The sequence below is a fragment of the Hyalella azteca genome, unplaced genomic scaffold (genome assembly GCF_000764305.2).
Source record: "Hyalella azteca isolate HAZT.00-mixed unplaced genomic scaffold, Hazt_2.0.2 contig13027, whole genome shotgun sequence".
NCBI lineage: Eukaryota > Metazoa > Arthropoda > Malacostraca > Amphipoda > Hyalellidae > Hyalella > Hyalella azteca.
In genome coordinates this window covers 38631-182809 of record NW_025942964.1, presented here as the reverse complement: position 1 = coordinate 182809, position 144179 = coordinate 38631, and the positions used below count along the sequence as shown (strand labels likewise).

The 144179-nt window shown below is 39.2% G+C and overlaps 2 protein-coding genes across 3 annotated transcripts; both read left to right on the top strand.

Annotated features, from left to right (window-relative positions):
* The first annotated feature begins 48045 nt into the window (after positions 1 to 48045).
* Positions 48046 to 50219, top strand: LOC108676922 (somatostatin receptor type 2-like). The gene has a single exon (XM_018165080.2). It carries the CDS (start codon positions 48121 to 48123, stop codon positions 49282 to 49284), a length of 1164 nt encoding a protein of 387 aa, XP_018020569.1. The 5' UTR covers positions 48046 to 48120; the 3' UTR covers positions 49285 to 50219.
* Positions 50220 to 61466: 11247 nt separating this feature from the next.
* On the top strand, positions 61467 to 130407 carry LOC108676926 (somatostatin receptor type 2). 2 transcript variants are annotated; one of them, XM_047883487.1, is made up of 3 exons: positions 61467 to 61786; positions 126069 to 127525; positions 129456 to 130407. In XM_047883487.1, the coding sequence occupies exon 2, from the start codon at positions 126165 to 126167 to the stop codon at positions 127497 to 127499; it is 1335 nt and encodes a 444-aa protein (XP_047739443.1). In that variant the 5' UTR covers positions 61467 to 61786; positions 126069 to 126164; the 3' UTR covers positions 127500 to 127525; positions 129456 to 130407. The 2 variants fall into 2 exon arrangements, with proteins under 2 accessions (XP_047739443.1, XP_018020574.1); XM_018165085.2 differs by having other exon boundaries at positions 126069 to 127530.
* The last annotated feature ends 13772 nt before the right edge of the window (positions 130408 to 144179 follow it).

Below are 144179 nucleotides of genomic sequence, written 5' to 3'. Positions count from 1 at the left end.
CGTCTTTGATTTAAGATCAAAAACAAGCGAATCGTTTTTGATTCAGGATAAGATAACAAACGCTTCGACTTACGAACATTTCAAAGCCCTTTCGGAGCACCGGCAATGGACTCCAAGGTAGTCGTGATTGTGACGTTAGAATGTACGTACCCAAGAAATAAATAACTAATACATTTCAAAAATTTAACGTATAAAAGAGATGCCTGAGAAAACCAACAAGAGGTGATATAAAGTATGGGACGTTGAACATTATGAAGATACAAAGAAATGTTCGCTAATGAAAGAACATGAATGATGCGAATAAAAATGAATAAATCTGAAAAGAAAATATTATAATGTTTGATCGTTTATTTTTCAATCTTGAACGCTCAGAATGTTGCAAGCATTTGTCAACAATCGCCATCATGTCTTCTGCGTCATACCAAATTCGCCGCCGATACTGTGATACTGCATAATACTCGTGTTACAATACTGAATGTGTGTCATAAATACTGCATTTTTGTTTGCATTTTATTTTGTTACCAGCTAAATTTAAAACGAGTTTTGAACGACTCACACTTGCGCTTTTCTGGGCCAAGCGATCGATTGTGGACCGAAGTTCCGGCCCACAGTTGCTTGGGGATGAGGGGAGGCGAGGGGGGGGGTTAGCATGTGTGGGGAACGGGTATCATTGGGGAATCGTGTTGGTATGGGGAGGAAAGAAGCTTATATAGGACGTGGGTATTGCGGATATGAGAGCATGAATAAATAAAGGAAGAATATGGCTTGGTGGGGGAATAAAACGGCCACAATATACGAAAACTATTCTCTCTATCATCGGTCTTCGATGATACAAAATTCCGGTCACTTGTTGATGAAAGTTTAGAGCATCGTATCGAATTGAGCGAAAAATTCTGGCCAATTGATCATGTTTACTAACTTTGCCCTCACCCTCTCAGGTCCTCTAACCTTGGAGCTGTAATAGAGTGGCTGTAGGCCCAGCAGCTTAGAGGCGGTCGAGGCAGATAGAGGCACAAGGCACCTCAAGTTCTAGTTGCAGCAATGGTAGCTGAAGGCTCAAGGCACTGCAAATTCTTGATGTATACAGGGGGGGCAGACGCAGCCCAAAGGGACCTCAAAGCTCAAGATGAAGCTTAAATGGGCAGTAGACGTAAAAATAGAACGCATTAGCCCCGTCACATTATCAAACATTATGAGTAACAGAAGTCTCTATCTAATTAAAAAAACTTTGTTTTTTTTAACAAGATGCTGAAATTCTCCGACTCAAATTTCAGTTACGCCTGGGGCAGATTAAGGGTCAAGGCATCAAGACTCCTTAAATTCTACAGGCTTTGTGGCAAATGGAGTCCCGAGGCACCTCGAGTTCTAGCGGCTTAAGGACCTAAAAAAGGTCATGGCATCTCCAGTTCTAGAGGCTTACGAGGCAGATAGAGATACGAGGCACCTCAAGTTCCAATTGCCCGGGGCAGATGAAAGCTTCATGTTTCTCAAGTTCCAGATGCGTTTTGAGTATATGGAGGCCCAGTCTCGGTGCCTCAAGTTCTAGATGCGGCTGAGGGAGATAGAGGCCCAGGGTTCTTCAAGTTCTAGATGCGGCTGAAGGAGATGGAGTCCCAGGCGCTGTGCCTCAAGTTCTAGATGCTGCTGAGGGAGATAGAGGTTCAGGATGTCTCAAGTTCTAGATGCTGCTGAGGGAGATAGAGGCCCAGGATGCCTCAAGTTCTAGATGCTGCTGAGGGAGATAGAGGCCCAGGGTTCCTCAAGTTCTAGATGCTGCTGAGGGAGATAGAGGCCCAGGGTTCCTCAAGTTCTAGATGCTGCTGAGAGAGATAGAGGCCCAGGGTTCCTCAAGTTCTAGATGCTGCTGAGGGAGATAGAGGCCCAGGGTGCTTCAAATTTCAGGTCTAAGGATTTAGGTTGCGGGGTGGACGGTTTATCAGGGTCCTGAAATATTACTTATAGCAAAGGAACGGTGTGCCGGCCGCTTGTGTTAGGACTACACTGTTCCACGGACCTGTCAGGAATACGCGGAAAAAAATATCAACTGAGAGGCTGATAAGTACAGGAATGGTTTATTACTGATCATGGATTATTTATTCAGTACTATTCATCTTTCGCACATTGCAGTTCTACAACGAACGATCATCTCGTAATCACCAATTGTAAGCCACCTTTTGCAAGTGAATTGCCTTTCAAGTTTATTCTTCATTTGTTTATGGCGTGGTTTTCCATTAAAGGAGTTGTAAATAATGCGCACTAAGTGCTTATCAATTCTCCATTGCACAAGACAATGATAATAGTTGAAAAAAGAAATGCGTAGAATTAAGAATAGGAAATTCGACGAATTCAACAGTATATATAATTATGGCCACATTTTATCTCTTCAAATTAATGACATGATGATTTATTAAAGAAACAAAATGTCTCATTGATACGTTGCGCTTACGTTCCACTAGCTGCATGCCATGGAATCGAGATGCCAACGTTCCAGTGCCAACGTGTTGAAAACTTGCAGTCTCCTCGGCTTGGGCCGAGCGCCAGTAACGTCTTCTTGACGTTCACTTGCAGTTGTCACAAGTCGTCACCAACATCCCGCCGGTGCAAAGTGGTGACGTGTTTTGCAAGTTGGTGAATAAAAAACTCAGAGAGTCAAAGGTTATATAGTGGCGGTTGAGGCTGATAAAGATATTGTTTTCTTGAATTATATAGGTGTCCGAGGGTGCAAAGACGCTGCAGGTACCCTGGATTATAGAGGCGGTCAAGAAAAATGATTAAAGACCGAGGGTGCATTGAGTTATAGAGGCAGTCGAGGATGATAAAAGTTTAGGTGCCTCATGTTTACGTTGAAGCAAATGCATGAGTATTTAGACTCCTTCAGGCTGCAAATGTGGTTGAAAAGTTCCGTACGCAGTGGAGGCAAATAATAAATCAGAACACCTAAGTTCTAGAGGCAGTCGAGGCTGATATAAGCTCTAGACGCCTCAAGCTAAGAGATTAAATTGGGCTTACGCGAAAGAGATTGTAACTTTGTTAATTCTCAGTAGCCTTCAAAGTTCCAGCAGTGATATAAAATGCAATAGGATTTGAAATCAGCTTTTGACCGTGTGGATATTGACATGAGTAAAAGTCCATTTTGAATGCAAAAATCCTGTAAGGAAATTGGGAATTTTTGAGGAGGAACTACAGTAAATGGTCATAAGTGAATTCTTTGATAAATAAGTTGATTGATCATTAATTCCTATTTACTCATTATAGTTACAGGATAAACTTTACCCATTAGGGATTGTTCAAATGGGTCATGCCTAACTCTCTTAGGGAATATTGTCGCGGAAAATGAAATAGAATGAAAGTAAGCCATAAAATCCAAGTGAACACTGACTCACTAACTTCAACACTTGCGCTAAAACAGGACATTTGATGAGAACAAATATACAGAGAAACCGGTGCCGCCTCCATTGCACTTTTAAGAATTAATTTGACCGTAGGAATAACATACAGACTAATGAAGCATCATTTCATCGGTAGGAATGGCATATTAAATCAAGGATTTGACGACAGTGCAGTTATGGGATGGAGATGCAGCATACCAATGCCGATTAATTACATAATTGGCATAAAGTTTATGACTGTGTGTATGGGCGTACATTTTGTGAGAGAATTGTTTGTCAGTAAATAATTGTGTCAATGCTATATTTTGTGTGTGAATAAGCATTTTTCTGAACTCCATGAACATGCAGCAATTCGTTCGTGACCTCGGCCTGGAGTGTCAATGAGTACAGAGGTCACGTTTGTTGACCAAATAGTGGCAATAGCGTCAGTGAACTCTGGCGTCGGATGGAGTGGATCTTGCGGACGTTTCAAACAAGATTAGCGGAACCAATGACCACATTCTGCAAAGCCCAATTCTTACCTCTACTAGAGTACTGCTGCCAGCTTTGGACTCCGTTCACGGTTTATATATATATATAGCGGTGAGGCAATTGGAAGCGGTTCAAAGTGTGGAATCATACTGCCGAGGGACTTAAACAACTGGTTGAGGCTTAATTAACTGGTTCTCTACTTATTGCAAAAAATTCAGTAGAGTTATGGCATTCTGCAACCTAAATATAATAATACCCAAACTGGCCCCCAACTATTTTAATGAATCTTTCAGGATTTTGGCTTGTCACAACAAAGGATGGGAATGGGAAGCAGAATATTCCCATTACTGGGTGTCAGTGATCAGAAATCAATCTTTGCTGGGCAAATTACTTTCAATTGTGGGACCAAAAATGTTCAACGCTTTACTGATAAAGCTGAAGCGGGCAAATTTCATCCTTTAGACCTTCAAGAGACAACAGGACGTGTGTTCGAGTGCCGCTTGTGCCCCCTTTGCAGTCAACAATTAAGGCGTAAACCCATCACCTGCATCAATTTGCCCATGATGGAAAGGACAGACATGGCATCTCAACAGCTTGGCCTTGGACTGCAACGTTCAGAATATAAAAAAAAATATAACTCAGTACTCACTGCAGTGAGTGACAGAGAGCGCATTTTCCTCGTCGACGAGAACGTGAAGTCACGGACGGACAGACAGACAGACGGACGGACGGACGGACGGACGGGCACACGGACATGGCGAGCACAATAGTGCATTTGTTCCATGAATGAGAATATGAGCTAAAAAAAGACAATGGGACAAAAGATTTGTTAGTGTCAGTGCATTTGAGCGTCAGTACATTGGTTAGCGTCAGTGTATGATTTTTTAATGCATATCCATTTGAGTCCCGAAGTGCTTGATTTTGTGTGTAATGATCCATTTGCATGCCAGTTGATTTGATATCACCGTTCTATGCAAACTTGCACGTGTGATTATGTGTGAACGCTATTTTGTGTGTGCATATGCCCTTGTGTGTGTGATTCTGTGTTTATTTGTGCAGGATTGCGGGAATAAATAGAGACAATGGACAAAGTTTGGGGCACAGTAGGATCAAGGACTCAGCTCCATTTCTCCCGCCGTCGCCCAGGATTCCTTCTTAATTGAAGTTATCTGTGCAGGCCGAGCAATTATCGAGCGTCGCGCTTGCTGGTCAAGGACTTGCTGGGAATGAAACTTGAATGCGATACGAAACTGAAGTAGCTTCTAAATTGATCATACCAAACTTCGTCTCTTTGATCATACCTAACTCAGTTGTCTTCGCTGTGTGATGTTGAGAGCTTATTGAGGAGGGACATCGCATGCTATGCAGATCTAATTGCTGTGATATTAGATTTATTCAAGCCCCATGATCTATTTCAGCACAACGAGATATGGCAGCATAATGATCTATTTCAGCCCAAAGATATGCTTCAGCATAATGACCTATTTTAGCAGGACAATATTCCGGGCTCGCGATGAGATCCGGTGCATGAGAGATTACATTGTCACGGCTGAGATATCATCACGCATCTGGTCGATGATGGCATGTCGTGTTGTAGAGCCTGAACTATCATCTGGTCGATGATGGCATGTCGTGTTGGAGAGCCTGAACTATCATCTGGTTGATGATGGCTTGCTTATAGTCGTGTTGGAGAGCCTGAACTATCATCTGGTCGATGATGACATGTCGTGTTGGAGAGCCTGAACTATCATCTGGTCGATGATGGCATAGTCTTGTTGTAGAGCCTGAACTATCATCTGGTCGATGATGGCTTGCTTATAGTCGTGTTGGAGAGCCTGAACTATCATCTGGTTAAATTATGACATGTCTTATGGGAGAGCCAATACTATCATTTGGTAAATGATGGCCGACTCAGTCATGTTGGAGAACACATTCTATCATCTGGTCGATGATGTATTACATGGCGGAGCAACGCGAGCACTTATGACGCTTCCTAAATGCGTCGAACACACGACGTAATTGTGCTCATAACGTAATTACAGAGCCCAGGCCTGCGACCGTGCTATCAAATCTAGAACAAGAAAACGTAGCCGCTTAGGTACATATAGCGGCCTAAGTACACATAACGGTTTAGGTAAGTGTAGCCGACCAAGTACATAGTAGCGGCCTAGGTACACGTAGCGGCCTAAGTATACACAGTGGCCTAAGTATACACAGTGGCCTATGTAAATACATGCAGCGGCGAAAGTACACGCAGTTCCCTAAGTACACGTAACGGCCGATTTCTCGTCTGTGATTGGTGGGTCTGGCTTGATAAGCCTTTTTTTGCAGTACGAGCCGTACAAAGATTATTTATATTACGGCCCCTAGCAGGCCTTTGGTTGTGCAAGGAATTGTGTTCTCTCGTCTTGCCTTTCTTAGAACGTTCAGTACTCGTCGGTAGTGTTTTAAAACTATTCTATTGTTTAATAATACTCATCTACGATCACCTCAGAAAATAAATTTTGAGACATCAATAACTCCGATATGTTATGGCGAAATAAAACTACTTTATATTCACGCCCTGGGCAGCGTTTGTGTGGGAGACCTTAAAGTTGGCTGTCGACCCACTCATTTCCCGCGGTATAATGTCGCGTCAGGGTCAAACCAGATCATCATAGACAAAGTTGAGCATATTTTTGCTGGTCTGTGAGCGGCATTTGCCATTGTGGATTCCTTATCGCAGGGGCGAGATTCCCCGACGCAAGTTATTGGGGGAGTGAGTGATGTTGTCGGCGCGTTCACGTCACCGCTACATCTTCGCTACAGAAAATGCGACAGCCTAAATGTTGACATGGGGAACAAATTAATACTCAGTATAATGCCTCTAAAATACTAAAGTGATTCCAAGTATTAAACTTGAACATACAAATTTACTAATATTCATGAAATAACATACAAATTTATTAATTGAAGAAACTGGACCTTGCGTGGTAGCGTCGTTTTCAGTCATTCTTATCTCGTAGTATCCACGCAATATTGCGGCGACATTGTTGTGTGTTGTGCATGTGAACGCCTCAGTGACGGCACAAGATTGTTGTGTGTTGTGCATGTGAACGCCTCAGTGACGGCACAAGATTGTTGTGTGTTGTGCATGTGAACGCCCCAGTAACGGCACAAGATTGTTGTGTGTTGTGCATGTGAACGCCCCATGAACGGCACAAGATTTACGTCCTAAGAATAAGGCGGTCCCCGGGCAGGGGGCTCGTGCATCCATCATGTGGCCGGACTCGGTCGTGCCTGGGCCGAACATTGATAAAACAGAGACGTAGATTCCAACACGTGCGGCTTACGCTCATAAATAACGCTTTTCTGCCAACTTCTCCAATAGGCTGCAGAAAAAAAGTAAAATTTCCTAGGTTTTGGAACTTTTATTTCAAATGGAACGGGTTTTGTTAACGGAAGTGGAAAATTTACACTGGAATTTCTCCGACTTGAAACTTAATTATAGGTCTTAATTTAAAGCTTGCTCAGGCTGTGAAGAATTATTTTGCGGACGCTAAGCATGTCAGGTGCAAAATGATGTGGTGCGTTAGGTACGAGGTGACGTGGTGCGTTAGGTGCTCGAGGTGACGTGGTGCGTTAGGTACGAGGTGACGTGGTGCGTTGGTAACCCCACCGTCTGCTCACGGTGGGGGTTACCACTACCGGGGTGTGGTAACCCCCACCTAATGGGTGGGGGTTAAACATTTTACATGTCTAACAACAATTTTTGCATAGCAAACAGAATACAGAACAGAAGTAAATAAATACCGTAATAATACGTAGTAAATTAATAATGAAATAAAAACCGTAGAGCTTGGAATGTGTTTTGTCATCGATGTCATTTGAAACACCGAGTTAAGTTAGTATTAAATAGTTCAAAAAGTAGCGAGGTGCCATGAGACACGTAGCCATGAGTCACGTCCAGCACCCACAACCGCCATTGAATAAAATGATCTTAATTCACTGACAAAGGAAAGAATAATGTGAACCGCACTACAGTACCACGTTGACATAGAATATCTAAATTTTGAAGACCTGGTATGTATAACCAACGGTACATTAAATAATTACTGTCAACTGGAAAGGCACTGCCATTACTGTATCAAGCAGTGCCATCCCAACATCACATACATGAATATTTAATAATAACTTGAATATTATAATAATAATATTGGCTCTGCCAATTAACAGCTCGAATATCAATTATTTATGTTATGATAAAGATTTATAGTATCTAATAGAGCTACAGGCATTGATATTTTTGCGGTCCTTCAAGCAGCATCTGGTTTTTAAATATGATAAAGTAAAAATAAAGGCATCTTTTTGTCGCAAGGTCATTCGTGTCATTTACACAATAAAATTATCTCCAGTAACTACCCTCGTAGCCCATAAGCTCAAAATTTTGTAAAGTATTACTTGAGAAGCGTGCGCGTGCACTTCATCGACTTCATTCTATGGGCGGGAGACGGTCATGGTTCGCTCAAATTCCACCGGCTGACGAGAGTCATCGTGCGAAAGCCTGACCAGCTGCTCTTGTCGGTTATAGTAAGCGGATTCATTCCATCTGGAAAATGACTTAAAAAAAAAACTTCTAAATAGCAGCGGAACACAGCAGATGGCCGATTAACGCCTAATTCTCCTCAAAGGCGACTCGATAGGGGCGACCCAAAATGGAACTTGAATTACGACTGGGTAGAATTTGTCGAGCTGCTGTTCTTCCTAGAGAATTAGTGTGCGTAGAACTGCTGTTCCTCCTAGAGAACTAGTGTGTGTCGAGCTGCTGTTCCTCCTAGAGAACTAGTGTGCGTAGAGCTGCTGTTCCTCCTAGAGAACTAGTGTGTGTCGAGCTGCTGTTCCTACTAGAGAACTAGTGTGTATTGAGCTGCTGTTCCTCTTGGAAAACTATAGTGTGTGTCAAGCTCCTGTTTGTCCCTAGAGCTACGGTGCCTGCTGACAGCATTTAATCCTATAGTCACCGTAACGACGCATTTAACAATTCCAGGAAATGCCGGAGTTTCGGTCAATAGTTCCTAGAATTGCAGTGACTCAGGGAAGTAATTTTTCCAGGAGGTGCATGCCGAGCTACGGTACATCCATAGGCTCACAATGCCGATCATGCCAAAGTTCTTCTCAGAGTTGCCTAGTTTATTCATCAACATTTTAACAAATTCCTAATTTGCAGCAGGCTTTTCTTATCACTACTAATTTTCTGCCAATTTGTCCTTTGCCGATTTACCCATGATAATTTATTATTTCCGTTTCAATAAATTATTCTCACAGATATGGTATCCGTATTCATGGCAGTTTCACAAAAAATTAGCGCGGAGATCTCCCTGAGAAGGCTAATCTTCATTGGGGAACAAGAGGTTCCCAAATTTCGATACACGTTTCGGACGTCCTTCATAATAGGGGGAAATCCACAATTTCCTCCATTTGATATAAATTACTTACACTCATTCAGAAAACTATCCTTCATAGAGTTGCAGTGCTTTCCAAGCAGCAGTGTTGCTGTGCCTGCCTAACAAGTTACCCTAGAAAAGCAGTGCCTATCAGTGCATGTTACTCATGAGAGTCAGCGGCTACTAAGCTAATTTCTCTAAACTTGCTGTGCCTACTGAGCAAATTACCCTAGAATTGCAGAGCCTTCCTAGCTTATTACACTAGACTTGCAGTACCTGCCGAGAGAATTACCCGGAAGTGGCAAGGCCTGCCCTGCTAATTACCCTAAACTTGCAGTACCTGACGAGCAAGTTACCCTAGAGTTAACTGCTGAGCGTGTCGCGCTTCGTTACAGCAAATGACCAGCGGCGACACACCATGACTCATCATTCCGCTGCTGCTGCCCTCGCGTGTACTGAGGACGTTAGACTCGCTTACTGAATTACCTGCGCAGTCATGACCACATTTGTCTTCATTTGCGAGACTGCACTCAGAAAGATTGAGACTTTGTCCAAATAGCGATACACTTCTTGCCGTTGTGTGGGCCATCCTGGCCCAGTTTTGCCAGGCAAAAGGATGTATGTGCTACCTGCAAAAAATGTATCATTATTTGGACAATTTGACCTGTACAATTTTCTCAAAGTGCACTTTAATCAAGGGTAGGCTCAGGAAAAAATGAGTGGGTCAGATCGTCTAAAAGTGACCTATTTTTTTTGCCCACAGCACAAGAGAGCGGACCTAGCACTAACACGACCACAAGCAGGGCCAAACTAAATCAGGATGACTCACCCATGGGTAAGAAGGGCATTGATATTCGGACAATGTCTCAATTATTTCTTTGAGCGCTTAAAGAATTTCAAGACCTAAATAATACATGCGTGAGAGATCTTCTTTGAAGCCCAAAACTGTAAGTTATTCTGATGGCTGACTTCTTTGAAGATTCCTTCAGCTTCTGTCTTTCTGTCGTCATTTCTGTTAGTCGTTTATCATGGCTGCAGAGAATTTGGTTTCAAATGCGTAGTAATGTCATGGGTGCTTGTACCCATCACAGTCATAAGCGTTTATACCCATCACAGTCATGAGCGTTTGTACCTATCTCAGCGTTTGTACCCATCAAAGTCATGAGCGTTTGTACCCATGAGGGTCATGAGCGTTTGTACCCATGAGGGTCATAAGCGTTTGTACCCATCACAGTCATAAGCGTTTGTACCCATCACATACAGTCATAAGCGTTTGTACCATCACAGTAATAAGCGTTTGTACCCATCACAGTCATAAGCGTTTGTACCATCACAGTAATAAGCGTTTGTACCCATCACAGTCATAAGCGTTTGTATACCCATCAAAGTCAAAGTGATTGAATTTGTGAATTTATTATCAACAAAAGACTTTGAATATTCATATCATAATATGAGACTTTACTGTCATCAATGATAAACTTGCTACCCTCTCACCTCTAATCTTAATCATCTAATATAATACTTGCCTTCAGATGAGATGACATCGCATTTATAACTTAGCTCACTTAATAGGCCTCGTAAATGACAAATTCTATTCATGCTAGTATCTATAAACAAAATTTTTCTTTCTTCCCATGCGATGAAGAATTGCAACGTTATTCATGCTTGCGCTACATTCCCATTCCAAGGCTCGGTGCTTCAATTCCAAGTTACAGACAAATTCCTGCTGCCGTTGAAATTCGTGTGGCGTCGGAAGCAATTTCCGGGAAGTGCGGAAAATATTTTCATTAGAGCGCCTGCTTCTTCGTCAGCAAAACAAACGGAAGATAAAACGCTAACTGCAGCAGCTGCCCCGGCAAAGTTAGTGGCTGGGACACGGCAAGGGTAACTTAAAGAAATTAAAGTAGAAAAACCAGCAGGTTTTGTCTAAATCTGAAGAATAGTAATATCAAATAAACGAGTAAACTGTACAACTCTACACTCAGACAAAAAAAGTGAATATTTATCCTAATTGTGGTGCACTTTTTGCCTTTATGTGGGTTATTCTGACTCGATTAAGCCCGGCAAAAGGACGTATCAGTGCAACGTGTGCGCTGGGTGAAAAAGTGTGCAACTATTTGATCAAAATGCCCCATTAATTTTTTCACGTAGTGTTTCCCTTCGTGTATTTTGAGAAAATATATCCTGCTTTCCATCAACCCTCAAGCCACTAATGCCACATTACATGCCACAATGAACATTTAACTTTGTAATGTTGATATACGAGTATATAAGGTGATTAGATGCTGCGGAAACTCTTTAGCGCTCAATTACTACCAAACATTGATGAATAATTATTAAACTTAGAGATTAATTACTCTCACATCCGGGAAACTTTCCTAAGCCCAAGGGACCGGTGAGGTCATGGGACCGGTGAGGTCATGGGGCCAGTGAGGTCATGGGGCCGGTGAGGTCGTGGGGCCAGTGAGGTCATGGGGCCGGTGAGGTCATGGGACAGGTGAGGTCATGGGGCCAGTGAGGTCATGGGGCCAGTGAGGTCATGGGGCCAGTGAGGTCATGGGGCCAGTGAGGTCATGGGGCCGGTGAGGTCATGGGGCCAGTGAGGTCATGGGGCCGGTGAGGTCATGGGACAGGTGAGGTCATGGGGCCGGTGAGGTCATGGGACCGGTAAGGTCATGGGGCCGGTGAGATCATGGGACCGATGAGGTCATGGGACCGGTGAGTGTGAGGTCATGGGTCCCGTGAGGTCATGGGACCGGTGAGGTCATGGGGTCGGTGAGGTCATGGGTCCCGTGAGGTCATGGGACCGGTGAGGTCATGGGGCCGGTGAGGTCATGGGTCCCGTAAGGTCATGGGACCGGTGAGGTCATGTGGCCGGTGAGGTCATGGGTCCCGTGAGGTCATGGGGCCGGTGAGGTCATGGACCGGTGAGGTCATGGGACCGGTGAGGTCATGGGACCGGTGGGGTCACGAGGAATTTTTTCTCGTATTAATATAGGTAATAAATTCTAAGTATTGATAGCAAGAGCAATGGTCTTGAAGCGGTAATAGCTATCGCTATTACAAGAACTTATACAGCTCCATGCAGCTGTTGCGAAACCGATGCTATTACGTATACATCTGCAGCTCAAGTAAACATTGAGAAACTGAAGTAATTACGTTAACATGTGCAGCTCCGTTAATAATGCGAAACTGTCATTACGTATACAGCTGTAGCCTGTGTTGGCCAAAGCTTGGCATTGCCTATTCATGCAGCAGCCGTGTCTTTTAACTCACGTTCTCGTTCTAATAACAACAGAGAATTGATTTGCATCACCCACAGCCGCGTTGGACAGACTAATCTTCAGACGTCACTCACAGTCACTCCCCTCAAATGCAGCATGTTTGTTAGCCGGCCACGTTTGAAGAGGATGAGTGCTTAAAATCTAAATTTGCCCCCTCTCAACTTTCTTTGCCAGTTCTCATCATCTACATAATTCAAACTAGCTCATGTTTTAACTCCATCAACATATCCCTAAACTTTTTCAATTTCTAACTCTAACTGAGCAGCAGTAAATTTTTACATGTTCTAAATCTAGTTACACAACTGTAACGTTTCTCAAACTAGAACTCTAACTGAACAAATATAAACAACACACAACTGTAAGTCTCTTAAATTCTAACTACATTAAAAAAACTCTAAACATCTTGATGTACTAACTCTCTCCACACAACTCCAAACTTTCCCTAGTTTCCGAGATTTGAAGTAACATCAAGTTTGGTGAAAGTTTGAAATTATTTCTGAAGATATAATAACTGTAACCAAAGCAATTTTAGGCGTTTGTCAACAACGAAGACAAAAAGTTGGCAAAAATTTTGTTACTAATACAAATCCAATAGCCAATACCCCCATCACGCGTCAAACTCGACCGGACAAGCAGTGAAATGAAGCACGTGGAGACGATCGCCGTACAAGTCACGTGGTCGACGTGATATTAAATAATGTCAAAAGTGGTCGAATTTGATTAAGTAAATCAATAATTATAGTAATGTGTTTACTTAGAGTATAGGATGTCACCCAAGTTTGCTACCGTCAAAAGACTCACAAAATCCAATCCTTGGGGACGCCATTGAAGGTGCGTGCGTGAAGCGAAGCAAGAGCCATCGCTCGCCGAAGTTGGATTCGGTCCAAAAGTTAGCAGCGAATCGGCAGATGATTCGATAAACAGACTCTTCTGAAGCCTTGCTATCTTTCCGAACCATTGATTAGAGTCAGAACAACGATCCCAGGAGACATCATAATATTTTTTCGGGGACTCTAATTCAGAATCGCGCCCTGCACTGATTGAACTAATCAACGAAAAAAGCTACGAACTTGGTTCGCTGCCGTCGCCGGTCACAGGCTTTGTCTCGTGAAGTTGATTTGCTCGGAACGGTCGACTGTCGCTGGCTAGACAGCCGCGAGAACCTCACATTCTGGGACTAACGGCGTCGACGGGGCGAGTGAAGAACCCGTACCTCAGATACATGATATCTTATCTCCAATTCTTTACTTACACATTACTTGACCTCTTATTTCTGATTCCTTACACATTACTTGACCTCATATCTCTTATTCATCGCTGGGATTTCTTAGTTCTTATTCCCTACACATTACCTGAATTCTTATCTCTTATTCCTTACAAATTACTTGACCTCTAATCTCTTATTCCATGTTTATTACTTGACCTCTTATCTCTTATTCCTTACACATTACTTGACCTCTCATCTCTTATTTCTTACATATGACATGCAACACAGCATTTTTTACATATTCAATTTGATAAACTTTCACCCAAATTTTGAATTTTTTTACGGCCATACTTAATTTTTTACAATCATCTTGAATATTCTAAGCACATACGTAGGTATTGATTTCATGGATGTCCCATAAGGGTAGAGAATCGTTTATTATTGAATCCTTAAGGCCTGTTACGTCACTACGTATTTAACTTTACATTGAAAATTGTGCATGGCACAGTGTCTATTAACCCTGTCTTGGAAAAAATGGACGTCAAATAAGAAGTTGTTAATGGAAATAAGATAACAACTTTCCCGGTAAAGAAAATCTCCAAAAAAATTCGAGGACTCGTAGCTGAAACGAAACTTCCGACGGCTGAGCTAAAAGTTTCATTGAAAAAGTGAAGTCAAGCACCAGAAGACTTCATTGATTTGCCGTCACAGAAGTTGGAACAAAAAACTTTGAACTCGAGTGTTTGGTGTCAATTGATCAAAAGAAAATTAATAAAGCATACGGGGACTCCTTTGTGACCTTGATTGTAACCTAATCGCTGTCGACAACAACAGGAGCGGTTATTTTGGAGCTAATTAAGTGCAAATCAAACGAAATAACCAGTCGTCATGACGCCACTTAAACTTCTGAATCAGCAGCCGAGAGGCTCTATTCCGTAGCCTATTATCCACAAATAAAACAGAATCATCCTACAAAAGCCGCCTACGCGCCCATCGAACCAGGGCGAAGTCCTAGACGTCTGCCGGCGACGAGGAAGGGGAAGGTATTGGGTCTTTTATGAGGAGCTTATGAGGTCAAAGAACCTGCCAAATAAATTATTGGAAACGCTTAAGGCAGAACTTAATTTATTGCCAGCACAAAGAGCTCCACAAGCTCGTGACCAACCGCTTCGCTGCCCCGATAAATGCCTTAGCTTTTGGTCGCGAGAGGAGAACGGAACTCAAGAAATGAACGCAAAGACGAACCTATTGATTTTGCTTCGAAAAAAAAACACGCCAAGAGCTGCCAAGCAGGAACAAAAAAATTCTGGCCAGGAGTTCATTGTTGAGTTCAAAGCCACCTACTCACTCTGTCTTATTTGTTAGATTGTCAGAGTTTTGTGTCAGAAATTCGAAGGAGAAATGTTGGCTTTAGTTAATTTTCTTGTCATCGGCTCAAAGGTGGAGGAAATATGCCCTCGAATATTATTAATATATATTGTACTATTTTTCGACCATTTTTCAACAGTTAATCAATCGTTTAAGTAACTTTTTAATCTATATAAAATAACAAAATAATGAAGGTGCTGCGTAGAATCTTCCTCAATAGTCTAATGATAACTCATTTTTCAAATGCCACACTGTGTAGCTAAGTCTGAATTTGGGAACGCGAAAATAATGAAGGAAGAAACATGGAAAAAAATAAATAAATTGAAGTGCAGAGTGATAGAATGAAGAAATGAGGGACGAGGAAAAAAGAAATGAAAGATGACGAAATGAAAAAATTCGGCCACGATGGACGTCAAAATATTGGGACGATGTTTCAGGAAGTGAAGCAATGATGGATGAAGGAATACGGCAATCGGAAGCAAATGTGTTTAAGGAATAAATAAAATCTTCCCCATCCCAGAGCCCTACATTCCAGCAGTTTGCCCGCTGCACGCGCCGCGATTTCGTCGCATGTTTTTGCCCCAGTTTGGGGAAGTAAGAAAACTTCACCCATAAAAGCTGCCGAAGTTCAGAATATTCATCAAGAGCGAAAAACGGGCACAGCCTCGGCAACTTCTCATCTAATTCATCTGCGCAGAGCACGGCTCTGAATTTTCCTTAGTCTGCCAGACGTCTTTCGATCTGTTCGTTGGATGTTGTGTATTAAAGATTTTTGGGAGTCTGTCACCATATCACCATCTGAGGGTCTTCAACTTGTTGGACTTTTGAGAGCATTAATAAGTCTGCTAGCTCACCATAAAGACAATCTACCTCACACGTCGTACGACTGTTAGCACACCGGCTCACCATACCAGCCCAGTAATTCACCACACATCTACCGATATATAATCCACCCTACCTACCACCTAGTCTACCCATCTACCAGCAAGCTCCTCCGTGCAACAGCGGACATGTCTTGTTTGTTAATGGAACTGTCAGAGCGTAGCCCGATATCGTGAGTATTTACTGCAGCTTGATCAGAGATTGCGAATTGAGACTTCAAATTAAACTATTGCAGAGAAAATGCATGATCCCCGAAATCTATTTTAACCACAGAATTCCACAATAACTGTCACAATTCTGGCTCATGATGCCTGTCTAAGATTAGCATGAGTAAAGCGATGCCCGAGACAAGTTCTTGCCTTAACGACGGTTTGAGAACTGCTCACCAAGGCAATATTTGGTCGTTAAGCACCACTGCCAGCGGGATTTTGGACCAATTTTCATGGATTTTGGACCAATTTTCATGGCGATGCACAAGGCACAAGTCACAACTTAAGCGCTGGCTTGGGCCGACGTGATGCCATTAAGCTGTCGTTAAATCTTTTCCTCCATTCCAGGCACGCTTTAGCGTTTCCTCTTCATTGTGTAAACTTCGTAACGAGAATCTTGAATCGCATTTGTGCTGCGTTTCAATATTTTTTCGAAACTGTTCTTTTGACTATTTTCAGAAATAAACGTGGCTCTTTTCTCTCGTCGGATCTCCAGAGAATATTTTTAAGATACAAAAGAATCCATGCTCTAGTATCCTTGCAATATATATTAATATATAAATTCATATATATTACGTAATAATATTATTCTCGTAATGTTCATCTTAAACAATTCCCGACAGATATTGACGAAGCGTGAGGATAAAATCAAGTTTGTTCTACTGCGGCTAATCCTTTAAAAGGTTAAGCATTATCCGACCTCTGCATCGAATGCATCAGCAACGTCGGCTGAATAATTCATCTTGCACGAGGATGCGGGAGGTGATGCCGGTGGGTATATGCGGGGTGATGCAAGTGGAGATGTGGGATGTGATGTGGGGATGTAGGAGGTGATGTGGAGATGTGGGAGGTAATGTGGGGATGTAGGAGGTGATGTGGAGATGATATGTGGTGGGAGTATGTGCAAGTTGATTCATACCAAACTGAATATTTAATGATATCAAAAAAATTACACACTTTCGTACCCACACCATGAGCAGAATCCGGACGTTGCGCTGATCCGCACTTTCGTTAGGCCAAACTAGGTCAGGATGACTCACTCGAAGGGTAAAAGTGTATCTCTATTTGGTCAAAGCCTCTCTCGTTTGTCTGAGTGTAAAGGATGTAACAGACAAACATCTGCCACGCTAATCGAATCCCCTGCATCTGTTTGTCTTGCGACCTGCCAATAAGATATTAAAATATTCATGAAGAACATCACATGAATAACAGATCGTTGTTATTCATGGTAAAATGTTCACCACGAAATCGCGAATTATGTTCTTGGATACTACACTGAGGGAAATTATTGAGAGAAATGATAGATTTGTCTAAATAACGATGCTTTTTTTCTCCTTGTGTAAGACATGCTGCCCAAGTTCGACTCGGCAAAAAAAAGTATCATAGGCACGTGTCAAGTGGGTCTCTCTTAGGACACATTGACCCGTTAGTTTTGTGAGTGTAAGAACAGCGCGTCTCTGTTCGGCCGTAGGCTGGAATAAACATACCAGGAGTCGAGGCCTTCGAATTCAAAAGCTATGATAATTCATAGCTTTTGAGCATAGCTCAAAATTTCATACATTTTCTTTCAGTTGAAATTATTTCTTGATATTCGATTTAGGGAATTAATTAATTTCAAAATCTGCATTCGCTGAACTCTCAGTACAATTTATCATGTCGGTGCGTATATAAAGAATAATTAGACGGTTCATTATAATTTATAGTTATTATGTATGACAATTCATAGTTATTACGTATAAAAACTTATAGTTATTATGCATAATGATTAAAGGTCATTATGCATTATAATTTATAGTCATTATGCATGATAATTTATAGTTATTATGTACAATAACTTATAGTTATTATGCATTATATTTATGGTTATTATGCACATTCTAATATTTTTGTGCAAATATCCTTGATTCAGAAGCAAGCAAGCATGTTTCCTGCAGGAACCGATTAGGATCCATGCTCATCACTTCACTTTTTTGCATCGTCTTGGCAAGATTACATGGATATCATAACTTACGTCCATACGCGCACCTGTTGACGTAATGTCTGTTGACATAGTGAAGGTTGACATTGTGGCTGTGGAAATAGTGCCTGTTGACATAATGCCTGTTGACATAGTGCCTGTTGACATAGTGCCTGTTGACATAGTGCCTGTTGACATAGTGCCTGTTGACATAGTGCCTGTTGACATAGTGCCTGTTGACATAGTGACTGTTGACATAGTGACTGTTGACATAGTGTCTGTTGACATAGTGTCTGTTGACATAGTGCATAGTGTCTGTTGACATATAGTGCGCAGTGCACTGCACTCTCAGGGCTGATAGTGCGCAGTGCACTGCACTCTCAGGGCTGATAGTGCGCAGTGCAATGCACTTGGAGGGCTGATAGTGCGCAGTGTTCTCGCCAATTATTAAGATCATTTGTGGCTTGATTTTGCATTGTTTGCTCACAGTGATACGACAACTGTCCGCAGAAATATTGACCTCAACCTACTAATATGCACGATTTAAACCTAAGATAAATGGATAAATTCGCACAGCACCCGATAAAATTGTGCATGTAAATCCATCAGTGTAACTAGTTGAACGAAAAAAAAATGTGTACAAGTGCAGTTTTTTGCCACAATTCTACGCTGATAAAGATAAAAAAAACAGGGACAACGGCTTCTAAAAAAAATCATGGAAAAGCTTGACCGTTCGCTTCAAAACGCCTCGGTTATCACGCGGCAGCAAAGGGAGCATGCAACATTATGAGGAATTTAGAGCAGTCCTACTCAACATTATGAGGAATTTTGAGCAGACCTACGACTCATAACGCGAGCATACATAACAACGACGTGCATAACTTAGTGAGTGTGACGCTCCATAGCGCCATCGCATCTGCTCTAACGCCCTGGCGTTATAAATTTATTTCGTGGCTCTGAGCGTTGGCGTTGTGCTTGTAATATCGAAGATATATTTGGTTTCCCGGAGTATTTCTGATAATAGAATAAATATTGATATTGATTCAAAGTATTAGAAACATTCTTACCGGTGAAACAATGGGAAAAAAAGTAATTAAAGTAATTCCATTTTAATATCAAGATTATGAGGAATTGTACACAGTGGAGGGAAATATGAGGCCTGGCAACACAGTGGAGGGAAATATGAGGCCTCACAACACAGTGGAGGGAAATATGAGTCCTCACAACGCAGTGGAGGGAAATATGAGGCCTCACAACACAGTGGAGGGAAATATGAGGCCTCACAACACAGTGGAGGGAAATATGAGGCCTCACAACACAGTGGAGGGAATTATGAGGCCTTACAACACAGTGGAGGGAAATATGAGGCCTCACAACACAGCAGCAACGCCCAATCAGAAGCTCCACTTTAGGCTCGGTAGCCAAATGTGGGCCTAAATAAATTTGTCGATTTTATTCATGCCGAAACATAACATCACCGCAACCCCTTCACCCTGTCCCCCCTCCTCCCCTCCTTCCCGGCCTCCTCTCACTACTCTCTGTTATCCGTTATCAGCGCCGTTATCAGTACGTAACAGTACCTACATCATCGCCGTTATCAGCGCCGTTATCAGCACCTTTAACAGCGCCGTTATCATCGCCGTTATCAGCACCGTTACCAGCGCCGTTATCAGCGCCGGTATCAGCGCCAGTATCAGCCGTGAGATGAAGCGCTATGGTGTACATCATTAGTCAGCACAACAGTCAGGGGTCGGCATTATTTTGGCATGGCCACGTACACTGGGGAGCGAAGCCCCGCCCTCCCCATGTCCCCCTATTCAGAACCCCCTTCTCCTGCTCCCTCATCTTCCCCCTTATGAACTTAAGATTATATATACGCCTAGATTATATGAACTAAACGCATAATGTTGTGCGTGCTGCGCATCTGCGTACGTTGGAATGACGTCGCGTAACTTCTACATCCGGGTTTCTGAACACCGCGGCAGGAGCTATCGTTCTAACTTGCCTCTCGCCAAGCCTCCTCATTCTTCCGTGCGCCTCCATGCTGAACAGTGCGACGTGGCTGTACCTGAGAGTGATTTATGGCTGGATACTCGGTTCCACTTCTGGCTGCTCGGATTTGAGAATTTTGGAGTCTCTACATATCTTCAAACGAAAACCGTGTCTTAATAATGCGTTTAGTTCATATAATCTGGAAATAGTGAATCGCTAGGCTTTTATGTTTTAGTGTTTTTCCTTACGTTTTATTCTTTTCCTGACTCCTACGATCAAGTTGTTCCAATCGAGTCCTGTTTTTCGATATAATGTTGGGTCTTGTTTAGATTTTATGTCTGTCTTAGAATTTTGACTTGCAAAATGATTTTATTCATTTTTAGATTGTCAAACTGATGGAGCCGGACTCCGAAACATTTTCAATATCGATATGGTGAATTTGCTTGGCGTTTTCTTTGCTTTTAAATTCCTTGTGAAATTTTATTGAGTATTTAGAACTCTGCGTTACTTTTCATTAGAATGTTGAACGAACGCTCGCAGTTTCTTAGCACCACGCGACCGATGGCGTGTGGACGATGAAGTTCTGGAACTGATACGACCATCATTAGGCCGTCATTTTAAATTAAGTCAAATTTTAAGGCTCTAGTATTTTTTTAGTTTCAGGTTGAAGAAACTTAAGAAGTAGGCTCCCTGTTTTCTCGTTTCCCGGTATATACTGCATGCTCTAATATTTTCGGTGCAAGGCGGACGGTGTAAATTTTCGCTTACAAAACCGATGTTCACAAGTTATTTGTGGATTAGCGATAATAATCTTTTGCAATAACAAAGTATAGACACTAGAAGTGACCATAATCATACACTCAGAAAGATATATTAATCAAATTGTCTAAATAATTATACCGTCATATACCCACAGCACGAGCAGAGAGAGTTATAGGTATCACTAATATATGTTTTGCCCCTTTGCCTGGCAAAACTGGGTCAGGATGACTCACACACGTAAATAAATAACATTGTGATATGAACAATCCCGTTCATATCTCTGGATGCAGCATTAGAGCTCATAATTATTCGCTCGAAGTTTTATTCCTTTGTTTGAGGCTTCAAATTACCATAAATGCTAATCAGCTTCGGCTGAACATGTCAGTTCGAGTTTAAAATTCCCCATGAGATCGAGCTGGGGTCGCATCCACTGTCTCCACCTCCCTTGCCTTCGATTGCAACACTCAGGCAAATTAATGGGTTTATATTGTTCAAATAGTGGCACACTATTTGCATGTATCACTATTGTATTACCGAGCTAAACATTGTCAGAATGGCCCACACACGGGCAAGAAACGCGTCGTTGTCTAGACCAGACATATTTAGAAAAAACATTAATTTTAGACTAGAAATCGGTCGCTACGTATACTTAGGCCACTACGCGTAGCTAGGTCGCTACGTGTACTTGGGCCGCTATGCGTATTTAGGCCGCTACATATAGTTAGGCCGCTACGTGTATTTAGGCCGCTCCGTGTACTTAGGTCGCGACGTGTATTAAGGAGCTACGTGTACTTGGGCCAGTACGTGTATTTAGGCCGCTACGTGTATTTAGGTCGCTTCGTGTATTAAGTAGCTACGTGCATCAAGGACGCTTCGTGTCTTCAAACGAGCTGTCATTGCACGGCCGCTGAACGGCAACTAATTCATAGTGACGGCAAATTTCGGTATAATTAATATTTTATTGGCAAGTTGAGACTGGATTTGGAGGGGACTTGAAGGAAGGTTTCAATCATACCTCCCGTCAGTTAGTTTAATTCATACTCGATCAGTATTATAAATGATATTACCATTCTTATTATGTGCAATTAATTATATGGGCTGAAAGTTACCCTATGCAAGAAGCCAAGTTTAGATACATGGAGGATTGAATATAAGATGTATGTTTTACTGACATGTGTTAACGTGGTTATCAAACGTTCCACGCCCAGGCGTTCCCCCTCAGAAGTTCCCCCGCTCCTACGTTCCCTTCTAAAGTTCCTCGTGAATGGCATTCTACGTGAATGAAAACGACTTCATTTACGTAAAAACGACTTCATTCTACGTGAATGAAAACGACTTCATTTACGTAAAAACGACTTTATTCTACGTGAATGTAAACGACTTCAGATGCATCATATAAAGCCACGTGCGTTCACATTTGTGTTTACAAAGTTCATGAGTAACCAACGCTACAGCATGAATTTCTTAGCTCACGCTATTACTCATCCTTTGTTAATCAAGCACCTGAGCTGAATGCCACCGCGGCATACAGATCAAGTGAACGACATACAGCAGCTAATATAAATACGTACCTCACCCGCTTACGCTTATTGAGCATAAAAATAATGTAAACTAAGTTCATTTTCATTAGCTTTACTGCCTGTAGGTACATTTTAATTTCCTTTAGTGTCAGCATAGCCAGCACTCATGGTGTACTTCTAGGGAATTACCCGACACACGCAATGCTCGCCGATTACATCACGCAAAGCACACAAAACGCAGAGCACGGGTCCTGCCAAGCAGAGTAGGGGTCCTGCCAAGCAGAGCGCGGGTCCTGCCAAGCAGAGCACGGGTCCTGCCAAGCAGAGCACGGGTCCTGCCAAGCAGAGCACGGGTCCTGCCAAGCAGAGCACGGGTCCTGCCAAGCAGAGTACGGGTCCTGCCAAGCAGAGCACAGGTCCTGCCAAGCAAAGCAGGGGTCCTGACAAACGGCACGGGCCCTGACAAACAGCACGGGTCCTGCCAAGCAGAGCTCGGGTCCTGCCAAGCAGAGCACGGGTCCTGCCAAGCAGAGCACGGGTCCTGCCAAGCAGAGCTCGGGTCCTGACATGCATAACATTCACGACCGGGCGCTCACCGTCGCCGCCGTTTGCAGTTTGCAAATAAAACTCATCAGGGAGACGAGTGGTCGGTAGGGCCAATTTTTCGGCCACAGAATTCCATTACATTGGGCGCGGTAAGGACCAAAATAGCTGCGTGATTTGCGGTCGTTGCGTGCCGGCGAGAAGTGGTGGTTGGGAGGCCGACTGTCACAGCAAGCGGTGGAAGCTGGAGGCATTGAAGGAAGTGGAAGTAGGAATCGTTCAAGGAAGTGGAAGTAGGAATCATTCAAGGAAGTGGAAGAGCAGGAATCGTTCAAGGAAGTGAAAGTAGGAATCATTCAATGAAGTGAAAGCAAGAATCTTTCAAATTTAAGGAGTGGAAGAGCAGGAATCATTCAAGGTAGTGGAAGCAGGAATCTTTCAAAGGAGTGGAAGCAAGAATCAGTCAAGGAAGTGAAATAGCAAGAATATTTCAAAGAAGTGAAAGAGCAGGAATGATCCAAGGAAATGGAAGCAGGACTTTTGCAAGGAAGTGGAAGGTAGAATCTTTCAAAGAAGCATTGATGACGGGCGTAGAACGTTTATGCATGAAAAGGGGTTTGCATGCCGGATTGAGGAGTTAATTTAGTCTGATGTAGTAGGAAAACATGTAACGAAAGTTTGGTTTCGGGCAAAGCATTCACAATTTACCCATCCAATGGCCGACACCTTGTATTCGGCAAACCCCGACTCTTGATGTAGCTTGTGCACGCTTCACCTCCACATGCTGGGGATGAATTCTGTTTCGCTTTCCTTTTAGCTGAGGGCGGTCGTTTTTCTCGGGAAACATGACGATCTTTGGGTTGATGGCAAACATCCACCCACAATCTCGGGTCCAACAAACGCTTGTGTGTGCAAGCTCGTAGCGAAAATCATTTGCGGGGCAAACGGATCGTTGCTCGAGATTAAAAACGACCAGGAACGAGCGGGGCCGATGATCCCCCCATTCAGGGAAGAAAGACGTTTTTTTTGGGAATAATGCTACGAGAACCAAAATGTTCTTGGGAAAAATGCAGCTCGATGGTTTATATATTTGAGACAATTTTATTGACAATCTTTTGGTGTAATGAAATTAAATAAAAAAACAATTTTATTATTGAACAATGAATATTATTTCGTAACGAAAACTGGCTAAAAGTATTTGACGTGGCGGTTTTACTTTATTATATGAAGACGCTGTAATGAAGCCTCCGTGCATGACTTTTTTGAGAGAAAATTGAAGATCACTTATCTAATTTTCAATCTTAATTTATACCATCTTTATACTAAAATGAATAATATTTTATAAAAAAGATCTCGTGCTTAAACTATTTTCAAATATTTTATTTTTAAATTTATTGTAATTTTATCCTAGTTCTTCTAGAGAATGAACATTACAACAACCGCAGGCGCTTGTTGCGTGTCTGCACGTGAACACATGACAAGCGCTAGAAAACGACGCCCCATTACTGCCAGAATGTCTGAACTATGTGTCTGCAAATAATAAAAAAATGCCTCTGCAAATTAGCAAAATATGTGTCTGAAAATGATGGAAAAGAATGTGTCTGCAAATGATCAAAAAATATGTCTGCAAATGAGTATTGCAAGATGTCTGCAAACGATTGAAAGAATGTGTCTGCAAATGATAAAAATAATGTGTCTGCAGATGATCATAAGAATGTCTGCAAATAAGCGCCAGAATATGTCTGCAGATGAGCATCAGAATATGTGTGCAAAATGACACCATAAGATGTCTGCTAATTTGTTTCAGAATATGTTTGCAAATTAGTGCCAGGATATGTCTGAAAATGAGCACCAGAATATGGCTGCGAATAAGCACCGAACGATGTCTGCAAACATACGCCAGAAGATGTCTGCAAAAGAACACCAAACATCGCCTACAATAACTCACGCAAGCCTCCTTCATCCTCGTCCAAGAACAACAACTTTCAGTGACCATTGTTGGCATTCGTGCATTTGTGACGTAAAGGCATTAACGTTTTTGTACGTACGTTCGTCGCGACAAGTGCGTTCACCTTCGTCCTAAACAACGTCTCTTTATGCCGCCTGACTTGCAAAGCTACGACTGACGTTCTAGAGAAGCTGAAGCGACAGCAGCTAATTCAGACGACGTATATCGCTAGACGTCCTTGACGTACGCGCATAAGACCTAGACGCCCAGTCATTAAAAGATGTTTTTTCTTGAGAATAGTTAAAAAGAATGTGAGTTAAATGAATTTTATTATTCGCCAAAAGGTGAACTCATTACGCTACTTATTTCACCGGTGTTGTTTATTAATGCATTAATAGAAGTTATTCGCCACTCATGAATGTTAAAAATTCACTATACTCCTCACTTTTACTGTATTTTGATACAATGAAATGGTTTTCAGGAAATTATTTAACTCTTTATTACAAAAATTACCAACATTAAATACCTGTAGAATAAATAGATGATATTGATATTGCGTCTTCAGGGTATCCTGAAGACGCAATATCCCAGTATCAGAATTTGAATCCTTATCAGAGTCAATCCTTATAAATATATATATCCAATATCCTTATTATCAGATCAAGGTTGACACCGAGCACAAGTGACCTCGCGCATTTATCGCGCAGAACTGAGCGCAGTTTGTCATGCGCGAGCGCGAGTGCGCGTCTCCAACTTCACGTCGCAACTAACGAGCGATACGTCGTGCTTTTAAAAAAGCACGACGTTTTGTTGCGGAGCAAAAGACGACCGTAGCTCAGGACTGCCACAACATCAGGCAGCAACATGCCCCGCTAATTTACGACTTGCCTCTTTACCCTGTACAAAACCTCGTACAAATCTTCGTCGGCTTACAGCCGGCCAGCTCACTCTCGTCCATCACCAACTTTTGGGCATTTGCATCAGTGAATGACATGTGTTTACAAAAAATGATAGATTGAACATCGGGGGCCATTTAAAAATCGCTAGTCGACACCGATTAGTAATGTACAAAAGGACATTTTTTCATCGTGTTATTATTTTCCTTCGTGTTTACTCAAAACAAATCGTCGTGAGTAATCCAGCGGCCATGAGTGAAGTCAACACAAATCGTAATAAGTTAATCACTTGCCATGAATTTAATCGACACAGAGCATCGTGAGTTAATCACTTCCCACGAATGAAATCAACACAAATCGTTGTGAACAAATAAAATTTGTCCTTGGTTTTAGATCTTATATGTGCAACAAAAAAATGCGCAAATATTTGACAAATAGGATAAACGAAACTAAGCGATGAAGATAAATAATCTGTCAAACAATAAACATTCTCTATTCAAAATTATCTTGAGCCCGGCCGTCCTCGACCAGGAGGTGACCGTAGCCCAAGTTACGTTACGGTCGTTTGCGAGGTGAAAGGCTCGGTTTTTATGCAGTCGTTACGGTCGTAGATGAAACGTTTTTAAGTCGGCAGGCAGCCGTAAATTTTGCATCGTGGGTGAGTCAGAGACACGAGGTTTCAGCTCAGTGCAACTGTATATACTTTACATCCGTACTCTGAACTCGAGAACTAACGTATTTGTACATCTGAATGTCACTCTTTCTGATCATGGATACGAGCAAGACTTGCAGATGTAGAATTTGATCAGACATTTCTACCGACGTTGCAGGCAAAACTCGGTAGGGAATAACTTGGTGCAGCCAAGACCATGAAGCAAAGAACGATCAGAAATACCACATAAAATATGACTTTAGAATCAAGCGCGAAGGTTGTTGCTGGCAGCGTCAAGTAAGAGCTTGCTAAGTAAGTAACATTTGCGGCTACGTAGGAGCTTGCTAAGTAAGTAACATTTGTAGCTACATAAGAGCTTGCTAAGTAAGTAACATTTGCAGCTACGCATGAGCTTGCTAAATAAGTAAGTAACATTTGCAGCTACGCATGAGCTTGCTAAATAAGTAAGTAACATTTGCAGATACGTAGGAGCTTGCTAAGTAAGTAAGTAACATTTGCAGCTATGTAGGAGCTTGCTAAGTAAGTATGTAACATTCGAGGCTAAGTAAGAGATTGCCATCAGCGCTACATTTGTAGTATATGTATGAGCTTGCTAGCAGCGCAACATTTGTACCTAAGTAAAAGCTTGCTAGCAGCGCAACATTTGTACCTAAGTAAAAGCTTGCTAGCAGCGCAACATTTGTACCTAAGTGAAAGCTTGCTAGCAGCGCAACATTTGCACCTAAGTGAAAGCTTGGTAGCAGTGCTACATTTGTAGCTGAGTATGAGCTTGGTAGCAGCGCTACATTTGCAGCTGAGTAAGAGACTTCTAGCAGCGCTCATCTTAATCATTTGGCTACTCCGCGGTATCACTACAATAAAATTTTAATGTTCATCTATTCGTCAGTTTATCAGTCAATTTTGTACGATCTAAGTTATCAATACCCCTCCCTCAGTGCCTGTTCCCACCTGCAATCGACCGCAGATGTAGAACAGGTGTAGGCTTATCGCTGCTTGCCAGATATTGTCACTAGCTGAAAATTTAATGCCCATCGTCACGCAGCTGCTATCCTTGGTCATCTGAAGTACCATTTCATGATGCAGCTTTTCATTCTAACAGCTTCCGGCTGTCGTACAACACATCTGTTTTATTTATACGGTCTATTATTTGAAAAAAATAGAGCTGCGTTTAAATAGTACTGAGTATTTTTAAAATCTTTTTACTAAAGAAGGCATAGAAATGTAACGGTGAAGCGATTGGAGTTACTTGATTACTGCAATAAACGTTACTCTATTTTTGAATTATGAAGATTAATAGATCGCTTTCAAAAATGAGTATAAGCTAATTTGTAGACGTGAAGGATGAACAACTATAACATAGCCGTTTATATATATTAGGTTTTTCGTTACATTTATTCCCTATAATACATGGATACTCAGTTTTATTAATTTCTAAGGACAAGTAAGACTGAACTAAGGGACTGAACTAAGGACTAAGAGGACTGAGCAAAGTTCTTGTTCAATCCTCCGGGTCTAGAACTTCGGCGTCTGCGCTATAGCTCAAATGGGCCTAACAAGTTTAAAACAAGAACGTAAAGTTACTGTAACTCTTAAATCCAATAAAAATTGTTAAGGTAGGGTTCAGAGACCATCCCATTCTACCATTCCTTGCAGAACTTGGATAGACTTATTCCATTATTCCACTTGGGGAAATAGAATGGAGTTGTTCCCCTAGGGTAACTAGGATGGATTTATTTACCTTAGAAAACTGGAATGGACAATTATTCCCCTTGGATATCTGGGATGGACTTATTCCTCTTGGATATCTGGGATGGACTTATTCCCCTTGGATATCTGGGATGGACTTATTCCCCTTGGTAACTGGGATGGACTTTTCCCCATGTGTAACTGGGATGGACTTATTCCCCTGGGATATCTGGGATGGACTTATTTCCCTTGGGTAACTGGGATGGACTTATTCCCCTTGGATATCTGGGATGGACTTATTCCCCTTGGATATCTGGGATGGACTTATTTCCCTTGGGTAACTGGTATGGACTTAATTCTCCTTAGGCAATGCAATATACTGCGGACGTGCGCGGACAATGTTTGGCTATGAACAACAAGGCGCTCACGGGAGACTAGCGCAATCGATAACAAAACATCCACCATATTATCTTGAGGTCCAAGTCCAAGCAAGCTTTAAATTATTTTTATAATTGTGGAGATTTGAATTTTCCACACAAATTTAAGTCATAATTTAGTATTTGTAACTAAATGGCAGGAATCTGAATGTTCTTTGATCCTGAATATTTTTCTCACTAATTGATATTCACTCAATTTCAATCCAACTCCTATAGTTACCGTTTAAATCTTGCCTTTTTGGTGTTAATTTTGATTGTACTAACTACCGATTGTATTCTAGAATTCTCGAATTGACGATGGAGGGGGACTCCGAAACGTTTTCAATAAAGACATGATAAATTTTCATGGAATTGTCTTTGTTTTTAAATTTCTTGGAAAACTGAACGTTTCGCTTTGGCCCATTAAGCCGAGAAACGCAGGGCTTTCGATCAGCGTCCAGCGCGCTCAATTAAGGACTTGTTCTCACAAAAGCCGTCTTTGTGAGTCTAGAAATCCTAGCCCACAACTTAGATAAGTTTCCACTACACGACTTTCATCCAAAAGAGATCGGTAAATTTTCCCTGTGTCGCGCCCGAGAAAATGTTAGCTCACAGTCCACAATTTTTAGTGCAGATTACAATATCTTTCGGAAAACTAATGTACTGGAGGGAGAACTAGAGTGAAAAAATAATTTTTAAAATTATAGGAATATTTTTTCCCTGATTATGTTTTCATTGCGATAATTAAAAAATGTAGATCAATCAACTTACAAATTAAACGATGAACATGCTTGTGCAAAATTTTACGACTGGCCTATACAAAATCGCCAATACTGTCCTCAATTTTTTCAACAAATGTTCGAATTTGTTGCGTTTACATATGTTGCGTTTACATATACATAAAAATTACTTGCAAAACGCAAAAAATTGTTCACTAGAATTTCAATCGAATAGAAAAGCTGTAGCTGCAAATTACTGTCAATTGTACGTACTTCGGCCGCCGTCTGAAAGACTCGATCGGTCGCGCCGTCCTCAATTTCAATACAAATGTAACGACAACTTTTATCGCCTTACCTTAATCTTGAGTAAAATATTTATTGATGTAACATTAGACTTGCCTTTCAGAGAGTTAAGGAACCCTTTAGACATTTAAGGGTATCTACGAAGAAGGTTAACCAAACTTGGGATTTTATTTCAGTTTTCATCATTTCTTTACAAAGAGAAGGACGCCTCGTATCTGACTTTAACACATGCATGCTTCGAGTAATATAAAAGTTTATAACATAAATCGATAAAATTTGGTGCGAGAGGAAAGTATAAATAAATTTTATGGTTAAGTTATTATTATTATATGAAAACTCATTGTCGATCGCCGCTTCTTAAGCTTTCATAATAAAATTTTCACGCGACTCATCATTTTCAATGAACATTAAGCACATGTTTCGTATCTTTTGAGTTGACTACGACGTTTCTTTGATAGAACTCGCCTCGGCTCGTGTTTCCTCAGTGTTATTCGCCGCGTTAATTAAGTTTAGCAGGAGTTTTGGCAAGTGAAATTAGAATGCGCCATCTTGCTCCTACTCTCGCCTGAAGGGCTTTGTTCTGCTCCGTGATTTTCAACAACGAACTTTGTAACAAAGAACGACTTGAATTTTAAATTTAGAGTAATTTATTTAAGCCCTAACCGTGCTTTCATTCATGGAAAAATGAAAGCACGGATATTGTAAATACTGAATTTTGGTTACCAAAAAAATATTATTTCTCAGGAAAATACGTGCACCATTATTAAATTACGGTATGAAATTCCTGCCGATTCAAAGTTCTTAAGGTTGAAAGGAACAAATGTTGAATTATGTCTAATGGATATGAAACGAATGAATGTTAGCTAATTTCATAATAACTACCACTTAACGAATTAATAAATGAATTTGAAACAATAATATATAGAATGATGTTAGCAGCGATGCAAAGCGGATCTTATTTCACCGTAACTATCCTATAACTTTTTTATTAAGAACTCCACAATTTTCTCATTTCATAATCACTAAACCCGTACAAGACTGACGTTCACCTGAAAAACACATTCGATGTCGATACCTTTTCGTAATTTCGTTCACCTTCTCATTCACATTTTTGCAATTTGTGAATTAATTCGCGTTTTGTCGAACCAAATTCTTCTCCTGTGTTATCCGTTGCAGAGACATCAGGCTCCACTTAACAAATGATGCTGGCAACAATCGCATCAAAGAAGACGTTGAAATATTTGCAAAGCCCACAACTCAGCTTAAATGAATTGTACACGACAAAGACGAAGCGAGGTTCGTTGCTCCTGCAATAATCGCCTTCGTAACAAAAGCGTCAGGAATTTAGCGACGCGAATAAAAGATCAACGGCCATTCTGTGAGAGCATTTGACCGATGATGGCAGTCGCCAAGACCGAGTACCTTGACCGATGATGGCAGTCGCCAAGACCGAGTAACTTGACCGATGGTTGCAGTCGCCAAGACCGAGTAACTTGACCGATGGTGGCAGTCGCCAAGTTCCAGACCGAGTAACTTGACCGATGGTGGGCGTCGCCAAGACCGAGTAACTTGACCGATGGTGGCAGTCGCCAAGACCGAGTAACTTGACCGATGGTAGTGGTCGTCCAGACCGAGTAACTTGACCGATGGTGGGTGTCGCCAAGACCGAGTAACTCGACTGATGGTGGCAGTCGCCAAGACCGAGTAACTTGACTGATGGCGGCAGTCGCCAAGACCGAGTAACTTGACCGATGGTGGCAGTCGCCAAGACCGAGTAACTTGACCGATGGTGGCAGTTGCCAAGATCAAGTCGCTTGACCAATGGCGGTGATCGTCAAGGCCAATTTGCTTGACCAATGGCGGCAGTTGCCAAGAAAAAGTTACTTGTCACATGGCGGCAGTCGTCAAGACCTCGGCCCCCTTTATCGATGCTTTGCTCATGTAAGAGAGACGACCACGTGGCTTAATTATACAGCAACACGCGGGACATATACAGAAATTTTTCTAACCACGAAGATAATTCTGTATTAGCCTTAAAATCATGCATGTTGTTTTCATTTATTCTTTGTTATTTGAATGTTCTTTGCACAACTTTAAATAAAGCCATTGCTCTAGGATTACTCAACTTTATTCATCACAGTTCTTCACACAGTATAACTAATATGTTTATACTTTGGTCATAATTTGAATTTGAAATTTCGCATTTGCAGAGTTTTTCTTTGTTACCGGTAATTATAGGGATGTTTTTATAATTATCGCTATTTCAAGCATCAAGAAACATTAAACTTTAAAAGAACGAAGAAATAGTCATAAGTGAAAAAGTAACTTGGTGTTTAATAATATTCAAAATAATGTAAGAATAATTTATGAAACATTAGTAATATTAGAAAAAATGATTCATAAATAAAATACATAGATATTAACCATGACAAATAATAATACAATTGTAATGTAGTCTCTGTCCTAAATTGCCAAAAATAGCTGTTTGTACTCATCGTAATCGCTGGCGTTTCCATCGTGTCAACCAGTTCTATCCTATAAGTAATCAAAATTATTTAATTGCTTAATAATTCAAAATAATCAAAATACCGTACATATCTGCGAGAAACCGTACACAAAAATTTCATGAAAATAACAGATATAGTAATGCAGCCAAAGCATTCAGAGGAAACGCGACACTTGCGTTCCCTCATACCACATCTCAGCTCATTAAGTGTGCTGGAATTCATCCTTATTTCAACCGCCCACAGCCAAAAAAACAAACAACAAAAAACCCTGGGGACAAAACCCTGGAAAAGTTTTGTCTCGCGCACGCAGACTGCGCCTCTGGCAGGCGTTGCGCACGCAGACTGCACCTCTGGCAGGCATTGCGCACGCAGACTGCTGCCTCTGGCAGGCGTTGCGCACGCAGACTGCGCCTCTGGCAGGCGTTGCGCACGCAGACTGCACCTCTGGCAGGCGTTGCGTACGCAGACTGAGCCTCTGGCAGGCGTTGTACAAGCAGGCTGCGCCTCTGGCAGGCGTCGCGCACGCAGACTGCGCCTCTGGCAGGCGTTGCACAAGCAGGCTGCGCCTCTGGCAGGCGTTGCGCACGCAGACTGTCAGGCGTTGCGCACGCAGGCTGCGCCTCTGGCAGGCGTCGCGCACGCAGAGTGAGCCTGTGGCAGGCGTCGCCTATTCTAGTATGACTGAACTGACAGCACTTCCTGATTGCAGAGTGCCTCTCCAAATTAACGTTGGTTGAAATTGGGATTTTGTTCTCGTGATACAAAAATGGAATAATTATTTTTTTTTAATTTTCCAAGGCTTTTTTGTGCGATTTTATTATCAAAACAAAAATGCGATTTTACTTTATTTTTTTACGAAAATTATTTTTATGCGATTTTATTTTAGAGTGCGATATGGATTGCTGCAACGGACTATTTAATTTTCAATGTACATTTGAAAACTGAGACAGAAATTCTTTGGGTATGGTGGATACGTTTCAGAAATTTAACTCTGTTTGGACAAATCGATATCATCATGTCAATGCGGAAATAAATTCAACGACTTCACGCATTATCTGACATTATCGCTGCGTCTGTAAATCTGGAAGAGTAATTTCTTTTTGAATCCAGGTCGATTAAAGTCCTTTCAGAGTAATTCCTTTCTGATTTCAGTCCCATTTAATTCCTTTCTGGGTAATAACTTTCTGAGTTTAGAACCATTTAACTCCTTTCTGAGTAATTCCTTTATGAGTAATTCATTTCTGAGTTCAGTTCAATTTAATTCCTTTCTGGGTAATAACTTTCTGAGTTCAGTACCATTCAATCTTTTCTGATTTAGTCCTTACTGATTAACACCTTTCCGAGTTCCTGTTCTATTTAGTGCGTCTAAGACCTCTCAGTTTTTTTAATTGACTAAATTTTAGTAAAAATTTCATGCTGGAGAGGAAATATCTATAAAAAGTATTCAGATATTTTCCTAATCTGTGTTGGAAATTTCGAGTGACAAGTTCGTAGATGCTAGATGAAGAGTGGATAGCTTATTATCAATTTTCTCACGCTCTTATTCAATAGACTGGCATGATCATAATAATGGAATTATTCAAATATTAAAGAACATGTCAATGATGTCGAGCATGCAGCCTCAGGCTCGAGCCTACCTGCCTGGGCCGACCCAGTTTCCCAGCTTACTCTGGGCCGGCTCAGCAGCCTAAAATAGTCTCCCCAACGTCTGTCTAGCTCCCCTTAGCAATATTACACCACTTCCATGTATTACTAAGGCTTTTATGACGACCTTATTGCTTTTTATGCAGAGAAATAATCGGTCGACGAGGGTAGAACAGCCCCCCTCCGGTCCACCGTATGCACGATGTCCGCCGCCCAGGCATTCTATTAATCTTAGACATTATCTTAATCAGAGAGTCGACGCTAGAGGCGCGAGCAACGTTATTAATTATGTTGAGGCAATCAGCATATGTCGGAGTGTTTACTGACGGTATAAGGCGACCATGACACGACTGGGGGAGGTTGATATTATTGTAGGTCTATACTGCATGCACAGCGATGGACGATAGAGAGCAGAAGCCTGCTTGCCACGTCCTTATATAAAATGGTTCGGTGTCATGCTAAATTGCTAAGGTGTTGACTGGTCAGTATTAGTTTTTGACTTGATTAATAATTATATTATAATATTTAAGACATAAGTGGTTTGCATAGATGCACATTCTATGTCGTTGAAAGTCATTCCTCTATATTTTATTTGCGATCTCAATAAAACATTGCTATTAAAGCTTGAACAGTTATTGTTATCCGTAGTTTTTAAGTGATGGTAATTTTCTTTTTGATGGAGTGTCCTCTAATTCTAGCCGAGCGATGAAAATTCGACTCATCAGCTCCTTCAATGCACAAATTAAGAGAAAACCAATTAATGTGACAACTTCCATCATCTGTCCCTCTACAGTGTCTTAACTATATAGAATGAGGTCTCGGTTCAACAATTTAGAACGTTTCACTGCTCGTGCTTTGAACTACGATTTTTGGCTGCGCCGTAAAATATGAAACGAAGCTCGAGTGTCCGTACTCAAGTATTTGAACGTCCAGGGTCACTCACGTTTACTCATTGACTATGTGCTTTTGCCGAGAGTTTGATGTGTTTTCTTTTGAAGTCCTCGTCAGCTCATTAAAACTTAATGTGCGTCTAATTAGTGGCGGCCTCATTAGAGCTCGTACTTTTAATGAAATTCTCATTACTTCACGATCTGCTCAGACGCTGGCCATGTTTTAAAAGTTGAGCGTTTCATAAGATGCGGTAATTCTGAATTACGAAGGCGTGCCCTATTTAAATTCAGGAATTGCGTAGGCTTCAGCCGAATAGTTTCTACACTCGGCGCAAAGTTATGCTTGGTGTGGTTGACCACCCGATCGCAACCATTTTCATAACAGAATCTCTTTTACTACTTTACAGTTGCCTGAAAGTATGACAAGTGTTGGCCAAGCCTAGTCATACAGAGCTGCCCAAGGCTAATTTTCAAACCCAAGGCGAAACGGACATATGGTCACTTGAAGCGGCTGATTTACGTGCAACCCATGTGCTGGGCGACACGTGTTTCAGAGTCGGGCCAGCATCTAAATTTTGTTAGGGTAGGTCTGGCATCTTCTTGACATAGGAAGAAATATTTAAAATCTTTAAGGAAATATGTAACGACTTGCAATTGCCGACGGCTGAAATTGATCTGCTGTGAAAAGTGAGGTGCCTGAATGGGATTAACTTGTTGGAAAGTAAACTAAGTGATTATCTTGTTCAATGTTTGAAGCCCACTTACATTGATGTAAGGTGGACTTCGAAACCAGCTCGCATGAAAGAGAGGTTGGTATTAGGAATTAAACTGCAAGAAAAAGTAGTGGTTGTTTCAAACCCATTTAGATGGATTTGAGGTGGGTGTGGCTAACCCTCTTAACCCTCAAGAGCAATTATAATATATACTATTATTTTTTCTTACAGAACATACATATACGCACACGAATATAGACGCATTAGGCGATGTGAAAGAGTAATTCTAATATTGTTGCAGAGCGTTGGGCTCATCGCACCTGGCATGCAGGGAACAATTCGGTCTCATGCAGATGTGTTTAAATAAGCAACTTCTGATATCGTTTTAGGCAGAGCTTCCTCGTGTTCGATGTAAATAATAAATAATCTTTGTCATCATGTAGATTCATAGAACACTAGTGATTAGTTAGAATAAGGAGCCAAGCATTCCGAAAGATTTGTAACTCTCAACTTTACCAATGAAAATACCAACGAATTGATTTTCAGTCGCTAATGTCCACATGTATTTTTCTGGCATTGAAAACATTTGTTGTGTGCTTCGAAAATGCCGTAATGAATTCACGTAAAAATAGGCTACTCTAAATTTTTTGGTCGGAATGATGAAAATATACCCACCCATATGTATCATTGGCACAGAAATAAAATTTCTAGCCATATCATGATTGAAACATGCTTGTTAGCTGAACTATTTTAACGCACAGAAACCGTCAACAGCTTCGCGCGGTCAAAAGTAGCTTGGATAAGGTCTTGCAAACAAGAAGCGTGTGGCGCACTTTGTTCTTGTGTTCTCATAGCACGATCATCAATCTCGCTGGCTTGACTTGGTGTTTTGTGAGCAAATGAAAACAGTTTAGAGGAGCGGTGAGTTGCAGCATAGCTTCATCATATGAGCGTGCGATGAAGTTTTGAAGTTTCCTGTTTACTGTCAAGACGAGCATACGTAGCGGCCGCAGCACCTGGTAAGACCAATGGCGTTAAAACAACGTCGAATTTACGTTGTTTCAACCGAAAAACGTTGAGTTCAACGTTGATTAAGCGTCAAATGTCTGAGAGGCCGGCACTTATTAGAGACATTGATATAGACGTAATCCTCATGAAGAAAATCATAAACAATTTAAGATTACCAATTTGTTTAAATTCTTTCCCTTCAATTTCAAACACAATTGCAATTTACGACAGGAATATTTTAAAAAATGTAGTATGAGAAAATTCAAATAAACTTAAGCATTTGTACAATTGCATATTATTATGGTTAATTTTTTCATGAAGTTGAGTTTTCTAAGTACTTATCGTTTGAAGCAATCATGCAAAGAATCTTTCGTTGTTTGCAGAAATAGATTCGAAGGCTCATTGCTGATCCTGCAGTTCATTGGCAGGTAAACTGTGACCAGATTCCTGGTTAGGAAACTTCAAAGACTCCGGCACAAACTTTGTCTTTGTCAAACTTTGTCTTTCAAGTTGCAGTTGATTCAGTGGCTGCGAGATATCAGGACGTCTTTGTCGCAGCTGATAGGAAGCGAGAAGATGTTGTCAGCGGCATGACTCTAACCCTGCCCTAGCTTTCAGATGATAAGAAAAAGCTCTTAGGAAGATAAACTTTGGCGGAGCGTATGAGCTGACCGACAAGTTTGACTTTGATTCGAGTATTACCACCAATTATAGTATTGTCAACAACAATTAAAACTACCATGAACAATAATATATCTACCAATTTACTACAAGATTTTCAGTTTAAGAAAATGACAATGAAGTTGATTTTATTGGTCAATTAATAACTAAGCTTATTTGAAAGCTTGGCTTAGTAGTAGAATTTTGATTTAAGTATTACCACCAATTAGCATTATCAACAGTAATATATCTACCAATTTCCTACAAGATTTTCAGTTTCAGATTTCAGCAAATGACAATTATGAAGATTTTATTAATCAATTACTGAATTAAGTTTATTTGAAAGTTTGGCTTAGTAGTAGAAAAGTTTTTAACTAAAAATATGGCAATTAGGACTGGTATATTTTACTTCATAAAACTTATCTCACAGAAGCCGTGAAACAATCATGAGGTTTTAGTATTCCTTCGAAAATAATTATCATACTCGCATTTTAAACCAAATAATCATATAAATGAACAATGTTCAAAGGAAATGCATATAAATTGTTAAAGGGTCTCATATAAGTAAAAGGGTTATGTACCTGAAAATGCAATAACAATTATATTATAAATATTTGTACATAAAAGCATAGTAATACGTTTTCGGTCTAAAAAAAACTTTCTAATTTTCAAACCTTTGCGTGCATGAAAAAAAAACATAAAATAAATTTCCTCTCCTTATTTTCATTGAAGCTAACCTAAAGAAGTTCACATTCCTGCAGCACTCTTCCTGAGCACTTCATCAACATGTAAAGTTAGCACCACGAACACCATCTCAGGTATTAGGTTACCATACCATCAATCCAAAATTTTATGGAAATGAGCGTTTTATACGAGAATACTTAAGATCGCCTCATCAGAAGTTCCATTGAAGTGCAGAGACGAGGTGCGTTGATATAAAGATTCTCCTCGCCCCGCGGTGCTGCATGTCACGTTCAGCTTCTTGCAATGCCTGGGACTTGAAGAAACTTTACACTGAATTTCCAGAGTTGAGCGATAGCTCATGGCTTATATTGAATGTATATTCATGAAGTATAGTAATATAAAAAATGAAGACTGCTTCTATGGAGACTTAAGCCTAGCTGGGCCAAAAAAGATTTTAGTCAAAATACAACGCTCTTTTTGAATCGTGTAAACTTGGAAGCAGTAAAGCAAAAGTCGCATTCAAAGAAGACCCATATTCTTGGCAAAGTATTTTTTAAAACTCAAAGATTTCATAAACCAGACGCAGGAGTTCAAGGGATCTCATGCACTAGAAGACGTCTATTGTAAGCCGCGCTAGACAGGACTTGAACTTCTGTGTAGCAGACAAGGCCTGCTTTTGAATAAGTTCCAAGGTCGCATTCTATCCTGCAAGTCTTGCATTCCTTAAGAGAGTTTTGCGGAGGATAACGTCGCTGAGGTAGGAATGTGTTCGTAATATATACTCTTCGCGTCACGCAAAATTAATTCTCTTGCAGTCACTTGCTTGACATTAACTTCGGATGAAGCAAGAGCCCCAAGTTTCAGTTGAAGCCTGGCATCTCAGCGCGAGTGTAGCGCCATATGTTCTGTAATAAATTAATGAAAGTGACTGAATCGCTCGACTTCAATAAATTGCTACTCAGAAAAACTTACAGGAGGGTTTAAACTCAAGAAACGCAAGGACTAAACCCTCAAGGGTGTGAGGGTAAGACTCAAGGTTAAAAAACTCTTTGAGACTCAAGGGTAAAACCATAAGGTAATTGGTGCACCTTATATTCTTAAATTTATAACTAGAAAATCCTCGAAAATTTCAATTTCCGGAGGCGTTTTTTATTTTTTGATCTTGAATGTACGGTTTTGTTTTCATAGATTTATGCCTAATGTAAAGAATAAAAACTTAAATAATCCCTACTTCTATTTGAAAAAAAATTCACGTTTTTATCCATTTTACTAATTTTATCTCTGTTTTGTAATTCAAATCTACATTACAATATCCGTGGATCATTTGCCGCAGAAAACTCTACGGAAAAAGCTCTCAAAATTTAAATGAAGTTTTTCCCCATACCACACTCTGATTATAGTGATCTACTGTAGCCAGATGACGCATGAAGCAAAATTTATAGCATAAACGTAATTTTATACTATTAATTACTAATTAATAATTATCAAAAATAGGTAACTGTAAGATTGCTATCCGCACTACTGTGCGGAATAGTACAGGGTGCGGCGTGGGAACTTACTCTTTTAAAAAAATCACAAAGTAAAAAGTATTAAAGATAGCGTTTTAATTCTTTCTTTTTTACAAAGAGCTACATTTAAAGTTTCGTTGGGTTTACTTACAAGTTTAATTCTTGAATATTACATCTTGTAGGTGACCTCCATGCTGTTCAATACATTTTGTCAGACGAGATCGGAAGTTTCGCTCCACCTTCTCTCGACCACTGCATGGTCGCAACTGAACTGAGTGGACGAAAAACTTCATAGCCCGCGCACCATATTGCGCATGGCGCCACCTTCCTAGGACTAATGGCCGCCACGTGGCGCGCAATTCAAATAAGTAAGTTCCCGCGCCGCACCCTGTACTTGTAAGGCCTGTCCAGTCATATAACGGCACATTGCATGGAGTTGAAGGAGTTACTTTTGCCTGAAGTTGGCAAAATGGATTTACCAACTCCAGGGCACGTTCATTCATGAATTCGATTCCTACTGGTGAAATCTACGAGAGTGTCAAATTGAAATTGAAAGGTGCATTTGGGTTCACAGTGTAAGACTGTCACAGGAAATTTCACTCATCGAAGCACGGATCTGAATCTTTTTGCCAGTACGCTCTGAGAGTTCGCGAATATTTCGATAAATTTTGTGATTGAGTAGGAGCTGAAAAGTCCTTTGAGAGCGTGGTCGAGTTGATTCTAACGGATCAATTAGTTAATTCTGTAGATAGTAATCTCCCTGAATATTTGAGAGGAAGACCTTTTTCCTCATTTTTTGACCTTTTTCATTCGCCTTTATAAAATGCTGTGAAACTTGCCGATAACTTCCAGTCAATTCATAGTAAAGCCACTGTAAGAAGCAAAGAAACATTTCCTTCAGACTTTGCATCGGGTTAAGAACCTTTTTGCTTTCAGTGTGGTAAATTGGGTCACAGTTCATGTAACTGAAGCATAAAGGCGGGAAATGCAGTTGTCAATAATTCTCATTTGCCTGGAGATCACAGTAGGCTTTGTTTCAGATGTAACATAAATGACCATATAGCCAAATTCTTTCGTACTAAACTTGCCGCAAGAAGAGTTGATTCAAGTGCGGAATTTGTTGTCAAAGCCGATGATTGTGCTAATCATTCTTAAATAAATCCAGTTATAAATGCTAGTCAAAGATCATAGTAACCTCTAAATTCATTATTCAGTTCATAGTTGGTATCTAACCATCCATAGCGCAGGTCTTCACGCTTTCTGATTATGTAATTCATACAAGTGCATGGCCAATGAGCCTTAGGTAACTGAACACAGAAAATTTAATTCCAACATACTTTAACCAACGTTCGTCAATTAACACAGGCTTCAAGCCACAGCCACTGCAGCAGTCACGGTTATGAGCCTGATGCCGCAGGTTGAAATTATTCTGCATCTATAGGTCTGCAAAAGATTATATTACGTATAGTAATAAATACTTATGAAATTCAAATCAGACAAATAATAGTAAAGCAATCAATGTTCAGCGTCTCCACACCGTACCGTACTGGTCAGGGTCGATACCAACATTGGCACGTGATGACAGAGCGACACTGAAATCTACTCGGATAAAAAATTCTACAAGAAATGCGTCATAGATGCTGCTACAATTGTCGTAAATCAATCCTTGCCTGTAACATTTGGTTTTTGTGATGGCAAAGAAGTCAAAATTTTATGAGAGACCGGTGCGGCTGCCACCGTCCTTGTTAAGGAGTCACTTGTGCCTAAATGTCAGATGACTGGAGAAAAAATTTCTCTGAAATTGGACGATAACCGAACTATGAGTGCTCCTAAAGCTCGTATGAATTTGGACTGCGTTTTTAGCGCATTTTCTCATTTATGATGAAAAGGCGCTATTGTGCTCGTCATGTCCGTCCGTCTGTCCCTGACTTTTCGTCGACGAGAAAATGCGCTCTCTGTCACTCACTGCAGTGAGTACTGAGTTATATTTTTTAAAGGGCATACTAATGCTGATTGTTTGACCGAGTTACCTTCCGACGTTTGGATAGGAAATATTCCTGGTGCCTTGTGTGCATGTACGACAAACTTTTCTGTTCACGCCGTTGCTGCTGCTCAAACTAAGAGTCAGAAACGTTCCGAATCTGATTTGGAAACTTCACAACCTTGTCAGGGAATAAAATTTTGTTCCTTTTGACGAGAATTGATACCCAGGATTTGATTGCTTTGCAGCGACGAGATCCAAAATTGCAAAAAATACTTTCAACTTTAAGATGCTAAGTCAACTGATCTTACAAAATTTTCATTAGAGAAAAATTGTTTAATTTGACATGCATGTGATAGAAAGCCTGATTTGAACATCGTCAGAAAAGTTTTGTTGCCTCCTAAGATAAGAAAGAAAGTAACGAAATTAGAATATGACTGCATTACTGCTAGGCATTTAGGCGTTCTGAAAACTAAGGAGACGATGGAGTAATGGCCAATTTCTTTCGGCCTGGATGTCACAATGATATTATTCTGTTCTGTATTTCATCTTCTAAATGTAAAAAAATTGCATGTAACCGTCCTCCTAAGGCACCATTGATCAAAATGACTGTAATTGGAAGACCATTTCAGCGCGTAGCTGTGGACATCATAGGACCATTGCCAAAAGTCAGAAAGGTAACTGTTTTGCTCTTGTCATGATAGATTTAGCTACTAAATATCAGGATGCGATTACTTTGAAGCGTATTGATAGTGAAACGATTACCGAGACTGTGCTTGAAATGTTTTTTAGCGCATTTTCTCATTTATGGAAAAATGCACTATTGTGCTCGCCATGTCCGTCCGTCTGTCTGTCCGTGACCTCAAGTTTTCGTCGACGAGAAAATGCGCTCTCTGTCACTCAATGCAGTGAGTACTGAGTTATATTTTTTTTTAGTCAGTCTGCCAGCAGAGATCTTGCACGATTAGGGAACGTAATTCATGCCTTTAGTCAAGAGAAAATTTAAGCAGTTGCTTCAAATTAAGAATACAAATGCCACCCGGTACAACCCGAGATGCACCGGGCTTGCGAGAATTTTAATAAGATTTTGAAATGTATGCTTAAGAAAATTTTTAACGAAGAACCTTCTGTTTGGGATAAATGTTTGCAACCTTTACTATTTACCTACAGGGAAGAGCCTTGGATAACCACTAGATTTTCTCCTTTTAAATTACTTCTTGATTTCTAAGTTAGAAGAGATTTATTTCTCATCATTACAGTAATTAAGGTCGAGATTAATTACATGGACTTAATGAATACCGTGCCTCAGCTGCCAAATGTTCGGCAGGACGTTAACGAAGGCTGTAATGCCCCGGCCCTCTCGATGTTATTCGATGTTGCATTAATTAACATAGATTAACGATATCTCGCTCTACAAGGTTATTGCAACCGCTTATTTTATTGTGTATCCACACAACCTGTGGAAATGAATCACATATTTTCATGAGCCCTACACATGACTGAATCCGGAATAAGTTGCATTTTGTTTACACGAGAATAGATGCAAAGTTCTTTCCATTAAACTTAAATGAAACATCGATAGAGGAAAGCAGGATGTCATTTCTTGTGGCTGCCATCAATTAAAAGTCTTTGTCAGATGGAGCTGCCCTCAAACTCTGCTAAAACTTTACGCAAGTGGTTTCTTTTACCAAAGAAACATTCTAGCTCTCAGTTTTCAAACCAAGTTATGACATAAGAAACTATAAGTTCAATCTCTAATGTGCGTCGGCGTATTTCTTTAATATTTTTTTAAATGACGTTCAAGTTAGAAACTATTGATAAGTGACTTTCCAGTATCAAGTTAAATTAAAAGTTTTTTTTTTTGATTCCGAGGGAAGAGGAAACGTGGAGGCAGAATGTAATTTGTTACGATATGCGTACAAAAGAATGAATATCTCATCCAGGCAATGGCGCTAAATCAACATTTATTCAACGTCAGATGTCCGGTGGGACCTCTATGAAATTATCGTAAATAACAGTACTCCATTAGGATTTCATTCATTTATTTTTATTTAAACCATTTTGAAGATTTTAATGGGAGAATAATTTAACAAATTGTTCTTTTGATGAAACAGCCTTGCTCAAAATTCATGACGAATCCATGTTACAAATCACTGAATGACAAACTAATATCACTTTCATAACCGGAAGCTCTCTTTTGACGCTTGAGAGTAAAAATTAATAGAATTTTCAGAAAATTAGCAATCGTATGATCAGTATCAAACGATAGGCAACGGGAAAAAGGTTGTGGATGAAGATGGAAAAACGACGGAGTTGATGGAGGTTATACATTTATCACAGGAAATTCATGGCCAACGCAACATCTCCTGACACACATCAACGATAACGTCTTTGGTCTTTGAAGTAATGAGCTCATTAATCTTTATGCCGTTGACTTGGATGGGATTAGAAAAAATATAGTGTGCCAAGTAGAGCTGGCGGGCATATACTGAAGTGTAGCATTTTTGCAACTAAATTTAAACTGAAAATTAAACTTGAATTTAAAAAAAAAATATGGTGAGACTTCGAGTATTTATTACTTGAATTAATCATATCTTCGTATACGTATTGGAGCTTTTGTTATATAATACCACTATGATCGAGAGACTAGCGGGACGGTCTGAGAATAAAGGTAAATTCGGATCTATGGCCACAAATTATAAAGATTTGCTGGCATATTAGGCCAATGTATAATTATGAACTGATTTTCACTGAGTATGAGTTCACACCCTGACGCTGAAAGAGAATTTTATTCATTGCATAAAAATTGTCTGCACTTTTTATTCAGATAAATTGTTTTCTGTGGTTTGTTCAATTGTGAAAATTATTGTTTTATGTGTTTAAATATATCGTGATATGCGAGCATGGGAAATGCATTCAGCGAGAGTTGTCTCAAATATAATAGTTGGTCCTCGAACATTTTCTACTTTCGACCTAGAGGTTTTCAAGGACCAACTGACGTATTTGGAAATACTGGGGAAATCGCTATGCAAATGTTCCTTGCGTGTAAAAGTTTCATATAACACTCCTAGATAATGTACTCAAAGTTATTCATAATATCAATCGTTGCACAGTAACGCTCGTTAACAAACTTTTTCAAAATAATCTTCATGATAGCTGAAATCCATCTCGAAAAAATTCGATTATATGCTGAGAAACAATAAAAATTATTTTAATGTAAATCTAACAGGTTTTCATCCAAATCGACAAATTTGCTCATGTTCTTCTACGTAATTGCTCAGTATAAACTCCTAAGAACTTTTTAGAAGCGGTCTTTACTTACAGAGGGTGAGAAGACCGACCATCTTAATTACTCGCCCACTTCAACAATGATATTCTTTGTGCTGGTTGGCATTAAACTCACTTGATCGCACAATACAGAGATAATTTAGTGATAGCATTTTTCTATAACAATAAATTGAGAATTAACTAAACAGCAACTATGATCGAAAAATTGCAGAACGCTGTTAAAATTCAACAATTTTCTCCATATTTTTTATTGCAAATTTTGATATATTAGGCACCTTAAACCTAATTAAGTGTCAAGATCAGAAACTCAATATGCGTAATTCAATTTTGCAGACAGCGCTTCTCATTTACAGCGCTAAAACTTTCGAATTACCATGAAAAATACGAGGCACGAGAACATATGAAGTCAACAAGCCATCTTATCTGTTTATGCTAATAAGATCGCTCAAGTTTCCACTGTTTGACCTCATTAATTTCAACGAAAAATGTAGTAACTATCAACCGAAGTCTTTGAAGTTATCCGACTCGATAAAAATTTTGTAATTAATTTTGTCGGCTGTCTGGGGAATATCATTAGCGAGCTGCTCACGATCGCCAGCCCTTGTGATCCTACTAACTTCCACGACATCATTCGATCAAGGAGGAAACTTTTGAAATCTTCGAGACGGGACTCAGGACGAGCTTTTCAGTTTGGATTAGAAGTGCCGCGGCTCGTCGGAGTACCGGAAGAGTTTGCTTACCCAGGCGTCGCAAAGTTCCGTTTACGAATACCATCATGTAAAGCAGGGAGGGAATTTTAGCATTCAGTCGAGATTGCCGTTGCTGATCATGCAAAATAGCTCGATTGCCTTCCATTTATTGGTAAAAGACTTAAAAAAATTATTTAGATTTTTTCATTAAAGCTGGGACATTTATGCAGTTTTCTTCGTTAAGGCCTGATAAAAACCGATTTCAAACGAAGTATGGAACATAAATTTCATTTGCGTTTGTTTTCGTGTCAAGTGTCAGTAATTTTTCGATTAGACTTTGTTTTATCATTATCACGCTTTGTTTGCATCGAGATCACAACTTAGCTCGACCTAAAACCTAATTCATTTTAATAATTTCTAATACACAAACATTGCACCTTGGAAATTACTGAATAGCTAACCACTGGAACAAGTGTTGTATTCCACACCCATTATGATTGCGGCGGTTTCTGCGGTGTTTTAGGCATTGCTTTGCCAATGAGACCGCCAATCTCACATCGAAGCTCAAACAAGAACTGTGAATGCAAGACACGCGTTAGAGAGCCCGTTTTACAGCGCAATACTGGAGTCGTTTTCGGGACTGGTGATGACATATTGCCATGTCTCTATTTATGGTGACTGACTCAGTAAGGTTGGCAACGCAGCTGACTCACTTTGAATGAGTCTTGCACCAATGCATTTTCAGCGACTTGTACGCTGTTGCTTGCAAGTGTAGACAGTTCCAAAATATTCAATCTATGTTTTTGTTAATTAAATGATAACTACAGCATTGGTTAAGTTATGTTCAATTTTGTTCAGTTATGTTCGACTCTCGCATGCGTTGATTGGTAATAAAGACTACTTGCTATCTACCTAACAGTTCTATTTTCTAAAATATTCATGAATTTGTGCAATTTGTTTTGAAGTTTAAGTCGCTACTGTCGAGTATTTTGCTTGAATACAACTGAATTCAATCAATTTGCTTGATTTTAATTGTTACGACCTTAACTCATTTCATTCAACTGGGTAGAAAATTCGATGGAATAGCTCTTCTAATCTGAATGTGATGTGAATTCAGGCGACAAATTGTTAAACAGACTCCGAGCCCATGAGCCGTGAAGCTATTTTTTTTAGGGACTTTAACCAATGTGGGGTGCGGTTAGTATTGTTAACTTATACATCTTTTAGAATTAACAAAAGTAGAGCAAATGGATAACAATTTAGTATCCCCGATAAATTCTTTATTGTCTTTATTATCAACGTATCATTAACCATAATCTGTTTTCCTCCTCTTGCTGAATGGCATTATAGGGTTGCTAAACATGATTCGTCGCTAGCGCTTATCTCATGGCACCGGACACACCCTGTTGTATGCTGCCTCTTTCGAGTGTGGTCTTTAAAAAGTAATTTTTTAAAGCATATTATTATGGATAGTTTGTTATTAGATGTTCATTATTATGTATGTGGAACAAGATGCAACTATGATTTACTTTGTTGAATAGTTTGTTTTAAAACAATTGTAAACTCCGGTAATGCCTGCTCATTAGTATCGGGTTTTCGGCCTCGACAGACAGGCGCTCGAGCGACGCTCTGTCAACCTCGGCATCGATCACTGCATGGACTCCGATAGCGGATTGTTTTTAATCGCTAATTGTGTTAACAAAAGATTAGACCTATATATCGATTTTTATGATGACCCATCCTAGGTGTACTGAAATTTTCATAAAATATAGATATGAGTGCAGATAAATGGACCAAACGACTGATGCTAAATGCCAATGTTTGAATTTCCGTCATAATAACTTATTATATACCATGGTTGAACTAGTAAAAGGTTGACCCATCAGAAGCGCAATTTTGCGGATGAAGCTCGTTGTTCGCCTGTGGCGTCACTGATCTCAGTGACGTCACGGGCATTATCCAATCACGAAATGCGATCAAACCGGTCAACCAATCCGTCATGGGAATGACGGGTTTGTTTACGTTTCTCGATCTACGTGACGTAACAAGAAAGCTGAACTGAAAAACGGAACTTCTCGTGGGTCAACCTTACATAGTTCAACCATGTTATATACTATCTGCAGCATGTGAATGTTGATTTGTAAAATTTTTCTGATTTGAATGATTATTTTCATGTAATGGTACTTATGGCTATAGTGACTGATTATTTTCATGCAATGGTACTCATGGTTATAGTGACTGATTATTTTCATGTAATGTCACTAATAGTCCCTTAAGGATCCGATTAGGATCCAAGCAGATCCTTTTAGCAGAATGAAGGATCAAATCAAAACAGCTTAGCAAAATGCGCAGGTCTTACTCCATCTTAAATTACAAACAACAAATTTGGTGAGCTTCGTGACGCTGAGGTGTTATTATTCCCGACCGTCGGTCTCCGCAAATGCAAGCTGATAATGTTTGTGAAATTAGCCTTAGCCATGAACATGGACGCTGCCTGCAGAGCTGGATGCAAATTTTGTTACGAAATAAGTTGTTTTTTTGGGGGGGGGGATTCATAATCCATACAATTAAATTTTAATTATTTTTATAGCTTTTTAGGCGCAAAATAAAATTATTTTCATATTCTAACTTCACTTTTCCACACAGGGTTGCGGCTGCAGGTCGTGATGTGCTGGAGGCCAAATTCTCCCTGATTTCGCGCAAAAATACCAAGACTGAGCAGCCCTGAGAAGCATCAAGTCCACTCAGCTGCAATCTGAAGATCGATGGCCAATCAGGGCAACATGACGAACGAAACGATATTCCCATCAGACCTGAACTGCTCAGACTTGAACACTTACATTGACCTGCTCAACGACACTTATAATAATTGTTCAACAGGGCCTTTCGAGGGCAACAGTATGTATGGAGCGACGGCCATGATATTTACTCAAGTGTTCTACGCTCTCACATTCCTTGTGGGGCTGTCGGGAAATACGCTAGTTATTTACGTTGTTGCGAGATTCTCAAAAATGCAAACCGTAACTAATTTCTATATCTTGAACCTGGCACTTGCAGACGAGCTGTTCTTACTAGGTATTCCATTTTTAATCACAACCCAGGCTTACAATGATTGGATTTTTGGAGACATCATGTGCAAGGTGTACATGAGCACTACTTCCCTCAACCAGGTCGCGAGCCCACTTTTCCTCACTGTAATGAGCGCCGACAGATACATTGCAGTGTGTCAGCCCATTAACTCAACACAGTTTAGAACTCCTCTCATTTCAAAAATCGTTTCCCTATCCGCCTGGTCATTATCTGCCCTTATGGTGACTCCCATGGTTATGTACGCTAATACATTGCAAATGGACGGCGAAGCCAACTGTAACATCTTCTTCCCTACAGTTAACAACGTGTCTGGGCACGTTATCTTCACTGTTTACTCATTCGTTTTATCGTTTGGTGTTCCTTTTGGTTTAATTTTCATATTTTACCTATTTGTAATTCACAAGTTACAGACTGTGGGTCCAAAATCGAAGTCAAAAGAGAAGAAGAAGTCGCATCGCAAAGTGACGAAGTTAGTCCTGACCGTGATACTAGTGTACGTAGTGTGCTGGTTGCCCTACTGGGTACTACAACTGACGCTCATCTCCCGCAAGGCGGGAGCAGGACACTCGGCCTATGAGATCTTCACGTTCGTCTTCTGCAACTGCCTACCTTACATCAACTCTGCTATTAACCCAATCTTGTACGCGTTCTTGAGTGAAAACTTCAAGAAGAGTTTTATCAAAGCATTTGCATGCATTAAGAATCCCGACGGCGCCATGGCTCTCAATGCTGAACATTCTGCGCAGCCGCGACGCCAGAGGGACGGATTGTCGTCTCGTTCTGCCCTGTGCCTGACAGACGCTGTCACGGGTGACAGAAGGAGCTCACATGTTCCAATGAGCAGGGACGCTTCCAGTGCCATGACCCTGTCTTCCAGGGCACCTCACAGCCACACCAGCGAGGATCAAAACAAGAACGGCCACCTCCTCGAGGTTCCCCACATTGTCCACGCCCCACCCCGTTCCCCTACCTGAGTAACCGAAAACGCAGCTACCGGTTAACCGAGGCCAATTTCAGGGTGTGGGGATCGATGGGCCTTTAAATTAAAGTGCTCAACATGTAGATCTTACGGAAATCTGATCTCCATTCATATGGTCTTTAAATTTTAAATTTATTTCCGGGTCGGCTGCAGTCCAACTACATTTTTCAAATTCCCAATGTCGTGTGCATTGAAGATATTAGATACATTAATTTAATGGCTAGCTCTGCACTGTGCAGCCTTCTGTTAGTTTTTGCAGACTTCTCGTCTCTATTTTAACTAGATCATTCATTGAGTCGAGACTCTTCCATAACTAACGCAGAAGTTGAGAGAATTCGTTTTGATGTGCAGCGGTTTGACTCGGTGTTGGGTCACCATAAGGCCGCTACCGGTGGTCGTGATACAGAGAGTACTTCTCTGCCAGCCTGAAAGTCATACACCGGATGCATGTTATTTTTCTTGAAGTTCCAACTTTGGAGCATTTCCAGGAATTTTTGGTAGTTTGTATCTCTTTATTGATGAGTGGTATGTGAGCTGTTAAGCTGTTTTTGACCTGTGTAAATATAAGGTTATTATGTAGGAAGATAAGATATTCAATGATCAGAGAACTCGACTTAGAATGCTACGAGGAGCAATAAAAAATGCATCCTTCAAAATTCGAAATCCGGCAGTACGTTTTTCACAGTTCCGCCTAATTCAATTAACGTTACTTTTAGGGGAGTATATTAAAAGCTGCGTCCAACTTGATACATGGCTATCAACTTATTAATACACAAAAATTGCTTGTATAGTAACGAATTAGACTGAAGGCCTGAGAATGAAATTTATTTATAATTTTCATGTTGGTTTTCTCATTAAGTCGAACCATAATTTTGGTAGGCGTTGGCAGATTGAAAATCAGGTTTCCAAATGTCATTATTACTATTTAATGACGCCTTAAATGTATCAACATTCATTAATATCAAATTAATGATGAAATTGTATTCCGAAATTTTGATCGACTTAAGTAAAATTGATTACTACTCAATAATTAGATTTTTATGGATTAAATTACGTATTAAATTACGTATAAAATTACGTAAATAATACAATAACCAAATCACGTACCAACAACTACGAAAATTTTTGTTCGACCTATTGAGAAAACCAATATGAAAATTATAAATAAAAATCACTCTCCCAAGTAAAAATTAAGGGTGGTGCATCGATGACTTTAAATGACGATTGTAGATATAGATGGCGTAACGATGGGTGGCCACATCTGCCAAAAATCGACAGTAAAACACCAATAGATCGAGAGTGTGGCGAGTATTGGATCGGAATCATCAATGGCGCATTGCAGGCAAATCTTTTGTAAGCTACCAATAACCGGTTGTGGGTCATTCGAGATCAAGACGAAACCATGACTTCGTTCTGTGTGCTTGGCGTGTAAGACAAATACTTAGCGTGAATTCGGTAGCTGACAGAAGACGGAAGACAGGGGTTCACAAATTTTTCAAGCTAAAGTGAAGCCATTCGGCATGTATCAGACTATTCCTGATATAATTTGTCCGAGGAACAGTGGAAAATTTTGTTGCATAAAATAAAGTTTTCAAAAAGATGAAGGGGGAATCCTAATTTTCAAGTTCACCTGATATATTGAGTAAATTTATAGCTAATTTATCGCCCGCACCAACTCGCTATGCTTGAAATATTGCGATCAATTGAGACTAATTTATTGTATCACTATGTATGAATTGTATGGATCGATTAATTATGTTTCATAATATTTATAACATTAAGTTCCCGCATTTATCTAAAGCCATGGTGACGTAGTCGACAGCGGTTTAGTCTAAAGCACAGCAAGCAGGTCGAGTACATTCTCACACGTTAATACCTATCACCTGTTGGGCTGTCGTTGACCTTCTTTCCTACTAATCTCAACCATGTCTTGCTAGAAATATGTGATTTCCGGGTAATTTTCATGTTAAAAAAAGTATCCTCTTTACGTAGAGGGATACGAGTAAAAATTCTGTTTTCTCTCGCTGACTTTGATAGTGAAATTTAATTAGGGTCCATTTTCTAGGGGACATTTTTCTAGGGGACATTTCGTACACAAAAGATCAAAATATTAGGATAGAGAAAAATATTGCCACGGACTGATGAATCTATTTCACGCCTAGCATTTCAAAATCATCGAGTGAAATCAATTTCTTATTTCACGCAAGAATATAATTGTTGGAAATATTTCGAAACGAAACTCTGTCAAAATTGCTGTAATGTTCACATCATAAAACTTCGGTACTTATTAAGCATTTTTCCGAAGCCTTTACTCTGAGCTGCACCGTATGGATAAACGCCGTTTCTTCAAGCGTCTGTTTACTCAAATATTGCAGCATGTTCGGATAAAATTGTTCATGCAACTATCCAATCATCACGGTGATAGCACTAACTTCTATCATTTGATGAAATAAATACTTGCAATACTTATATTAAATATTTTAAAATTACTCGAATGCCATGTTACTGCCATTACTTGCTGGGCTGCGCGGGAGGGAGATCGGAGTCCGAATTCTGCAGGCAGGAACTTTCATTCAAGTCGATTTCTTATGAACTCTGTGCATGATACTCTGATAATTTGTTCCTGCTACCTGTCTGACAATTTTACTTGTACTTTCATGGTGGATTTGTATACGTAGTACTCAGAATGTGGAATGCAAATGCATCGGATATGAAAACAAAGGAAATTTTTTTATCGACTTCATTTTGAAGGTGGCCATCGATGGCTCATCGATGCACCACCGGTGTCACTGGGATGTTTTTGTTGGAAGAATTTTTTAGGTAGGCCGGCCATCGGCAAGTTATAGGTAGAATATAAGCTGGACACGCCATTGATGCGCCATCGGTGCTCCACCTATAATTTCTACCAATAGCCACTAATAATCATCGATGCTCCACCAATAATTTTTATTTGGGCTCTCGTCTTCAATCAAACTTGTCTAAAAAAATTAGATGCGGATTTCTGTGTTTGTGAAAAGCTTCCACTTATGAAAAAACCTTGTCTGCGCATGAAATTATGCTATCTTGCTTATGCAGGGACTAATTAATTATTTGAAAATATATTGCTCATGAACTTCTCGAAAAGAAGTAAATTTTTCCTCATTCATTCCTAAACAATTATTCGATGTTTTCTGATTAATATGACCTCGAGACGATTCAGGAATATTAAATTGATGAGAATTTTTTAATATAAGACATTGAATAAAACTCATGCATAGACATGATCTGTACGCGAGTGTGCGAACCTGCTGGGAATGGCCTTTGTAAGACTGTAGAATTGAGGTAGTAGAGAATTAGTCGTAAGTAGTTCTATTGTTCACGGTACATTTGTTAAATAATATTACAGCACGCTTCTATTAAGTATTAAGTCCACTCAATATTGTAGTTACACTAGTTTTCTACTAGCGAACTTACGGAAAGATCTTAGAATGTAACATAAATGTAAGCAAATGTCGGTCATATTTTTACAAAAGTAATTGAACAAATGCTGCCTAATAATCAAATTTCCGTCATACATTTGAAAATATTGGGAATATTTTAATAGGAAACCCAGTCAATAAACAACTTCCACTGGAAATATTACGCATCTGGTCGCAAATTGTGTGCAGGAAACGTTAAAATAAACTGCAGGTCAGTTTAACAGTTCTGCGAAAGTGCCCCTTAAATGCAAAAGGAGATGAAAAACCATAGTTTATTTAATCTTTCTAAATACAATTTAGTTTTCAAAATCAATTATTGCTCATAAATGCTCCTGGTAATATATTTATAATATTTGAGCTTCATTCGTGAAAGCAGCTTGCAAGTCTTGAAAAAAAAACCTTGCCCAGGCAATTTTTCTTAAAAAAATCCAGTCAAAAGTATAAATATCAGGAATTTTTTTATCTCTCATATGATATTAGGGTATCTTGTTTAAGCTTGTATGATAGATGTTTATAAATGCCACCTGGTTTATTGCGCATGCAATACATAGCTCCGACTATAACCATGAAACTGCAATTGCAGATCTCACAGCGCTCGAGTCTTTGTCTCAATTAAACGAATGTCAGTAGCAAGCGCTTCAAACGTTGAAATGTGACAAACGTTTTAGCTGTTACGAACGTGACTGCGACGTGAGATACTTCTGAATATCATGTGTCTGCTACACAGAATACCAGAGTTAGATTGGTGTGACGGCGGGAAGTGATGTCATCACTTGCTGAAGTGAGGGATGCCGGGTAACATTAATGCTTACGGGGAAAAATATGAAAGCCAAAGCCTTTTAGTTTGATGGGAAAAGAAGAATGTTGCAAATGTTGTACTGAATTCTAAAAGCTGACATTTATGTGCAAATTCAGTACGAAAAGAAAAAAAACAAAGTCTCGTGCTACACCAGTTGTTTAAAATATGATAGTTATAATAAGAATTATGAATCAGACAGATTTGATAAAAGTTCCCGCTTACTTGCATTTAGATGTTTTTTATGGGCTCCAATTAACCGATGGTGTCATTCGGGTGCTGTTGTTTGTGTGAACGGTCAATAATGTTTTATATGTTAACTTATTCTGCAATAATGATCTTGACTCATAACTGCCATAGCAACTTTACAACAGCCATCGACGACAATAGCCTTCATGTAAACCATTTTATATGCCGAAGAACTCGTATATGCTATGTACTGAAAATGGATGATCTGTATACCTACCCATTGTCAGGTCTACGGTACTCTTGAGGAAAAATAAGCCATACGCAAACGTGATGTTACTTATATAGTAAGGAATACTCTGTCCAAGCTACAGGGATTTGAATCAATTACTTGAGAAAGTTTCTGTCGATATTACTCACCTCTCCTCTGCCACTAAGGAACAGTTGAATACGCCAATTTTCGCTGCATCACACTATACACTGTTAGAAAAAATGGTCCCACCGGCGTTCTAGTGGCCGGTCGCCCCGTGAAAATAAACTGTTTCGCCGTTATTATCAGATGTTTTACGGTTTTCTAGTATAAAATTAGAATAAAAACGGCGACGCGATGTTTCTTTTCACGTTCCGACCGGTCACTGAAACGTCGGTAATACCGTTAACGGTAATTTTTCTAACAGTGTCCCACTGTACACTGCATATCTCATGCAGTGTATATGCCCATACTATGCCCAGTGTGGGTATAGTATAGTACAGTACAGTACTAGTACGATTATAGCAAAGTATAGTATACTATACTATGCATGGTACCGAAGCGGCTTTGTTTTAAGCAACTGTGAGAGTACCGACAAAGGAAGCTTACTTATCGCGACAACACGCAATTATGTTTTGTGTGTTGCATTGTCTTGGTTTTACTCAGGGGTTGCTCATAATTCTTGCAAACGTGAATCAATTAACAATTCCCTGAGAACCAATTTGAAATTGTAAAGAAGTTCGAATGAATATTTCGTAAATTATTTTGAGTATTCTGAGCTAACAATGACAACTACACATATAAATTGTCATGAATATATCGTAAACAAATTTGTCAGAGTTGGTGTGTAGGTACCTGTGTTTTTACGTGTATGTTTGTAGCGTGGCACGACAAATATTTAAGTGATGTTGCGGCGCATATACACGAGAGGCTTTCCGTGTCGGGATATTATCTGGAAATTAAAATTTTTTATATTTGGGAATAGTAAATCATTGCAAAACTGTTGGACATAATTAGAGCAAAAATTGAATCGAAGCAGTTCAATTTTTCGAAGTCGCAAAAATTTGTTTACGGATTTCGACATTGTAGTTGAATAGTGATCCTATGTAAAATGTTGTTATGAAGGTGCAATTTTAAATTAGTATAATTAGTTTCATTTTTAATTATGGATTTAGGTAACCTGTGTAGTAATGAATAAATCCCATGGCTCATTACATTTGCCTGTGACATGGTAACAACGAAGAAGATGTCGAAAACGCTACGTCCGTCTCAATATTTGCTTGTTATAATATATAGATGGAAAATAAATTTTGACTGATTCTAACTATAGACAATTCTGTGCGCATGATAAGAGTTTCACGGATATGTTTAAATGTCTCATGCATATGCGACACTGTATGATTGCATTTAGCTTTTAGAGAAGCGAATGCATTTAGCTTCCAAACAAAAAAAAAAAGAATTTATGCTCGAGTTCTAGCCGCGATAGTAAATTTTCACGTGTAAGCCTTTAACTTGAGCACAAGTTGATGACGTGTGGTGTTGCCGCACAATTTTGTACGCTGAATAAGACTAGTTAAGCATTACATGAGTAAATAAGTTAGTAATTAGAGTCGAGTCAGTGTCATGAGAGTGCAACTCGACTGAGATACTCAGCTTGAGCTCGTGACGTTGGCATATTTTCGTAATAAATTCTTCTCGTTGCGGTGATTTTATTTTCCCTCCATTGCATGAAAGCAGCTAAGCCCTGTGAAAAAAAAAACAATGAGCTTCATGAGGATAACACATTCAGGTGCACAAACACGCATTTATGTGCACCTTGACTCGAGATCTTGTTTTCAACTCCTGTTTTCTACTCCTGTTTTCAACTGCTGTTTTCAAGCAAATGCACACCGCGCTCGCTCCCTTGTTTTCCTTTGGTAATGTTCGTGCTTGGCACAACATTGCTTAATCAGCTTTTTTATTCTACGATGGAGGGTTTGAAGTTCTGTGTAGAGTAGCTTTGAGTTTACGTTTGAATCAAAGCGCACTCAGAAAATTCATTTGAGTTTTTTATTTTGTTTTACTTTATAGAAGTGCAACAATAACTCGCGCGACAAAAATACATCGCGTCATCGTCCTATAAAAAAAATAAAAGAATGGATTGTGTATTGAATTATTTCGAGTAGATATAATGGGTATTTTTAACGTTTGTTATTACTTGAATTGAAGGAAATATGTTTTCAATTTTATGCAGGAAAAATAAAGGTAAATTGCTATTACAACCGCTTCAATGCTTCACAAATGTCAGGGTTTCGCTGAAAACAGTTGCACTGTCGGTTATTTGCCATTGATGTTGACGTAGCAACATATAAAATGAGGGTCCTATAGGTCCCTCCCAAGAGGTCCGTTGACATTCGCTTCATGTTGGCTCGACCTAATCTCAGGTAAAGGAAAGGCAGCGATGTCTGAGCTTATTATTGGACAACTTGCACCCGAAGACTAGTCTTAGTGGCGATTTCACAACGTATAAATTACATGACTAGGGACTATTAACAAAAATCATATGTATCAAGAGGAACGACGGTCTGAACAGGGCGATTGTTCCTGAGCGCTCCATGCTATGCTCGCGGTGTCTGACTGCAGGTCTCAGTTGTGGGGTTTAAGTTATTATGTAGGTAGGATTCCTTACATTTCTCTTCTCTGTCTCTCTCGTGCGGGCGGCCGACGTACCGTGTAAGCGACCTCTTGTTCGAGTGTCTTAGTTTTTGTTGCTTTTCACCTGTCCCTCCTTGTCACTTCGTCTCATTGAGATGATAACGCTGCTTTTCTTCGCGCCAGCTTCAGCGGGCTGGACAATTGAGACCTTCCACCCCTTGTGGGTGATGATTAATTTGAGATTTTGAATAATTGAGACCTTCTGCCTTGCCGGCGATGTTATCTTTTGACCTCCGGTGCGAAATAGCTTGATAGCTGAAGCGCTAGCAAACCAATCTACTACCACTACTCTGAACCGGGCTTGTCCGCTCTCGTCCAAACAGACTGAGGATTACTGCCTCTGCGCCTATACATTGGCTATCTTTACGATCAAAGATTTACAGCGGAATACCAATATCTTTACAAAGGGGCAACATTCCTCTTTAGTTTCACAGCGAGCCTTCGTTATCAAAGAGCCCCTCAGTCTCAGAACATCCGATATTAATTCAATTAATCATACTCTCTGAATTGTTTTTGCTATTTTTCAACTATATCCCAGCTGTTTACGATACAAAAACAGAAATTTCATCGAAACATGTGACTAAATATTAGTTTCTCACATTGATTTCAGGCGTTGGAAAATTCTACAAATTTTTCGGAATTAAAATGGTTATCTTTAGTAAGTTGAGGACTTAATAAAACTAAAGTTGATTATTATTTGCAAAATAAAAGTTCTAATATTCGATCATTTTTTGTTACTCGTAATTGGGCCTCAGTGCCTTTCTAGTTTTTCTTGAAAATGTAGTCCAAAAATCTTCAGTAATGAGAACGTAAAAACTAAAAAGTGCCCCAAGGAGCGCAAAGTTTGTACCAAAGTTTGAGAGGTCGAGCGATGTCCTGCCCCGATCTCAGTGCCGCCGTTTCAAAATATGGACACTTATATAGTTCCAAAATATGGACAATTTATACGAAATCCCCAAATTATGAAAACTTTATACGCAGTCCCCGAATATGGACACTTTGTGCGCAGAGCGCTTGAGCTCCAAGTTTAAGTTGCCCTGCAAACTTTAGAGACACTGGGACTTAACTTAACCAACTTCTCATTATGGCACGTGAGTCGTCTGCATTACTTAGTGCTACAGTTCAATGATATTACTAAGCAACTAAATTTATGGGCCTCAGTTAGGCTCGTTGGGCGCCTCCATTCATCGAAGCAACGATATTATTAAAAGAATAATCGATATTGTCGCAAAATAGCTTTGTTAAAATGCCTAAAAAATCAGACGACATATTCCGACTCGAAAAATTTAGCGTGGAAATTAGAAGGAGGTTGGAAAAATTTTTTAAAAATCAATTCCAAATGTTTTGATTATCTCAAGTCATGGTCTGGAAGCGGTTAATTGGATTAAAGCTCACATTTAATTAAGTTAAGAGAATGACAAGAACATGACACCGAGCTGCCGCCTGCCGATCCGTCCGTGAGCGTCACGTTCCATATTTGTTTTATGAGGGCAATATATTAATATAATACCTATCAGGCCTGATATATTATATATGACTTGATATATAAGTTATATATATGCGTTATATAATTTCTATGTGGCCTCCATAACCGAACAATCATTAGTTTGTGAACTATTACGAGCCAAGAGCCTATATCTAAGTACAATGTACCTCAGATCCCCGTCTCTGAAGTGTTGTAAAGTTTCAGGAGCAAATTCATATTAATATTGGAGTAAGCAAATATTAGGCGAGAACAATTTTCTACCAAGCGTAAACTTTCCGGTAAACTCTCCGGCAGAATTTGAAAATTTTCTTATCAGGAATGTTGCCTTACACTGCCCCTCTATATTGCCTTCTTAGCTAACAAGTTTGTTGATTGTATTTTATGTTTCATTACAAATTACCTACTGTCCAGCTGGCATGGATCATTCCTGAACTGCAATATTATTCATATTCATACCTTAGGCATAGACACTATATTTATATTTAAATATTTATATTGCAACACGTCCTCTAGTGTTGATCAAGGAAGGTAGGCTCACATTCCTGAACCTAGATTTCAATACTAGAGCTCATTAATTTAATAAGAATTTCTTAAGTAATGTCATTGTTAGGAAATTTAAAAATTTTCTCATCAAATTTCATCGTTCCAATAAAAAATTACTTTTTCATATGAAAACAAACATTTTTATCCATAAAAATGGATAAAACCGCATCTAAATTAATACCCATAATTGATTTATTGTTTTTTTCAAACCACGCCCATACATTAATAAATAATTAGTAAAAATATAAGTAGAAAAAAAACGATGAATTTGATGAAATATGACGCTCTTCTTGAGCTTGACATGACTTCTGCTCAAGACTTTGATAACTTCATGAATGCGATTATTGAGGCTAAAAATTAATTGAATGCAGTTTTCTTATGGGTAAATATTTTGCAAGCTAGTTTAATAATCCGGCACACAGGTTATAAGGTTCGCACATTTGTTACCTCAAGACTTATACATTAAATTCGAAGTTTCTTCATAACATCAGCGGCGTTGATATGGCTAATCGCAATGAATCATAGTTATAAATTTCAACTTCATTTATCATAGTATGAGCTATCATTAGCGTGAAGTGTAAGCATAGTATAATGTATAATAAGTTAGAAATACTTGCAATGTTGTCTTTACGTTCGATTTACAGTATATCTAAAGCATCGAATGGAAGGCATTCTAGGTTAAGTGAAAACTCATATTTTTAATACGCAATAAAAGAAGATGCCGAGTAGCGAAGTACAACGATATTAAACATCGGGGCATTCCTTAATAACGAGCAACTCTACACCTCCAGAGCTTCGTACAAACAACAAAGAGGAATTTCTCAGAATAAAAGTTTCACATTTCTGCAAACGAACTGAAAGGATAGCTTTAATTACTAGCCCTGCCCCAGGATCAAATAACCTTTCTCAGCTGGAAGAATTTATATTCTTATTTTCAAAATTCTTCTCAATATTTAGAGCTCTTGCAGGAGCATTGGAATTCAGTACAATCTAGTCCAGGCTTGGGTTCGATTAAATACTTAATTTCGAAGCGCGCTCTATGAAAAAATTGTCTGCCAATTAGCTGTTAATTAAACGAGTTGTTTTTCATGGTATATTGGCAGCAGCTCGTGCTTCTTTTTTCCAGAGTGATTTTTATTTTGATGATTAATCGCGTTTCTGTTTAGGAATCATTACTATTCAAAGAGAAAAAAATGTAGGAAAAAAGTTTGTTATTCCGAAGATAGTTTGAATGAAGATTTGATATCGGTACAAATTAATTAGTGATATGTTAGGAAAAATTACTTATATTGGAATTTAAAATATTGGAACATATGTAAAATACTATATTAAAAGAGGATACTCGAATCTATGCTTCTGTAAAAAAAATCTAATCTAATCCGAATTGAGAAAAATTTTGCGTTTCGACATAATTCCTTAATGAAAAAGGCTTAATTTGTTTTCTCATGTGTCAACAAAATTTTTTCTTTTAATAAACAAACTCAGTACATATAAGATAGGACAAAATAAGAGAGATTCAGCGTCGTAAAATTAAGGTAAACTATCCTCCTCCAACATCAAATTAATAATGTGTTTATTAATGGTCAATTTAAAGTCGTGCAATCAGCGAGCTCTCTTCAAGCTCCATTATTATAGGCGCTGTAGGATCTTCCACTTCGTGGGAGCTTAATACTTTTAGTCGCGTAGAATACTTTTAATCGTGTAATACTTTTTAGTCGTGTTAAGTGACCAGCACCTCGAACGACTGCACGAATACGCAACTTACGAACACGTAATGCTCAGCCACGCATTCCAAGAACTATTCGCACTCCGATCATGTCACGCACTGCACGCACGGACATGGCATCATGCACTTCACGCACTACACGGACATGGCATCATGCACTTCACGCACTACACGGACGTGGCATCATGCACTTCACGCACTACATGGACATGGCATCATGCATTTCACGCACTACACGGACATGGCATCATGCACTTCATGCACTACATGGACATGGCATCATGCATTCCACACATTCTTCTTGAACTAGTCATGCAATTGACGCTAAATAAGGCCGTGCGTATCATGCAATCCACGAACATAAACTTTACAAATTCCTGCTTTATGTAGTCCACGCACTACATGGAGCGATTTGGTGGAAGCTTGTCCACGCATCAGGCTGCTTAACGCGTCATGAAACTGAAGGGTGTCGCCCCTTGCCGCTCAGTCTACGGAGTTCTCTATTCATTGTTCATTATCTAAATATATTGCGAGAACTTAAATATGTTGAAACCAGTTTGTATAAAGAGAATAATTATTTAATGATTTTATGCAAGAAATAACATTATAAAGCTTAAAGATCTTTAGGCTATTTAACTTTAAGGGCAAAAAGTTTCGGAATTTACACAATATTCCGTCAGTTTTATCTTAATTTCAATTAAAAAACTATTCAATTTAGTAACTAATGCTATAACTATAAAAAACGATTGAAAAAAGTACAACATTATTAGAAATAAGCAAAATTTCTTCACAATAAAGAGTGACAAAGAACATCGAGCATACAAATGCATGCTTGACATTCTTGTCGCAGAATTGCTTTCGTAGATACACGATTGCTATCGTAGTTGCAGGATTGATATCGTAGTTGCAGGATTAGTATCGTAGTTGCAGGATTGATATCGTAGTTGCAGGATTAACGCTCAGAGAGGGATGAACTTTACGAGGCTCTCCCGCGCACGAGGGACAAGCGCGCGTGTCGTCGCAGTGTTGCCTCGGCCGTCGCAGGAAGAGGTTGTGCTCGCTGCTGCTCAGCTCGCACAAAAAGACTGTGAAGTAACTCGTGTTTCTGACATTTTGTATTCGTATGGCGTGTAAACTAAATTGTACGTACAATGCACATGTTTTAGACATGTTAGCGAAGACTTGAACATGAGAGAATAAGGCTTTTTATGAACTGAAGTTCAAAAAACTCATACGAAAAGAAGACGCGTTGAGCGGAAATGCGATCTTTCCCTCGGTTTTCTTGCAGACAAATTCATATTTCGTGGCGTGACATCTTCATGGGAGGACGCCGCCTCTGTCTTCACTAGGAACTGTCGGTGAGTGAACCTTATTGCCTCGATGAGACTAAGATTGATTGTTCAGTTATATATAAATCTTTAATTTGTACAAACTATGGTGTAAATAGTATAATATTTTTGTTCTTGAGGATAATTTATTTGTTATGTTTCTATTGCTTGGTATTCCATCGACATTTTTATTTAATATGAAATACGTACATGTGTCTTTGTAATATGTGCATGTACATGTACCCGTACAAGTGCTTGTAAGTAAGTACAGGTGCCTGTTTTAGTATGTAAATACGTACATGTGACGTGTGTTGTATTCACATCAACGTATCTTGTTTGCTCGAGATAAAAATTTTCTATTTATCTGTAAGCAATATTGTATTTTTAATGTACGAACAAGTTATTGATTGATAATATTTATGATATGAATGTTGACAAATAGCCAAATAATATTGATGGGCACACTCTTATTCCAAGAGCCTTACACAACCAAATAAAAATCCTCTTTATTAAATCTCAATGATCGATCTATAGAAGATATTGATCGAGCCCAGGCCAATGCAGGAGCCCAATTTACCGCAGCAATGGTAAGGTCGCATGCATCTCGTCACGATGCTGGTTTTATGTTCATGTAATAGAATATGATTCCTGCTCGCAAATAAGAATATGAGTGCGTTAGGTGAATCATAATTTTCAAAAAGTTGAAAAATAATTTAGGGACATACGATAATATTAAGTTCGCCAACTTTACTCTAGAACTTTTACCCGTCGTCAACTTTAAAAGTCGAGAAGGACTTTTTAATAACTGGCTACTTATTCGTTATTACTTCCCCTCCAGTCATTTTGACTTTTTTGTCATCAGTCACTTCAAAGTAGTCTCAGGTAAGTCACTGTGGATAACTCATATGACTAAAATAAAATTAATTTCTCTCTGTCCCTTCGAGTTGATTTCGGCATCGGTTTGATGCCTAAAATGTTCTCGAATTAGGCTCTGATTACTAATAATTGAATAAAAAATAAATGGGGAGTAGGCAAATTAGCCCGAACGTTCTTGGCATTAATTTTCTTTGCGAAATATATTTTTACCGATGCAGCTCGCCAATGAAAGCATGAACCTCCATTTATGTCTGAATAACAATAGATACTCGAGAAATAAGTTAAAAAGTTTAAGCTCTAGAGGAACGAGCCTGACTTTCCTGCTTCACCAGCGCTTGCTTTGCATGGGATAAATTGGTACAATTAGCGGCCACGGGGCCGACATCGTTCGTGTAAACAAAGTCAAATATGTAACCAGCCTAGCAAGGCCTACCGTATTAAATACTGAAGCTTTACCAACGCAAACAAACCCTTGGCCGCACATATAGGCTGCTTATGAACCAGAAGTGGTTCCTAGAACCAGAAGTGGTTCTTAGAACCAGAAGTGGTTCTTAGAACCGGAAATGGTTCCTATAACCATGTTTGGTTCTTAATATTCAGTACTGCTGCTTCACTGCTCCGGCGCAATTCAATAGACAATTTATTTTATCATATCAATAAATCTATTTGATGATACAATATGTAATAAACATGAAACAGGACTCCAAAATCACTAGCTGTCACTAGTTCTGGCCCAAATGCTCAATATAAATATTATTCGTGCCAATATACTCAATTACTCATATATATAGGTCCTACTTAAGTCATAAATTGGCAGCGGTTAAAAGAGTTGTGAACGCTCGCAGCAGCGGCTTCTTTCATGTTGGCAGGCGCTGCTTGGCTTACAGGTGTCAGATTGAGCTGCATGTTGCCATAACACCTGTTTGTGTGGTCCGCGGCCCACACCGTGTGTGTTTTGGTGAATACAACATATGTTTGTGTGCCGCACAGTGTGTTTTGGTGAATACACAAACAGGTGGTTGCGTTCACCACCTGTTTGTGTGGTCCGTGGCCCGCGCCGTGTGTGTTTTGGTAAACACAACACCTGTTTGTGTGGTCCGTGGCCCGCACCGTGTGTGTTTTGGTGAACACAACACCTGTTTGTGTGGTCCGTGGCCCGCACCGTGTGTGTTTTGGTGAACACACCTGTTTGTGTGGTCCGTGGTCCGTACCGTGTGTGTTTTGGTGAACACAACACCTGTTTGTGTGGTCCGTGGCCCGCACCGTGTGTGTTTTGGTGAACGCAACACCTGTTTGCGTGGTCCGTGGCACGCACCGCGTGTGTTTTGGTGAACACACCTGTATGCGTGGTCGGTTTACCGCACCGTGTGTGTTTTGGTGAACGCAACACATGTATGTGTAGTCACCATGTGTCTTCAGTAGCTTCTTTGCACATCAGCAGGTTCCCTCGCGTGTCACGGTGCACATGTGCGTGACAGGTGTGGGAACCTAGGAAGACATATGAGTCTATTCATACAAATATTTGTCAGTTGTATACATTACAACGTGTGTTAGCTGCGGAGTCATAGTTTACTGAGTTTATACAAGACAGTGCGCATACATTTGCACACAAAGTTTTTATACTCCTACACAAATGCACAAAGTTTGCTCACTCGTGCACCAGCATAGAAAGAGTTATTTCAACTCTTATACAAGCACACAAAAACTTTGTATACTCGTAAATATGCACATATGCATAGGGTCCATTCATTCACGTCACGTTCCATTCAGGCCTCAGTGAGCATGATCATAATTTTAATAATAGATCGTCGTCATCCATCATGCGGCGGCCTCTGCCAGGCACTAGCCAATACTTGTGTCGGAGACATATCTATCTGTTTTAATATATATTATTGAGAAGGAATTTAAAAGCAAAAACAATACCGCAAAAATTCACCATATATATATATATCTTTATAAGAGAAAACGTTTCGGAGTCCAGCTCCATCGTCAGTTCACAAAATTCAGTTCAGAAAAAGTTCAGATCTAGAAACACAAATACAATCAATTAGTAGAGTAAAAGGCACTGTTGGGTTTTAAAACGGAGAATAAATAAATAAGACATGAAATTAACGCTAGTAAACGGCCTATCTGTTTACTATTTCAAGAGGAACGGAGCTAAAAGCGGCATTTAGACTAGGCTTCTGCTTGAACATATATAGGGATTCTAAAATGCGTAGATCAGTAACACCGGATGCGGAAGCTAGAATTTTAAAATCATTATCGGATACAGAGGTGTTGCACTGCTCAGCATGAACACGTAAAGCAGAATGAGGTGGATGTGCAAGTAGGTTCCCCGTCCTATAACTCCTGCCCTTATGCTCAGCCAGCCTAGTATAGAAATAGCGTGACGTCATACCGACGTACGCTGATGCGCACTGAGCACAACTATATATGTAAACTAGTGACGATTGCATAAGAACAGGTAGGGTATCCTTAAACCTGAAAAACGAGCTGATTCTAAAATTGTTAACTAGCAACACATGAAGATTTACATCCAGAAGATATTCGGTGTTACTGATCTACGCATTTTAGATTCCCTATATATATTCAAGCAGAAGCCTAGTCTAAATGCCGCTTTTAGCTCCGTTCCTCTTGAAATAGTAAATAGATAGGCCGTTTACTAGCGTTAATTTCATGTCTTATTTATTTATTCTCCGTTTTAAAACCCAACAGTGCCTTTTGCTCGACTAATTGATTGTATTTGTGTTTCTAGATCTGAACTTCTTCTGAATTGAATTTTGTGAACTGACGATGGAGCTGGACTCCGAAACGTTTTCTCTTATAAAGATATGGTGAATTTTTGTGGTATTGTTTTTGCTTTTAAATTCCTAGTTAACTTGCGATTTAAGCAAACAAGTGATTTTAATACTTATATTATTGAGAATGGTTATATTAAGTCATCAAGTAATGTATCACGGATATAATTTCACGAGGAATTTTAAACAATTTTGGTCGTCTTTAATCTTCTGATACCTTTAAAATGGGAAATTTTGATCACATTTGTGTAGGATTTTTAGAATCTGTGATTGAAATGCGATTCATTGCAGCCCAGTTGATCGGCATCACAACTGAGATTGAAACAGTGTTGTGTCCGGAAACTGCATATAGAGACAGGCTGCGGGTACTGTTCTGTAATGCAGTCTGTTCAACAAAGATTGTTATTCTTATAAAGAGAACCATTATACAACAGTCGAGCCTAAATAATAAGTTATAACGTCCATTGATAACATTCTGAACATGACTTGACATTTTCTGATGTTGCTCCATGGAGTCTCTGTCGTCCGACTAGCAGCAACTGCTAGTCGGACTGTTCCTAATCCTAATATATCTGATGTTTGCGATCGATATTTTGGCGATTAATCTGTAAATTTATTTATCCTTAATCATATTTATGGCGACGGTCGATATGCGCAGCCCTAGGTAATATGGAGGTTTCCTTTTCATGTTGTCGCTTGATAAGAAAGCTTGTATTGCTCACTGAACCTACAGAGAGTTGCCTGTGATCGAGCGCACGCTGCAATGGATGCTACACTGGCTTTTGTGTCCAGCCATGGCTATAGTTTCTACTAACAAACGCTTTTGAATATTATTTAATCGTAAATTATTGTCGTACCGAGAAATAAATTCGCAGCCGTTGGGTGGAAATGTATTATTGGGTTGTCTAAACTTATTTCTGCGAAAAACTATACTTCGCTTAAATTTATAACCGTGTTATTCTTTTACTCTTGTGCACCTCACGATTACGAAGGCTGCACCCAACAAACCGTTGATAACCTGTAGGGCATCAGGCTCGTATGATCAGCCCATGGGAATGAAATACTTACAGGAAAACATGTTGAAGTATCACTATGGCTCCAGTGATTGAAGAATCACTAAAACTACAGTGATTGAAGAATCACTTTAACTACAGTGATTAAAGTATCATTTCAGCTACAAGAAACTGTGGCAGGGCTACATTTTTCCTCTACACACAACCTCCCCGCATTACCGACGTCCCAGATAACCTAACGCTACCTAAAAGTCGCTACCGACGTCAGCAATTCATCGCCCTCATTAAGCTTCGTTATTCGCTCACTGAACCAGGTTTTTGGCAGACTACTGAGATTAATGGCGAATATTGGCCACGCATGAACATCAGACTCGCTTAGACTCACTTCAAAGGATTAGTTGCTTTTCACCGCCTGCAGCTACGCTGTTAATGTTCGCTGGAAAGTCAAATTAAAAAAGTTACCGGTATCGAATAAGCAGAATAAACCCATATTATCTCATATAATTATCGGGATTTTAAGAATGTTCAGATTTTATAATCATATTGCTGAGTTGGTTGTTCGTCCACCATGGCTATTTTGCAATTCTTTAATAATTAGAAATTTCATGAAAGTTCAATTGCTCGTGCAAAAATATGTAAAGTGAAGTGAGCGCGTTTAATTAAAAGAATAAATTGATTTTTGCAAATTGGCCGTTACAACGAAGGAAAAAAATTAAGAACAGTCTTCCATAATTTGCAGATCTAATTGTTTTTTTTATATGCGATGACGCAGTAGGTATATTACGCTCTTCGTACGAGTGCTGGCCATTCTCAGGATGAAGATCCTCCGGCTCTCTAAGAACTCTCTAAAGCCCTCAAGTCGTCGGCTCAGTTATGACCAAGAGCCGTAAGCTCCCAATTACAGAGCCTAAGACCGGTCATTCGTGGGCCAATTGCACTCAACATTCAGTAATTTCTTCCAGCGATGGTAAGAACTCAAGCGGCAGGAAGTGAATGAGAAGCACGGTTCTTTTCAGCTCCGTTAGGCCGAGAACAATGCATCTTGTTATTGGATTCTAGCCCTATGTTTGTAGTGGCTTTCAAGGTATTGATTGGGCTGTGATGCCAACATAATGTTTGTAATGATTTCCCTTTGTGTGATGCGCATTAATGATGTACTTTACAGTATCCTATCCTCCCAATAGTGAAACTTAGGTTTTTGGGATCGTAAGTTATGATGTTTTTGGGCGGTGAATATAATATTTTTGGGGTACTACGTTAATTATGATGCTTCTGAATGAACGATTTCTTCAGTCTTGGAATTGAACCCTACATGAATGTTCCATATATAAAAATTGAAACATTTGTAAACAATTCATTCAAATTCAGTTCATCTGAATCATAAGATTTAATTACCACTTTCTTCCCACATATGTATATAGAGTAATTTACTAGAATTTGAGGTTCTTACTTGATGAAAAATTTGAAAGAACCAAATTTACTGCACTGGGTTGGATGAAACGATCATTTTGGATATTTAAATTAGTTTGCACTACATCTAACTGCAAGCATTTTTAATGTTACTAATTACTAACACTAGATCGAGACGCTCCGCCTCATCGAAATTGTGCGTGGTGCAGCAACTGAACGTGTGCGTGGTGCAGCAACTGAACGTGTGCGTGGTGCAGCAACTGAACGATTGCGTGGTGCAGCAACTGAACGTGTGCGTGATGCAGCAACTGAACGTGTGCGTGGTGCAGCAACTGAACGATTGCGTGGTGCAGCAACTGAACATGTGCGTGGTGCAGCAACTGAACGTGTGCGTGATGCAGCAACTGAACGTGTGCGTGTTGCAGCAACTGAACGTGTGCGTGTTGCAGCAACTGAACGTGTGCGTGTTGCAGCAACTGAACGTGTGCGTTGTGCAGCAACTGAACGTGAGCGTGTTGCAGCAACTGAACGTGTGCGTGTTGCAGCAACTGAACGTGTGCGTGGTGCAGCAACTGAACGTGTGCGTGTTGCAGCAACTGAACGTGTACGCGGAATTTTCAATTTTTCCTTCGACCGCTCGCTTGTGAGTGAGTCCCGCTGATCTGCAAGTCGTTGAAGTGCGAGAAAAATGGAAGACTTTGAAGTCGCCTGGAAAACTTATATTAGTCCGCTGAAATACGAGGACCGAGCTGCATAAGAATAAAATTGCAATACAGTTATCCGCTCAATACACAAAACGATATCGATCGACTTATGAACGACGTCTAAACACATGTATTGGTCGCATCTGTATGGCTTGTGGATGTATAGAACACCTGTGAGTGTTCCAGGTGTTGAGTCGATGAAAGATAAAAATTAAAAACGTGCCATGAATAGTTATAGGTATTATAAATATAATAACGTGTCGTGAATAGTTATAAGTATTATAAGTATAAAACATATATCGTGAATAGTTATAGGTATTCTAAGTATAAAAACGTGTCGTAAATAGTTATAAGTATTATAAGTTTGAAAACGTGTCGTGAATAGTTATATAAGTATTATAAGTTTGAAAACGCGTCGTGAATAGTTATATAAGTATTATAAGTATAACAACATATCGTGAATAGTTAGAAGCATTATAAGTTTAAAAACGTGTCGTTATTAGTTATAGGTATAATGTATTATAAGTATAAAAACGTGTCGTGAATAGTTATAAGTTTTATAAGTTTAAAACCGTGTCGTGAATAGTTTTAGGTATTACGTCTTGAGATCGAATCTGCTACAGATTAATAGATTAATAGTGAGCTCAGAACCGTGCTCTGATGGCCTGGCGGTGAGAGCTCCGTAATCAGCTAAAATTTTCAACTGTTTTTGTAAATTGAGATTGAATTATAGATCAAATCTTAAATGTTCAATTTGTGATGTTAAAATCCTGATAGATGTTATAGCCGGGGTCTAATCAGAACCTATCAAAAGATTATCACGATGCTGTGCTGTATAATACAGGCATCGTGAAATGATGTTGATCAACGGTACGAGCAAGTGAAAGAACTAAACATTTAATATCCGAGTTGTCTGGTTTTAATTTTATAACGGCATGTTTGTAATTATTCATGTGAGTTCATGAATTCCCTGCGCTACATGCAAACAGAACTTATGTGACCTACATACATGAGTCCACATTTAATGCTCTCTTTTTATTCCAATGGATAATATGAATAATATTTGAGCGTGTGCCATGCAATTTAAAATGCAGTGACAATTCTGAGAAAGCCAGTGAACACCCGTGCCGCTGTCCCTCTGACATATCACGTATTTATCTCATCCGCAAACTATTCAGTGATCGATAAAACTTTACCCTTGATGTTTGCAAACAATATTGTTACTAGAAACCCTACACAAAGGCACATCGTCGCTGTCGTACGCACAGTTGGAACGTCAACAGCACTCGAGAAAGTTTTATCTGCAGGTCTGTCATCTGTCATCGTCCTCATGCATTTTGTACACAAGTGTTTGCTTGCCGATGTCTCTGAATATCTTTGTATTGATCTGCATTGAAAATAATATCTACGACCGGGTGCAGCTGTATCGACAGTTGATATATTTTGATATATTTCGTTTATTTGATATATTCGTTGATATAGCAATCGTTTCATGGAACAAAGGATATTTTGCCTGAGTTTCGAAACATGTGTTATATGCTGGGCTGCCGAACTAAATTTAAAAAAGAAAACAGAAGTTTTCAAAAACTAAAATTGTGTGTGTTTGTATGCAGCAGGTCTGGCAGTACTCACGAAAGATAACATTGACGAAAAGTTGCTGTGAGACACGATGGTAAACTTATTTCCATATGTGTTGAATATAATTTTTCCTACAGTTCTGCAGAGGCATTGTTGGCATGAATCTCGTTTGCATTGATTAGAGGATGCGTGGGATCTTGCCAGTTGTTGAACTCGGCATTAAAATCAACGCTTTGAAGTTACTCGCCCAGTAGAACTTTACGGCCAAGTTCAGTCCGAGTTCTGAAATCAAGCAGAAAGAAACGTCCTACTTAGAAGTCCGCTACAATTTATTGCTTTACTTCGAGGAGTTGCGGTAGCGGGGTCTGGAGTTTCTGTTAAACCTCTTATCTGTGCGAACCAAATACTTGTTTAAACTCGGCAATCCTGACTATTTTGTTACCCTTGAAATTGGCGAGTAAAATCGGCCTGTCTACCCTTGAATTTCGTGAGTAAGGACTGCATGTCTACCCTTTAAATTGGTGAGTAAGGACAGCCTGTCTACCCTTGAAATTGGAGAGTAAGGACTGCCTGTCTACCCTTGAATTTGGTTAGTAAGGACTGCCTCGCTCAACTTGGTGGGTAAAGAAAACTGCCTTTCTTACCCTTGAATTTTGTGAGTTAGGACTGACTAGTTCAGCCATTAACTTAGTGAGAAAGGACTGCCTTTATTACACTAGAAATTATGAATGCCTTTATTACGATTGAACTAGGGGAGTAAAAACTGCCATACACTGAGCACGGTATTCCTACCCTGAGGTTTGCCTATACATTTACCCCGACCGCGTAGAGGATATCTCAATTCTTGCGAGGCGAGATGGAAAGAAACATTGCGAGGGCTACACAGAGCAGCTTTTGTTATCGTCGATAATTTGTTCGATGCAAATTGAGTACAACTTTTGGAGTTACAGTGGAATATTTCTGAGAAATGAATAAGAATTTCTCTTAATAGCGAGGTACTTTTTGCTGTTATATGGGTCATCGTGACCCAGCTTGTCCCTTCAAAAAGACGAGTCAGTTGTACTCTAGTCCGTAGGTGGAAAATGTGACACTATTTTAATCACATTACAGTGTTCATTTTCCGCAGTGTACAGTCATTTGCAAAAGTTTAAGACCACCCACAGAATTTGACCTAAATCAGGAAATAACCCTTTTTGGATGAGTGGTGTACAAATTTGAGCCTGCGGCGGGCGTAACGGTAGCCGCAGGCGATCAGAGAAGTGTGTTCGTGGATCAGTTATCTCCCAGCACTCGCATGAGAAGATTGTAGCTGCAATACAGCTGAAAATTCATTTATTAGAAATGGGTAGAAAAGCTTCTCTTACCGAAGTTCAGAGGGCTCAAATTGTACTCTCACATGACGAAGGATATTCTGAACGCCAGATTTCTCTATAGATGAGATGCAGCAAGATTGCAGTTAACAATACAATACACAATTTTGAACATGATGGCATGTATTCAGACAAGAAAAGGCTGGGACATCCGAGGAAAACAACCAGCCGTGATGACAACATGATGAAGTTCACTGTTGCAAGATCTCCAACAAGTTCCTGTAAGGAAATTCAAGGAATATTGATTTAAATAGGATGTGAGGTGAGCATCAGTACTATTTCACGCCGTTTAAGCAAAGAATTTCACCTAAAGAGTTTCCAGCCTGCTCAAAAATCAAAGTTAACTGCAGCCATGAAAATTAAGCGATTGAATTTTGCTCGGAGACATCAAGATTGGACGGTTGCCAAGTGGAACACAGTGTTGTTTTCTGATGAAAGTACATATCAGCAGTTTGGGTCATGCACGCCATCAACACACTAGGCGCCCAGTAGGTAAAAGATTTGATGAGAAATATGCGGTACCCACCATGAAACATCCACCCAGTGTCATGGTTTGGGAGGCATTTAGCCAATCTGGGACAGCTGGATTGTGCTTGCTGCCTCAGAAAACAACCATGAATGGAGCAAGGAACCTCAAGCTGCTTCAAGAAAAGCTTGTACTACACAAGGGCATACACCAGTGTACTATTTTCATGCAGGATGGTTCTCCATGCCATCGGGCCTGGCTGGTGAAAGATTTTTTGACCTCAAACAACGTTGAATTGCTGTACTGGCCTGGAAATAGCCCAGACTTGAATCCCATTGAAAATTTGTTGTAAATCATGAAGGATAAGGTAGCAGCAAAGCAGCCTTCGAATTCGAAGTCATTAGAAAAATGCATTAAGCAGGTATGGTGCAAAGAATTTTACAAGGAGGACTGCCAGCAAGTTATCAGCAGTATGCCACGACGAATTCAGGCTGTTATTGGCAATAAAGGGGGACACACTAAGTACTGAATCTATCAAATGTATCATAAATTTATTGTTATTTCTTTACTTTGTCTCATCACATACAAACAATTTGAATATTTTGCCTCATTATCCTTTTGTAATGCAAAAAACTCAATTTGGGGGGTGGTCTTAAACTTTTGCAAATGACTGTAGTATGCAACCTCATAAGCGTTAATATACATCAGTATCAATTTCATTGCTTTTAAAGGTTACAGTTCATACAAAAAAAAACTTACAATGAAAATTGTGCAGCGTCTTCTTGATTTACAAATTATTCGTTTTTTTAAACACGACAAGCCTTTCGCCACGAACTTTTAAGGCAAATATAATTTATATATTATTAGTTAACTCATATATAATAACAATAATATTAACAATGACGCCAAAATGAAAATTGTAGTGCAACTTTATTGCATAATAATAAATTTATATACATACTCAAATAACTACAGTGTATGAAACTGAAAAATAAAAATTTTAGTGCAACTTTATTACATAATATAATAATAATTTTATATACATGCTCAAATAGCTACAGTGTATCAAACTGACTCACTCCCGCATAATTATCGAACACGATGAAGCTCTTGCCGTGACAGTGTCGCCTTTGATGTTGAACTTATGAAGAAGTTGTCGCTGGCGCCTAAAGACGTAGACATGAACTGCCACGCTCGACGTAACCTAAGATTGCCATCAGAGTAATTATGTTTAGCGAGGCTCGAACCAAAGCCTCATGTGTCGTCTGACATGATGGATGGCACAAGCTCACACTTAGGAAAATTAATAGCTCATATTGTCTAAATAGTGACACACTTTCTTACCCGCAGCACGAGCAGAGAGTGGAGGTGGCATTGATACGCTCATATGCAGGGACCAAACTGGGTCAGGGTGACTCACTCAGGAGCAAAAAGCATGTCGCTATTTGGACAAAGTCCCACTCAGATCTCTGAGTGTGCAGGGTCTGGGGATTGAGGAACAGCTTCAGGTTCCCCACTATAACTCATTACGGGGACATTTCGCGTATCCCTTACGAAGACCGATTACCGGTAAAATGTCATTAAAAAGCTTCCTTCATCCACGCGAATGACGTTAAAACAACGTTTACCACTAGTCGATTTTGTTGAAATAACGTTTAATGAACGTTTTATAAATTTCAGATATCTGGAGGGAGCTAATATAAAATAACAAATGGATTACTTCTCAATCAAGGATAAATGTTTTTTAAATTTAAATCTCTGATTAGAATTTGGAACTAACTTCCGAGGTAGGAAGGCATGTAGTGCTTCCGTGAATGCTAACGTATTTCAGTCTTGTTTTTACAGGTATAGCTAGCTAAAAGGAAGGACGCGCACTGTGAAATTAATAGAAAATTTTCATACTTTCTTAAAAAAACAGCTATGCCATGCGACGTTTCAGAATCATAGCTGCAGTACTTATCTGAGTATACGACGAGAACGTTAAGGTCAAAATTCATGTGCCCTTTTGGCTAAAGATGTAAAAAACTCACAGATTTATACAAAATAAAAATATATGTCAACATGTTATTGGAACGAAGAGAGACCGAAAATGTTGCGATCGCCTCAACGCTCGACATGTTCTGAACGAACATTCGCACAAAAACTTTAAAAATTAGATCAGTACTCACTGCAGTGAGTGACAGAGAGCGCATTTTCTCGTCTGTCTGTCCGTGAAGTCACGGATGGACAGATGGACGGACGGACGGCCATGACGAGCACAATAGCGCCTTTTTCCGCAAATGAGAAAATGAGCTAAAAATGGAAGCTCGATCAATGATTCACCTTCCTAATTTTTTGGTTGTTAGTTCGATTCTCCTGCACTCAATTTTTTTCAAGCTCAGTCACCATTAACTTCGAAAATTTCTCATCGAAAAGCCTGTTCAAAATCCTGGATATATCAAAGACTGTTAACTATTGCGCTGCCTTCATTAACCACATCTAGGCTCCAATCAATGCAGCGTCAAGCTAGGCTGTACCTGGTATTTCATCATCATTATTATTATTATTATTATTATTATTATTATTACCATTATTATTATTATTATTATTATTATTATTATTATTATTATTATTCTCAATACGGCGTATAACGTAATCTACGAGACGCTGCCCTGCTGGTGCGTCTCAATACGGCGTATAACGTAGTCTACGAGACGCTGCCCCTGCTGGTGCGTCTCAATACGGCGTATAACGTAATCTACGAGACGCATAAGTCACTGACGATGAAATTTACGGGTGGCGTGGCCACTTAACTACAGGCCAAGTGCGCTCACCGCTCGCCCAAATGAAGAAGAATTTCCTCACTTGGTTCCCACACGAAAAATTTCGTCGCTGTCTAATTCATGATAATAAAGATGTGAGTTTAATAATAATGACGCTGATCAAGTCTGAGACTTTCCTGTGAGACGTAATAGGTAATAGGCTAAGCCAGCCTTGCATGCTACTTAGTTTGTTCATTAAAGTAGCCTTAATTAATCTTTAAAGTAATGAATAATGAACATAATAGCGACAGTTAATCAGGAGTAGGATTACTTAACGACGAGCGTTTTGGCTGTGAGAAATTTCAACGTCTCAATTGTTGTTATGCGTACATATGTCGATTGATATCGTACATGGGTTTCATAAATTCGATATTTTTAAATTATTTATATGTTTAAGAAATCATGCATTTATGTCGATGCAGCATAATAAGCATATATTATTATGAACGAGTCACTCTTGAATATAAAATTCATAAAGTTGTTCCTTCAAGATTTTAAATCAATCATATTTATTTCCGCAATTCTAGGCTAGTTTTTGGGAATACTTTTTTGTGTATCTAGATTGTTAGATATGCAACAAGACTCCATATGTTCAGTTTATTCTGGCTCGCTGCCAAGGCTTGACCGCCTGTGTGAACCGGGACAGTTGAAGCGGGCCTTTCCCAAAAATATTCAATTTTCCGTTCTTTTGCTTCACTTATTTTGTAAGTCTTTGTTGTTAACTAAAAAACTACAGTTTTCTTAGTGTAAATCAGCATGCATGCCATTAATCATGCCAAAGAACGCTATTTAAATCGAAAGCATTCAACCAATAGCAATCAACTATAGCACTGCGCACCACTAAAGGAGTTTATAGGGACCAAGTTGCGGCTTACGTAGCCTACGTGTTCGGGCCTAAATTGCAAGCCCCAGGCGGCCGTTATGTTGCACTTGACAAATTACCTTCTCATCGTCGAGCCTTCGTCCCATCGTATCGATATCAAGACCTGGTATACCAGTCTCCGGGGCAGTGTTCAGGGAATTGCAATTGTGTTTATGCAGCTCTGTAGTGTCTCTGTCAAGCACGCATATTATATGGCCTTGTCCAAGAGATTGAGCTTCTGGTGAGGTACCGTAGCAAAACCGAATGTTTTGGTGAAGGACCATAACAAAATCGAGTGTTTTGGTAAAGAATCATAACAATATCGAATGTTTTATGCATCATCGAGATATTAACTCAGAATATATTAATATAATATTATCGAGATATTAACTCAGAATACATTAATGATATTAATTCATACTAATCAATGGCAACTCTACCTTGTAGAGTCGATGCAATTCTACCTGGCAGAGTCATTGCCATTCTACCTTGAGTCGATAACGCTAACTTCGGTCGACTTTAAAGAATTTATTCATTTGCATTAGCTTTGTAATTGTGCTCAAGGCCGCCTAAAGCTAGAGGGCGCACAAAGGCTGTGGACATCGTTGATATTTGTGTGTGAATGTATACTAATATCAGAATATTATTTGAACCTGTTCAATTATGGGTTATTTAAAGAATAACAACAATACATAAGAAAACTGCTCATATGACTATGAACAGTTGGTAATATAGTTATATGGAAAATTAGTATCCTGTGAAGAGCAATGAAATGTGTCGTCTATTGAAAAAAAAATTCAGTATATATTTTTACAGACCGTTTTGATGAAATAATTGCAATCAGAATAAGTTCTGACCAAGGACAAATGGTTTAACTATAACTCAAATCTGAATTCCAAGATTAAGTTCCCATTCAACTTAATGACAACCTGAGCATGAAGTTCAAGTCAATATCAACCTGTGAGCCGAGTTCAAGTTGAACACAACCTGTGCGTCGAGTTCAAGTTGATTACAACATGTGCGCCGAGTTCAAGTTGATTACAACCTGTGCGCCGAGTTCAAGTTGAACAAAACCTGTACGCAGAAATTAAGTTGAACATAAATTGTGCGTTGCATAAAAATTAATAACAAATTTGTTCACATGCAATTTGTTCACATGTAGGACGATTCCAAGATGATCTCAACCTATGCTGTGTGTGACCAAAGTTGAAAACACACCTCAAGCATGGAGTTCAAGTTCAGTAGGCACAGAGACGCGAAAGAGACACTTCAGAAGCTTTCAGTGAAACTCGGAATAATTTTTGGTACCAAAACGACCTCTAATTTAGCTTAATGACCTCAGTTTTTTCTTAATTTGCCGGAAAAGGCAAACATGCGCGGCTTAATTGACAGCGGCGTTCGCAGCTCACAAAGCGAAGACTTGTTTGTTGCCACTTTAGTTCCTCCTGGCATGGTATTTTGGCTCAGTTGCAATAATTAGCTTGTTATGATGTATATTAACGGAAAAAAATTCATCTTGAGGTTACAACCTGTGACACTAGAATCAGTCTATATGTCGAATATTAATAATGTTTGTCAGATTATATTAAGGGCCTTGGCTATATATACTAGTGGTGAGCTCATTAGCATGCTGATGTCGCCAACTAAAGTGACTTCCTTCGCAGGATTAAACTAAGAGATCAAACGGTTCAATATGAATACTATGTAATTCATAGAATTACATAGAATAGATAAACCATGGGCAGAAAATAAGATTTGGAACTCTCTGCGTATTTTGAGGCTTATTGTGTATTTTTGTGCCACAAAATTTTTTTATTTTTCAAAATTTGTTATTTTTTTATTGTATATTTCTGTGTATTAGGAGGTAAAAATGTATTAATAGTATAATAGGCCGTAGTTACGACAAGAACTTGGACTGTTTTTAGTCTTGTTTACGAATTTTCTTATTTGTTCCATATATTTACATGAATAAAAAAGGAACCTGCTCAGATACCTGCCATATTTGGTCTCCTTTAGAGTGAAATAAATAATAATATCACGAGCTAACGTTTCTGAAAGAAAACATTGATTTTTAATTTTTGTATTTACTTTTTACGTGAGCTAGTAAAGGGACATCAACGGCGCTAAAATAAAAATAAAATCGGTATATTTTCTCAAAAATATTTATTCTCGGACAGAGATATGCATGAACCGCTGGGATTATTTTTTAGCCGTGGTAATTGGTTATCCTCTGGTCAACAAACAGAGCGGTCGCTGAGTGAGGGCTTGTGAGGGACCGGCCGAGGGAAGGGGTTAGCCCGAGGGCGACTACTGACGAGGGCCTAGCAACAGGAACTACGTAATATTTGCTGAATATAAAATGAAAAATTTGGATGAAGATTTATGGTAAAAGAGAAATTATTATGAGCGATAGTGGATCTACTAGGCAACTGCAGTCGCTACCAGTCTATTCAGTTGAAGTAGCCTCGTTTTGACTGTAGATACATGAATCTGTTGAGCCTACAATTCATTAAATACACGATTTGTGCATTGAACGTTTAAGAGCCCGTTAATAGTTATCTGAAATAATAAAAGGAGTGTTTTATTTGAGTTTTCAGTGGAATGTTGCCTTGTTTTCATTAATAACAAAAATAAGGGAGTTGAATTGAACTAAGAAAAATTGAATAGTTCAATCAGGAAAAATCGAATTCTTCAACAATAACTATGAGAATTACAGATGGCGAGCCGAGAGTGCACGTATTCTAGTAAAAAACCTTCTTTATAACCATTATGAGAACCCTTCATTGAACTCTGTCAAGGATTTCTAAGAACTCCCTCTCGACATCATGCACGAGAAACTTAATCATCTTCCACCAAATATTGTCCCTATTTTGACCAGCAAGGCTGTGACCCATAACAGTAGTCTGTTGCGGGGCTAGAACCGAAGCATATAACCGTGGCTTAGAACTATGCCACAGACCCGTGACTCAGAACTATGGCATGGAACCGTGACTCAGAACTATGGCACAGACCCGTGACTCAGAACTATGGCACAGACCCGTGACTCAAAACTACGGCACAGACCTGTGACTCAAAACTATGCCACAGACCCGTGACTCAGAACTATGGCACAGACCCGTGACTCAGAACTGTGGCACAGACCCGTGACTCAGAACTACGGCACAGACCCGTGACTCAGAACTACGGCCCAGAACCGTGGCTTACCTGCATCGGAGATGTCATCACTGTTTTGGTGTCGCCCGCATCCTCTCACTGTCGGGATCATTCGACATATTGGCCACCTGTCAGCACCACTCATTACATCGTCAAATTGTCGGCACCACTCTCTACATGGGTGACTTGTCGGTACCACTCACAACATGGAAGACTTGTCGGTACCACTCACAACATGGAAGACTTGTGGGTACCACTCACAATATGGGCGACTTGTCGGCACCACTCACAACATGGCGACTCGTCGGTACCACTCACAACATGGGCGACTTGTCGGTACTACTCACTTCATCGTTAAATTGTCGGTACCCTCACTACATCGTCTAATTGTTGGTATCACTCACTACATGTACAATGTACATGCGCGACTTGTCGGCACCACTCACTATATAGTTCATATATCGGTATCACTATCATCATCAATACTGCAAGAATGCATCGAACGACGTTAATTTTTTGTTTGCTTGCTATCACATTAAACATCAACAACATTCATGCGATAGGGTGAAGCACAAAATAATTTCTCAAAGATGCTCGCTGTTTCAAGCCTAAATCGCCACTCTGTTCACGTGTCGTCGCCGCCAAGAAAAACACTCAACGAAAAATTCTAAAATTTTCCTCGCGTGTAAAGACCCGGACTCAATTTTGTTTGCGAGCCTTATTATGCTCCCGGGAATAATAAAGAGCTATGCCAGGCGGACATGCGCAACCTGATGCAAAACTCGCGGCTTCTTCTACAGGAGTGATTAGCTTCATTGGTCGTTCGTGTTTAGCGCGGTGTACACTTAGAATGAGTAATTGGTCATATTGTCCAAATGGTGACACACTCTCTGATACCTACTTTTTGATCGTAAGGAACAGCGAGATGTCTTTTTGCTGGGGAAAACTGGATTTGGATGGCCCACACATGGGCAAGAAGTGCATCGTTATGAAGAAAATGTCCCTCAATTTTTTCAGTGTAGAGCTCTTGCGTCACCGGAACGCCGTGTCCTGAAATAGCGGCAGGTTGTTGCACTCAAAATCCGGACTGTGTTATAAGCCTGGAAAATTGGGACTCCGGTCATCTCACTTAATGAATAAAGCTTAATTTTGTTAATCTTCATTATGAGACCAAGGCTTAAGTTAAACTCAATATTGTTAATAAGGTTAAACTCAAGTTAAACATAATATTCTTTATTGTTAATAAGCATGCATAATTTTAGGAGAAAATTTATCTACTTTGTAATAGCGCTGCATCATTTGCTCATGTGTGGATGATTGTGAACCAGCTTGACTCGGCAACAGTGCGTAGTGCTGAGTGCAGAAACAGTGTCAATATTTTGACAATGAGATCCATATATTTTTCTGGGAATAGGACTATCCTGGAGTTTAAATGTCTGACGAAAATTTTCCTCGCAGTGCTATGAAAGGTATGATGTTCCCAGCCGACTCTATTGTGAACATTTTTATCCTGTTTGACGCCTACATTTTTTCATTTAATATACAAAAAAATACTATCCATTAGGGCAAAATTGAGGCTCTAACTTATATTGCATAAAACTAGGCCCACTTAAATATTTATGCCCTAAATAGTCACGTGAAAGTTTCTCATTTGCCAAAACGGCAAGAAAAGTTTTTCAGAAATCTCTTTCCAGAACTGCAAAACTTTGCAAACATAAATCAAGTTGCGAATTTGTTAACAATTTTTTGCTATCGTGCAAAATTACGCATGGGTGTTTTCTCTGCGCAAGTTTTTGCGTGTTGTTGAAGTTTAACATCGAAGACGAAGTTAGATAGGAGAAGCTCTGGCAATAGTGCTGCCTCTCATCGATGTGGGTCTGGTAAGAGATGTGCCTGAAATATTCTAGTTTAATGACGGCTGAATTCGCTCGAAAAACGCACTGTACATATAAGCCGTTCTCAGCTGTATAAATAGTATCGTGATGTGCCGTGACTCAGTACGACAGAAATTATCTTCAAAAGTGCCGTGAGGCCTTAAATTTCCTCCTGATATAATTATGGCCCATTGCCCAGTCCCACTGCAAAGCAAACTTCATTTATTGATGCCAGAGCAGAAAATAAGTCCGTAAAGTACGTATATATACGTGCGCAATTAGTATTTGGTCTTTTATTGCATGCTGATCAGCTCAACCTGCAATAAAGAGCATTATTTCTTCAAGCAGAGCAACTCCATAGCGATTTACTCTTAACAATTCGTAACTTTAATGCAAGTTATAAGATTTCTGTTAATTTCGACTTACTCTCGAAATTGATCGCTCAGTTCTCCCAATAGTTAAGAAGTAGCACTTATTGATGGCTAAATTCGGATATGCCCACCAGATATAGGCCTTCATAAATTTTACTCTTCAGCTATAGGCCATCACATTGCTCTTCAGCTATAGGCCTTCATAAATTTTGCTCTACAGATAGGCCTTCATAAATTTTGCTCTTCAGCTATAGGCCTACACATTGCTCTTCAGCTATAGGCCTTCACATTGCTCTTCAGCTATAGGCCTTCACATTGCTCTTCAGCTATAGGCCTTCATAAATTTTGCTCTACAGCTATAGGCCTTCATAAATTTTGATCTTCAGCTATAGGCCTTCACATTGCTCTTCAGTTATAGGCCTTCGCATTGCTCTTCAGCTATAGTCCTTCATATTGCTCTTCAGCTACAGGCCTTCACATTGCTCCTCAGCTATAGGCTTTCACATTGCTCCTCAGCTATAGGCTTTCACATTGCTCCTCAGCTATAGGCTTTCACATTGCTCTTCAGCTATAGGCCTTCACATTGCTCCTCAGCTATAGGCCTCCACAAATTTTGCCCCGGCTCGCCTCATGTCTTCTAGTGAGCAACGGGCGCCACGAGCGCGTGAAATTAGGCGCCCTGAGAGCCACAAAAATCGAAGGCTGGAGAAATGATGAAGGTTTCTTTGAAATTCTAATGAGCCAAGATGAGGTTCGCTAATGTGCCTGCTTACAGATGCTGCTCAGATTACCTCTCCTCGAGAACAAACCTGTATTTCCAGAGCGCGTATTAAAAGGCAAAGTATGATAAGGAATTAACTATTTCTGGACGTTAAAAATTATTTTTGTTTAAACGGAAACTGAAATAAATAGTATGGTTGACTTAAAATATGCAAAATATTTCGAAACTACAAACTAAATCCACTAATTAGTTAATTGGTAATTAAAGATGCTGAATAAAGATTTGAAGTGATTGTTATTTTATTAACTGAATATCGTACAAGCATATTTTATTATGAAGCTATTTATAGGAAGACAGAAATTATTCACCATTTAATTTCAACGTAAAGGACTCATCCAGCACATGGCTTCTCATTTATATACTGATCTGCTAGCTTAGTTGCTACGTAGCTTAGCGCCAGTGCTTTACTCTGGCAACTCTGGAATCTGAGCTGGATCATGTCAGGTCAACTCTGGACCCTGAGCTGGATCATGTCAGGTCAACTCTGGAACCTGAGCTGGATCATGTCAGGTCAACTCTGGACCCTGAGCTGGATCATGTCAGGTCAACTCTGGACCCTGAGCTGGATCATGTCAGGTCAACTCTGAACCCTGAGCTGGATCATGTCAGGGTGAATCTGTCAAGTGTGTCAAGTTTTTGCTGAATATTAAAATACTTATATTAATAATTATTATCTAAAGTTTAGTTATAACATTGTATTTTATTAGACACTTATTATAACCAGTAAGATATAGATATCAAATTTCGCAGAAAAATATTTGTTCTATGATAACGTCTCCATAAAAATATAAACAATGTTTGCCAAGAATTTTTGGTCCTGAAATTGCACGGTCCTCAACACAAGCAACATTTTCATGTTCATTTTTAATTCCGAGTTTTCAAATTAGTTTTACGCCAGGCCAGGGAATTCAATTGCGGCATCAGGTATTGTATAGCGAATTTTTCCAACGTCGGCCATTCAGCGGCCGCTTGTAATTCGTCTACAACTTGGTTTTATGTCTGCGTGTCCGCAAGTATCGCTGTAATGCAGACTTTATGGCAGAATCTGGTAACAATATTGATAACAAAATTCAAAATATTTTAAATAAAATTTGAAGCAATACCATGGTGATTTTTTGGCAGAATCTGGTAACAATTTTGATTAAAAAAAAAGTTGGCAATATTTTCAAGAAACTTTGAAGCAATACCACGGATGCCAAGAAGCGCGGAATTCAACTGCAGTGAACAATGCCCGGCAGCCAATGTTGACATAAGAATGCAATGTTCATGAGGTTTGTAATTTTGATGACATTTGCAATGTTGATATGGTATTTAATGTTGACTAGTAGTATGCATAGTTTACGGCGTTATTGCCGTGCTTTGAGACCTTTAATTACTTATGTTGCATGAATGTCTTTTGTTGTTATGAAGAATAATTTTAGCACAATTTATACCTAAAAATTTTCTTATGTTATAGCTAACTTTTTAAAATAGATTATTTTAACTTTAAAATCAATGAGTCGTAGCTTCACTGCCTCTTTTTCGAATACTTGGGGTGAAGCTATTAAAGTTTTAGTATAAGTTGAAAATGTCGTAGATGGATTCCTATATAACAGAGATGTATGCTCATAGATGGATGATATGCTCACACGTAATTCCATGGCGTTTTTTCACTTATTTACCGGTTCTTTATTTTTTTTTTTTGCGAAAAGCAGGGAACAAATGTCTATCTAAAAATAATACAGAACTGGCAACAGTAATAAAAAAGTTTAGATATACATTTTCTCAGACCACATTTTGAATGAAATAGATTAAATGCTTCGAAATTTCTTCGACGCAGTGTGGAAGTTGCGAACAAATTCATTTTCCAGTATAAACTCATTTTAATTATTAATTTTTTTAATTCAATTGCCCTAGAATCATGGGCCACGAGTTATTGGCATTTACATCCCAACAACTAAATCTGTTCGTGATGGGAACAACAGCATACATATAAGAACATGTGTTGAAAAACATATGAGAATTGTGTTGTGTTAAGAACTTATGAAGTCGAATAAGAACTTGAAATTTACTAAGGTCTAAATAACGGCAACTACAACCATCGGATAAAAATTTGCGTTTTATCGGATAAGTTTTATTTAAGCGGCAATAACAGCTACTACAATCCATGAATTAGAACTCACGTTATGTTTCACTGAAGAATAAATAACAACAAATAAAGGCATTGAACTTGTGTTAAGTTCATGACGCTTGAGGAAGTGAGGCGAGATCACCTCCACAATAAAAAATATTTGATTGCTAAGTTCATACATATAATCAGAGCTTATTGTTATAAAAGGTGATTTGAAAATGCCTAACACCAAAAATACTGCGGATAAATGAAACTTTACTCCCGAAGAGAAGCACGAATAAACACATTTTATTTAATTATGTAAGGTAATAATAATAATATAATTAAGTTAATTATGTTAAATCGTTAATGTTAATCTATAGTTCAGTAAGCACGTCCATCGAGACGTTCTGAAGTGATACAAATTCCCGTAAAAATACTGTGTTTGGTTCACCAGACTTGCATAGGCTTTAACGGCGAACTTCTGCCATTTATGGATTTTATCCCACCCAGTCCCCCCCACTCTTTTGCGGATGAGATAATAGAGGGGTTTATACAGGGGTTTATGTAGGGTTTATATAGGGATTTATATAGGGGTTCTTATAAAGCTTTACGATGGAGTTATCACCTCTGTGACAACCCCTCAACGCGCCTCGCTCGTGGACTGCGCTTCCTGTACTGCATCTTGCCTTTGCTTTTAATTTTGTTGCGATATTCTAAAATTATGAATGTGTTGTGATTTTCGTGATATTGAAAAACACACGTGATTGAAAGTCTTTCATAGTTTACTGATATTGGATCCCTTCTGTCGGTGTACTATTTTAAAGATGAAAACACCAGAACGCAAATCAAATGCGGACAGAGTTCAATTCAGAGGTTCCAATTCTCTCGTTACCCTATCTCATAATTCTGTACACACAACTGGAAAATTATATCAAATAAATTTATTAACATTGACATTATCATTAGTATATAATTGAATTACCAGATCCTTGCTGCGAACGTATTCGGTAGGCTGCTAATTTCTGCCGCGGACAATATCTAATTACCTCGTTAAGAAGACGCACTTAACTCGTCGGGCACCTAACAAGATAACGCATTAGGTGGCTGTTTGCTCTTACAGTTTTTAGCCAATTTTTCGATTTTCTCTGGTGCAAACCAAGTGTTATCGTTACCGATGATTGCCGGTGAAAACTATGAAAATAAAAACAAGTTAACTACTAAAATGAAAACAACACGAACGATGAACTGTTTGACAAGCGCTGTCGTTACCACTGTGAGACGAGTGAGCATGTAGCTCTGATAGCAAGCGTTAATTACTGTTACTACACTGTTAGAAAAATTATCGTTAACGGTATTACCGGCGTTTCAGTGGCCGGTCAGCACGTGAAAAGAAACACCGCGTCGCCGTTTTTATTCTAATTTAACACTAGAAACCCGTAAAACATCTGATAAAAACGGCGAAACAGTTTATTTTCACGGGGCGACCGGCCACTAGAACGCCAGTGGGACCGTTTTTTCACAGTTTTTTCTAACAGTGTACTGTTAATGACGTGATGTTTGGGATGTACAGCGGTACTTTGATGTGATTCTCGGGATACTCAGCAATGTATTGATGTAATTTTTATTATAGGTTAACTGAAATCACCCTTGTTTCGGCTGTGATGGACACCTCCAAGTTGCTGGTGTGATAAGTTGCAGGTTAAAGAAAGTCCATTAAGTTGCAACTCAGCTGCAGTTCCAATACCGGCGCTTTAATCTTTTATTGATAAGCAGTCTAAAAAATGACGAACGCACATTTTACATTGCAATTGAGCTTCCGCCCCAACAATGGCTCTCGGATATTTTACATTAAAATTGAGCTGCAGTCTCAAGAATGTGGCTCGGATATTTTACATTGCAGCTCAGCTGCAGTTCCAACAATGGCGCTCTGATATTTTACAGTAAAATTGAGCTGCAGTCTTAACAATGGCGCGTGGATGTTCCCCTTCAGCTGATCGGAATCTTTTTCATGCTGAGTCCTTCAGGTCGCGGGGCCGGAGGTCGCTATGTCTTGTCCATCAGGAACGACGAGTGTTGCTTGGCGTCCCGGAAGCGGCCGTCACGCGTGTACCCGCGTGACATGCAGAAGCAGATCTGGACACGTCACTCCAGGACGAAGCATGGACGCAACGTAAGCGTGGACGCAACGTCTCTCTATAAGGACGTAACTTTGGACTCAATACGCACGTATTCTAGGTCGAAGCTATGGACTCAATGCGCGCGTCACTCAAGGACAAAGCTATGGAAGCAATGCGCACGTCACTCTAGGACAAAGCTATGGATTCAGTACGCACGTCACTCCAGGGCGAAGCATGAAAGCAAAGCGCACGTCGCACAAGGACAAAGTGTGAACACAACACATACGTTGCTGTTGAACAAACCACGAAAAATATAGTACACGTCACGAAGCACGTACGTATATAGGCAGCTGTCACCACACGCGCGCACGAGGCCTGACTTCTTCATGCACGCCTAGCAAGTACGGTGCATGAACTCCGTGATGTGCTGATGGTACACAAAACACATTAAACATGCGAACATCCCACGCCAACTCTAAATGTCATGCAAACAAGTGCCAAATCGACAAGCATCTCCTTTAAATTCTTGACGATGGCTGCAGGGATTTAATGAAGAGTCGCGTGGAACGTGAAGTTTGTGAAACATTCCTTTAACGCTGCTGAACCGTTTACTTGTGAGCGCCTCCAGTCTGCGAACAGCAAGCGGTTAATCATCTATTAACTACATTAACGAGCCTAATAGCATGAAACACGACATGAAGCTCTATGGTCATCACGCTACATAAATTACAATTCGCTGCATAAATTACAATCCACTACATAAATTATAATTCGCTGCATAAATTTCTATCCACCACATAAATTTTAATTTGCTACATAAATTTCTATCCGCTACATAAATTTCCCGACGCTACATAAATCGCAAATGCTATTTCACGCTCTACCTGTTCACATTAATTTGTTTGTCTATTCACATTGAGCACTGGGCAGGTATAGCTAGTACAAGCAAAAGCATCGGATAGGAACAATAGAGAATATCCAGCCATGATTGAACTAATATTAGTCCAAACATACGGAATTAATTATATGAGGTATCGATCATTCCACTGATCCTCTTACCTACAATTCTCCGCTAAAAGAATTCACTGAAACAGGCACAGTTCCCGAGCTTTTAGATCCTCTTAAACCTCATTAATTATTTTTCCTGTTGGGATTGATCGTGCAACGTCAAAAGAATTCTTGTTTTACACCATTACCGGGAATCGACAGTTTATTTTCATTCGACCATTTCAGAAATTCACTTTAAATTATTTAGAAATCGGTTTGATGGCAAACCTAGCAATTCTAGAACAGTTTAATCTCATTGTTAAGTTGGCAACACATTCGACGAATTTAAATAATTAAAAAGATCATAGGTTCCCATATAAGAAATTAGATTCTCGAATAATGGTTACTTAAAAGTGAATAATAATTAATATTATGGTATTTTAATAATAACGATACTGAAATACTAATCATTGTTACCTGAAAAAATAAACCCAAAATAAATTAAGTGTTCCGAGTCAGCTTCGAACCGCCGAGTGTCCCAGAAGGTGGTGAACGTAATTCAATACGTTAATTAAACATTAAACGATTAAACGTTCAATTAAATCGGAGTATCTTCCTACTCTCAGATTAACATTTCGTAATTGGTTGCTGCACTGGTATTCTAAATATTTATACCCTCGCGTATTTGTACTCGTCAGTTCAAGTTAATTGCCAAGTATTGAGTACATAATTGCGTAATGGTGCAAGCCGAAGGGAGGTAGAATTGATCGAGGGCGTAAAATAAGGACGAAACATCGATGCTACGCCTGCGATACGCCCATGATTCACGCGCGGTAATCTTATAGATGAAACACATCCCGATTGGCCGTATGACGACCATGTTTTTTGGCTAGATACGGACTCCAGTCAAGTCAGGCTAAAGAAATTTCTCGGAATTCTTAATTAAAGCGTGCAGAACCATTATGCATGCATGAATCATGTACAGCACGAGAGCTAGAAAATGGGGCGCTGGTAATTTAGTAATAACAATAGGAAAAGCAATTTCATCCCGATCGCTATAATTTGTTTTTTAATTGAAATTAAAATATAAACTTAATTAATTCGAACCTGCAGCTATGATTTGACTCCATTTACTGATTTAATATCGTAGCTCAACTTATATACGTACTTGCTAGGTGATTCCAAAGGCCTTCATATCTGAGTTAACGAGGAAAGGTCAAAAGCTTTTTTGCGCCGGAGAAAGCTGATCACGTTGGAATTATGAGGAATTAAGGCCGAGTGAGAGCAACATTTGCCGTCGCTTGTTGGTCAAAAACGAGCCGCTTGTCTGCCACAATATGACCTAATTGCAGCTCATCACAACCAACGACCAAATCAAGGCCTGAAAAATGCTCTTGGGCTGATCCTCAAACATTATTCAGAACCGCAGGAGTGATATGAATGGTTGAATCTAAAGCAATAACGAAGGGGAAGGAGAGTTTAAAACTAAAATGATGGGGAGGTGAGGCTGAAGAAAAAATGATGGAGACGATGATAGAATGAGGTGAAGCTGAAGCTCGAAGATTGCGAGTCATAAGTGGTACGGACTATAATATATATATGAGAGAATGAAGCGACGATCGAAGGAATTGGTCCGTTCCAAGCGAGAATTGTGAAGACCGCAATGGGAAATGGTTTGTGTGTCAAGCTAAAACCATGAAGACGGCAGAAGGGCGCATAACTTCTACATCTGAAGATTTTTCGTTCTGGACTTCCGCTGGCTTATCTCCCTCATTTTGATGCGCTCCTTCACCCTGATTTGTGTGGCATGACTGTGTCGGAGATCCTTATGATTTGAGTTCCCCCAGGTGCCTCGGATATAAGTGTTTTAGAATCTCCGCATATTTTTAAACAGAAACCTTGCCGCAATTTTTGCTTACAGTTTTCATCCTTCTGAAATTTATAATATCGATAGTTTTAACCTTCTTTGTCACCTATATTTGTACTTTGGTTTCAAATTATTTCGCGTGAATTTGACTTTTCGCTGTTTATTGTATAGACATATTGTTAATTTCTGAACTGACGATGGAGATGGTCTGAAAATTGATACTTTGATTAGGATATGATGAAAATTTGTTGGCATTTTCTTGTCATTTAAGTTTTCGATAAAGAAATAAAGCTTGCACCAAAATAATTATACGATTAAAACAACGGGAAGTGTTGTGTCGAAAGTAAAGATCGTGATGATGGCAAAGGGAAGTTGTGCGTTCCAAGAATGAATTATGTCGAGGAAGCCGAGTGAATTTGAGTGAAGCGTCCAAAGCTATAACGATAAGGACTCATGCAGAGAGGGAAATTAATATCAACCTGCGGATGCATAGCTCAATTACCACGCTCTGATCGAGCTTCACTTTAAAATCTGTTATGAAATTGCACTGACCTCGATTCTTGTAAGGAATCGAATAATGTAGCGCGTTCCTGTAGTTTACCGTCAACGGGAACCGTGTTATTGCAAGTCAAATTTTATTATCCTCCAAAATATTGTTATAAAGCGCACCTTAGAGTACGGCTTCTTGTAAATGAATCGATCTGCATAGCACCGCTCAGGCTTCTCATGTAAACGTCAGTAGGGCTTTTGATGGGTAATTTTTGTTCAGTCATTTGCGGAGAGTTTGTTTCGTACACTTCAAGCGAAATAAAGTTGAATATGGTTCAAAATTTCATTTGAATTTGATATTTATTTTTATCCGTGAGTTCAAAATAATTTTATTTGATTTCGGATGTTCACAATTATGAAGCAATATGTGTCAACGCCCGTGCCGAGTATTTCTATCCTGTTTATGTAAAAGCATTCAATTTTCACGGCTCATCGATCTCTGATAGCAAAAGTTGCGAAATTTCTTGATGCATTGCTTAAAATAGCATTAACGTATTCAAAGGCGCTCCAGGAACGACAAGAAATATGTTTTGATTTTTTTTCAGTGCAACTGGCCGAGGTCAATGATCCTTGCTTAGAATCCACAAAGCATGAATTTCCAAGAAATTTATCCAAAGTTTTTATTTGTGACCATAAAATGTGACTCTAAACTATGCGATTCAACCACAAGCACCATTAAAAATTATATCCATTCGAATGAAATTTAGTATTGTATCTTTTCAGTATCAGCTTTAGACTTTTTACTTTCAAAGTTTTTGGAGAGTTATATCGATCCTTTAATTTACAATGCTCGTTATGAGTTTATAAACTATCACTATAAATCTTCCTATATAATTAAGTATTCTGCTTCGAAATATCTCCTAACTACATCGTCATTCTAGCTAACTAAACCAACTTGCCAGTTAGTGGCAGTAGAAATGCTCTGTTTAAAACATGAACCATGGAGGCCACTCGTCGACCCATAATAATTCAACAAGAAGTCCCAGCTAAGTTTGAAGTGCATGCGATTGTTTGGTTAGTAAAGTAAGGAAGTGATATTGCTCTGTAAGAAATACTAATTTCAGATTACGTCTTCCACGTTTGCTTAATGTTGAAGAGCTTTCACTTGAGTTCATTCTGTCCACTCATACCACTAAACTTAATGAAATATTCTCGGAAATACTGGGTAAGTGATTTCTTCATATTTACCTTGGCCAGAGGCTTTTAATTTATGCAAATGGAGTAATTTTTATTCAGCAAGTCGCACGTCACCGGACGCTAATTTGCGGTGGTTGAATTTTACTGAATTCTGCAGACATATCTCATCACGTTCCCCTAAGAATCTCCCTTTCATAATAACGTCGGTGATCTTCAAATATTTGTCTGGGGTCTAATTAGAGATGGGGCCTTGCTCGCCTCACTTTCAGTCTGCCAAAAATACACACCGCGGCCTGCGGGGCTAAAATTAATTGAAAACCTGAACCTAATTTTGCTCCGTGCAGCGAGGTGTCGATCCTATGAAATATTGCAATTAAGCTAATTTTATGGCTTTTTAAAGTTTCATTAACTCGAAATCACTGGCGACGACTACGCAATATAAACATCTTATAAAACTCAGCAATAAAATCCATTTGCATTTCTTTAGTAGATGGAACGAAATTATGTGACACATGAGGCTTTGAACATATGGCATACGTCTCGAAGGCATCAACTCGTTACCAGTTGTATTTATATAGGTCAAGTGATCTGTAATTCAATATCTGGATTGAAACTAGTAAGGAAAGGAAGCTAAAGTTGCCTAATAGATGAATACTTCATCACGATACAATTATAGGAGTATTATTCATTTTTAGAGTGACCCTCTGGTCATTAAGATGATTATATTAGAGCTCTATAAAATGAAACATGCACAATAGAAATAACATTATGATAGTTTTTACATATTGCGTCCCTCAAGTAACCAAAACTATTATGAAATAAATACATAACTATGCTCTACACCTATATTTTATTATGATTCTCCAATAATAAAGATGATGAGGCTGAGCTTTAAAACCTAGAACATATATTTTAAACACATTTTTATGAGGATTTTTGCCCATTGTAACCTTTAAAAAGGCTATCTGAATATTAGGGAAGCTTTTCCATGCATAAAATATTTTTTCAGATTTTGGAGAGTTTCAAACGATCCTCGAATCATGAATAAATCAACCTTAATTGGGTTCTAAAATTTTGCATTATTTTTCATCACATCTACAACTTCTCCAGACTATTGTGAAATCGAACTCCAAAAAGTTGAAAAATCACTATACCCTATTGCCTATAGGTCAATAATTTTATTTTGGCATTGTAATCATTAGAAACCGCAGAAAGAGTGAGAAAACGCAATTTAAGAGTAATAAGGTGATATATTATTTATGAGTAAAATTTATAATATATTGCCAATTTCAAACTGGTCTCGAACATGGATTCCTCTTTTAACGAGGGTTGAGATTGTAAACTCAAATTACTTCAGTTCAACATTACAATGACAGCTTTGGAGAAAATTTGAACAAAGGTTTCTTAAATGTAATGAATAGTTAATTTCGATAAGCGATAGATTCGTTTCGTGCCCATGCGTTACCGGCAGTACCCATGAGGTGTCTACACGATCATATTGGGATGAATCTCATACTCATTTGTTTATCATAATTTTGCACCGGCTTTGCGTAACATAACCAGCCTAACTTAATTTGACTGGCATAACTTAGCTGAACCGGCTGATCTTAATTTAATTAATAACAGTTCCCTAGGGTGGGGTCAGGTTACCCCCGTCGCAGCACCGACGCTGCACCAACATCGGTGCGCTGTACCCAGTGCCCCCCGCCGGGGCACCGACGCTGCACCCAACATCGGTGCGCTGTACCCAGTGCCCCGCCGGGGCACCATCCAACATGCTGCCACTCGTCGATAATAAAAACAGCGGTCGAGAGCCGTATAGACTTGCTCGAGCTTCAACAAAGAAAATTTTGTGGGCGGGTGGGAAAGCTGCGCAATGGAGGAAGTTCAAAGCCTAAATGGCTTTCCAGTTTGGCTCACGATGGGAACCATGTTAGTTTTGGTATTGCGTTCACTCGGAAGTCTATATTGAAGTTTCCTGGGTACACACTGCGGCGTGAAGGCCATTCACTACATTGCACATCACTTCTTTTTCTCCACGAAAGTGTCAAAAAAGATTCACCGTTGAGACTCTAATGCATGTGAAAAGAGTTGCTTTGAGGCGTTTTGGGGCATAATATGCCTTCGAACTCTTAGCCATTCTCTCCTGCGACCATTTCATTCGTATTCAGAATAATGGAAATATTTGCAGTTTGAAAACTCGAGGCTGGTAAAGGCGTCAGGGCCAAGCAGCTGGCAATTTTATATTTAAGGGTATTCAGACACCGCCAAATATCTGTCATTCAGTTGATTCCAATATTGACTGAGTTCAATATTAATATTGGGTGAGTGAGCTCAAAATGTTATTATTGTCTAAATCATAAATTATATAATTAAGGACCGTATCTGAGCGTGAACTGAGAGAACATTCTGTGACAAAAATTTGAAAAATTTAAATCTCAAATAATTGGGTTGGTAACTCCATCCTAATAACTCTGTGGGAGAGCCACAATTGAAAAGCGATGGAACGGCAAGCAAAGTTGTGGGCTTTCTGTTCACAGCTGTCCTCACAGATCAGCTGATAATTCAACGTTTTGTTGGGCATATACGGTTACAATTAGGTGCGCATATAGTGCCTGAAGAAATTGACTAAACGAGGTAAATTTTGGGCTCCGTTTTGCAGCAATGGGCGCATGGAGCATCAACAAGTGGGCCACATACTTGCGAAGAGTTGTTACAGAAACGTGGCTCCAATTCGAACCGCAGTGACGCTAATTGAATTCCGATGATTCGGCCGCGAAAATATTCATAGCCACTCAGCTGGACTCGCTCATCTACGAGGAAATCGTGCGCACGACATAATAAACGCTTTGAACAAGCCTTCAGATGTTTTTTGTCACCTGTGCATAATTTAAGTACAAGTACGCTTTAAAATTAAATTTAAGTACTTCTGATCGTTCTGCATAAAATTTATCAGCAATCCCGCCGATACTCGTACATGTTTGCAGATGAAACTTTGCCCCCAATGGGATGCCTGTTGGAGACCACCACAGCCGTGCTACGAATTAAATCAGTAATCATGATCCATCATGATCCATTCGCCCAAAAACAGAGCCTCCCACACTTCTGGACTGTAATAGTATTGGGCCGCATAGCCATAAGACAGATTACATCTCCTAAAGTAGACCAATCAGCCCGCAGTAAAACATCCTGCCATAGTATGTCCTAGCATCGTCTGCCAATGCGCGAAAAAATTCTTCACCACTCTTACAGAGGGCGTCGGAACCTTAAACTCTTCGAAGGACAATAGATTTTAGAACAAGACTCTACTATTTGAAACCCAACCTCAGATGCTGTGAACGAAAAATAACGTAATTTAACGATGCTCCGGAATTTATATTCAATCCACGGCCTGGTGGTGCACGGCAGGTTTCGTGCAGTTCCCCTGACGGGCTAGGCTGACTGGTCGCAGTCCGTTGTACGCTATTTACAGTTCGAATTTCCAGCAGTTCGTCAGGGTATGAAGTGATGTTTTGATGCAACGTCCATTGGTGGACGACCATTACACTGTGGGCTACTCACTTCAGAATATGGCGGTGTAAAGCTCTTAATTTTCGAAGCAAGTTGATATCATGGGTTGATATCTGATTCCTAACGGCAGGCCTAATCCGCGGCTGATTGGCGGTCGTACGGGAATATGCTAAGCGTCACATTCAAGGCTGATAGGTGCTTCCCGCCAAATCCCAAATGGCTCCGAACAAGCATTTTCAATTTTGTCATAACTGAATTTTCGTACGAGAACTTTTGGTACTCGTGACTAATTTTGAATTCAATTTAAAGAGCGTTATCATGTATACGAAAAATTGAGGCAGCTCTGTATGAAATTCTAGGGCGACTGACGTTACGTTGCCGATTGATTGGTAGCTTCCGGTACCGAAACAGTTGTTGCAAAATCTGTAAAGTTTCGATATTTCTGCACTTTATATCAATGGTGTTTCTACTTTTTGATTAATAGTCCAACATTAGCTCCAAGGAATGTTAATTTTGTTTACCTTCTTACGATTTTGGCTAACCTTGAATACACACATTCGGGTCTTTCTGAACTCCATTTAATATTATCAGTCATTTAAAATTATCCTTTAACTTGAATTTTAAGCGTAGAATGACGACAATGACCGTACAGTCAATTCTGAAAGGCACCCAGCATGAGGCTATACACTCGGGTGGACGACACTCTAAAAAAACGCATTAACTGTAATTCATTCCATAAATTGCAAATTAGGACACCTTTCCTTTATGTGTTCCGAGAAGTAATCAAGCCTGGACCTGCCACCTTCGATTTTCCAATCGAATTCGAGGGTTTGGACAGATACGTAAACTAATTAAACTGTTCAGTTGGATAGACTCCGTGCCTGAAAGTGAACATTTTCCGCAGCGATTTTTTAACTCACTCTCCCCACTATAACCGTTGATTCTCGTCGCTATTCAGGTCACTGTAAATATATTTTTTTAAACGCACTCTTTTCCGCAATACGTAATGTGTTTTTATCAATTTTTAAATCGTGTATATTCGATCATTTGAAATCACCCGTTGATGAAAAAAGGGAAAGCTTTAACTGCAGGCCCGCAGTTATCGGAACGCTTTTCAACGAAGAATTTTTATTTTTAAGATAAGGCAGCACATAAATTTCAAAGGGACATTATAATGAGCGGCCTAATTTCCGCCTGTCGATGTTTCTTGTCGTGGCACGATCGTTAATTTCTTGAATTTTACAGGGTGCATGTTTTGATGGGATGTGTGATTTGACTTGGATAGAACCTCCAAGGCGGAGGCTTTGCATTAAAACTTTACCTGGAATTAAATCAGTAATCATGTAATCACTGAGGTCTCGTCATAGACCCATTGTAAATTGTCAATATTGCCAATGATTGATTGATTTTGAATTGCCTTTCTACCTTTTGATTGATTGATTTTTGAATTGTCAGCTTCTTTACATTAACACTGCCTATAGTGTGAATCGCTGTGGTCGCTTGCAGCTACGCGAAAACGCTGTCTGTTTCATTAGAAAGTACTAATTTCCATGGGCCTATTTTTTCAGTGCCAACACTTCTATTCTATTCTATTAGACATCGTGGCGTGTCGGTGTAGGTTGGTGTTGTGTACTATAAATATGATAAGTTTGATTCGAAATTATTTCGTAATTTGTAGGATGTTTCTGCCGTTAGAATAACGTTCGTTACGTTTGTTTTTCTTTTTTTTATGTAAAAATCAGAGCGTTGTAATTTTTCGCGGAAATCTAAAGCTCTGAATTATTTTTTGACTAGCTAATTGAAAATTGAAATTTCTCTAAACTCATTACAGAAGGGCAATGAAGCGATGAAGTTTTTTTTTACATTTTTGGAGCCTTAGGACTAAGTTGTTCCAATCGAGTCCTGTTTTTTCGATATAATGTTAGGTCTTGTTTAGATTTTATGTCTGTCCCTCATTTTTAGTTTTTCAAACTGATGATGGAGCTGGACTCCAAAACGTTTTCAATATCGATATGGTGAATTTGTTTGGTGTTTTCTTTGCTTTTAAATTCCTTGTAAACATGCGATACAAGCAGACTGATAATATGAGGTCTAGATATGAATGTGACAGTCTGATTCATACAATAGATAGCTAAGAATGTGCCGCTAAGAATATGATCCAATTATGGCTTTCAAGATTTCAGAAAACGTTTCTAAAAAATCTGAAGGACTAAAATCCCAGTTACTAACATTACGACAATAATTCTTATTTCATGGGAGAATCCAGAAAAACATTATACTCAAGTTCTGCCTAGGGAGGGCATTTATCGTTACTGTATTGAAAATACCAAAAAAAAACTTGATTATTATTTTATTTAGTAGCTTGGAATTTGAGAAACAGAGATAACTTTCGTGGCGATCAGAACGGTCCACATTCGCGTCAATCGTGTGCACAAGTTGCTGCACAGTGTGAATCGTGTGCACCAGTTACTGCACAGTGTGGATCGTGTGCACCAGTTACTGCACAGTGTGGATCGTGTGCACCAGTTACTACACACAGTGTACGTGGTTCGTATGCACCAGTTGCTACACACAGTGTACATCGTGTGCACTAGTTGCTGAACACAGGCTCAAGAAATTTCCTGCGCAACACTCAAAGTTTTCACGATTGTCGCGTTTCCTCAACCGCCATTTTGGAAAACTGGCGGATGAAATTCGATTTTAAATTCGGAAGCTAGTTTTTTAGGCCAACAACACAGGAAAAACAGCGAGACTTTGACAACGGCGCTCGCAGACCAGCGGATGCGCCGCGGAGACAGGGAGGAATGTCCTCACAGAATTGTTTATCCAATCTACCTCACATACGAGCAGGGCCCAGTATAGATGGATAGCATATCCAATCTACCTCACATACGAGCTGGGCCCAAGTATCCATGGATAGCATATCCAATCTACCTCACATACGAGCAGGGCCAAGCATCGATGGATAGACTATCCAATCTACCTCACATACGAGCAGGGCCAAGCATCGATGGATAGCATATCCAATCTACCTCACATACGAGCAGGGCCCAGCATCGATGGATAGCATATCCAATCTACCTCACACAAGAGCAAGCTCAACCTCTAGGCAGAAATAAAAGCTTACAATTATAAATCAATTATTCGGTAGCCTGAATGCAACTGGGGATTTGGTGGTCCATTCATATACATTCTGTGTGATAGTCCGGAAAGAAGAGGCTGTAAAAATAAAAAAAAAGTTGCAAGTCCCTTTGACACTTTATTTCGATATGTCTCACTCACTATATATTCTGATTCTTTCTCAGGAAATAAAGAGACATTTCGTAAACTAAAGTCAAAATTATTCAACACTGGAAAAAAGTGTAAAAGTAAATTCATTGAGTTCAAGTATAAAACCAAAGCAAAGTCGAGAGTTCTGTCCTTGCAAAATGGCAGGCAATCATTGGCCCAATAAACCAATTGTAAATTTTTCCCTTTCTAATCACACTCGCGTGTGCGTGAAATCGCTGACAAAAACAAAATAACGTAATTTCCTCCTCGGCTCATTGCCAATAGTTATGTTTTGAATTTCATGCAAATCAGCTCAGAATTGAGGGACTTGTGAGATGTTCAGTTGCGAGAAATGTTTCGTATTGCGTTTTAGTCCACCGACGAATTCGCAGGCGAGTTTTGAAAAGTGTCGATCCGGTGATTGGTACCACGTACGCTATAGCGTTTTCATCTCCGAAAATACCAGATGGATATTGTGTCTCAAAATCCTTCCATGTTAAAAGTAGTAATCAAGCATATTGAATTAAATTCAATTTTGAGTAATATAATTCCAAAAATTAATCCCGCATGCAGATGAAATTTTCGCTTTGAATACCAGTAATTTATATTTTATAGTTTTGAAATTTAGTTTTGCCGGTGATTTGACCATTAACCAAAGGAAAAAGCGCTTCAAAATGATTCATTCGGTTAAGTATAATATTCCTTTTCCAACATGAACGCGCTTTGCTCCACTTATCCATTTGTAAGTCATTCTGATCTAATTTGAGTCATTAAACCACAAATGTGATACAGGCTGCTGCTACATCAGTAGGATCACCCATAACGAGCATGTGGACCGAAAAATGTGTTAATTTTGAACAAAATGTTGACAATGATACTGCATGGACCAAATGAAGCTCTGTTAAAACATAACATTTGCAATTTAGCTACCACTTTCTCCATTGAATTGCTTTAACGAGAAATGAAATATGAACTCTATTATTTAGCCCTGTCATGACAGGCGGACATTTGAGATCATTTTAGCAGCAAATATGAGACGAGATTCCAAGGAAAGTTAGAGCGTTAGCGACGTTGATGATAGCCAGAACCAGAGAGTTGGTGACGTCAAGAGGGTAACCAGATGCAAACCCGGAGCGTTGGCAAAGTTGATGATAGCTGGAACCAGAGCGCATGGTGACGTCGGTGAATACCCGAACCACAGCGTTGGGGACGTTGATGACCAGAGCGTTGGAGACGTTGATGATGAACACAGCCAGATAGTTTGGGTGTTGATGATGGCAAAAAATATAGCGTTATGGACGTTGATGGTTGCCAGAACGAGCACGTTAGAGATGTTGATGAAAAACGCAGAACCAAAGCGTTGGGGACGTTGATGATGGCCAGGATAAGAGCTTTTTCGACGTTGACGATGGCGAAAACTAAAGCGTTGGGGACGTTGATGATGGCCAGGATAAGAGCGTTTCGGACGTTGGCGATGGCGAGAACTAAAGCGTTGGGGACGTTGATGATGGCCAGTTCGGGACGCGTGATTGGAATCCTGTCGGTTTCGGTTCAAGATTGATGGGCGTCTCTGTGGTCGAGCCACTTTAATGATCTCGAAATAAATCATCGGAAACTTTTGACCTATGAAAATCTAATGAAAAACGCGTCCAAGTGACTAGATGATACGAAAATAAATGTCTTTCAGTAATCGGACAGGGAGTTGATTTATGACTACGAGCTTTGCTGCCGGAGACTTCCACCGAGAAAAAGCAAAAAAATTGTGTCGAGTTCAGACGGAGATTACGAAGAAAGCTTCTTGTTTTTTCGACTGGAAAAAATCTTCTATTTGAAGTCGGAAAAAAGTCATGAAATTTCCAGCACTTCTCTGATGCAATAGCTGAGTGACTACAATAAAACTTTGCCTACATTCTTCATCAAGAGGCTTCTTCAAATTTTTGCTGAGGCCCAACACATTAACGTTATAAAGCGAGATTATAGATTAAAAGTCGTAATTAATGACAAAAGTTCAAGTTAAAACAAGAAAAGTTTGTAGATTTATTAATCAACGGGAGCAATAAAATTCCTTCACAAAAAATTCATACTTTATCGTCAAACTTATGCTAATCTGCAAAATGTCCTCTGATAACAACGAAGAAGTTCCAGCAACTGGCCTACCGGATGTCGATATTGGACGGAATATTATTCCATTTTAAGATTTTAACTTCTTCAGCGCTTAATGGCTTAAATGCACAAAGTTGAGCAAGGTTTCAATTGGGCCATTGATGAATATATATCGAGAATTCTCAGGTTAAGACAACTGTTGTTTTTAATTAGCAGTAAATGTACGATCGAGCGCGGTTCATGGTACTTATCTTCAGGAAACTAATTAAATAATATTAAATTGACTTGTCAAGTCTTAATTGAAAATATCCTTTTAATGCCGGACAAATGTTGTGTCTTTCAACTATAGAAGGTTGCACATCAGCACTTTAATGTATTTCTCGTATTACCCAGTATTTTAAACCCAGTATTACCCAGTACTTTAATGTATTTCTCGAATGTCGATATATTTCCTTTAACTTCTCAATCAGCTTTCACGTTATAAACTTTATGTATGAAAAATTTGCACAAAGACAGGGGTGACCACGCCGCGTGCAGATTATAGCAACTGCTGATGACGAAAACACAAAAGATATTTTTTTTTCAGAAGTCACGCAATGAATGGAGTTCTGACTACACCCTCTATTCTGATGATGGCTCTTCCTGACGCGAGACCACTTCCTCTAACGGCTCGCTGATTAGTGTACCCAGGCGCCATTTGCTGACAGCTCATGTGGTGTAAAAATTGCGTACCCTTTTCGAAAGCGTAAAAGTCCTGTTGTAAACTTCATATAACATGCCTTATTCCGTCAAAAATTGCATGTAATCTTCCTGGACGTGTATTAGTATACCAGAGAATTCTGTTCTAATTTCCAAACATTCGCAAGTCCATCCCGCGCATCTCTTTTATGCTTTTTTATAGAAAACTAAAGCTCCCTAACCTGTGTGATGTTATGTACCATTCATCTCTGTCTGTCCTGCTATGCATAATCTCCCTGTAGTGTCAGATGATACGCATAGCCACTTTTTTGTTGTAGAGATGTGATCTTCCTCCTATTGTATGTCCAGCATCAGCATCAGTCTTATTGTTAGCGAATGTCCGAAACTTTTTCTTCACTTCCAAGCCGTCGGATGACGATCGGCCGTCCATTTTCATCCTATAAGACGCCTATAAATCTCTGAATCCTACTTATTTCCGTGGGGTTTGCACTGGGTCCCTTGCCCTCGAATTGAAGGATATATGCACTTATATTTCGTGTTAGAGAAAAGGAAATTTACGTAAAAAGTTCATTTTAAAAATCCTGATTCCTTGCTAAAATTCTAAACCAACGGAATTAATGCGCATCATAAAAAAGGTATCGTGTTTCATCATAGATAATTAATTCGCTGGTATTATTTTTACCGCTTTTTTTTGCTCTCTGCACAAAACTTTAGATATAAATCTTCATTGAATCACAGTCATCAAATGCACAGGTCACTTCGAGAACACCTGTGAAGCTATGATATTAATTGCGATTTATCAAGGCCACCTCATGCATGGCTTATGAATAGACCAGCCATATGCACACTAAATTTACTGCGCACGAAATAGATTACGCATTATTCAGAAGCGAGTACCGAAAAACTTTAATCATTCATGTTGAATTCGAAATTGAATAACGCTGCCTTATATAAATTAAAAATATCACTAACAACAGTAATTTAAGTAATATAATTTTAAAAAAATCGGTGAAATAAATTGCCTGAATGGTGGACGGAAATAATCGATTCATATGTCGTCTTAAAGTTTAGAAGGCAATCATTGCTGAGAGGTCTCCTTTGATTTGGTAAAAAGTTTAAAGAAATTTGGCAGGAAAAAGGGGGAACTGCTACCCTGGATTTGTTTAAGGTTAGGAAGAGTGGGGAAAATATATATTTGAAATACTATGAAGGATTTCTTCGCAAGCTCAAGTAAATAAGTAAATATGATAACATTAGGCCAGCCTATCTCTAAGCGATATTTTCCTTGCCTAACAAAATGCACAAACACTTGGGCTGCCTTACAACATAATCAAACATTCGGCCTGCCTCATTATGTACACTAACAATATTGACCTGCCCCGTTGCATACGTCGACATATGGCCCGCCTCACAACACGCTATAACTCATAGCCTGACTCGCAATATGCACGCGACGAAATTTGGCCTGCCTCACTATAAATGCACCAGTTTCTCAATGCACGCACCGACATTTAGCCTGAATCCTTGAATGTACTGACATTTGGCCTGCTTCAATGCATATACCGCTATTTGGCCTCCTACACTAAATGTAACAGTACCTCAATGCATGCATCGACATTTACCCTGCGTCACGTACCGACATTTCTACTGCCTCAATGCATATACCGCTTATACCGCCCTGCCTTAATGCATGCATCAACATTTGGCCTGCCTCAATGACGCGATGATAACCTTCCTCGTGGGCGCGGTCTTGAATTTTACTGAAGTTCATCGTTGGTGTGTGACGATTTTTTTTGGGCCAGTTGTTAATTTGTACAGCCTGGGCCCAAGTGATGAAATTTAGTGTTCCGACGGAAAATCAGGAGAGCCAGTAAAAAGTATAAATTGGTCAGTGTAAAAGTGTTCAGGACACTACTCCTTTCCTGTTTCGTTTTGAACAACCGGTAGCCTGGTGGGATAAATCAGATTCGGCAAGAGAGTAAACAGTTGCTGTAAAATGAAGTTATAGTATTAAATACGTGGAGCAGTGAAAGCAGAGTGTTAAATGTTTACAATAAATCAGTGAGTTAATTAAGAGATTTAGGCAGAAGTAAGGAAGCAAAAAAAACCTTCAAGTGTGGTCGAGTTGCTCGAGAGCATAAGAAGCTGTTTACGACTTCTTGTCGAGACTATAGCGCAGCGTGTGAGCTCAGTGCTTTCGAGCTTTCGGTGCTTTTACACGGGGCTTGTATTCGCTCCGAGTATTCGGTGCGAGTACATGGCTACATGCACTCCGAATATTGTGATGATTTATTCTTCGGATGCGAGTAGCTGATGCATTGGCGCCAGAAGCAGTTCAAATTGTTGTGTCACTTATGCGCGGGCCAGTCGAGCTGCGGCAGTCGTAGTGAGTACATTTGTGCCACTCTGTATCCTCTAATGTTCCCAAGTTGCGGATGTACTCTCAATCAGGCCACTGGCAAGGAAAGGTGTTTGCCGGGTAGCCATAGTCTATAGACCGCCTGCTTGCCCACCGTAAAATTTTATCAAAACTCGTAAGGAAATAGAGAACAGGGTGGCTGAACGATCCAGCCCCCAGCTTGATAATGCTGGGTACTTCAATCTCCCACGTATCTGTTGGACAAGCCCTGTAGGCTCGGAGGTTGACGACCGCGACAGAAATCTAGAGGCCAAACTAGTGAAGTTTGATGCAGAACACTTGCTCAGTCAGCAGGTACGGTTGCCGAAAAGGGAACACAATATCCTTGATCTCTTTTTTATTAAGAATGAAAGAATGGTGGTTGACGTTCGGGTTTATGAGACCTCACTGTCTGACCATCGCCTGGTGATGGTGGATACGACAATTGGGATGGAAACCCAGCACAGGTCTATACACCAAGAGTGACTGGCAGGACTGAATTTCCCCCGCCGAAGAACGGATTGGGAGGAAATTTAACCGAGGCCGTTTAACACGTTGACTCAGATTGATTCATTTGTACTATTATTTCATTTTTTGTTCTATTATGAAACACGGTTGCCAGACGGCCTTTTTTCCGGACAAATTCCGCGGTTTAGTTTTTTCAATTGCCTTGGCCGGCAAAAATTTATGATAAAGGAACTTCATAATTAAATTTAAAAAATAAAAAAATTGAATTTTTACACCGGGATCTATAAATATACTAGTATATATTGAGTCTTATGTGTTTTTTTGGCCTATTTGTTCGCTTGGCCGTTTTTTATGCCATCTAGCAACCCTGAATTATGTACCACTGCGTCCTGCATGGAGAAACTCATTTTGTGGTACGCATATGTACCACTTCGGAGTCAACGTGTTAATACCTTGCCAAAGGTGTTGAGCTGAGGGTAGTGAACTCCTGCGACATTCAAGAGACGACTGGACAACTCTTTGAGCAAGTTTCCGGGATCGTTCAGTCATGCAAAACTACCCTCAGCAAGTGACAAGCAACAGCATTTTTCATCAGCTGTCTGAAAGGAGGGCTGGGAGACAGAACACGTCCAACGTTAAATCCGGGATCCGAAGGAAGGGCAACCTGTCTATCGACAACTTAGAGACAGACGACGACTAAGGCGGAGCATCAGAGTGACCGTGGACTGAGAAGTCCTAAACTCATCATACGGTCATTAGGACATGTGGCCTACCTCACTGCATGTACCGACATTGAGCCTGCCTCACTTCATGCGCCGACATTGTACCGCGGGTATTTTACTTGCAAACGTCGGATCGCAGCAAGAGGCTGTAACGACAGAACCGCCATTTGCCGGCATGGCAAATATGGTCGCAATAACACGATACTCTTGCCGGCCTCCGGCGCCAATAACGATCCATCTTACGATGCTCGAGCGACTGTACATGGTTGTGCCAGCAGCAGTGTTATTGTTCTATATTGTTCTAGCCAGCTGCAGTGTTATTGTTCCATATTGTTCCTGCCAGTGACAGTGTTATTGTTCTGTATTGTTGCTGCCAGCAACAGTGCTATTGTTCCATATTGTTCCTGCCAGTGACAGAATTATTGTTCTGCATTTTTCCTACCAGCAGCAATGTTATTGTTCATAATTGTTCCAGCCAACTGGCGTGTTATTGTTCAGGATAGTTCTAACGGTATCGACAACAGTGTTTGTGTTTTAACTGCAATGTCCAAGCAGTGTCAATGTTCCAACTAAAATAATGGGATCATAAAAGTATAATTCTTCTAACAACACTTCAACAACAATGTAATTGTTCTAACTACACTACGCTAACGAGAGAAGTATTTTCTTATTCTTGATGCTCTGTTGGCCCACGCATCGCTAAGTGCTCTTGCAGGGTCCACAAAAGATGTTTACTCGACAACAAAGAACGGAACTACTCAGGGTTACAGTTTCGAACTGTTAAAATTAACTGCACGGTCGTTCGTTGTGCTATTATCGTAAAATTGAGCTCTACGTGTGGGATTGGAAGGATTGGTACACGCTTGATGTGCTTTGAAATTTAGAGTGAGTAGTTTTTTAGGCTCGGTTTGCTGGTTCATGGCGAAGTTTTAGCATCGCATACACATGTGACTAGGATTAGACGTGTTTTCATCGATTGTGAATTAAGCAACAATTTTGCATTTGCATAGCGCTGAGAGTTCGACATTGATACTTTGAATTTGCAACTTAAATGGTGATCGCTCATTCAATATCTCTGGACGTGCTGTCTTTAATGAAAAATTCTTTGAATTGAAACGAATGATCAAATTAGACCGTAGAGCCCTGGCATCCGTTTATTGGCTTGTCAACTACATGCCGGGTGAGCGTGCCCGTGTCACATACTTGCCGATTGTCAAGCATGTGACGTAAGAATGACAATTGGATTTATTTGAAAGTAAAAGCTGTATTACATATAAAACGATGCATTGAAGCAAGAAAAATTACAACTTTATTGATTTTCAAGTTGACTTAATTTTTTAGTGAATTTAATATATTTTATAATAATGTATATTTTCATTTAATTTTTTAGTGAAACTCAAGTTTTTATGATTGGAGACCTCAAAGTTTCGTAGCAAGGTCATCAGAAGCGCTACAAATAATTTTAATATACATGAAAAATATCAAATGCGACGAATCAAATCGAAAGATTTTGACTGTAGATTTTAAGACAAAAAATGTTGTGGCGCTATTGGCACTGAACTTACTCGATTATTTTACTAATGAGAGATAAACTAATGTTAATCTTGCCCTAGTAGAATTATCCCTGCTCTCCACGTCGGTGCAATTGTCTATCAAACCTTACTCGAATTTCAGCCTTGTTGGCGGTGGACGTAATTATTTCAAACAATTCCCACTGGAAAATCTAAATCATCCATGGTGTTGTAAATACCACATAAGTGGGTGTGGCCCATGCCACATTTCATCGATACGATTCACGTGAATTAATCGTTTTTCAAGTCTTGAAGCTTGATTAAAAAAACGATCACAAAGGAGTGATCGTTTCAGCGTCTCGTTCAATATCACCCTCGCCACTCCCGCCAGTGGTAGTAGAACAATATATCCTTCAAGCCATAAATCTATGACACGTTTTCTGTGGCGTCAGCTCATGTTTGGTGATATTGAATTTTATAAATAAAAGTTAGAAAAATTCTGAAAAAAAAATTTCGACAATTCTATTCTTCGCTTACATGTTGATCGTACCTGAAGCTTTACCGTATGCTGCCTGGCAACCATATAAGTGGCTATCTACTATTTAATCGGCCATAAAGGTCATTATATATTAATCATTATAACTATCAAATTCACCTATAATATAGGATGCTTTAATATTCACCTATAATAACATAATTTACCTATTAATAGGACGCAATAATTATTTTTTAACGCTGTTACGCCGAGGCCATAAATTGAGCGCAAATTCAAATAATGAGTTACTCACTATCATGCTGGAGTGAACAACTATAGGTATCATCGGTCAGCATTAATATAATAACTGATTTTTAATATAATATCGGTCAGCACTCAGTACTCACTGCAGTGAGTGACAGAGAGCGCATTTTCTCGTCGACGAAAACGTGGTCACGGACGGACAGACAGACGGACGAACGGACGGACAGACGGACATGGCGAGCACAATAGTGCATTTTTTTCATAAATGAGAAAATACGCTAAAAATAATGTAGGATGAACCAAAAAGTAAGTATCCCATCAAGACCACGCTGGATTGATCACATAAATTTTGATGATCAATTGCTTCTGTTCTGTGGCTCACAAGTGGGGGCGAAACTGCCAACACCATAACAATAAAGTCGAAAAATAGACCTAATCAGCATAGGGGGACATAGCCCCCCCTCCTCGAGCACGCATAAGTCACCGGCATCATCCTCGGGGCTATCATTTGATGCTCGGGATGATAGAAGCTCACGTTACGGTCATCAATCATAAGCTGGCCTCATAACTTGGGCTGGATCATAGAAAAGTAGGAATTTATAAACAGGTTTCATGCAAGGCAGGTTAAGTTATCTTACTTTATTGAACGTAAAATTATTCACGTTAATCGTTGATCAGTTTTTTCAGATGGCCATTTCATGTCCCAAAATATTCTCCTACGATGGAAAATTAAAAGTTTATTATTTGATATATACTAAAGAAAAGGAATGGGTCAAATTGTCGAAATAATGACACTCTTTCTTACCTGAAGCACGTGCAGAGAGTGAGCGTAGCACTGATACGCCCTTGTACCAAGAAAACTGAGTCAGAATGACCCACTTATGGACAGATAGTACATCACCATATGTAAAATGGCCTCCTCATTTATATTTTAGAGCACAGTACTACCTTGAGCATAAAAAGGGTTGTATTATTATTATAATTAATACTAATAATGTCGTGAGCACAATAATTGTATTCTGATTAATATTAGTATTAATGATGCAATGAGCACCGTGATAAATTATTTACCATGCTGGAAACATATAAAATAATGATTAATTGTCTTTTTAGAAGCACTGACATAGAAGTCCACATTTGAATAATATGCTCACATGGATTAGTTTTAATTAGAATGAACGGAGGTCATCCTCATCGAGCACAAGAGCCCAAAAAATTGCACAAAATGCAGGAAAATTTAATGATTTGAATTGTCCTTCCTTTAAATTGCAAATAATTGTCTGTTTAATTTTTTTTCTCGTGGTTCCTAAGCAAACTTTTTGCTCTAAATACCATTACTGCTCAACAGAAAACAGTCAGCGAAATTTTTTTAATGACAAAAAGCTGTGAAACTAATTAATCACGCAACACTAATCACGCGCGCGACGCTGGGCGAAGGCGCACGTTCGTGAATTTCGCACGAATTTCGAAGGCGCAGTTTATTGAATTTTATTTTATCGCTCAAATTTCGTCCGTTTGATTGATGCAAACGCTCCGTTGTTCAGTTTGATGTCAGTTCGCTGACCGATAAATTAACTACAATTTACGTATTTTTAATGAGTAATGCGTTGGGTATAGTTCTGAACGAAAGTTAATTACTTTTAAGAAACGAAAATGAATCCATTTAGTGTAGTTCAGTTTCTCGGAAGGGGACGAAGGCTATTAGTTAGCTTATCGCAGGCACTCACTTTAGGATGAACTCAGAGAAACACGTGAGGCTTTGTCCAAAAGTCAGACATTTCCTGTCCTATAGTGTCCTACTTCCTAGCAATGCACTTCCTGTCTCATGAGCGAGTTGGACCTGGCAAAAGAGCCCATCAGAGCTACATCCGTTCTCTGCTCGAGTTATGGGTAGGAAAGTGCGTCACTACTTGGACAATATGACCAATTTTTTAATTTTTCTGAGTGTTCTTCTAGCAGTGTTCCGCTGCAAGTTTTTCTCTCTAATGAATTGCCTCGTTTATTAAGTAGTGTTAGGGATGGTGTTGATTTAGAGTTAATGACCTGCTCATAAGGATAGTAGTGTAAGGGATAGTGTTTATTCAGAGTTAATGACCTGCTCATAAGGATAGTAGTGTAAGGGATGATGTTTATTCAGAGTTAATGAGCTGCTCATACGAATACGGCCTTCCGTAAATACGAGCCAGAAATTTTTCTCGTATAGTCAATCCACTCACAAGGCCTCGGCAAAAATGAAGTTCGAAGCTATCCAAACTTTCGCGTGGATGTGAAGTTTCTATGGCCGCTGTAGGGTAAAAAACGATTTGAACATTTGCGTCTGTAAATTGCTGTATTTGTAATAAGCCAGTTTTAGTTACGACGATATATAGCTTCAACATGATGCTGCTTCTTCTTCTAAATTCGCTTTATCTGGGCTCCACTCTCTGACAATTTCTGATTTATCGATCAATATTATGTTTTGCAGTCTGAATTGCCTTAAATTTGGCTTTCTTAATTAGTTGAATCTTTTATTCTGTGTTTTACGTAATTTGGGCAATTTTAAATCCATACCATAAACTAAATTCTTTTCTTATAAGGTGCATTAGAGCCTGAAGTTGGCTGGGTGCCATAGAAGCAGTTGCTTCTTTACAAGAAAGTCACGAGCGATATTTTGCTACACTAATGAACATCACAGACCGACCAGTCCGGGCCGACAATGGACCGGACAATTGGCCAACCGTAATACGGCTACGGCTAACTCTAATACGGTAGCGGTTAACCGTGATACAGTAGCGGATAAGTGATACGGTAGCGATAACTGGTAAGCCTCTGTCCGTCCGTGCCTAATTTAAAAACTACGACAAATTGTATCTCACTTGTAGAAACTATGAGCTCGTATTTCACAGCCACGTATTACTTCTGTAACTATCGAGCTGCCAAAAATTTTGAGAAGGAATTTATGAGAATAATAATTTCAGGCAAAATTATATACATATTATTTATGTACCTTGATCTGATGGTAGTGCTTGTTCTCGTGATACCCTGTAATAATCGCCAGGAATCGTGGCCAATAATTTGGAGGGCACGGAAATTGAGGCTCTCGCTACGATGCGTAACTTAAACTCAAGGTAAGATATAAGACCATGGATGTCAGTGCTTCACGTTGGAAAATTTGGTTACAGTAAAATAAATGAATATACATTATTGAAAAAAATATTCGAACAGTGTATAAATTTCATAACGATTTGCAATTCAAAAAAAAGGTAAGGTCTCGTAAAAGGTAAGGTCTCAGGCACGTCGGCTCCCCTCTAAAGCAGCGCCATCGAGAAGGCCTCCACACCTATATTAACATGACTATACTTAAAATTAAAGAATTTATTTGCTTGACCATATAGGACGCAGTTACTGGCGGGACATGAATATTCTTATAATGTTACTGTAGTAAAAATTTCTAGCCGCCTTTGGCCTTCGTACTATAATGAAATGGCATATTATTGAGGCTTTAAGATCAATTATTTCGGAATTTTTTCTTGTACGGAAACATATTAAAAAATTACAAGGTTCACGTAAACCCCGTTACCTAAAGAGTAGTGCAGAGCTCGATATCTGCCGAGGATCAAAAGAAACTCACTGCCATCCTGACGCCCCCAACAGAGCGACTCGATGTCAGTTGAATGGTTCACCTTTCATACAATATTGTTTCAAAAATCTTTTAACCTCAATACTGTATCTATGTTTGCATTACATTAATGCCTGTTCAAACCACTCTATGATACTAGTACTTCCCAGTTGATTATATTAGTCGATCACATAACATAAACTTATCACTTAACTTAAACATTGACTCATAAATAACCGTATAAATAAGACGCCTGATGCGCTATGTAAGGTCTTGAACTAGGGTCATGAGCTAGGAATTGAGGGTCTTGAATGGAAGGTCTTGAACTAGGACAGCCGGGGACGGGAAAGGCCCCATGTACCGCGTCCCATGTAAAGCGTCTCATGTATGGAGGGTCTTGAACCGGGACAGTCGGAGGCGGGGAGAGGCCCCATGTACCGCGTCTCATCTACGGTGGGACTTGAACCGGGACAGTCTGCGACTAATCTTCCAGCAACATCCACGGCTAGAGTCCTGAGCGAGCCTCGGGGACGGCGGTGGCTGGCGTGCGTCCAAACGGAGATGCACGCTATTATAACACAGACAATAGTGCAGTGTGCAGTGCAGTGTGCAGTGCTGTGTGCTTGCAGTGTGCAGTGCAGTGTGCAGTGCAGTGCAGTGTGCAGTGCAGTGTGCAGTGCAGTGTGCAGTGCAGTGTGCAGAGCAGTGTGCAGTGCAGTGTGCTTGCAGTGTGCAGTGCAGTGTGCTTTCAGTGCAGTGTGCAGTGCAGTGTGCAGTGCAGTGTGCTTGCAGTGTGCAGTGCAGTGTGCAGTGCAGTGTGCTTGCAGTGTGCAGTGCAGTGTGCAGTGCAGTGTGCGGTGCAGTGTGCTTGCAGTGCGGTATGCGGTTTGATTTGCAGTGCATGTCATGTCAAGCAATCAATTGTTTTTGGTTTATGCCATGTCACGCATTCAATTGCATGTGATTAATTTCACGTCAGGTATTGAATATTGAATGCTATAAGCCGGGTCACTCATTTAAAATTACTTAAAAACAGCACACTTTCGGTGACAGTAACCAACGTTATTTACACAATCACATTGCCGTCCCACCGGCAACGAAATGTTTCTCCCTTAAATATAATTTTCAAAAGAAAATGCTGCGATCTGACAATATTTGTCTCAGTGTTGTGCGCATCTCGGCTGCTTATCACGCACCGGTGCAGGCAAGTTTCAACTCACGCGCCGAGGGCGGCAAGTTTCAACTCGATTACTCCAGAAGCTGAGCTCAAAGGGGCGAACAAGCTGAGCAACGCTGGCACAACGAAGGCTCTGAAGAGACATTTTTCGGGGCCAAAAAGAACGCTCTTATAAAACGTACTTCCTAGTTTAGGTTGCAACATTATTGCCTGGAATTGAGTCTTATTGGAAGACGAGATGCGCCCCTGAATATCTTGTTGGTCTTTCCAGACGAGCTACCGGATTGGTGTCTGAAAGTGCGAACATGTGAACCAAGTCATTAAATTAACAGTGGTTATGAAGGACGCCGAAAATTTTATACATCAACATCCTTCCTATACTTTGAAATTGTTCAGGAGAAAGGTTTTTTATCAGGTCATTACATTGACCGATATAGTATCAGGATTTATATTTTGCTGCCTCTGGTAATATCTTGTGCTAGTTGTCAGACTCTCGACTTCTGTCTTCTATTGGAAATTTTGCATCATAGTTTACAAAAGATGCGTGATCCTCACCACACATCACTCAACCTGCTCTGTTCTTCACATACATCATTCATATCACTCACAACACTCACATGACGTGGTGTCTCACACATCCTTCACACAGCGTGCTATTCCACACACAACACTCACGCAGCGCAGTGTTCCACTCACATCACACACATTACTCACACCCCTCACAACCCTCTCACGGTGGAGTGGGTGTCTCTTGCCCGCCAAGCAATTCGGCGAGTCAACAGACGAGCTTACGACCCCAGATTCAATTACGACGCCCGACAATGGCATCTTTAATTGAGCACCGGAGCTTGATTTAGGACACTCAAGTGCACACAAGCGATCATCCGAAATCCTATGAATTCCAAGACTCAAAGCTCACAAATCGGTGTCTGGCTCATAAATCGTCACTATTACAGGAGGAGTGCGTGTCAGTGACAGTGTCTGGACACACGTGAACTGCGTCACTATTTCAGGAGGAGTGCGTGTCAGTGACAGTGTCTGGACACACTTAAACTGCGTCACTATTTCAGGAGGAGTGCGTGTCAGTGACAGTGTCTGGACACACTGCGTCACTATTTCAGCTGGAGTGCGTGTCAGTGACAGTGTCTGGACTTACCTGAACTGCGTCACTCAGCAATGCGTCGTTAACGCCTTTTAAAATATGAATGGGGTTATCCAAGAAGTGAAGCGGGCCAATGTTATGAATGAATATCATGCAAAGACCCTCAAAAAACTTAAATCAATTTTACTAGCTGATTTAGAAAAAAATCTCCAAAAAGGATATAGTGGCCTAAAGGATTTAGTGGCATAATCAAAGGCGAAGGACATATTCTGTGCCTTCTTAGAGTTTTCTGTTTTTTTCGCTCCGTTGGTTAGCAGAAATTTATTTCCCTGTACCTCCGATTGATCAGATCCTTTCTGCTGAGCTTGACAGCTGCATTACTTGGGTTATTGGACTAAAATTGACTTCTTTATAGGACTTCATGTCTACAATTTAGGCTTCGCTTTTCGACGGTCAGCAGAGCTTTCCATTCTCTCCCTTCTTAAGAAATTAGGACGTTTCATGTCCGAATAATGGATGTTTTTCTTTTTGAAGGCATTTCCATTGACTGATCTTTTATGGAGCACAAAAAGAAAGGAAAAGAAAGGCATCCATCCACGACTATGCCATGGCCTGACAACGAGGCTTTGTCGAATGAAAAATTGGGGACTGATGGATAGAACACAACTTAATTTAACGGGCTTAAATCTTCTATGAAACCATTACAAGTAAAATGTTCAATCTCTGCTATCTATGAATAAGAATCGGAAATATATGGTGAAAGTACTCGTTTTCCATGTATGATTGACACTGTAGAACTCAGCCGACTCCACTTATACAACCCACTAGTGCTGAAAACGATTGCTGAATATTTCAATTGTTTTCACGAGTGAATTGAAAATTTTCATCAATTCTAGATAGCCGTGTTGTTTGCAAATGTTGAGCTTTTGTGCTTTTGAGCATATTTTAGCAACAGACAATTTTCTTTAATCGTTTTCACATAAATTTTTTTATACGATAGTGAGAAAGAAAGCCTCGAATTCTCACGCGTAAACGAGACAGGATTTTGATCCTGTTTTCGGCCCTGCAGGACGTTACTGAGACGAGGAGGAGGACGTCCGTAGACTGATGGACTTGTTTGCAGTCTTGAGTCTTCCGTCCTCGGAGATGGACAGCCGACTTGTCTGTTCGTTTTTCTTATCTTTACAGACCGCTTCCCTGCAGTGGTACGTTCTGACCATGCAGAAGAAGAAAACTTAGAGAGCTGACGGAAACGTGAACAATAAATGGAAACTTAAACATTAAATGGAACATAGAGTTTAGCTAGAAACAGACAAATTTCGACCAATCCCTGATAGGTTTCACGAAATGAATGAGGCTGAAATATATTCTCGATGACAGAAGGTGATGGAATTTTTTTGGGAGTGTCACCAAAGACATTCTTGTAGCCTCCATTCTAAATGCCCAGTGCAATTGTCATAGATTTAAATCTAATTTCAGCTCTGGAAATGGCCATGCCTTTCTTCAAAATTGTAGAGTTGAAAAATTTGGCTGAGCTTATGGCTGAAATAATTCATCTAACAGTTGGAAATTTTCTTCTCTCAGATGAAGCTAATATTAGTCTCGCAGCTGGAGACATTAATTTCCTGGCTTGAAACACTCGTCTCCTAGCCGGAAACTCCCAGCTTTCAACTTGAGACATTATTTTTCCACCAGAAAACATTGTTTTTTATCTTCAGCTGGTAAAAATTCAATTATGCCCAACGAAGCAATCAAAGAATCTCTGTAAAGTGACAGCCGAAAACAGTTATAATAAGCTCTTCAAACAAATTCAGTATGTGAAACAAGCTCCAAAAACAATTGAAATTTGGTGGCTTCAATATAACATATTTTAATCTGTTCTCCCAATACACGTGTTTCATCCGCCACAACTCATATTTACCACCGAGCTTACGTTGAAAATCAAAACATGAGCCTTTTCTTCACTTCAGACCGATTGCGGATGCGTGGCCTTCTTTAGATTTATCACTGACACTGATATATTTTTATCTTATTTATTTTCAGCCTTAGAATTGAATATCTTTTAATTGGTATTTACTGCAAAGTTGCAAACGAATCATGAATTTAATTAGCAACAAACGTTATTTATTCATGATATTTCAAGGTAGTTAATTGAGCTTCTTTTTGAAGTTAGTATCGACATTTTTGTAATTAATGCAATTAAACTTCATATAACAGCATAATGATTGAGGAATTGCTTTTTCTATTGAGAAATTTTTAGTGATTCCTATAAAGCATTCAATTTGTTTCAGCTAAATATATTTAGGGCTGTCAAAGAGATGTAAATACGAAACATGGGCTTCTGATATTACTCGTACTTTTGCACGCTGGAGAAAAGTGCGCGAAATTTCTTGCAAATTCTATCAGAAGCACGCGCTAAAAGATCCCTTACTCTCTTTAGTAGAGTAAGGGATCTCTCTTTAGTAGGTGCAAACACTCGTTTAGTAGTTTGTCTCTGACCTACCAGGAGTTCATGGTGGCACAAACACTCGTTTAGTAGTGTGTCTCTGACCAACCAGGAGTTCATAGTGGCGCAAACGCTCGTTCAGTTGATTGTCTCTGACCAACCTGGAGTTCATGGTGGCGCAAACGCTCGTTCAGTTGTTTGTCTCTGACCGATCAGGAATGCCTGATGGCGCTGACGCTAGCTTAGTAGTTTGTCTCTGCCTGACCTCGAAAATTAACAGGGTAAAGCTTACCTCCTGCAGTTCTATTGAAATATCACGCATAAAATGCGAATGCCCTTCTCTTAGTGGCCTAGGAAGTGGAAACTGCAGTGTTACTATCACATTCATGTCTGTGATAAACTCTAAAATAGATATGACAGCTTTTGAGCAACACATTTCAGTCCTTGATTTCGTTACAAGCGATATAAGTATTGATGCTGATTGTTTCAGGCAACGAACAGCTCGACACATGTTCACTTTGTTTTAACACTGGCGGTAACTGGTGATATCAGAGTCCAGTATTCATAGGCAGCCATGCATAAGTTCAAACAAATTTACTTGATTTGTACATTTAGTGGCTGGATAGGGTATTGATTCGTGGAATCCGTGTAATTTGTAATTCTTATTATTCATAGCAAGATATATGTTTTAATTTAATTGTTGGCTCAGGAAGAGTATTTCAAAGGAATGATATTTACCGATCAGGATGATGTTTTATTTCAAAGAATGGTCTGCTGTAAATCAATCCAGTAGGTCGATGATTTCAATCATGAAGTGTGGAGCGCCGATTTTGAAACCATCAGATAAGAATTTACGTTCTTGAAATATTTGGGTCCATGAGGTAATGTTTTAGAACTTCTTTTGCAGTTTAAAGCCTACTCAAATAAAGGCCGATGATCTAACTCGATTTTCTATTCATATAGGATCCTAAACAGGCACTAGGATTTTGTTCCTTATCTTCTCGTTCTCGAAGATTCCAAACGCACGGCCCATTTATGTCCCAGTAAATGTCATCAAGAATTATGATGCTACTCGAGGATCTGAGATTCTGACTGGGATCAGTAGATTCACGGTCTCCTCCAGGCATGCACTCAGAAAAATAGATGAGTCATATTGTACAACACACGTCCTGGGAGAGCTGACGGCACTGATGCCATTAAGTTCTGAATATATATTATTAATATATTGAGCCCTGATACCTCCTTTTTTCTGGCTAAAATGGATCAAATAATCCACATAAAGGAGGAAGTGCATCGCTATTTGGGAAAGGTCTCATCAATATCTTTTAATAGTTGCAGTGCCGGTTTAGGCGGCGGTTGACCATCAGCCTATATTTGGCCGTCGGAAATTTTTAATTGACAAGACTAGTAGTTCTTGGGTGCATTCTTAATGTCTTGTGCAACTCGGGGTAGTGAAAATCGTCACTACTGGTATGAACATGTATGGGATGTTATGGAAATTGGTGAACCGGATCGTTTTTCTGCACGTTGCTGACAAACATCAAGCAAATTTAGCAGCATCGACTTTTTGCCGTTACATAGTTTATTTTTAAAATTTTTTTTGTAATAAATTTAGAAATCTTTAGCAGGGTGCCACCAGCTGCAAAGGAAACCGGATGATTTTACGAAAAATTTGTTAGCTTATTGTGGCTCCTCTTGCGAACATTGCGTGAAACACAGGCTGATGAATCTCTTGTTGAAGCGAATATTTTCAAAAACAATTTCTAAAATCATCGGTGGGCGAACACTCACGTATGATGGCACAAATTTAAAACATCATCTTCACAATAAGCTCCTGCTATGAAGTGAACCTCACAAAATGAAAAATTATTGCACAATGGTATTGAAGGTTGTAAAAACTCTGTAATCCAACGTCTTCAAATGGAATGCTTCTTGTTAAAGGCAGAGCGTTTAGCGAGAAAATCGAATAAGCAATTCGCATGGTCGACTTTTGGAGTTCAGAAAACGAATGCTTGCAAGAGTGCTGCAATGCCCGGGCTTTTGAAGTGCTGATGGCACTTTGATATCGGAGGCAAGCGACCTATCGAGAACTGTTCAAATTAGGCGAGCATCAAGTTCAAACTGCGCCATCCGCTTAAAAGCCAAATTGCATCGCTCAACTTCCACTGTCGTGTCGGTAAAAGGATATTCTCACTCGTTTTCGTACATATCGATTTCATGATATCTTCGACAAAAGTTATGAGCTCGGCAGTTTCAGATGACAATTGAATTCCTGAATTATATCCAAGCTTTTCATTGATTTATCGGCACTCTTCCAGATTTAATCTAGCATTGAAATGGTGATCCAAAAATTGCAAGAATACTGCAATGCGTTGAAATAAATTCCAGAGAACTCCGGCTTTATCAAGGCATCCACGTTAATTTTTCTGATCATAGGTGAACTCAATAGGGAGGCAAATCATTTATTTACGATGAAAATATTAGTTGAAATATGAATGGCTTCAGTCAAGTGACAGGATAAAATATTGATTATACTTTCTCCCATCCTCGTAAGCTGGATTTAAATGAAAATTCATTGAAGAGGAAGGCCAGCTGTCAGAATTAAATTTATTTACCGTGGGTTTTTAATTCTGAAGGCCTCATCGCCCATCCAATTAATGATGGATAAAGAATATTCTGACAAATTGGATCGCAAATAAATTGAACCGACCGCTAATTAAGGAAGAATCATTAAGAATGGAAAACAACTTTTACAATAAATAGTATGATATTAATTGGGTCATGGTGTGTTCCGATTTTTTGAAGTCTGCTCATAATTTATGTCCATCATAATAATAAATTTATACAAAATTCATCGTCAGAAGACCTAACCATGACGTTTTGCAATCTTATTGCATAATTTTTGATACACAATAACATTCTACAAGTTAACTTTTCCATTTATTTATGGTCAACGATGAGCGCAAGCAAAGTAACTGTCGAGTACATATGGAAGCCAAGCAGTCTACGCTTCTGTCAACGTTGGGCCCAGATGCGTATGGCTGAAGACGGATGATACGAATGGCTGATTCGTACGGCTGATGATGCTTGATGGGAATGGCTGACGATGGCTGATGTTTCGACGGTTGTTCAGGCGAAAATTGCACTTCTAACGCAAGAATTTCGCTCCTATAGGTTGCGCGAGATGCGGCCTCGGTTCAAGGACAACTGTAATTTTTTAGGCTGTAAAATCACCGCATATTGACCGCTCTGCGTATAGATTAGACGCACTGGATCTGATGGAGGAAAGGATAGGCCTCAAGTGAGGATAATTAAGTTATATTTTTGAAGGGATTGCAGAGAGGTGGCAGTGGGACGTGCATTTTAAAGAAATAGTTGGTATATATTCAGCTGTATTCAGATGTAACAGGTCGCCCCGACTGATGCCAGATTTTAAACGAATAATGGGTATAGATTAAGCTGTATTCAGAAGTAACAGGTCGCCCCAATTGGTGCCAGATTACTTACTATTGAATTTAGAATTAGCTTCTCTCGACTGATTCAAAGTTAATTCAATGATCTGCATTTTAAAAATTATTATCAGTAGTGATTACTTCGATGTTATTCCTCATTATATTCTAGATAAATTCATCCTCATTCGGGGCCTCACATTATTCTCTGAACAAATAAATAAATTCATTATTCTAGGCAGACTGAGCACAAGGCAAGCTGCAAATATTTATGGGTATTGGACATTCGGGACGTAAATAATGTTGGGCTTTGTGCTGAGGTGCGAATATCACAGAGAATATTTGAACAAAGCCTGCTTTGTTGCCCCGAACAATCGCCTTGCTTTGTGACGCCGAATTACGCTTATACAATCGCGACATAAGGCGAACTGGTGGCAGATACAGGATTTATGAAGTAAATTTTTGTGAGATAAACAAAGAATTATTGATCAATATGTTGCTAGTCATAAAAACACAAGAAAATTTATATGAAAAGAAGAGGTTCTACCTTTAGGAAGTGCCGAGAGCTGTTGCTTTAGATATTTATTGGGTGGGGAAACTTTTTGAGAGACACCGTGCATATCAAAATCAATAAAACTATAAGGATAAAAAGTTAATTCGTGAAAAAAAGTCACTTGGAGTCTGTTTAATTCGAAGGCTTGAAATCGAGCGGGCTGCAATTGTAGATTGTTACTTGTACGAATGTCATAGGTAAACTGATGAGAAATTAGTACAACTGCAAACACAAAAAAACATTTCGAGCGTTAGAAATCTTAAAATAATAAACAAATTGAAATCCTAATTTAGATTTTCAGCGTTATTCCATGCTCGCGCAGGAAAATAACTAATTTCTTAAAGTAAATGAAATCGTCTGCTAATTTACCGTAGACTTTATATATTGTTCGTTGAGTTGATGAATGGTCGTAAAATGATTGTGATAGTCAAAAGTGATGGAATGATTAAAGTTAGGACAAGAACATTATCGCACCTTGTTGTAATGACAGAACAATAATTCAAAAGTGTTTTTTCTATAGAATTTTTATCGACATTTTGTCAATTCCATAGAAAACAGTCGTGAGGATTTTAACTGTAGCAGGTCTCCATGTGTGGAGCTTTTTTATGAACAGACAACTAAACAGTGTTTATTTCTTTCAGCCAAGATTAGTTTGAGATTGAAGGTCTTTAATACCTGAAAAAATAGGCATGAAAACCAATTTGAATATTGTGGAATATTGTTATAAATAATCCGAACCATGTATTGGAAACTTCGCCCTGACGTACCGGAAGAAATATCGAGCAAGACGTCGATATAATAGTGAAGATTTGTTTCTGAGGTAATACAGCTGCCTCACACTTCCCACCACCTCAGCTGCCTCACACTTCCCACCACCTCAGCTGCCTCACACTTCCCACCACCTCAGCTGCCTCACACTTCCCACCACTTGAGCTGCCTCACACTTCCCACCACTTATCATGGATTTTCACAATCTCATATCTTAGACTGGAAATTGTTTCATTTCTATGGAGGTTTTTATCTAATTGACCATTTTCCGTGGCATGATTGTAAACATAAACTGCATATTTTTCCCAGCAGTTTAGAAGAGAATCTGTCTGCAGGACTTGCTTTAGTTTGCTGAATTAAAAAAAATGTTATGTTAATATATTTAATTGAAGTGTCAGTTATGATGTATCGCACAACCATCGAACAGGAGCAATCGATTTAAAAAGATATGGCACTCATGGGTATTAGCGCCAATGAGTTCTTGTCCTTTTGGGAATTTTTCCGATCAGCCTCTGAAGAAAACGCAATTCGGCGCGCAGGATATGAGCTGCATTGCAGATAAAAGTCTATGGTTATGTCGAAGCTTGCGATCGAAGGTCCAAGCTCTGAACATGAATTCAATAAAAATGCGTAAGCGTAAGCGGGGGATGGTGCGTTGGCCATTTCAGTTCGGCACGCCCCATTCGTTCAGTTCATAAACAGCAATTGTGAAATTAAGTTTCCGACATTTCAATGCCCATTGCACTTCGGCCAGGATTTTTTTCTCCTTTTTATCCCCTCCCATTCTCAATTGAAAGAGCAAAACGGGTGAAATCAGCCGCTTCGGAGCGATTTCATCCCTCTATTCCTAACCGATAATAACGAGTATTATATTAAACACACACACAGTTTTGTATTCACATTCCGCTTTTGTGAGGATAATATTTATATTTCCACATCTTCCCGTTTTTAACCAGCTTAGGTAAAGTTGGGCTAGATTAGGTTCGACCCGTTTATCTGTTTTAATTGCAAATGAGGAGATGTAGGAATGAGAAAAATCCTCGCCTTAAAGCAATAATCACTGAAATGAGTGTATTCATTATCATAGATAACGGTTACGAATTTAGGAAAAAAACACTGGTCCACGCAGTAGCCTACGCTAACAATCACGCACTTTCGTCCAAACGCCTCTGAACAGAAATTAACGCTGATGATAATCTCAACTTAGTTTAGCAAGTATTTACCCATTATTTTTATTCGGTAAGGCCGTTTTATTTTATTTGCCGAGACACAACCATAACCATATAAGGCACAACCCTTTTTATTGTATACTATATGTTTCAATTCCTTATTCTGTTACACTGAATCAGGGCAACAATCATCTACGAAGTCTCAGTAGAGGTAAACTGGTTTGGGATTTTTTTTACATTTAACATACATAAATTTCCTCAAATAAAATAGGCTACACTCGGATATCGTATCATTATAAAGTCCATTCGATTCATGAGTTTACGATTGAAAATGCACTTGCAAGAAAACAGCCGGATCGTAATTAAAGAGGATAATATTTGAAATTCTAAAAAAAAGTTCGAAGTTGTGGCGTCTTATTTTCAAGTTCGGTTGAGAGCAGGAAAGGTAAACCGATGAGGTTGCATCGTATCGTATACTGTCGCGCATGGACCAAGAAGTTATGGGGTTCCCGTGCGTGCGAAGTTTTGGCTGGCAAATTGTATCTTCGTCCACAAAATTTACTCCCATAAAGCTTGTAGCTGACAGCATTCAAACAAATATATGTCCACATTGAAGTTTATAAACAAGCAAGAGTGAGTGAAGGGTGTTGCTGGAATGATGAAAATCTGAGCAGTTTCCTTCAAATATCTTCAAATTCTTGTACTACCCTATATGAGCCAATTTAAATGAATGGAGAGAAATTCGAGTTTTAACAACAGCCTACAACCTTTATCTTGTAATTCTTGAACAACGTGACTATATGGTTCTAACTCAGGACAATTTGTTAGGTGGTACGATGGCCTGAACCCTGTATGGCCTAAAAAGAACATCCAACTCATATTTTATTTCCAAACCGACAATTGCCAGTCGTGGTTCAAAATACAAAACTTTCACCGACAGAAAAGGATTGTTTTAGCTCAGGATAACGATCAGGCTCACGAGGCCACGCCTATAGGCACGTAGGATTCTCTGCATTCGCTGATAGGAAAATAACAGAATTAAATTTTTAATGTGATATGTAGTGGAATTAGACTGTCATTCAGAAAAACAATATAATTTTTATTTTTTAAGATTAAGAGAGGATCTCCAAGATTACCAAGGTCGCTTGATGCGGTGTTCATCACGTATCCGAGAATTTAACTCCAGCGATTACCTAAGAAGCGTATTAAAGAGGCGCTATCACCTGCATGCACCATATTATTCAAGCAAAGTTACTCATTAGTAGGCAATTGAAACTTCTGCTCAGATAATCGCGCACTGGGATGTCGCCTTCACATATTCAATGAAGCAGCAAATGACGTTATTTCTTATAGCAAACATCAAACATTAGCAGGTTTATGATGTTCTGATTCGGCGATTAAATTTGGTTTACGTGCGTTAAATTTGTAATAATTTTGTTCGTACAGGTTCTAGTCCTCGATTAACCCTAAATTTGTAATTCCATTCAATTTATTTTGATAAACACAGAAAATAATTATAACTTCGTGATATTAAAACGAGATTTATGTTTTCTCCATTATGTTTTCTAATGTTTATTGAAGACGCAGCCAAAAAATTCCTCACTATCTTATAGCCCATATTTTTTTCGAATTTGAATTGAATTTTTGCACCCGAGAAAATCCGTAATACTTCCATGGCATTGAGAAGGCAAGGTCATGCTGAGATTTTTTCCTCGTTGCACATCATTGGCCTACAGACGGAAGAGGGAGCCACGCATGCGTGACACGAATTTCGCTGCACGTCAATTGTTAGGCATCTACAATAGGCCTAAAATTTGCCCTACTTCAATATTGAGCTCCTTAGCCCCGTGCCCGGCTTTTCGTTTATTAAAGCCAAGTCAAACTTTGAAAAATATATTCCAAGTGTTGAGCGTCCAGATGTCTGATATTGAACTTCTTGCAGTAATAACGCCCCAGCCGCCGCAGTTCTGGCGTGACCACAGAAACTCAAGGATGAGACATATGGCGGTCTCAAATATACCAACGCAATGTGGATAAAAAGAGTCAGCATTTGTCATCATGTTGTGACTTATGTAAATATTCGAAAAAATACGTTTAAGAAAATGAGATATGCATGTAATTCATTGGTGAAGGACATAGCTGGATTATTCGTAGTGTTCTATTCCACCCGTACTAATTGCTCCTCAAGAATATTTAAGATATCTAGATCTTATTTTTGAAATGTTATGCTTCGAAAATAAATCCAGCTTTGTCTTTGTTAATTAAGATATGAGCTTAATTTGCAGCACCAATGCGGCGGTATACAGTCGTGCTTTGCCGGCACTTGGATGCGTTCATAATTTTCAGCAAAATATGATCACCGTGATGGAACACAAACCACATGATTAATTTTCATTTTCAATGATCGAATTTTCTAAATTGGAAAAAAATATTGTTGGAGCCTCGACTGTTCCACTGGTAGGAAAATAACAGAATTAAATTTTTAATGTGATATGTAGTGTCTTAATTAGACTGGTTGCATTCAGCAAACAATATCTTTTTATTTTTTGAGATTCAGAGAGGATCTCTTTGTTTCAAATCGAACTTTTTAACGAGCAACAATGGAAGAGCGAGCCTCCGCCACGTGCCGCTCAGTGAGAGGCAATTAATCGGCAGATAATTGGAGCAGATTTCCTTTATTGGCAAAGACCTGGAAGACTTCTCTATCCTTTCTATGGAAAATTATAAAAAATTCAACTCAAAAAGCGATTCTACTATGATGAAAAGTTAAAAGATATATTTTAATGTATGGCAAAATAGAATGGCGATCGAGAAGAATTTTTGCTGCAATTTTCTGAGTTGATATGTAACGAAAAAAGACCCACTGTAAACTTGGTTCTATTGCATTGTTTATGTATATAGGCATATTTGTAAATCTTTTTCAGTTACAAAGCTAAAATTGTATATAGAGCTATATAGCTAGACGCCATTCCATTAAATGACCTGAGAATATATCCTTGAGAATTAAATATATATCATATCGCCCTATCGGAAAACGCCTTCAACACTGCAAGAACACTCACGAATACAGAAGCAAATTGACGTTCTAAAATTATTGAAATTTTATATTAACTAGGTAGAGTTTGTTCATATTAATCAGCTGAAGCACAATTTGAAAAAAAATTATATTATATACTCATCACGCATTATCACACTTTAGTTTACTTTATTACTTTACTTTATTTAAAAATACCATTTTACTATTTTTTAAACTTTTATTGATATTTATATTATAACTTGAGTCTAATTTTTACTGAAAGGAATCGAGTTGGATAATTTGCCCGATAATTTGCTCGCGTCCCATTTTAAGTCTCTTGACTAAGTAAAGTCTGTGTGCCTCTAAGGTAATTACAAATTAGTCCCCCATGCGGAGTAACGAGCTACTGATAGTCTAACTAAGGCCTTCAGAAGTCCCAGTCGTAAACTAGAAGTCCGATCGAAACTTCAGCACCGAGCTTCCTCAGAGGACAACTTAAGGACTCAAGGGCTCTGTTAAAGTTTGAGCAGAACTTGGCCTTAAGTTCGTCGCTGATAAACTCAACTCTGGTGATTTGAAAGACTTAATCGCACGGAGGGCTTTATAAACTTTCATCTTTGCCCTTAAAGTATCTATAAATCTCTGAAAATACAACTATTAAGACAAGAAGACCGTAACAATCATTTGCGTTACTCGCTTTGTCCTGATGCATCATAACGTAAATATTTTAGATTGACAGCATGCAATTAAATGTTTAATGTATCATTGAATTGATTGCAGGCACTAATGAGAAGCAATCAGCTGAAGTGTCACTCTAATAATTATTATAGATGGGACCCCGATAGTTAATATTCAGCAATTGTTGGAAGCTGTCGACGAGCCATCGCTTGTGTAAGGAAATTATTATATCTGATGATATACAATAACTTGCATGGTTAATAGAAGAACAGGTTACAGGTTATGTTGGAGGTAACAGGCTCATGTAAAATGAAGATAAAATCCGTATTTACAAGTCTAGCATTCATTATTCATACTGCACAGCGCTCGTAACTTGAGTTCCAATTTGTAATGTCAAACTAAAACTCTACAACAAACGATTTTTAATTTATTCTCCGATAATTGGGCACCGCAATCGATGGCGCTACGATTTGTCATCACGAGTCATTTTTTTTAAAGTTCTTGAGAGAAATATGATTCCTATTTTTTGTCACTGTCTTTGGATTCGAACTTCCCAACCAGAGCCCAACATTTCTCGTCTGATAAACTACATATCCTGAGAATACGCTTGTTAATCTGATACAGATAAAATAATTTGATTTTTACATCAATGGAAGGGTATAGGAAAGAGCACTCAGAATGCTTTTATTTTAAAGCAACAAAATTTCAGTCCTAAACATCAACCAAATTTCTATACAGGATTAATTTCATTCAAATAAATTGTATGTGGCAATAATTTACGTAGCGTCTGAAATTCGGCATCCGATATAAGTAAGAATCAATAAAAATGTGATCAGTATCAAACAGATCCTAGAGTATATATACTCGGGTATGCCTATTATATACGCGGGTATGCATATTTTACAAATCAGCTTGAAAAGATAAGATAAGAAAATTTCTGAATGTCAACGGGGATGATTTTATTGAGTAAATCATCGAAAACCAAGCAATACCCTTCATTTTCACTCGCCAACCCATTGATTAGTTAGTAAGTCACTATATAGTGTGTGCAGAAATGATACTCATCGATTGCAAGCCTTTAATCTACAAAGCTCTCCATAACTATAGAGTAGTATCCCCACTTTTTTAAATTAGTTTAATCATATCTTTATATGTTTTAAGCTGTGTTTGTGCCCAATGCCTCAGCAAAATGTAATGGAACAGTGGCGTTTTACAATTGTACTTTCACGACTTCTTCAAACAATCTGAGATACAGGACTTAGTGAACTGAAATCTTGCATTTAAATCATGAATACTGGATCGAGTTCGTGGCGACTAGTGGGTTGACAAGAGGGGAAAACAACATCCGATCACTGCAGTGAAGCAGAAGTGCAGGCAGAGGAGTGATCCTGCGCTGTGAAGTGAAGAGATCCTGCGACATGAAGTGAGGAGAGCCTTCTGCAGTATGTTATAGGCGATCCTACGTTATAATGTGAAAAGATCCTGCTGCAAGAATTTGGGAGATCCTCCAACTTCATGTGAAGAAATCCTACCGTATGAAGTGAGGAGATCCTGCGGTTTGAATTGAGATCCTACAAATGAAGCTAGGAAATCCTGCGGGCGGAAATGAAATGAGGAGATCCTTCAGGATGAAGCTAGGAAATCCTGCGGGCGGAAATTAGAAGATCCTACAAATCAAGCTAGGAATTCCTGCAGGCGGAAATGAGGAGATCCTGCAGAATGAAGCGAGCAGATCCTGCAGTAGTGCATCGTAATTTGATCCTCTGGGACCACTCACCCCGCAGCTACCCGACGCTCCGACTGCATTATCTTATTTCTATTCACTCTTTCTGATAAGGATTAGAAATAAATTCGAACGTCGCAACCTGCACTTTAAAGTAATTTAAAAAGTTTGTACTCATAATTGACATTTATCATCAATAATCTTTTTCATTGTTGTTCATAAAAAATATAATTTATTTAGTTTTAGAAACATTAATTCTCTTGCTCCCAAAGAAGAGATAAAGCAGCTATTTTTTCTTGTCCGGCGAATTGCGGGGAACCAAATGCTTTCTATTCTGAACCGACTTCTATAGCAAACTTTTGTCGCGCTCAATAATCCAATCATTAATCAAAATTTTCTTTCAACAGGCTGGCACGCTCTGTTCCCCCAACATGGAAGCCCATAAGATGCCGGTCTTCTAATTGACAGCAATTAAAAAGTGTCGACGCCGGTGAAACACAGCAATGGATCTTCTAGCTTCCACCATGTCGGTTGCCGCAACAACGTTGACCCCAGACGTAGATGTAACCAAGAACATCGAGGAATTTTTCGTAACGGAGGAAGCAGGTTCAACTATGAATTGTTCTTTGATAGATCTTGACGAGTTTGCTGAATTCGCCCTTAATGGGACCAATTGCTCGGAAAAATTGTTCTCAGGAGGAGCAAAAGATTTTATGGGGCCGGTTGTGAGTGTGATCTCGCAAATTGTGATGTTTATTGTTTTCCTCGTTGGTCTATGCGGCAATACTCTCGTTATTTACGTCGTCACGCGCTTTTCAAAGATGCAGACAGTCACTAATCTCTATATTCTTAATCTTGCCATTGCCGATGAACTTTTTGTAATTGGAATTCCTTTTCTGATCACCACGACTTACCTCGGCTATTGGACCTTCGGTGCTGTCATGTGCAAAATTTACTTGATAACTACTGCGCTTAATCAGTTCACGAGCTCGATGATATTGGCAGTGATGTGCGCGGATCGATACATCGCAGTTTGCCATCCGATAAATGCCAACAAACTTCGCACGCCAATCATCTCAAAGTTTGTGTCCCTAACAACCTGGTCGGTGTCGGCGATGCTTATCGCTCCAGTATTTAATTATGGCGGCCTTTTGGAGTACCACGGACAGCTGAACTGCAACTTTTACTGGCCCAAGAACTACGACCGGATCTGGATCCTCACCTCCTTTTTTGTGGCTTTTGCCGTTCCAGTAACTTTTTTCTTAATTTTCTACGTTTTAGTTCTACACAAACTGAAGACTGTCGGCCCCCATAAGAAATCTAGAGAAAAAAAGAAATCACACACGAAGGTAACGAAAATGGTGCTCACCGTCATCACAGTGTACGTGATTTGCTACGTTCCCTACTGGGTAATGCAGATGACTCTTTTGGCCTCAGACCCTGGCCAGAGATTAACAACCTTCAAAGTTGTATGCTTTTTATTCGCTAATGTATTAATCTACATCAACTCTGCCATCAACCCAATACTTTACGCATTCCTCAGTGACAATTTCAAGAAAAGCTTCATGAAAGCCTGCACGTGCATCAACAGACAGGATATCAACAACGCCCTGCATGTCGAAACTTCAGTGTTCCCGCGTCGCACCCGCGGCAGTTCTTCGATGCCATCACGGTCGTGCCGAGAGCGTGAGAGCTCCGTTACCACGGCCATACTTACGAAGGAGATGTCGGCAGCAATGACGACTTTGACGGGGTCTCCTGTTGCCGTAACCACTAACAATGAAGACCATAACCAGCTTAATGGGCGATCAACTTCTCCAGCATTGAATCGGTGTTAGGGCGCGGCCAGTGACCTTGAATTCTGGTGAGGTAAGTTTTAGTTTTTTTTATGAACTCATTAAAAAATTTGCAGATTTAAATTAAAATCTTCCAACAATTAGCACGAAAATAACGTTTCAAAAGAAAACAATCCTGACTTAAATTCTCTGTGATATATGCCATCATTATACCTGGAGAGCTAGGTGGAAGTAGTTAGTAGTACCTAGTAGTCTGTTGTAGTTTGTCAACTTCTCTAGTTACAGGGCGAGAAATTGCAAAATACCTGACTCATCACCAGGATTCCAAACTTCTTAATTTGCCGAGTTTAAAGCTATTTCCTCACTCTAAAGTCCATGGCTCTGTCTAATCCGCTTTAAGACTGCAATCAAGTCAATACCAAGAATTGCTCTTTCTATTCGATTTCTTGTCGACCCATAGTGTGTGGGCATGTAGATGGAGATCACTATCGATGAATTTTATGAACATTTAATAAACATCCGCTGTGTGCTCAGATCAATAACCGCCCAAACTTGATACCCAAGCCAGCACAATATATCAGCAAAATTTTCTAGTCCGATCATTCTTTCTTTCTAGTTTCATTTCTTCATCTGACGAATTAAAATTATGAAAGTAATTTTTACCATTAACCTTCTTTTTTAGAGGCAGTTATATCTTTTAATTTCTTTTTACCCTCCAATCCGTACGAAGTCGGCGCGTAAATTCGACCCGTCTTCGCATGTGGGGATTTTCCGCAATATATTTTACCCTAGACGCCAGCGAACGACTCCTGAGGGAGTAAGCCGAGGCCGCATCTCGCAATCTCAGAGACAAATTTTCAGAAATAAAAGAAAAGTTTGACCTCTTGCATTAACCCAATATTCACGTGAACTTATTTCTAAAAAATGAAGCACTCTAAATATTTTTTAACGTTTTTCATAAGCACCTGTCCCACTGAAAATGTTTCGTATCATATTCATATCTCATACCAAAATTCTCATACCGTAATTCTTTACTTCTACGCTAACATCGACAGAGCTTATGTTTTAACATAAGCTTTATTTCAAACCGAGTTATACCCGCATCCCACGTACGGCCTTCTCCAATTACCGCTGCGTTAGTTTCATCCGCTAATCATTTCCTTTGATCCTTTGCGACATTTCTTCATCTTAAAGCTCGGATGCGGCGGCGTTGTTGCGGAACGGAACGAGATCATCCGTCAAGCTGGCATCGATCAAGCGCTGTCCGCGACCGACATAAAAAATGGCCTTGTTGCCATGGCAAACAAATATACGAGCCTTTAACATAGATATGGCTTAATATGATAAACATTCAAGTCCACCACATGTGTTTATACAATAAAAGTATTACAGTGTTTGGTGGAGTGTGTATGGATAACAAATAAATTTTGGATTTTATGCCTGTCGATCTTCGACTGAATTAAAGTTCGTCATATTTTTAAACTATTTCAGCTTGAGAAAACGCTCGAAACACTCGAACATTTTGATTTTATTCTTTGTAAAGAAATTGAATCAAAGCTGGACGTTCAAACCGCACTTTTTCTTGCCTCTGCTATTTGTTTCCGTAATTGTGCAAGTCTGTATTAGAGTGTTAGATTACGTAGCATCTAATTAATAACACAGCTCAAGTTCCAGTCACTGACATTTAACAGTGCATTACATAATTACAACTAAAATAGGTTCATATTTTCGTTCAGAAACATTACGAACTTTATCCAAACATGATTTGTCTATTGTAGTTTTTATACTGATATATCTTGCATCGGACAAATATTAATTTAAATATTAATCTACTAAATTTGAATATTAAATAGTATTTAAATATTATTAATTATTAAAGTTTATATTAATATATCATTCATCCTGTTTCAAATTTACTGGTATAAACATAACTTCAGAACTCATATCCCAACTTATGTGTCCCTAATATAGAAATAATAATTATTGTTTATCCTACAGGCCGAAGATCAGCGGCTCCAGAGCGGAGGTCACCACATGCTTGACAACCCTTCCCGATATACTCTGAAGATCTTCACTTTATAAGTCACTAAACATTTATTAGTCAAGACATTATAAAATATTGTAAGATCACTAAACATTTCATTTATTAGTTGTACAATAATTGCCTATACATTAATTTAGACCTGACGACACTGGAGAAATTCAGCATGAGATGAAACTCTAACATTTTAAATGATGTCTAGGCGAGTGGGATGCTCTTACAAACTTGGTAAAATGACAATATGTTGTACTACACAAAATATGTGTAGAGAATAACTTTGACGTTTACTATAGAAATTACTGTTTGCTGTTCAGGAAAGGATTCAACTGCATCATGTAGCCCCATAAATAATTTTTTTTTAATGAAATTCGTCGTGTTTTTAAATCGGCATAGACAAAACAATTTTAGTAAAAGAAATGGCTTCCGTCTTAGCATATGGTAGCGTCCGCAATATAAGATATATATGGTTTTATTGTAGGTGCTTTCAATAACAACAAATCCTTTTTAACTAATTTTCAGTTGAAAACAACTGCCAAACTACATTGATACAATATCGTACCGCTTTATTTTACAAACTTTTAAGAATAGAATGAAGGGTGCGGGCGCTTGTTGTTAACAATGACGCATTGTGAGCCTAAATGCGTTATTATAAACTACAGTTGTCGATACCCAGGGGTAGGTTGATTTCTGACGCTCTTCTTTTCGAGATGCATATAAATATTAATTCCATTTTTGTGGTGTATGCTGGACTGGTCAGTGTAATGTTTTCTTGTGTCTATTTTAGAGGAAAAAGAACTTTATGTACACATGTCATATTGTTGAAATGTTCAGAGACCATCAAGATCACGAGCATTTTGAAGCAGGAAATAGCCCCCAAATACATACGTTCCATTTTGTCAGTCAACTTAAGCAAAGTACGCATTAGAAAATTTTTCATTTTTATTTTTTTTCTGATATCGATTCTAGGAGGAAACTCCCAAGAAGGCCATGGAAACGATTCGATTGAGTCACTTATATGTTTACATCGGTTATGTTTGTTTTCATCGATCATGTTTGTTTAAATCGGCCATGTTAGTTTACAACTTTACATCGACCATGTTTGTTTTCTCTAATGAAATCATGTCGTGAAGAAATTCAAAACCCAATGAAGTCATAAGAGAAGTTTGTTTACGTCAGCCATGTTTGTGTACATGAGCAAGAAAATTATTATTTAATGTGATTATACATCGGACGATTATAATGTAATGCTGTCTAGTCCGGATCATTTTCAACCTTATTAGCTATAGTGGATTGTTGTACGTGAATGTGAATTATTTCTTTGACGCATTTGGTAGCGTTTAGTAGCTACAACTTTTTAAATGTAACCTTATACGTGTAACCTACTTAATTTAAGTAACTGTGTCTTTAAATGATAATGTTTTGAAGAATGTGAGTGCAGATTCTCTGCTGAGGAATTTCTCTGTATTGCTTTAACGCCAACGCTCGTCTACATGAGCTGTTCTGAACTGGAACCGTGCTGGTCTCGGGGAATGGCAATTATTAACTGAATACTATTTTTCTAACGAGCCTGTCAACGGAGGATATTCTTATACAATGCATTTAGCTGTAGAATATATTCCAGACCAAGTAAAATCTTAGCCGCATTCTAAGGACGCTTTGCTTGCATAGAGAATTTCTTGTAATCATTAATTTAATTTAACGTGCGAGAGGGTATATATAATGCATGTTGTCGCACCTCTTGTGGCCAATGTTGCCTAGGAAAAAAATTAGCCGCTTTCATAATTCTAGCACCCTTTAAAATTACATTTCCTATAGATATTTTCCAAAATGGGTGTGTTAAATAAATATATAATATTATAAAAACATACAAAAATGAATTTACGATTCGTAAATTTAACTCGATCAGACTAGATCCTGGACCCAAATTGATGCGCCACGTGTCTTATGAGCATGTAAAAGAACTCCAGATTATTAATATATATACTGAAGACTTGACGGAAACAATAATTCAGTAGAAATATATAAGGAAAAAGTAGGGATTATGCTAAGAGCTTGCACGTGTGGAGCCCTAATAAGTTAGTGCTGCAATATTACCAATAATTGTCAACACTAATACGTTCTGAACTATTGATATATAATATAGTATTTATGATATTTGTATATGTGTGTTTAAAGCTCTTCGGTTTATTCGTTGATCGACGGTTTAATGTTTCATAAAATTTATATGCCTGTTGTCTGATAGTAATGCGCATTTTAGTAATTTCCTGTGATGTATATGTATGGAATAAATGTATAAGGTATAAATTTGAATGTTCTTCAAAATATTTTCGTCGACAAAGTAGTCATCTTTTTTTCTGAACGACGTAGCTTTTCTACTATAATATTCAGTGCTATAACTTTACATCCATTAGCTCCGGTTAAAGCTCGCCATAATCCCATTGAGCTGCGTGTTGTATTGAAATTTAATTATTAAAATACTTGCATCGAGTGAAAATTTATCAATTATTGTTCGAGGATTTCAGTTTCTTATTGAAATTGTATTTCTGAAATTCTGACGAAGTGAGAATTGTCTCCAATATCGCCAGAGAATTTTCGTGTTTTTTTTTTTTGTGATTCCAGTTTGAGGCTTACTGATGAAATAATTTATTATCGCAAACATGGTTGTTGGATGGTAGAGGTGATTCGTAATTGCCTTCGTCAGGATCCTTCATAGTTAGTTAGTATCTTTTATTATCAGTCCTATTCATCGGTAATAACATTCATCGTCAGTTCCCTTGAGCATCGGTAACCTTCATCGACAATACCCTAAATCATCAGCACCTTTCATGGTCATTCTGTGTTTTTTTCAATGAAGCAGGAAATCAAGCGATTTTTTTCGTTGCACAAGCTCAAACAGGACTGAGCATGTTTTGTAGCACTATGTTCATCCGTGGTGCATATGGCCTAATAAGATATGTGCAAAATCTTTAAACTTTTGATTATCCATAACTTCAATTTTGAAGTGAATGAGCGATAGTCTAATAAAATAAATACATTGTGTAAAAGATTTCAAGCACCGTCATTTCATACAAAGGGAAAGTACGATACGAGTTCAAAGCCTCTTATAAACTCTCGAGTAGGAAGAATTTGTATTCAAGTCTTTTTTAAGCTGACGTTACTTCTTTTCTTTTTCTTACTCATTACTATCAAACTGATATTATCTCAGGATATGATGCGATGGAGACGAAATATGATAGGCGGCACAAACGAACGATATGTCACATGACGCCCTTCACACGAACAGTGCCGCATGAGATGCAACACAAGAGATCACATGGCACACTTCACCCGAGATCTGTCATATGACACACGTAACATGAAATGCATGTCACTTGGACCACAAGATGTGTCATGCAGCATGTCGTAAATGTGATACGCCACCCACTACTCACAACAATCGTGATACAATGTGTATCGCAAAGATGTTTTATTCAACACACTTCTTTGCGACGTTGAGTTTTACGTATGACTTAACCCAAGTGATTGGCAAGTTTGTATACCACTCGATGTTTCAAGACTAGCACTCTATAAGCATTGTTGGTTACATAACACATAGTTATGCATTGACACACAACGTATTGGTGCAATTTGTTTAATAACATGTTTATTTGTTGCGAGATGCACATTCAATACACGTACAGTGCATCATACGTCACTCAAATAGTGTGTAATGCTACAATTCACAGAGCAGTAAATTTCTAATATACACAAAAGACTACGTGAAGTCTCAAGCGCGTTATCGCAATACAAAGGATGTGTCGGCTAACAATCTACAACTGTAATGCTTACTCAACACTCTTCACAGTATGAACTATTAACAGAGCTACTCTAATAAATGTCCGCAATCTATATAATATGAAAAAAATCGTGCACTTACAATCTAACTAACGCACCAAAAAAACTCATTTACAAATTATCACAGTTCACTATTAAGTATTTTTTAACACATGTCAAATGCGAGGTAAAAACATGATGCAAATTCGAACACATCGCGAGTATCATGTATACGTGTCGAGTATGCAGCGAGGTTAGCATGACACGTCCATTCCACGCCGTATAGCCGCAGTGTATTAAGGTGAGCGTGGGCGCCGTAATGGCAGCCGCGTTCACGGCAATTTACCGCCGTGATTACGTCGCGGTTTTGAAGACACAGCGGTCCCGCATGCTCTACGTCGCTCTGGACGTCGCGGTTTGGACGTCGCGGTTTTGAAGACACAGCGGTCCCGCATGCTCTACGTCGCTCTGGACGTCGCGGTGTAGAAGACACAGCGATCCTGTATGCTGGTTGTACCGAAAACGGTGGGCACTCCAGCACTCACTCATGTAAGATGCATTTCCGTGCCGTGAGATGCGTAATTAACATGTAAACCAGAACAAAACATGGGATTCAACCTAGCAAGAAAAATTTAAAAGAATCTGTAAAACGGTTTAATTCAATTTTTTAGTCCCGATTCCCATTCACCGCAAGATTGTAGATTGAAGAGCAATGCGAAATTTTCCGTAAGTGAGCTCAAAAATTGGCACTAAATGGGGCTTTGGAAAAATTATTCCATATATTTATACCCCCAAACTCTTTGTAATTTTGTCTTCCTTAGATGTGCGAAATGAAAAAGTGGGCAAAATTCATTGCGGTGGAAACTCGTTTAATTGATTCACCCCAATTGCAATTCCTATATGTATACCGTCTACAGAAATAGAAACAATCTTGCTTCTGTGGCATAATCAGAGCCAGACCAATGGAGCTCTCGCGAGCTGAGCAAGTTTTGTTCTTTTCGATCTCCAAATGCATGAATATGACCGTGTTAAAAGTGGCTAACCTGCATGCAAATCTATGTATTTCTGGCATTGCAGTTGCCGTTCTTTTACCTCACCTTAACCCAAGGCATCGACCACGCCGCCAATTTTGGTCAGAGATGATAATTTTAGACGAAGAATCTATTGCAGTAGTGGAGCCCTCTAGCCACTTACCTTGCATTCGAAAGCCAATGCCGCACGTCTCGTAGAGTTAGCCATCCAATACTCGGCTGTCGTAATGCCTTGTACACAACTTACGAGCTGACCACCAACAACGGCAGCGCTGTGAGCCCTATGGGGTGTGCAAGGACGTTTTGGGCCCTATGTGGTGTGTGAGGACGTTGTGGGCCCTATGTAGTGTGTGAGGACGTTGTGAGAGTTATATGGTGTGTGAGGACGTTTTGGGCCCTATGTGGTGTGCGAGGACGTTGTGGGCCCCTTAGAAGTGGCGTGTGAGGACGTTGTGGGCCCCTTAGAAGTGGCGTGTGAGGACGTTGTGGGCCCTATGTGGTGTGCGAGGACGTTGTGGGCCCCTTAGAAGTGGCGTGTGAGGACGTTGCGAGTCCCATAGAATGTGGCGTGTGAGGACGTTGTAGGCCCCACGGAAGTGGCGTGTGAGGACGTTGTGAGCCCCATGGAATGTGGCGTGTGAGGACGTTGTAGGCCCTACGGAATGTGGCGTGTGAGGACGTTGTGGGCCCCACTTAAACAGCGTTTACGGACGTTATGAACCTCACGGACGTGGCGTGTGAGGACATTTTAGGCCGAGACACCATATTGCGTGTCACCATTAACGAGTAAAAAGCCCGTTGCTATAAATTTGGGATTTCACATCGTGTCTTTAGCCAAATTACCAAATTCGACCTATTTAGAAGGAAAACTGATGAAGTTATGTATATTCTGATTTCCAATGCGTATGTTGAGCATTTTTGGCTGAAAGTATCACATAACACTCTAAAATATTGTATTTTCACGAGCATTGAAACGGTACGAAATTTATTTGCGTCAGCAAGAAGAATTAACTGTTAAATATTCGTGATAATTATCGCCACGATAACACATGAAGAAGGTTTTTGTTACACTCGATCTAAATTTCAACGAGGAATATATCACTGGAATCTCGAGTAAATACATATGAAAAAACTGAAAACAATGTGAACAGATTTCAATGGCAAGCTTCTAAACAGCGAATGGATTCAGTTAAAACTTTCTCAATTTTCCTGTGTTGCTAGCTAACCATCCTGTCAATATAGTCACTTACCATAATTAAATTGAAAGTTATATATCAAAAACATCATTATTGAAGAAAATTTCTTTTGTGTGCAGCGTTTCAACATTCGGAGTAAATAGCCATTCAACATTCATAAATTATTCCCTCATTCAAACCAGCAATGCCATTAGTGGTCACTTTTACAACAATGGTATAGAGAGAATAAACATCCATGCATAATTAACCTGTAAAAATTTATCTTGAAAGGAGAAGCAGAATTAAATTCGTTGTGTTGGCGCTACTTTTGTAGTCTTGTAACGATATCGAGGGCAACACACAGCACAATGGATTCGCATGCGACAGAAGTGCCTCGTCAACAGATGGAGCCAACATAATTAATTAGATTATTGTTCAAATGTTTGCACTCTTTGCAAATTTATGCGCGGAATTGAAGCATGTGGGACAACAATCGATAAGTCATTTATAATTTTATTATTAAACGGTATAGCAGAGACGGAAATTATTCTTCCATCTTTTTGGAACTTATTGATTTTATTTACTTTAATAGTATAGTTCTAGCTATTAGAATAAGGAGGATGAAATAGAAAAGTCATGACGCCATGAGGCGCCAGAACGACAATGAACTCAGCTCATGACTAGAATCTAAATTATTAGAATATAGAATTGCAAATATTTTGATCACCTATTATGTCTTATTCAATGGATATAAACAGCTATCTCGTGTTCATTCATTGCAACGAGTTGAAGTTATACTGTTAATAATTTCGTCCAAATTAAAACAGACCTAAAACTTAATTATGTCTCAAAAACCCCTAGACTGAGACTTTGAATCTCAAAAACTAACAAACGGAACTTAATTCTCAAGTCAAATATCAACAAAGTTGTAATTGGAATGTCAAGTCATCTACACATTCACAGAGGTCTTGCTCGTTATTTTTTTACGCAGTGATGGTACTTTGACAGCGGGCGTCCAACTTGTCCAACAATCGATTTTCCATATCACGTGAAGTCCGCTGGAATAAGGTAGGAGGTTTCTTTACTATCGAACAAGAACTTCAATCGTCTGTTAGCAAATAGATCGATCGAAACATATTTTTATTGATCAAATGGTTTCATTTTATTTTCATTTATCCACCCCTTAAATCTTGAATCCCCACACAATGAATTGTGGTAAGAGGAATTTATGCCACGTTTGAACCCAGGCTTGTGCAAGATGACCAGCTTCCTCCAGCAACGTCCTTACATCAAGAACATCAAGAACGTCGGCCACATGAAAGCCCGAGTTTAAGTGGACAACAACAAGCTTCATCTCAGCAAAGACGCTTGTTTTTAAGAAGTCAGACTCTTGAAAGAAGGGCTTTTTTCTCCGACGTTGTGAGCGAAGTGCCTTTGCCACTCACAATATTTTCTGAAGAAGAATCTAGTCTATCGTGTGATCTTGTCATTAGTTTAGTTACCTCGCTCTTGTTGTCTTATTTCCCAATTTAGGTTTTAAAATTCAAGTTTAAAATTAACCGATACATTTTTCAATTTGAAGCTTTGGGATACTCAACATATTTCTACAAGGATACTCCCAGTGGCATTATCCCACTGATACAGATGTACGCATGTTTATAGTTAAATCAAGAATCAGTTTACAAAAATTTTTTAGTTTTATCTGTAGATTTTTTAGTAGAGAAATGAATTTGTAAAGATATTCAGAAAATGGAGGTTACCTTAAATTTTTTTTCGTTACCTTAGATCTGCCTTTACAAGATATTACTAAAATACAATTCAAGTATCTTTACTAGAGTCTAAAATCTTTTGATGGCATTTAAATGTAGAAAAAAAATCAAGAGATAACAAGCAACTGCAACATTACAAGATCCCGTTGGCTCTGCCGGGTCACTGTAGGAGGGTTAATCACGAATGTCTTTCGCTTGAGAGCCTCCAGCCATGATTGGACAACGCACAACCTCCGAGAAATTTGAATGAAATAATTTTGTGCTCTGTGAGGTAGCTCGACATGGCCGAGAACACGAATACAAGCCATCATCATGCTCGTAGTGGTACCGAGTACAAGCCATCATCATGCTCGTAGTAGTACCGAGTACAAGCCATCATCATGCTCGTAGTAGTACCGAGTACAAGCTATCATCATGCTCGTAGTAGTACCTAGTACAAGCCATCATCATGCTCGTAGTAGTACCGAGTACAAGCCATCATCATGCTCGTAGTAGTACCTAGTACAAGCTATCATCATGCTCGTAGTGATACATTTGTTGTCTTCTCATGACAAAATATTACAGTTTACAGTAAATTTTAACTGAGAAAAACCTGATCGTGCTGTGGATCTGCCAGAATTCTTCCAGCTCTGATTCATGTTCGCGCCCACTGATGGTAATGAAACCGTGTGCAATTTCGTTCAACTTTTCGCAAACTATTGAAGTTATATAATTCATCTGCAATCAAAAGTTAGTATTTTGACTAGTAACTCATAAAACGAAGCAGTTCTTCTCTGCACAAAATAGATTTTATGCATATATTGTCAGAAAATTCATTTTGAATTTAGAGTATTTTCGATGTTGCATGAAATATTTTTCTTGTTTCACGCCAAAACTACAGACATCACCGTAATAAATCATTTAAATCTACGGAAATTCGTCCGAATATTTCAATGTCTAGTATAAATCGCCTCGAATCATGCCATTTCACTAGGGCTTTGCAATTTTGCATTGGATCTAGGGAACAGTCAATATATAATAAAAATTGAAGAACGGGTTTCATTTTATCGTGCACGAGAAACAAAAAAGAAACGAGTTTCTTTTGGTTGTTCTGCGCGAGTTTGCGATGATGCTGTCGCGTGTTCACATCATTCCTAGGATATTTTCAACCTACTAGGATCTTGAGTAGGATGAATTCAAGAATTGCATTGCATATAAATTATTGTGTTTAAATAACCGTTCCGGGCCAGAAATTCTAATTGATGCATATTAGGAAAAATTAGGTCATTTCTCATGAGACAGCACAAAATTATTGTCGTATTCAAATATTGAGCTTGTCGATGGTTGTGGAACATTGAAAATAAGCCAAATAATATTCGGGACTGAATATTAAGTCTACAGTGTGATTATCATTTCGTAGAAAATGATTTAAATACTCATGTTCAAGTCAGGTAAATGGATTTAAGTCTGTTGGGATTACAAGTATATCGACAGAGTAGACCAAATTGAATTATTCTAATAATCAGCTGAATTTTCCTGGTTTAAACACTGCGGACTGAAAAGAAAAAGAGTTTAAAAAACATGGTAAGTTGAATCGCTTCTTGTTTTGTTAAAACACAATAAGTAAACCCATGAGTTACGAATTAATTGAAATTCGTGATTATCAGGATAAAATTTTTACGAAATGATCCAAGATGTATTAGTAGTTATTAAAGTCAAAGGTATATATTTAGTGAGTTTTAAACATTAATCCGCTTTCTTGGCGAGGACTCATTTCATATAAATCCGACGAACGTGATTTATTATAAAATTATTTATGGAATTCCCCTTCATTTTCGAATTTCTTACCTGACGTGTAAAGCTCGTCATGATTCATGTCGCACTTATTAGAAGTTTGTCTGAAAATTTACCTTCTTTGAAGTAAAAAATTTGTGTACATTTTAGCTCCCAGCAGTTTGTGCCAGATTTATTACACCGATAAATTACCTCACGTCCCTTTGAAAAAAACTTCTAACAAACCCGATGGCAAGAAAAAATCCGATTAAAGACTTAGTTTTGATCAGAATATAAAGTTTCGCGGTGAAAATCGAGACTCAGGCAAGTTACCTCTTCCGAGTCCTATAGGAACGAATCTGTTGAAATTTGTCGTTTTGAATTTACTTCTACAAATTTACTGCATTATTATGTTCAGAATTATCTATAGGCAACTGTTAAAATTACATAAACGATATTTACCTTTATTTCTGTACTCGACTCGTATTACAGAGCAACGCGGAAGTTTACAATAATTTATTTCCTTTTTTATATTATTATGGACTGAGCAGTTATGCAGGACCGTAAATGTTACATCCGATATATGATTAATATTGGACTTTTGACCGCTTTAAGGTGAATAAATTTCAAGGTTTTGGAGCACTTTCAGGTTGAGTTTAAGAAGTTATGAAAACTAATTCCATTTTAGAAACGGCAGAACTAATACTCGTGAGATTATAACAAATTTTTTGCCGTTTTAAAGTGAATAAACTTCTAGGCTTAGTACATTTTTAGATTTGATTTAAAAAAATGTAGCTACTAATTATACTTTAGAAACGGCTGAACTGATACTCGTGATATTATAACAGAATTTTTTCCGCTTTTAACAGAATGATTTTCTAGATTTGGAAGAAATTTCGAGTTGAAATTAGAAAGTTATGGATATTAATTCTATCTTAAAAACCGCTAAACGGCAATAATAACTGATTAATATTAATAACTGAGAATAACTGATTAGGAAAAGCAGAACTTATTTGGATTAAGTCGAATAGAAAAGAGCTGAAACTATACTATAACTTTGAAGGCTCATTAGACGTGACGGAAGTCAGCGATAAATCAGAAGTTGGATTATTCCTCGTTTACAGATAACGAGAAAGTGACTTTATTGATAAACATCTCTGATTACCAGGCTTATAGAATAAATTTAGTGATGCCGTTTCTCATTTTTACCTAAAACCACACAGCAATCCATTGAGCCGTGACAAATTACGCTGAATACAAATGATCAATTATTAAACGATCTGAAGAGCAGAGAGTTATTAAAATGGCATGGAGAAAGTTTGTAATATTTGCTTCATTGCTTAATTGTTAAGGATGATCAACGGAAGAGACACTTCATGGGACAAAGGGAAAAACTTTCAAATCAGATTTGGTCGATGCTTTTATATCTCTGCATAAATTTAAAATCATTGATACATTGAACTCGGAAATTAAATGAAGTTTTACCCAAGACTTACGAGTAAATGAACATTGTTTTGGCAAAGACGAAGCGAATAAAGTTCATGTCCCGTACGATATACTGGAAAGTCTTACCAATTGCTCAGCAGCTAGTGCGTACTTGAGAATTTGAACGCTTTCGTCTGTGACATTTGAAGGCATCCGTCTTTGTCTTTATGAATCGTCTACCACCAAAAATCGATTAACACAATCTGTTGTCAAACATTGGAAAACGGGCATCATAACGCCACCCAGGAGTACCATAGAGTTCTGTTCCTAATATCAGCCGTAACTTAGCCAGAAACAAAATAATTAATGTCTAATTGGGGCAAAAGTTTCATCGAGGTCTGAAATCTTCGAGTAAAAGAAGCATCAATATCTGGCTAATCATGAGGAATAGCCAGATTTTAATAAAACCCACTGGTGGCAATACTTCCACTGTAGCTTTCCTCACGTCATGGGTGATGATGTTAACACTGTGCTTTTATTTACGCATTTAATAATTCATGGGCCACAGGCATTGGTTCAATTCTGCATGGACAGGTGATCTTACTCATATACGAGAAACATAAGCTATATTTTTTCAGTAGTGTGTGGGGAGTGACTGCTAGTGTATTTGGCTGTGCTGCTGCGTGTACTCCCTGACAGTAGTGGTGTTGCCTGCACTAAACTTTTATTAAGTTCAAAAATTGAGAGATTTAATGCAAATAAGTAAACACATATTGAATTGCAAGACCAGAATTGATTATTCTCTTTACCTTTGTATGTATTCCGAAGCAGCTCGCGGTCTTTTTCTGACCCTGTTTTAGTTGTACCGAATTGGTCTTTTATCTTAATTTTATAAAATTCTGGCTGTTTTTAATTCATAATTTAATTTCATATGCAAAATTATTGACGAAACTGCTATTTTTTAAAATTACAAGTTAATCGTGCATATCTATTAGAGTTTACCTAGAAACTTTGTTCAACAATTTTCTCATTTTTCTTCCACTGCTGGGTTTGAGCAGTAGCTTATGTCGAAAAAGTGCCAATTTATTGCGAGTTACTTGTGGGGGAACAATTATTTCAAATTGCTGCATTATTATTCAAATAATTTAGTATGATTGTTCCAAATTATTCACTAGGTAATGAAGTAAGAGGTGAAAAGTAAACGCGTAGCTGTAACAGGTTAATTAGCTGCAGGGTTTCGATAGAATTACAATTACAGATCCGGAAACCAATATTTGATTAAGAAGGCCCCCTAATATTTGAAAATAAGTAGAAATTTATATAATTAAACCGCATTCAATCAAACTGTTCATATGATGGAAACGTGAATTACGTTCTTTCACAGCACATCGATATTGATCCTGCTTCTTCATACGCCTGAGATTCTCCAACAAAAAATTGTTTCTTCGTTCAACAGTTTTCAGAAGTCGTGGAGTATTATTTTTCGGAAATAATGTAGAAAAATTATAAACGCAGATGATATAGTGCGAAAAACTCTGTGTTGCAATAATAAAACTCTGGTATAATCGCCATTTTGCCATAAGCCCAATCGTTGGTACAATCGCCACTACTGTACTTATTGTAAAAGAAGTGAGCCAGAAACCGTTAAAGGGATTGTAGTGGCAACAGCGTAGTCAGCGTCAATGTGACGACTGACTACGAGAGCCGATGGTCAACACTGAACCTTTGTTAGCAGAGTTGCTGTAATTCAGAAAGTAATAGTTCGGGTAGAGTCAGCGCAGCGATAATTGTTCTCCGTATAGAATCGGCTCAAATTGTTGGTCGATTAATAAGTTCTGATTCAGTAGAAGTAAGTCTAAGAGGTAGAGTCACCTGTTCCACTCGTCACCCACCGTAGCTAGATGTCTACCCTAGTCAACTTTATACCGTGAAAGTGTAATGGTTTTCACAATAGCTGGATTACGGATAAGATTCTAATGCTTTGCACGATTAGCGTACGTCTGGAGCACATCTGAAGCAGTGACAGACCGTCAGCCGCTATTTCATCATTCTGTTCTTATCGTGTCGATGGCGGTAGAAGCTCTATTGTGGGAACTGATGATAAATGGCTCTTATTTAAACCGGGAAAAATAAAAATGGCTCTTATTTAATTCGGAGAAAATGAAAATGCAGGTCATTCATGGCGACGTGGATGTGATCTAGGAACCTCCCTCCGTCTTGGGAGTTTCTTGGGCAATGTTGCGTTCGTGGAAACGCGTACCTGCGACACAAAATGACCAGCGTTGCCAGATGGTATATTTCTATACCAGATTTCACAAATCTGGTATTTTCAGAAGGTGTCTGGTATGAACATTTTAGATCTGGTATATTTGCCTAAATCTGGTATTTTCTGACTTACTGCAAATTTACTGCATTAAGTTCCACCTCTGAAGTTTGAATTCCCTCCAACGTAGGCGTGGTTTATATAGATTACCATCAGAGCGGCGCGACTAGAGGTTTCCCGCCATTTTTGGAACCGCAAGTTTACCGCTTGATAAAATAACCCCAATTTAATTGTTAACATTTAACAAAAGTGCTTAGTGCAATATGAGCATGAGCGTGTTGATCCTCGATTGATTACTGATCAGTGATGAACTGATGATATGGCCTAGGACGAGTGAGGTTGTCGAACCGATCTCTGCGACGCAAGCTCCACCATTTTTGTTTGGTGGTATTGAACTCTAGAGTGCCACTTATTGGAGTGCCACTTGAATTCTGGGGTGCCATTCAATATTTCACTGATCTTGACAATTATCTTCCATTCAGGGAACTGGCTGCCTACTGCATCACTTGTCTAATTTGACCTGTCTCCAATGCATTCGTTGAGCGAGTGTTTTCACAAGTCACCTACGTGAAATACAAGTAACGAAATAAAATTTCAACTAAGGTACTGGAGTCCCTTATTCGGACCAAAAGCTATCTGCTCAACCGCAACAAGTGATCACACCCGAAATGTTAGATTGATGCAATATGCAAGAATTCACGAAAATAAGCAAAAAGATGATCTGTTCTGTGGCTTGCTCTTGTTGAGCGAAGGGGAAGAAGTGACACACTGTGATAAAAAAAGAAAAAAGTGTCAATGTAATCAAACACAGGAAAAAAATGTGTCAAAATGTTCCAAACAGAGGGAGAAAATAAAACGTGTCCAATTTGGCTAATTATCGTCAAGACAGATAAAAGCACAGTACATAAGATAATTTTTTTCTAACCAACGTTTCTGACGAGTAGATTCATTACATTTGGAGGTATTAGTCTGTTTTTGAACAATAGAATTTCTGGTATTTTGAGCTAGGCAATCTGGTATTCTCGCTAATAAAAAAACTGGCAACACTGGTCTGGACAGGTGGGACAGTCTCACAGACTTGCGAGTCTGGCACCATTCCTAGGCATATAGCCAGTAGGAGGCAGGCTAACACAACCAGAGATGTCAGAATATGTTAAACACACGTGTGTGTTACCGATGATCACCCTTTGACATTGCTGGTGCTCGCCAAATATCAACGACTCAGTGGCCATTAAGGTAGGCACATTACGCATGGAGCACTGCGGCAAGAAGGCTTTTTTATCGAACGTTGCAGCCAAGTAATTCGTAAGTTTCTCAAGAACAGCGTTATATGTCAAAGACCGCGCCATCTGTGAAGTACAACAAATTGTCTGATCTGCCACCAGATAGAACG

Bases quoted from the DNA above. Each gene is read 5' to 3' on its own strand.
- LOC108676922 (XM_018165080.2), top strand. From the start codon at position 48,121: ATGTATGGAGCGACGGCCATGATATTTACTCAAGTGTTCTACGCTCTC.
- LOC108676926 (XM_047883487.1), top strand. From the start codon at position 126,165: ATGGATCTTCTAGCTTCCACCATGTCGGTTGCCGCAACAACGTTGACC.